This window comes from Mus musculus, chromosome 16 (assembly GCF_000001635.26).
Source record: "Mus musculus strain C57BL/6J chromosome 16, GRCm38.p6 C57BL/6J".
Taxonomy (NCBI): domain Eukaryota; kingdom Metazoa; phylum Chordata; class Mammalia; order Rodentia; family Muridae; genus Mus; species Mus musculus.
The window spans coordinates 44704587-44848765 of NC_000082.6; the positions used below are offsets into that span (position 1 = coordinate 44704587).

Sequence of the window (144179 nt, forward strand, 5' to 3'; positions counted from 1 at the left end):
CTTGCAAAAACTCAAAACAAACAGAGGCTTCCCATCCCCGCCCTCCCCTGAAGCTATGAAGGTGCCCAAGGCTTCCTACTCATACACTGAGGAAACTCCTCTGCTGCAGCCATTGTAGTCTCCTTGATCCTTAACTCCTGATCTCCTAACACATTTGCTCCCAGCACTCCATGCCCACCACATGGAATCTCAACTCCCCAAGGATCCTCCAGATCAACAAGCCCATGACCCTTCTCCAGCTTTCATCTCCATCCATGTCATTGAAATCCTCAAAGGTCACAGTTCTTCATGTTTTCCACAGTGCTGTGGGCAGCTCCTCCTGCTGCATCAGCTCCTATTCTGTTCAAGTTGACGATACCCCAAGATCACCCTGTACTGTCCCTTGATCTAAGCTCTAGACCTTCAACCCCCCAGTTCTGAAGCTGAAGAGCTTCTCTGAGCACTGCATCGAACAGGCAGCTGTTACTGTGACCTTCTAGGGAGGAAGGGCGAATTCATTCTCAAGTGCAGGACTCAGTATGTTCTGCCGCAGACCTTTACACTTTGAAGAATGAGTGTTGACTCTGGCCCTCAGACTCAAGATCTAATGACATTTCTTACTCCTTGTTCCTCTTTCTCTCACCTTTGTCCCTTTTCCCAATTATGTCCCAAATCCTGCTTTGTTAGTGTTATAAAAGTAATGGTTTCTTCTGTCTGGTGGCTACTGAGAAATGCCTGGTGGTACATATTCATTTTTCCTGGCTTACATGGATTCACAGAACTTGCCAAAGGCTCTGGGCCTTTCTGTATTTTTCTATTAACTGAGTCTTTTAAGGCCACCTCTGCTCTTTCTACAACTCAGCCAATTCTCACTCAGTGTCTACTCCCCTTAAGCCATTCTAAAGAGCTTCAGGTCTAAGAGGAAGGAGAAAAGTGGAACCTAAAGTGAAGATTAAAAACAATAGGGACTTAGCAGAGATGAAGGGAGAAAACCAAAATGCTTTCAGAAGAAAGAGATTGTGTGTGTGTGTGTGTGTGTGTGTGTGGTGTTCTAAAGAATGGAGTTAGCATTTGAGGTGAATATGAATAAGGAGAAACTATTTCCACAATGGGCTGTACTAGGCATGCTTGGAAAGATAGGAAGGAATCTAGATTTTGCTGGAGAAAAAAAAAAAGAGTATAGTCTAAACTAACTAAAACTGGTTTACTTGATGAATTCTAAAATCCCCATATTCCATAGAAAACACAGTCAGTAGCAGAAAGTGAGGCTTTGGCTTATGCTTCAACAAAAACATTTACTTCAGACGAGTACTGTGTATATTTGTTAGGACAAACACAGAGGCACACAGACACACATAGACAAACACACACACACACACACACACACACACACACACACACACACGCAGGAGTCCAGTCTTGGCAGGGTAGGAATGTACAGGCCCTCGGGGATGAAGGGTGAATTCATTCTCTGTTGGAAAGTTATATGTGAATACAACTAACACAAGTAAAGTCATGGACAGTGCCTGTGGCAGCTTGAGGGGGGCAGAGTTGAGTTGGTGTGAATGCAAAGGAAGATGTATAGGGCAGCATTTGATCAGGATGTAAGGTGTAAGCATGAGCGTGTCAGTGCAAAGGGGGAAAGCACTGTGTTTTGGGTAAGGAAACAGGAGGAAGTGCAAATATGTGTGTTAGAAGGGGAGGGCACCTGCAAGTGTGTTCATAGCAGGAGCCCTTGAATAGAGCTGGAAGCAATTATCAATGGAGGGAGGTTTGCACCACTGTGGTTCTTCATGGGGAGTCAACTTTGTCCCTCAGGGGACTTTTTTGACAGTGTCTCCACATGTTTTTAAGTGGGCACAGCTAGGGTAAAAGCCAGAAAGACATTGTATGTCCTTCAATGAACAGGATATCAAAACAGACTTCCATCAAAATGTGAATGGTACCAGGGTTTAGAAACTCTAAAAAGAAAGTGAGAAATCAGTAAGAAAAAGAAAGAAAAGAGACAGATAGGCAGATAGATAGATAGATAGATAGATAGATAGATAGATAGATGGATGGATGGATGGATGGATGGGTGGGTGGGTGGGTGGGTGGGTGGGTGGGTGGGTGGATGGATGGATGGATGGATGGATGGATAGATAGATAGATAGATAGATAGATAGATAGATGGATAGAGGATGCTAAATTGAAGGAAAATAATATAGGGAAGCTTTCTGGAAAGGTAAAAATATTTTAATTAGTCTCATTAATTTATTAAAAATAATAATTCTAGCAAATGGCAAAAGAACATTTCTCTATAAGATTCTTACAGCTTAAGCATTATGGGGGCAGAGAGATGAGTCAGTGATTAAGATCACTTACAACTCATAGAGAGGACCTGGATTCAGTTCCCAGCACCCATGTTAAGACAGTTCACAACCTACCGTAACTATAGCTTTAGATGATATGACACCCTCTTTTGGCCTCTGTGGGTATCTGCAAATACATGCTACACACATACACAGATAAAATAAGTCTTAAGACAACTTAAGCATGGAACAAAACCTGTCTAATAGAAAGGTGCCTTCTATCAGTATCTCCTCCTGGCTCCTAGCTAGCCCTCCCTCGATCTCCTCCACCCTTCCTCTCCTCCCAAGGCACCAGGGTGTCTGTTCACAAAGGCTCTGGCAAAGCTGACTGGGGAAAAAGGGCTGAGCTCAATAAGGGACTGCAGTCAGGATGCCTTGTGTTGAGCCCCAGCCTTGGATATTTGTGGGCAGAAGGCTGTGGTTCACGGTCCCTGAGTCACATTTATGTAGGAGAAGCTGAGTCCTCACCTTCTCTTCCATTATGAACCCTGCCTGCCCAGGCCACAACTGCCCTCCTCCCTCTTGGTGTTAGAACCACTCTGTGATAAAAGATGGTAGATTGACTGGAAGTTACCTAGGAAAAGTTACTAGAAAGTTACACAAGGCCTCCTAAGCCCATTTTAACCTTTTAAACAATGATATCTACGTAGCAACTATTTCCTAAAGTGTAGGAGAGGGTACACTATGTTCAAATAAACAACAACAACAACAACAACAAAAACCCAAAACAACAACAAAAAAGAAATTACTATTAAAGGTTGTTACTTGTGGCTACAAAAATGCGAACTTAGGACATGAAACCTAACCTAGCAATGGGCAAGAATCAATCTACCAATGTCCTCCAGAGAAGCCAGAGAGGGTGGAAAAGAGAATAAATTCTTAGCCAGGATTTCCAGGAGCTGGATCTTGTGGTCCATGCCCCATAGACAGGCATTATACTAGGGTTTCTAAGATTAGAAAGATCCTGTGTCCCCAGAAAAGAATCAGGAGCTCTCAAATTTTGATGCAGTTATCAGTTCCTTGCTAGCTGGATGGGTCTGGATCCACAACCCCTCTACCCCCATAGCACCAACAGCATTTTATACTGACCTTTTGGTGCTTAACTTCAACAGTTTTACCACCTCAGCTTCTAGGAGGCCAAGTGGATAGTCCTAAAAATTCCATAAAGGCAGTCCAGATATGGCATCCCCAAACAGAAAGCCAACATGGCAGGTGAGCCAGCTAAACTCTAGATTTGGGTAACTATGATGCCATCCAACCTCAGGAGCCTGTCTCTAACCCAGTGTTCCTGCACAACCCCCAGGATGCCCCCAGTGAGCATCCTTTTTGAGAATTTCCTAGACAAGGTCAGGTAATCATGTATACACAAGAAGAGAAAGAGGACCTGGCTTTGAGCATCAATGGCATACACAGTGGATATCAGGATACTCAACACAGATATTGTCCTTTTAGCCAGGAGCCCTGGGATCAGCCCTCCTGAGAGCCTGAGTATCAGGGGACATTCAAAATGCCAGGACTTGCCATTGGCATCAGTTGAGTTTTTAAAGCAAACATGTCCAGCTGGGTGTGATGGCACCCAGCACTTGGGCTGAGACAGGGTCATTGTGAGCTGGAGGCTAGCCTGGGAGAGCTCCTCCTCCATGCACCAAAACAAATGAATAACATAAACACACCAGTCTTCAATGCATATTCTTGGAAAGAAAAACTAAGCCACAAATTTTGAATGTGGGGAGCCTTTTCAGATATTAGAGGTCTTCATGGCATAATTTAAGGGATGTAATGTAATTCACTACACCGCCATGGAGACTCTGAGGTTGAAACAATGCTGCCTCAGAGACACAGAAGAGAGACTACGGTTAAAAAGTCAGAAAAGCCTCCCACCCGTCTGCTTAGAAAGTGTATATCCCAGAGTAAGCTGGCCAGTTAAAATACAGGATGCAGCTCAGCTCTGAATTTCAGAAACATAATATATTAATAGTATAAGTTTATTTCAGGCTACTTCCAATTTGAAATTCAAATTTAACTGAATACCCCATAGTTTTTTGTTGAATCTGGCGACCTTATCCCAGAAAGAGTGTAAGGTGAGAGTTTGGGTTTTCAGCCAGTAGTGGAGCGCAAATGCTCTTTTAGGGTTAGTGTCTTGCCCCTCCTGCTATGGTGACTGTGGAGCTGTGTGCAGCAGTGTGTTTTATATTCATGTTCACTTCACCTGGTATTCATCTGAAGAAGCCATCATCTAGTGTAATTCTGAGAGAGAAAGAGAGAGAGAGAGAGATTAGATAAGTACACTAAGAGTCTGAATATTTCTTTTTTAAAAAGGGTTTGTTTATATTTTATGTGTATGGATGGGTGTTTTGTACCCTGGAGGCCAGAAGAGGGCATCCGATCCTCTGAAGCTGGAGTTAATAGGTAATTGTGATCCACTGACATGGGTGCTGGAAAATGAACCCAAGTCCTCTGCAAGAGCAGCATGTGCTCTTAATCACTGAGCCATTTCTTCAGCTCCTGAGGGACATTTCTTAACTCTTTTCTTCATTTAGCAGATATTAACGGACCATATGACATGCTCTAGCTATTGGGGAGCAGAGCAAGAAATGAAGTATTCCTGTTTTTCCAGTTCTTGCTTGACGAGATTTTCAATGCTAATTTTAATATTCTTGCTTTTTTTGTAATGCTAGAGTTTACTTGAGTTAGGAGTAACTCCATGTGCTGGCTTTATCACGTGAAAACACCTTGCCCTTATTTGAATATGTGTGTCTACTGCCCTTATTACTCCCAAGGAGAAACTTTTGCTAAGGTGATTTTTTTTTCCATAATGGATGTAGTGGCTATTCCTGGTTGTCAACTTGACAATATTTGGAATGAACTACAATCCGGAATTGGAAGGCTCACCAGTGACCCTTATCTGGAGGCTTGGAGATCCTTATCTGGATCTTGGTTTGAAGATCTTGAGCCATAGTGGCTATGGATTCCAGAAGATTGAATCTCCGAGTTAAGGAACACACCTTTAATCTGGGCTATGCCTTTCATCTGGGATTAAAGGTGTGGTGGAACACACCTTTAATCTGGGCTACACCTTTTGCTGGAGACAATATAAGGACATTGGAAGAAGGGAGTCTAGCTCGAGCTCTTGCTCCTTCGCCTGCTTGCTGCGTGAGACTGAGTAACTGCTAGATCCTTGGACTTCCATTCACAGCTGCGACTGAACAATTGTTGGGAATTGGGCTGCCGACTGTAAGTCATCAATAAATTCCTTTATTATCTAGAGACTATCCATAAGTTCTGTGACTCTAGAGAACCCTGACTAATACAGAAGTTGGTACCAGGAGTGGTTCTAGAGTAACAGAAGTACAAGGATGAATCTTTTAAAATTCTGGAATTGGCTTGTTGATCCACCAGCACTTTCAACTATTGAAACCTCTCCAGATTCTCTCCCTCCTGGGAGCTCAGAGAATTTTGAAGACCCATGGTTGAAACTATATTCCGAACTTAAAGAAGCTAATGCCCTTGATTTTCTTAATGAATTAGGTGATTCAGTGCACAAAGCTTTCTACAAGATGGGGAAAAAATCGAAAAATGATTTTACTGGCTGGCTGCTCTTAGTATCTGTGGAAAAAATGATGAATGAAAGGAAGGAGTTGTGTGATAAAATCGAAAGGCTCCAGACACAAGTAAACGATCTAAAAGTTGCTAAGTGTGTCCTTGAGGAGAATCTTCTCTCTTGTAGCAATAGAGCTCAAGTTGCAGAAAATCAAACAGAAACTCTCATTGTAAGGTTGGCTGAACTACAGCGAAAATTCAAGTCTCAGCCTCAGAGTGTGTCGACAGTTAAAGTAAGGGCTCTAATTGGCAAAGAATGGGATCCTACAACATGGGATGGGGATGTGTGGGAAGACCATGTTGAAGCTGAGAATTTTGAATCCTCAGATTCTCAAGGGTTTGCCCCACCTGAGGAAGTAGTACCCTCAGCCCCACCTCTTGAAATAATGCCTTCCCCACATGAGGAAATTAATTTTGCAGAGTCTGCTCACGGCCCACCAATAGTTTCTTCTAGACCTGTAACCAGACTCAAAGCAAAACAGGCTCCTAGAGGGGAGGTAGAAAGTGTAGTCCATGAGGAAATTCGCTACACTACTAAGGAGCTTAATGAGTTTGCTAATTCATTCAAGCAGAAACCTGGTGAATATGTGTGGGAATGGATTTTAAGGGTGTGGGATAAGGGTGGAAGGAACATAAAACTAGAGCAGGCTGAGTTTATTGACATGGGTCCTCTGAGTAGAGATTCTAGGTTTAATACGGAAGCTCGCATAGTTAAAAAAGGTGTCAAAAGTTTGTTTGAATGGTTGGCTGAGGTGTTTATCAAAAGATGGCCTACTGGAAATGACTTGGAGATGCCTGATATTCCATGGCTTAGTGTTGATGAAGGGATTTTAAGACTTAGGGAAATTGCAATGCTAGAGTGGATATATTGTGTAAAGCATAATTGTCCACAATGGGAAGGTCCAGAAGATATGCCTTTCACCAGCTCTATAAGACGCAAATTGGTGAGAGGGGCACCAGCACATTTGAAGGGTTTTGTTCTTTCCCTTTTCCTTGTGCCAGATCTTAGCATTGGAGATGCTTCTGCTCAATTAGATGAATTAAATTCACTGGGTTTAGTTGGATTCCGAGGTAACAAGGGCCAGGTGGCAGCATTGAATCGCCCGAGACAAGGTGATTCTAGTTATTATAATGGACAGCGTAGACAAAAGAATGTTTATAATAACATACCCAGTAATGGTCAGCACAGGAGAGGTGAAATTTATAATGGCATGACTCGATTGGACCTTTGGTACTGGCTAACCAATCATGGTGTTTCCAGGAATGAAATACATAGGAAGCCTACTGCATATTTGTTTGATCTGTATAAGCAGAAAAATTCTCAAACAAATGAAAGAAAGGCTACATTAGATCGAGGGAAACAGCACAATGAAAGAAAGGCTACATTAGATCGTGGTAAACAGCAATCTCGGCCAGTGAATCAATTTCCAGACTTGAGCCAGTTTGCAGATTCGGAACCCCTTGAATGAAGGGGTGGCCAGGTTCCGCTGAGGAAGGATCTTGATAAGACACTCAAAGGTTTTGCTGTTACCCTTTCTCCAGTTCTTCCCCAGAGGGACCTACGGCCTTTTACAAGGGTAACTGTACACTGGGGAAAAGGAAATAATCAGACTTTTCGCGGTCTGCTGGATACTGGTTCTGAGTTGACACTGATCCCAGGGGATCCCAAGAAACATTGTGGCCCTCCAGTTAAAGTAGGGGCTTATGGAGGGCAGGTGATTAATGGAGTTTTGACTGATGTCCGACTCACAGTAGGTCCAGTAGGTCCCCGGACACATCCTGTGGTGATTTCCCCAGTTCCAGAATGTATAATTGGGATAGATATACTCAGAAATTGGCAGAATTCTCATATTGGTTCCCTGAACTGTAGAGTGAGGGCTATTATGGTTGGAAAGGCCAAATGGAAGCCTTTAGAGTTGCCTCTGCCAAAGAAAATAGTGAATCAAAAACAGTATCGTATTCCTGGAGGCATTGCAGAAATTACTGCCACTATCAAGGACTTGAAAGATGCAGGGGTGGTGGTTCCCACCACATCTCCGTTTAACTCTCCTATCTGGCCAGTGCAGAAAACAGATGGATCATGGAGAATGACAGTTGATTATCGAAAACTAAATCAGGTGGTAACTCCAATTGCAGCTGCTGTACCAGATGTAGTTTCGTTACTTGAGCAAATTAACACATCTCCTGGCACCTGGTATGCAGCTATTGATCTGGCAAATGCCTTCTTCTCAGTACCTGTCCATAAGGACCACCAGAAGCAATTTGCTTTCAGTTGGCAAGGCCAACAGTATACCTTCACAGTTTTGCCTCAAGGATATATTAACTCTCCTGCCCTGTGTCATAATTTAGTTAGAAGGGATCTTGATCGTTTGGATCTTCCACAAAATATCACATTGGTGCACTATATTGATGACATTATGCTGATTGGACCAAGTGAGCAGGAAGTAGCAACCACTTTGGACTCATTGGTAACACATATGCGTATCAGAGGATGGGAAATAAATCCAACCAAAATTCAAGGACCATCTACCTCAGTGAAATTCTTAGGAGTCCAGTGGTGTGGGGCATGCAGAGATATTCCTTCTAAGGTGAAAGATAAGTTATTGCACCTGGCCCCTCCTACAACCAAGAAAGAAGCACAACGTTTAGTGGGTCTATTTGGATTCTGGAGACAACACATCCCTCACTTGGGTGTGTTACTTAGGCCTATTTACCAAGTGACTCGGAAAGCTGCTAGCTTTGTGTGGGGCCTGGAACAGGAGAAGGCCCTTCAACAGGTCCAGGCTGCTGTGCAGGCTGCTCTACCACTTGGACCATATGACCCAGCAGATCCGATGGTACTTGAGGTGTCTGTGGCTGATAGAGATGCTGTTTGGAGCCTCTGGCAGGCCCCTGTAGGTGAATCACAGAAAAGGCCTTTGGGATTTTGGAGCAAAGCTCTACCATCATCTGCAGACAACTATTCTCCCTTTGAAAAACAGCTCTTGGCCTGCTATTGGGCCTTAGTGGAAACTGAACGTCTGACAATAGGACACCAAGTCACTATGCGACCTGAACTACCCATCATGAGCTGGGTACTATCAGACCCTGCAAGTCATAAAGTGGGACGTGCACAGCAGCAGTCTATTATCAAATGGAAGTGGTATATACGTGATCGGGCCAGAGCAGGTCCTGAAGGCACAAGCAAGTTACATGAAGAAGTTGCTCAAATGCCTATGGTTTCTACTCCTGTTACAATGCCATCTGCTGCCAAACATGTGCCTATAGCCTCATGGGGTGTTCCCTATGATCGACTGACCGAAGAGGAGAAGACTAGAGCCTGGTTTACTGATGGCTCTGCACGTTATGCAGGCACCACCCAGAAGTGGACAGCTGCAGCATTACAACCCCTTTCTGGGACAACCCTGAAAGACACAGGTGAAGGGAAATCTTCACAGTGGGCAGAACTTCGGGCAGTACACATGGTATTACAGTTTGTTTGCAAGAAGAAATGGCCAGATGTACGATTATTCACTGACTCATGGGCTGTAGCCAATGGATTGGCTGGATGGTCAGGCACTTGGAAAGATCACAATTGGAAAATTGGTGAGAAAGACATCTGGGGAAGAAGTATGTGGATAGATCTCTCCAAATGGGCAAAGGATGTGAAGATATTTGTGTCCCATGTAAATGCTCACCAAAAGGTGACTTCAGCCGAGGAGGAATTCAATAATCAAGTGGATAAGATGACCCGTTCTGTGGACAATCAGCCTCTCTCCCCAGCCATCCCTGTCATTGCTCAATGGGCACATGAACAAAGTGGTCATGGTGGTCGAGATGGAGGTTATGCTTGGGCTCAGCAACACGGGCTTCCACTCACCAAGGCTGACCTGGCTACAGCTGCTGCTGATTGCCAGATCTGCCAACAGCAGAAACCAACACTGAGCCCCAGATATGGCACCATTCCTCGAGGTGACCAGCCAGCAACCTGGTGGCAGGTTGACTACATTGGACCACTTCCTTCGTGGAAAGGACAGCGTTTTGTTCTTACTGGAGTAGATACTTATTCTGGTTATGGATTTGCCTTTCCTGCACGTAATGCCTCTGCTAAAACCACCATTCACGGACTGACAGAATGCCTCATCTATCGTCATGGTATTCCACACAGTATTGCTTCTGACCAAGGAACTCATTTCACAGCCAGAGAAGTACGACAGTGGGCTCACGATCATGGAATTCACTGGTCTTACCACATTCCCCATCATCCTGAAGCAGCTGGGCTGATAGAAAGATGGAATGGCCTTTTGAAGACGCAGTTACAGCGCCAATTAGGTGGTAACAGCTTGGAAGGCTGGGGCAGAGTTCTTCAGAAGGCAGTATATGCTTTGAATCAGCGCTTGATATATGGTACAGTTTCACCCATAGCCAGGATTCATGGGTCCAGGAATCAAGGGGTGGAAAACGGAATAGTTCCACTTACTATCACTCCTAGTGACCCTCTAGGAAAATTTTTGCTTCCTGTCCCCATAACTCTAGGTTCTGCTGGCTTAGAAGTTTTGGCTCCAGAGAGGGGAGTGCTCCTACCAGGAGCTACAACAAACATTTCATTGAACTGGAAGCTCAGACTTCCCCCTGGTCATTTTGGGCTTCTAATGCCCTTAAACCAACAGGCTAAAAAAGGAATAACAGTGTTAGGAGGGGTGATAGATCCAGATTACCATGGGGAAATTGGATTACCTCTTCACAATGGTGGTAAGCAAGATTATGTCTGGAGTGCAGGAGATCCCTTAGGGCGTCTCTTAGTACTACCATGTCCTGTGATTAAAGTCAATGGGAAACTACAACAGCCTAATCCAAGCAGGATGACAAAGGACGCAGACCCATCAGGAATGAAGGTATGGGTCAATCCTCCAGGAAAAGAGCCAAGACCTGCTGAGGTGCTGGCTGAAGGTGAAGGAAATACAGAATGGGTAGTAGAGGAAGGTAGTTATAAATACCAATTAAGGCCACGTAACCAGTTGCAGAAACGAGGATTATAAAGTAATATGAATGCCCATTGTAAATTTACTAATGCGTTTGTGATTGTACGAGGGATAGTTATATCATGTTAGGCGTATTTACAACCTTGTTATTGTTTCATGTGAACATGAGATATTATTTGTGTCAAGTTGACAAGGGGTGGATTGTAGTGGCTATTCCTGGTTGTCAACTTGACAATATTTGGAATGAACTACAATCCGGAATTGGAAGGCTCACCAGTGACCCTTATCTGGAGGCTTGGAGATCCTTATCTGGATCTTGGTTTGAAGATCTTGAGCCATAGTGGCTATGGATTCCAGAAGATTGAATCTCCGAGTTAAGGAACACACCTTTAATCTGGGCTATGCCTTTCATCTGGGATTAAAGGTGTGGTGGAACACACCTTTAATCTGGGCTACACCTTTTGCTGGAGACAATATAAGGACATTGGAAGAAGGGAGTCTAGCTCGAGCTCTTGCTCCTTCGCCTGCTTGCTGCGTGAGACTGAGTAACTGCTAGATCCTTGGACTTCCATTCACAGCTGCGACTGAACAATTGTTGGGAATTGGGCTGCCGACTGTAAGTCATCAATAAATTCCTTTATTATCTAGAGACTATCCATAAGTTCTGTGACTCTAGAGAACCCTGACTAATACAATGGATTTCATGAGAATTATCAGTCATAAATACTGACATAATAAGAGAAAGATTTTAGTAACATGGTTCTACTGGGGTGAGTATGTGTGTGTGTGTGTGTGTGTATAGAGAAGGTGTCTTGGGAATGACATGTCTCTCTTGACCAACTTAAATCCTTAGACAAGCACTTTAAAGATTCTAGTCCCAGTTTTTTAGGCAGAAAAGATGGCTCCTGGGCTCAGCATCAGATATGGAAAACGTGGCTTGGCTTTGTCCCTGGCTTGGTTCTAGGGTGTTATGTTCCATTAGAGGCCCTGTGAGAGGAAGTCTTGGTACCTCTCAGAAACCTGCCAAATCAGGCACAGACTTGCTGGCAGCCTCAGTGGAGGAATCTTACTGATCCATGCCCAGCTCTCAGGAGGAAACTGGCAATGGAGAAGAAAGCAAAACAAGCCACCCAATGCCTCTGCACCTTGGAAATTTGACTTGGAAATTCTGCCTCAAGGCTGTGAAAGAGTGGATATAATGATTCCATTTTCTCCAGGTCTAATTTCTAGGCATTTAGACGTTAACGTTGAGAAAATACACCCAATTATCTGATTATTACTCTCCCTACAACCCCCCATACACACACAGTCTAGAGATTTTCAGGTTAGGTGGTTCTGTTCCTTGAAAACACATTTAGATTAAGTCATTCTTATTCGAAACTAGACCTTTGTTCTCAAGACCTCTTCTTCTTCTACCGCATGCCTTGAAATCTAGTTTGCCCGGAACGTTCCTCTGACTACCTGGCTCTTCTCCGGCAGAGGTAAATAGACTTTTCTTTATCCAGTCTCAGGTCTCCAAGTGAGAATTATTAAGTTCCTCGTTCCGGCTTCTGAGGTCACAGTGACCCAATTTAGATGGTAATCCAGTCATAGCCTTATGCTGCCCTCTAGAGAAAAAGACAGGTGCTGAGCAAGGCAGAATTGAGAGCTGATTTTAAGTAAATTTAAGGCTTATAGGGGATAACCACCCTAAAAAGCTATTGTTACACTAAGATGAGAATCTAATTATTAAGAGAGTTATGTGAAATTCATGGAGTTTGAACAGTTGGTTATGCTACAAGAGCCTAATGTCTTAGCATTGCTTCTCGTTTCTATTTATGCTTGTCTTTCACTCTACTTCTCTACCTTCCCTCCCTTCTCTCTCTCTCTCTGTGTGTGTGTGTGTGTGTGTGTACTGTGTCTTGGGCCTTCAGGGCCCTGTGTGTGTGTGTGTGTGTGTGTGTGTGTGTGTGTGTGTGTGTGTGTGTACTGTGTCTTGGGCCTTCAGGGCCCTGGGGTATCTGGCTCTCTGGAGCTAAGTTCCAGGTGCTGTGAGCCACAGGAGTAAGGGGAACGGAGTCATGGTGTTCTCTAAGAGTAGTGCTGACTCTTAACTGCTGATCAGCACTCCATCCCCTGCCTCCTTTACTTTAGCAATCATCTGCTCTATCTTGGGTTAATTATAAGAGTCTTGTAAGACTGTTTTCCATTACTGTCAAAAAGTGATATTCATTTGATTCAGGAAACAGTCCAGGAGTCCTAGACAAAGCATGTTTGAAAGCACTCTATCACTGAGCTACATCCTTGGCACTATACTTTGAGTCAAATTCTAAACCAAAATTCATTTCAATCATTCAATGAAACATGTTAATATTATACAACTAAGAGTCCCTCTAGTCAAGAAAGAAGCTGTCCCCTTAGTGCTGTTGAATTCAACTTACATTTTAAAAGAAATGTTTTGTAAAAAAAAAAAAAAAAAAGAGTTCTGAAAATGACATTTTCAAAAACTACACTGAGATAGAAGCAAGCATTTTCAATTAATGTCTACTTCACAACCATTTGTAATGGGATCTGATGCCCTCTTCTGGTGTGTCTGAAGATAGCATGTTCATATACATGGAATTAAATCAAATCCAAAAACCAATACCTTGTGTCTTGTGGTTTGCCCATGTTTAATCCATGGCAGGGCAGAGACAGCAGTCCAGCTTTGTACCCAGGAGTGGGGGAACAGTGGTCAGTTCTATAAGGGAGACCTCGAGAAGCTGAAAAGTAGGAGGCGCTGTCAGAAAGGACGCTGTCGGAACTAACAACTCCAGAGCCATTTTTGCTGTGAGCTGTCAGTGTTTGAGACAGAGTGCATTAGAAGGTTCCTGGGGTGACAGATGACATGAACTGGAGAGGGAATCCTTTGATAAAGTGGACGGAATAACTACCTTTCCCCTATCATCTTCTATATTACTCTAATATCCCTTTGCTAAATACCCATTAGAATTCTGGGGAGATCATGTGAACAGGGACTGTGGGAACTCCTGTCTCAGACCTGGACCCCAGACTTCTCTTCCATCTTCTTCCTCTGAGACAAAGTCATTACCTTATAAGGTTCACACTTGAGAACCACACAATTGAGTTAAATATAAATAAGTACAATAAAAATAAAATTTACAAAAATATCTCACAAATGTTTTAGGCAAGTTTATAATTATGTGTTTGGACCACATTCATAGGTATCCCAAAGTGAACATGGCAAACAGGCCCCAGGTTCGTGTCTGAAATGAAATGTCTCCCATCAGGCTACAGTAATTTGTTAAAAATGGCCTCAATGAATGGATCACAACACCCTGGGCACACGCCTGACTAGTGATACTTCTTTCTCCAACGAGAGATGGACTCTATTTCCTCATTCCTGGAATTTGCCCATACAGCTTGTTTTGTCCAGTAGAGTATAATGGAAGTTCCATCTTCGTCTGAGCCGTAAGAGGACTTCCAGCACCAGCTTTTGCTGATAATGAATTCCAGCTCCCAGGGAAAATATTCTGGGTAATCCCAGATTGTGTGGAAAGATCAGAGACTGGACTTCTTGCTTCCACTGTTTTCTCAACTACCATGGTGCAATGTTTGGGGATGGCAAGGATCAGACACAAACAAAGTTTATAAATCTTTAATTTCTTGTTACTGTGTATGACAGAGATGAACAACACTGTCCTTTGCTCATCTAAGAGTCTATCTTGTTCAACTTAAATATGGAAATTAAGACTATTTCTCTACATTGGTGCTAAAACCAGTTTCCTAGTCCCTATAAAAGACAAAATAATGATTTAATAGGCTGTGGCCTATTTAGTTCCTCCAGACACCTTGATCTATCAGCTACCAGTGGTCAAAACAATGCAGCAACTTTGTTTCTTATAGCCAACCACTGCCTACCGACCATTGTCTCTATGGGAGACTGAAGCTGAGCTCCCACTGAACCTCGGGAGCTCAGTTCTGTAGCAGTACCGGTTACTACCACTCGACCTACTGAAGACAGACGTCACAGAACACTGTCACCCTCTCATTGACACATTTCTCAGTGCCTCAGCACGGGGAGTTGTGTCTGAACTCTCTTGAAGGCTACACCCTTGGAGTTGAACACTCAGACCACATTCCAATTCCCTAAGTCTTTGGATCTTACCCTCTTCATTAACCCGATTCTGGCAGTTAGCCTGACTGACTGAATGTAGGTTCCAGCTGGTTCTCTTCAATCAGCAAAGAACATAGACAACTTTTGCCTTCCAGATCCTTCCATATCAGCACATTTTATCTAGTTCACTGCCTTGTATCTATTTTCTCTAGTCTAATAAATCAGTGTTACTTGAGTTTCTGTCACTAAAATTGAGCAACATTTTGCAATTACTTTGGAGTATAAGCTATTTCCTTTTGTGCCAGGCTTTGTACCTGGTTCCTCAGAACAAATCCAAACCTGCATCTAGATAGAGTCCTAGAGGTAATGAGAAGCAGCTGGGGTGGGCCTTGAGCTTACTGTAGGGTCTTCATATCAGTCTCTTCAGACACAGGCAGATAGGCAGTCCCAAGAGCTCAGCTTTCCATAAGTCCTAGTACGTGGTCTCCATACCAAGGTGCAAAGTCTTTCTTGTAACTAATCATCTTTGCATATGAGGCGTCTGAGCACACAAATGCTACTTTAGTTACAATTCTGCAACCCACAATGTTGTGTTTTGAGCCCCTGTGTGTGGGAAATTCTAACAAGCTAGTGAAGCGTTTGTAGTTACCCCGGCAGCTCTGGTTTGGACTTGAGCCCGTCTTGTCATTGTCTTAGGCTCTCCAGTTGTCATTGTCTTAGGCTCTCCAGTTGGTTCAGAAGCAACAGTGCTACCTACGCTTGGTTCCCTGTGAACTTCCGGAATTCTTCATCCCAGTCCACCTTACGTGATTAAGCATGAAGACCCAGCGTGTCACAGACTTATGTCCCATTGCCTTAATGAGAAAGATTGTGTTACAAGGTAATAATATGACCAGATCACTCAATATCCAATATTGAGGGGGCTGTTCCCTGGGACCACCTCTGGTTCCAAATATCTTATCCGTTAGAGCCCCTTAGTGAAAGGGAACTCACCAAGGAGGCACTGCTGGTACTACTGTGGGTGCTTCTGGGATCTAGTAAGAAAGAGTCAGGGATCAACTGCCAGTACAACGAAGAACAATGTTGTTAACTAAAAATAAGGGAGCAGAAAGGTAGTCTCATTTGAAGTTATCCTCCTCTAGTGGCCCATAGTGGTATAACATGCACTGCGGTGAGAGAAATAGGATTAGAGCCTTAATGAAGAGTCCTGAAAGTATGTGCCTCTGAATATACTGCCTCATAAGATCAGAGTGTCTCTCTCTCTCTCTCTGTCTCTCTCTCTCTCTCTCACACACACACACACACACACACACACAGTCTTCAGTGTTTTTCTTTGTTTTTTTTTTTTTTTAGTATTAAAGCATTTTTTCCCTCAACATTGTAATAATTTCTCAGTTTTAAAATAGAAAATAAAAAGTCAATGAAGAAAAAAGTCTGTCTTACTGATGAAAACTGATCACTGTTACTACCCTTTAAGGATTTTCTAGAGCATTCCACATGTATAAATGTATAACCTCAACAGATTACAGTTTTCTAAACTCCTTTCGAAAATATTTTAGGGGTAGGCAGTGGTGGTGCACGCCTTTAATCCCAGCACTTGGGAGGCAGAGGCAGGCAGGTTTTTTAGTTCAAGGCCAGCCTGGTCTACAGAGTAAGTTCCAGGACAGGCAGGGCTACAAAGAGAAACCCGTTCGAAAAACAAAAAACAAACAAACAAAAACCCCATATGAAAGGAAACGAAACCAAACAAAGGGGGAGGGTGGCTCAGTTCAAATCCCAGCAACCACATTGTGATTCACAATCATCTGTAACGAGATCTGATGCCCTCTTCTGAAATGTCTGAAGATAGCTACAGTGTACATATAATAAATAAATAAAATCTTAAAAAAAAAAAAGAAGAAAAGTCTTAGGGGACTGGTGAGAGGAGCCCATAGTTGGGCACACTTGCTGCTCTTGCAGAGGGCCTGGGTACAGTTGTCAGCACCCACATGGTGGCTCACAAGCATCTGCTACTCCACTTCCACGGAATTCAAGGCCCTCTTCTCACTGCCATGGGCATCAGGCAGAATGAAATGCACTCTCTTCTCTCTCCCTCTCTCCCTCTCTCTCTCTCTCTCCCTCCCTCTCTCTCTCTCTCTCTCTCTCTCTCTCTCTCTCTCTCTCTCTCTCTCTCTCTCTCCAGGCAAAACACCAGTAGACATTGGATAGAATAAAATAAACTCTTTAAAAAACCTACCATAATGTAACATATAACATTACTTATTATCTATTTTAATATTATTTATATTATAGATATTATTTATATTATATATAAATATTGCTCATATTTATTTACACTTAGGATTTCAAACCATTCTCAAGTATGGGCTTTGGAACAATCCATGGGAACTAGAGCAGCAGGCCTTAATGGCAGGGCCTATCATCACCCTTAGCCAATACAATTCCATTTTTAATATTTGCTTTAAATATTTGATATCAGCATAAAATTCTTAGAGGGAGAAAATTCTACTATCAAACTATTAGAAAACAACAAATTTCTTACAAGGTTATAGTGCAATCACTATAATTTCCTATTTTCTGCTTTCTTGCTATGTAGTCCAGATTGTAACCCAAACTCAAGGAAATCCACTTTACCCAGTCTGAGTGCTAAGATTACATGTGTGAAACCAAGCCAGGCTTATTTCTCATTTTAAGGAATACAAAAGAGACTGTGTATGTGTGTCTATATATGAACACGCACATGCATGCAGTAACAAAGGACATCATTTTTTCTATTTAATAGTACCTCACAGTTATTGTAATACTCATTTCTTGGATTATTAAGGTATGTAAGGTTTTACATATTTGGTGGCCATCTGTGTCTATGAGTCCTTCTCTAGAGTCTACAAGTTTTCCAAGCATGACTTAAAAACTATCCTGTACTTCTTCCATGTGCCCAGTTCCTAGAAGCTTCAATTTCAGTATGTATTGCTCATAGAATATAGAACACCATTCCCTTCTCTCTATTCTTCATTATGACCGTGAATCTTCCTTTAGGAAAACACAGACCTCTCATTCTTTCGTTCCTTATCTCTATCATTGCATCACAAATATATCTCTGTCTACAGCTGCCTTATCTTTTCTTTCTGGCTCATAATACAGCTTTTTTAATGTTCAAGTGGATTATTTTACTTAAACACTTGAGTCTATCTCTCCTTGTCTCTGAACAGGGGGAGATATTGCAGGATGCTATTGTAGTGACTTTGAACATGGAGGATGTGGACATGTGCCAAAGAATGCAGCAACCACTAAAAGTCTGGAAAAGTCAAGGAAACTCTTCTTTAAAGCCCTCAGAAGGAAACAGCCCATTAAACAGCTAATTTTAGCTCAGTAAGACTGAACTGGGGCTAGGAAGGCGTTTCAGAGGGTTGGGATGGAGAAGGGATGCCTCTGGGGACTGATCACCAAACACTGAGTTCCAGGATCAGCGGGAGAGCCTGACTCAGAAGCAAAGGTGGGTAGTGGTAAAGGAAGACCCTGACCACTACCCTTAGCCTCCAACGTGCACACACGACACATCTCCAACTAAAATATCTTCTGTCTTCCACAAGTCCAGAAACATTATGTTGATTCTGTTAAGTCTGTGGTAATATGTTACAGCCCAAATAGGAAACTAACACACAGGTAATTTGGTAGTGCATTAGAGGGGCATTTAAGTCGTTATGGTGTGAGGATAGTTTACGAAGTGTTATTAAAGATAGTGATCCCAGAGCTGACTGAAGAAGTGAGATTGTTTCAAAATGGTTCAAATGAAAGAGCAATTAAGCTGGGCAGTGGTGGCACACGCCTTTAATCCCAGCACTTGGGAGGCAGAGGCAGGAGGATTTCTGAGTTCAAGGCCAGCCTGGTCTACAGAGTGAGTTCCAGGACAGCTAGGGCTATACAGAGAAACCCTGTCTCGAAAAACCCAAAAAAACAGAAAAAAAAAAAAAACAAAAAAACAAAAACAAAAACGAGCAATTATCTGTAAGGAACACACAGGACAGAGAGCATCTCAGTAGGGCAAGATTACTTGCGTTAAATACGTCTAGTAAGAGTAAAAATTTGTACAGCAGGCACTGTTCTAAGAAGTCTTTACCCCCAAGCACACTGAGGTCTGAAGAAATTACCTTTTTGGGATAATATATGGTAATCCGCAGACATAATGAAGCAACTTGGCAGTCTCACTTAATGCCCACCAACTGCTCCTCTCCACCCTGCGAAAGAAACCTTATGAACAGAAGCAAGAAGGCCCCAAGGACTTAAAACGAACAATCACCAGTAATCAGTGATCAGAACCAGCAGAGCCTGGAATATTTTGTCGGAGAAAATGACGGTGATAATGGGTGGTCAAGACAACCTCTGGGTTTTTTGTAATTATTGAAGTTGAGCTATATCCAAGCTATATAGTTTTCCTTGACTACTCCAAATAAATCGTGACTACGTGACGAATGTCACATTTGCTGATATGATGCGAGTTCTTCTTTTCAAAATATCCGAGTAAGAGTTAAAAGGCTGGGCCTCACTCGGATCCATCAGTAAAATGCATAGCTTCGAAGTTGCTCTAAAAATGTAGGAGCCTCAGAATACTCTAACACGTTTCTCCTTTCCCAGCGGGTCTAACGGGCCGTGACTCCGCCCCGGGGCGGGCCCCACACCTCCGGCCCGCCCCGCTCCGCCCTCGTCCCCTCCCTCCCTCCCTCTCCTGCCCAGGCCGCTCAACTCGCTCACGCTCCGCTCGGCCTTCCCCGGCCCTCCCACGCCGCTCGAGATGGCCGCTGCGGTGCGGCCGGGTGCGGAGCCGTGGAACCGCGTGAGGATCCCCCAGGCGGGGAACTGCAGCACGCTGACCGTGCGGGACCCCAGCGCCACCCTGGGTGAGTGTGGCCGGCAAGGAAGTCCTAGCGTGTCTCCGGGAACCGGCGGGCGGGCTCACGTGGGACGGGGTGGGACTTCCTGAGCGCGGGGCACGCCGGGAAGGGGAGCGCCAGGCGGAAGGTCCGGCCTGGATAGTGTGGCATGAGGATTGCTGGCAAGCGCCTGGGCTTCGCCGTGACTGTGCTGGAACAGGAGAGCACGACTAGTCCCGGCCCTGCATGTGTAGCCCCCAAACGCTGCCTGGGTCCTGTGCTGTCCCCAAGGATCGGGGCTGTCACCCAAGTACCGTACGCCGGGGCTTCGGACCTCCGGCTTGTCTCTAAAATACAAGAGCTCGTTTTCCCCTTACTGGGCGAGGGAGTTACTCTGGTCTCTCGGTTCTTCTCAAGTGGGGAAAAATGAGATAGTTAGAGCAGTTTGTTTAGAAAACAGGGACTCGCAAAGAGATGTGTGTGGGGGTGGGGTCTGTGTTGTGAGTTTTAATTTAGTTTGTTAGTATATATGCTGTGGAGGTGTTAACCATATAAGAGGGATCGGGCGATTTGATTTACCCGCTCCCAAATCACGGGCCGGCTCTCGTTTGGAACGTTCTTCCCATGATCCTTTAGAAAAGCCTATTGGGTGGGTGGGACGAAAAGATGGGCCCATGCGTATGGCCAAGCCGAAATGAGGATTCTCAGGATTCACGTGGTAAAAAGCGAGAACCAACTTCTGCAAGTAATATGTTCTACATCTCCCCCTGGATTTAATGCTGTGCTACAACCCCGACCCCCCCAAAACGTAATAAAATATTCAAACCTAAATATTATAATGAGGTGGGGGTCTTTCGAATTGTGAGTTAATACCTGGGTTGCCTTAGTTTTTTGTTGTTGTTTTTGTTTTTTGAGACTGAGTTTTCTGTGTAGCCCTGGCTTTCCTGGAACTCACTCTGTAGACCAGGCTGGCCTTGAACTTAGAAGTCCCCCTGCCTCTGCCTCCCCAGTGCTGGGATTAAAGGTGTGCGCCAGAGCGAGAGCAGCCTACCTAAGCTTGAAGGATGTTTAATCACGAAGGGACATTCAGCTACCGGGAGACACAGCTACGAAATACTGTAGTTTTCACGGTTACATCCAACTTTTTGTTTTTGAAGCTGCTTTTGGTCCTATGACTGTCAGTTACTTTTTGTTATTTCTAAGACAGGTTTTACCCCAGTCAAAAATGGGGATAAAAAATAGTACCAGCTTCTTGGCCATATTGGGGAAATGAAAAGGTTGATACCACGAAGCATTTGTAACAGTGCCTGGTTTGACAGTCAAATGACCGTAGCTGTCATTACAGACACATTTGGTAATTGTTAACTAAGTACAACCTATCGAGTATTCTCACCCCTCTTCCCATCTATCTTTCCTACGCAGTTTTAAGTTCTTTCTAATTCCTTAGTCACAATTTTAAAAACAGATTACTATGGGAAATTCACCAACTCCTCATCACCCAGGTAGCTGATTTAATTTCTCCAGATAGGACAGAGCTTTTCACTTAGAATGCTTGTGTTTCCTTTCTGAGCCACCAGATGGAGCCTGACGCCTGCTTCCCAGCTGCTCATGTTCCGATTAGGAAACATTTGTATAACCATTCAGTTACATAATACAATTTCCAGTGGCCCTGGTGGTTTCTCTTTTCTGGATGTAGTTTCCCATTGATATCCACAGAGGATTGGCTCTAGGAATCCTTCCTTATAAAGAAATGTGTACATGCTCGAGTCTATATAACATGGTAGATAGTATTTGCAGTAGGACCTATCTTTCTGTATACATTAACACTATCTACTTTGCTTATGAAATCCTATACAATATGACATTACAGATGGAATTTTGGGGGGCTATATTCAGTGTGAGGTTGCTTGAATACACAGATGGTGCTCACAGGTAGAGGGCTGAATGTATTGTATATTCTTATCAAAATGTGGTATTCATGGGGCAGGAGAGATGGCTCAGTAGTTAAGAGCAGACTGCTCTTTCAGAGGTCCCGAGTTCAGTTCCCAGCAACCACATGGTGGCTCACAACCATCTGAAATGGTGCTGGATGCCCTCTTCTGGTGTGTCTGAGGACAGCTACAGTGTCCTCATAAAATAAGTAAATCTTAAAAAAGAGAAAAAAGTTGTATCCAAATACAGTTCCTTTGCCTTTGAAGGCTGTAATTGTATGCATGCTGTCTTGCTCACCTGCAGAGCAAAGTGAGGGGTTTATAGATAGATGGAACATGGCCAGGCTTTTTGATATTCGGGGTGTAAGTGCACACCAAATGATAGCTGTAAAAGCAGTCTATTACTCACAGTCACGGTAAAAAGTGATGTAAAGACAGACACATGTTAATATTTAACACATGTTCCCTTATTGATCACCTGCCCTCATTTTTCCAGTGTCTTTCGTAGAATCCTTAATTTTTATAGTTGAGGCCAGTTTGTGTTTTGAGTTCTTTAAAGCAAATGAGGTAGACTGTTTTAGTGTGTTTCTCATCCGGTGGGTGCAGTAAGTATAGGATTGCATACTGAGTCTCGTTTTAACTGTCTCTGCTTTAGATATCTGCACTGCAGCTGTCACTAAAGGGTGCCACCTTGTCACACAGTCACTCAAGAGCCAGACCTTGGATGCGGAAGTAGATGTGTTATGCTCAGTTCTCTACAGCAATCACAACAGGTTGGGCCACCACAAGCCCCATTTGGCCCTCAGACAGGTGAGGGGAGCTCTGTGCTCCACATATAGCCGGGTACTGAGGGACATGAGGCTCACACTGCCACTTACTAGTTTGTTACTCATGCAAAGTTCATATATTGTTTTGATGTTTCAGCCTCTAAGATACAATTACATTTTAGCTTTTTTGGTCTTTGATTTTTCCAAAATCATTTCAAAAAGTAATTTATAATTGAGCATGTTTCAAAGCTGGGTGTGGTGGTTCACATCTTTAATCTCAGCACTTGGAGACAGAGGTAGGTGGATCTCTATGAGTTTGAGACCAGTCTGGTCTATGTAGTGAGTTCCAGCACAGCCAGGGCAATGTAGAGAGACCTTGTCTCAAATGAAACAAGCAAGCAGGCAAGCAAACAAGTGTATTTTGATTCTTTCCAGTTTAACTTTCTCTATGTACAGTCTAACAGTGCCTTTGCCTAGTTCAAAAGTAAACTAATTTAAACCCTAAAATCTTAAAAAAGAAAACAGTTGTGGTTTAGGGTTGTGGTTTACTCCTTTGGAGTCATAATCTAATCAGCAGTGTGCTGGTGTAAGTGGGTTTATGGTAAGTTGTGGTGTAGAATGGTTTCATGTACATTTTAGATTAAGAAAACACTGTGACTTTGAGCTCCAGGACTGTAACATGGCAGAGAGCTGCTGAAGCTGGCTTCTGCATGTACCGTTCATGTGGCCACTTAGGTAACGCTGCAGGTACCTTTAAAAGCTCAGCATGCTGGGCGCTGTGTGACACAGCCATCTTTCCAGTGTTTACTTATTTTTCTCAAAGTTCTCTGTTGGCAGTGCGTTGGATCTACAGCTATGAAAAAGACAGAGTTTCTCACTATACAGACATACTCTTTCTGGTTAGCTAGACTCCTACTGCTTAAGGCCCAAGAGATGAAGATTCCCTTGTCAAAGAGGATCATGGTCTTTCCCTAAATTTTCTTCTAGGGCAGCTTTTACCTAGGTTTTTGAATCCAGGATCAAACTTATTTACTAGCTTCCTTGCTGATGTTCCTCCCCTTCCTCCCTTCCCCGCCCCCAAATCATATTTTACTCACTATTTTCCAAGTGTTACTGTCTTGGGCTGTTAATAACTATCTGAAAAGATGGTGTCCAGACTTGGACATTAAAAAGCCAGCCCCAGTGAATTTAAGGACCGAGCTATGCTGAGGTAGAGCCCATAAGTGTGACTAGTTTTCAGCAGTATATATGTAGCTCTGAAAATATAACAGCTCTGACCAGGATCAATTCCCATAATCCTTTGCCATGTTGGTGCAGTCCAGGGAGCACCTATGGTGGGCGTTCCTGACAGCTAGAGAATTCATACAGGTTTTTGTATTCTACATGGATTTCTCCCCCCCCCCCCCACAAGAACCTACTAACCCGTTCTAATAACTGGATCACACTCGTGAACAAAACGGACAAGTTCTCTTCTCGATGGGGAGTTTATAGTATAGTTTGGAGAAAAGGGCAGACAGCCGGCCAGCCAGTCAATAACTGGTATACCAACTGGTAAGAAGTGCTATAGGGAAAAGCAGAGAAGGGGGGATTGCAGTGTTAAATAAAGCATATCCATTTCAGCATGTAGTTAAGTACTTGATCTGTCTACCTATCTTTATTACTATAAACTGGAGTGTATCATATACTTATTGCCTAGCATATCTTGCACATAGTAGGTGTTCATTGTAGTTACTCTGACTAAGTCACTTTCTTCATTTTTGGTGCTTATAGACTGTTGAAACTGAGTTAAGAATTTGCTTTCTTGTTTTATTAGGCTCCCAGCTATAAATGTGCTCCCTCAACAAATTAGAATGTTGAGACTTACATTCATTTTGGTCACTTTACAGCATCAAGTACATTTGGCATGTAGTAACTTTCTTGAATTGAGAAATTTGTTGGGTTGGTGAAATTGTTTTGGGATTTGGGTTTCCTTGGCCTTAAATGGGAAGGCCTTATGTGGCTATTTCCATACCATGAAATGCTTTGCTTCTTTGCACTCTTGGTCGTATCTGTGAGACTGCTGTATGTACACATACTAATTTGAGCTGTGTTTCCTCCTTCAGGTAGAACAGTGCTTAAAGCGTTTGAAACATATGAATTTGGAGGGCTCAATTGAAGACCTGTCACAGTTGTTGTCTGCCAAGTAGGTGGTCCATTGCTCTGTCTGGAGCACCCTTTGGTATTCTCTGCTTGGTGGTGAAATATAATCAGCTATGCAAAGATGTACATGTTGCGTGTTAATGAGGGGAGCCTGTTGACTGATGGGAGGGACTGGTGGGACACTGAAATGGGACTCATAGGTTGCAGTGAAAGAACAGTGGGCATAGCCACCTCAGGCTGCATACTGCTGCAGAGATGCTGTGTTTGGAAAATGACAGTCACGTTCTTTCTGTGTATGTCAAGTGCAACTCAGCCTGGAGCTACAGAAAACCGCGTCGTCCCCAGCCAGCCGGTGGTGGAGGTGGTGCTGATGAAGGTTTTGGGAGGCTGCAAGTTGTTACTGCGCTTGCTGGACTGCTGCTGCAAGGCATTTCTGTATCCTTGACTACAGGACGCCTTCTCTTGACTGGAAGCTGTTTGGGTCTATTTGGCTTCTGTTCAAATGCTGTGTTCTTAAGGCACTGTAACCTGTGGGGATTCTCAACACTTTGCCTTTTGGCTCCTCTTCCAGCAATTGCTGTTGTGGCTGGGGCCAGGGACTCTGTGTCTCTACCTAGCAAGTACTCCAAGAGCTTGGTCTTTAGAAATTCTTACTCCCAGAAACTAACTAACAATAGGAGCTCTAGTAGAATAGATAGTTTTGCTTTTAGTGTAATGTGACTTTATTGCCATGTTAGGGCTTTAATATCTTCAAAACTTTCTTATAAATTCTTTCCTAATTGTAACTTACAAATCTTAAATTCCCTTGGTTTTATTTTTTCCACCTTAACATATTCCTCAGGTTGACTGTGAAGCACTTAGGGCTAAAGGAATTCATTATTTTGAACCTTGTGATGGTTGGACTGGTGAGCAGGCTATGGTACGTTCACATTCTGCATTCTGTTTCATCTTTATCCAACACAAGTTTCTTGTTAGAGTTCACACAGTTTCGTTTCACACTCTTGCCCTGGGATCTGAAGGTGCAGCCTTCCCTTTCTTCCCATGACAGTTGATTTTCACATTGTTAGCTGGATAGTTATGTCAGAGGGCTTTTCTTCTGAAACCTTCACCTTGACTCTGAGTAGCTCAGAAAGTGATTTTCTAGGACCTAGGAACTATAATAATAGTAAATAATAATAATAATGATAACAACAACAAATAATGTTGGCAGTAGTAATATTGCAGTAGGCTTTTGAAAAAGCTGCTGTTCCTGGGCTGGCCATATCTTGGTTCTTTCTGACAACTGGTTGTTAATTTGAATAGAACTTAGAAATACAATTTGACCTTCCTTGCATGCTCTAGACTTCTTTTCTGCCTGACACACTGCTGCTTTTGAGCCATATTTGGTTGATAGAATTAACACGTGTAATATTTATAAACTAAAAAAAAAAGGCATTTCCGTGTGTGTGTTTGTGCATAAAGTGGTTTGATGGATAAGTAGGCACAGAATTGGATCATTAGTTCTGATTTGAGTGTAGCAAAACTGTCAAACAACAGAGACACACCCTTTTTTTTTTTTTAACATCTGGACCAAAGTTTGCCCTCCCTCCTTTCCTCCTTCCCACTCCTAGGCCCCTATCCACTCCTCAAAAAAGGGCAGGCCTCCATGGCTATCAGCCATCCATGACATATCCAGTTGCAGTAAGACTAGGTACCTCCTTCCTGTTAAGGCCAGACCAGGCAACCCAGTAGGAGGAAACGGTCCCAATAAGGCAACCGTCAGAGACAGTCCCAGCTTCCACTGTTAAGTCTCCAACTGTAGCATATGCGCAGAGGGCCTAGGTCAGTCCCGTGTAGGCTCCTGGTTGGCATTCAGTCTCTGAGCCCCTATGAGCCCAGGTTAGTTGATTCTGTGGGTTTTCATGTGGTGTCCTTCAGCTCTCTGGCTCCTGCAGTTCTTCCTCTACATCTGTTTCCATTAGTTTATTCTGCTTATTCTTAGAAGTAGTAGCATTTGAAATTACTAAATATATATGTACATATATAAATATAAAGAGCTTCTGTTTCTTTCTAGGGTTCTCCATAAAGGACTTTTGAGAAGGCTCATTTCCTTATATGAGCCATTACTCAGCTTGCGTCAGGAGATCTCCAGCATTCATCCCATGCCTTACTTCAAAGATTTTGCCTTTCCCTCTGACATCACTGACTTTCTAGGCCCCTCTTACCTTGAAGTGTTCAAGGTAAAAACACCTGCGGCTTCTGCTACTAAAGGAGTAACAAAGTTGCTAAATAAACTGTTTTTAATGAGAGAGCAGCTACCAAAGATGAATGAAGACACTTTAGATAGACTTTCCAAACCATCTGAACAAATGACAAGCAATCCACAGAGCACTGTGGACCTGGGCCAGCCAGTGAAAGCCTGTAAGAGGACCAGAAAAGGTGAGCTGCGTAGAGAAGCACACACCTTTTCCTTTATTTCCTTTAAATTGTGTGTATCTAGTTCTGTCCATTGTGTCTTAAACACATACTTATAAAATAAGCGTTTGAAAGCATGGTACAGTGTGCATTGTGTAGAAAGAAACTCAGCACCTCACACTGGTTATGTTAGGGAGGTGTGAGTGTTACCTGTTCTCACAGCTGGGCTTCCAGTTCCATCCTGGGGCTTTGCTCTGTTCTCTTCAGTTCTTTTGTAGTAACTTGGCAGGAAATGTCACGTAGTTAAGAATTCGTTGGAGGTTTGAAAGTAATATGATTGAATTTTTCTGTCTTTTTTGTTGTTGTGTTTTGTTTAATTTCACAGAAAAGCCATTGGGATTTGACCTTCGGGCTTTTTGCACAAGACTTGGAAACAAAGCGACTCAGGTCTGTCTGGTTTAACCTCATCGTTTTTCACTTCTGCCAAGAGTCAAGGAAGCTCCTCACTAAGGAGGGAGGTGGAGTTTGCTTGATGGCACTCTTAGTACTTGGTGTGTGCTGCAGAATGAAGAAGGTGGCTTTTTAATAGTGCTAGTTAGTCCAGTTAGTGGAGTGTATTCAGGAGTTCTTTAGTAGGCATTGCTCTGGAATCTCCGTAGCCTATGTATGGATGGTGAGCAGTTTAAGAGCACCGGCTTTGTACTTGCTGCAACGTTGGCCCTGCTTCGTATTAGCTGTGTGATCCCTCACCTGTCTCTACCTCCCTTCTCCACGCCATGCACCTCTGAGTTTGGGTTCATACATGTAGTAGGTGGAGACTCATGTGTGGTAAGCATTTAACTGATGGCAGATGTTGTTAGTAACAGTCACCAGTTTTGTTTTCTACCTCATTTGTCATCAGGCATCAGTCCTGTTAAGCTTTAACATGATACCTTTTATTAGTGTTAGAAAATGGTTCCTGACTTTATGCCTCTACAGTATGTCAGTGTCAGCCGTCCGTCATCCAGGAACCACTTGCCTTTTATTACCATTGTCTGGTTTCAAACCTTCATGGCTTATTTCTTCCATTTTATTTTATTTTATTTATTTATTTTATTCTTAATTCTAAGAACCACACACATTTTTTATTTATTTATTTTTTGTTTTTCGAGATAGGGTTTCTCTGTATAGCCCAGGCTGTTCTAGAACTCACTTTGTAGACCAGGCTGGCCTCGAACTCAGAAATCCGCCTGCCTCTGCCTCCCGAGTGCTGGGATTAAAGGCATGCGCCACCACTGCCTGGCTGAACCCACACTTCTTTATTGACCTTTTTAACACAGATGGCAGTTTGCATTTTTATCTTGCCTAATTCATGAGTTGAGAAGGAGGAAAAATCATAGCAGATCCTTTAAGCAGCTGGCAATATCTTAAATGCTTTATGCACATTAACCCCAGAATTCTCAGAAAAGCTCCGTGAGAGAAACTCTTGTATTCCTGCTTTCCTATCTCAAGGGGGAAACCTGAGGGAGGCTCCAGAGGTACCCAGGCTCCATAGTGAAGTGATAGGCTTCAGGTCTGGATGAGGCATGTGAGTCCTCATTACAGCAGTCCCGGGGCTGTGGTGTCTGTGGACCTTCCCACCTCTGCAGAGTTGGTCTGGAGGGGAGCTGGGCTGGACCCTCCTTATTCAAGAGTAATTGCTCCCATATTGTTAGTAATTGGCATTTATATACTATTTAGAGCAACTTATTGATTATCAAATAATACTGCAGTCTTTAGTTTCATCATTATTTCTTTAGGTTGGGTTTGAGAATATTTATTTACTTATTTATTTGGCAAGGTCTCACTGCTGGTCACCATGCTAGACCAGCAGGCAGACCTTATAGAGACCAGTTTGTCTCCACTTTCTGAGTGTTGGGGATAAAAGTGTGTACCACCACAAATTTGGAAAGAAAGTTAGCTTCAATGGAGGCTAGGTAGACTTGGTGGGTGGTATAGTTTCATAAAGTAGAAAAAGCTGGTAAAATCCAGACTTGACGTGCCGTGAAAAGACTAAGTAAGCATGCTTTCTTAAAAGTGGTGCAAGGTACGAGTGTTGCACACTTAATCATTTCACTGGTCACTGATGGACTGCCAGGCCTGTCATGCTGGGCACTTCCAGGGTTCTCTGTCTTCATGGTTACAGTAACATTTATGACCCATCTTGAGGATTGTTCCTGGGGGTGATGGGAATAAGTGAAAGGCAAATGTAGTCCAAGTCAGGCCTACTGGCATAACCTTGATATGTCTGCTACTCGGTAGGCTGAGGCAGGAGGATGGCAAGTTCAAAGCCTCTCTGAAATAGACTGAGTTTAAGTCAGCCTGGACAACTTGTTGAGGCCCAGTCTCAGAATTAAAACAAAACAAAACAACCTTTAAAGGGCTGGGGATATAGGCTACTTGCCAAGTATTTACAAGGTCCTAAGCTCAGTCTTTAGTAAAGAAAATGAAGTAAAAAAAAATAAAAATTATGTCCCTGATAAGCAAACAAGGAAACGAGGTAGTTGAGAGATGTCATTGTGAAAGACTTGGGACTTCCCCCGCCCCCCATCATTCGGCCTTGACTACTATTTAGTCAGTGTGTGTGTGTAGGTGTGCTACATATGTGTTACAGTATTTATCTTGGGTTTCCTGTGTACACTTCATTAAAGGGCAGATAGGACTTGCCTCTGTAGAAGGATAAAGAGAGAGTGTTAGGAGAATGGATCAAAAGGAAAGGCTGATGGATTAAAAGTGTCCTTAAAAAATTATTTTAATTTTTTTTAATGGATCAGCTTTTCAAAACTCTTTTCCTTTATTTAGAAGTCACTACTATTTTCAATATTTTTTTCTCACCTTTTTACACTTCAGGAGACCAACCGTGACTTTAAATATTCTCAGTCCAAACTGAAGACAACCAAACTTCCCTCTCAGCAACTGAGAACTCACTGGGCTAACGATACTGTGCAAAGAATCCGAAAGACCAAGACGTTCGCCCAACTTTCTGAAGAAATTGAAATGGCAATTGTGTGGTCCCGGAGCAAAAAGCTCAAGACTCAGGCTACCTTTCTGGGCAACAAACTTCTTAAGAGTAATAGGTTTAGACATGTGGAATCTCAAGGCTATAGGTAATTACATTAGAAAATTCCTTTCCCTTTTCAGTAAAAAAGCATATGCATATGCATTACGTCCTTTGTTTAAAATCAACAACCCTTGGGGTGCTAGGACAAGACAAAGTACAGTTAAATGTGTGGTGCTAGAACAAGTCCTACTCAGTACAGTTTCATGCGTTGCTAACAGTTATCTGGGCAGTTGTGTCAGGAGAAGAAAGTGAACTGAGTGTCTGGACTCCCTTCCACCATGGCATTCCCACTGGTTCATTTCAGAAAGCACTAAGATTGCCTGTGGTGTTCAAAGCCTGGGCAACAGTGTGGGGCAGCTTTAGTCCTCAGGGCTCCTGGTGATCTTGTGGGAGGTGGCCTTCTGTAGATGCTGCAAATGTAGTGAGGCAAATGCCTAGGCTCGGGTTGAGTTCTAACTGCAGGCTTCACTTCACAGGGGTCAGCATTCTGCTAGGTGACCCCGCTTCCTTTTATTTCTTCCCTCTGTTCATTTCCTTCTATAACATGAGCTTAGCCAGAAGCAGAGTCTGACACACCACAGAGCTTTTCATTTGTGATATTTTGCCATTTCCACTCTTGTTTACCTAGGAACAGATTATCAGCATGAGGGGAAGGCTACGGTTCTTAAGTGTGAGCAAGGTCCCACTATTTGTGACCTTGTTAGACAGTGAATGGGAGTTACTTTGGGGCAAAATGGAAGCACATTTGCCTGCATTCTGATTCAGGGAGGGAATCAGGTTCTGAACCAAAGAGAGGTTGAAACTCTCATTTCCTTATTTTTGTATGTTTGGGGTTATATGTATATACAGGCCTAGGACTTGTAATAAATTGTGTACTTTTCTGTTAGAAATTGGTGGAGACAGTTAAAAAGTGAGAACGTTTTAGTATCATAATAAGTTGAGATTTTTCTGTTTCGTCCTTTAGTTTGACAAAGAAGCTCCAGTGCATGAAAACATCTCTCTGCAACTGCCTTCTCCGAGGCTCTCGTACCAGCACTTCAGAGCATCCTCCCAGACAAAGAAGATCAAAGTATAAAGTTTTATCAAGACAAAGGAAACCGCAGAGAAAGTTACAGTCAACTCTTTTAAAGGAAACCCAGCAGGTCCCTGAAGGGACTCTGAAGAACACTAGGGACAGCAGTGCTAAGAGGAGATGCTCTGGGACAGTTCAGAGGTCAGATGTCTGTCCTAATGGAAAGCAGGTCTTGAGAAAACTTGCAAAGCCTGACCTAAAAACAAAGGTGGTGGTCCACGGGAATCTTACAGGGGGCAGTAGAAATGAATCTGGCTTTCAGGCGAAGACACAGATGCACACACACAATGCGCCAGACACTGCTAAAGAGGCAGATGACATTGATGATATTTTTGCTTTGATGGGAGTTTAGATGTACTGACGTGAAACTTCCGAGCAGGTAACAAGCTGGTCCAGTGCTCTGCTCCTTTAAGGGGTGTTGCTAAGCTCTGGGAACACTGCTTAGCCTGAGAGCTGCTTCTGTGCAGTTTGCCACAGGAGTGCATTCAGGTCAATAAACATTCACAGCGGCCTTGTGTAAGCTAATCACATGGTGAGTGTTTGGCTTAGACTGTGCAAGGTGTTAACTATGATGAACAGTCTGAGGAACACGTCCTTCATGACTGAAACAAGTCAGTTTCTGAATTAGATGATTTTATGATCTACTGTTGAGTTAAAATCTGAGTAATTTCATAAAATCTTACATATCTGAAGGTAAACAGAACAAGGCTGGAGTAGCAAAGCACCATAAAGGGTCACCTGGCCTCACTGACCTCACTCCCTTTTAAAGTTTTATATTTTGTGCGAGGGTGTGTACGTATATGTGGATATCAGAGGGTAACTTACATGAATGTGAATATCAGTGGGTAACCTGTGAGAGTTGGTTCTGTCCACCTATGGGTTCCAGGAGTGGTGTCTTAGTTAGGGTTTTACTGCTGTGAACAAACACCATGACAAGGCAACTCTTATAAGGACACCATTTAATTGGGGCTGCCTTACAGGTTCAGAGGTTCAGTCCATTATCGTCAAGGTAGGAGGAGCACGGCAGCATCCAGGCAGGCATGGTGCAGAAGGAGCTGAGAGTTCTACATCTTGTTCAAAAGCAAACAGGGGAAAACTGGCTTCCAGGCACCTATGGTGCCAATTCCTGGGCTAAGCATATTCAAGTCACCACAGGTGGACTTCAGATTGTCAGGCATAGCATCATGTGTTTACCCATGGGCTGAGCCATCTCCTGCCCAGGTCTTCCTTTTGAATAACAAATGTGAGTGTATGCTATGTTATTAAAGATGGATTATCAAAAGATTTTCCATTACTCAAATGCTTAAAACCATTATCTAATCTTCATTTTGTCACTGTGTAACTCCTAAGGGGGTATATGAAAAAGCTTTTGGTGTTTTCCCATTTTTGTTTCTATGAAACATCACAAAAAAGTAGCTAAGTGTATGCCAGGAATAAGGCCAATCATGAATTTGAAACCTGGCATCAATGCCATCACCTGATTATTTGTACATACATATCTGTAAGCTGGAAATGACAGTCATGAGTTACAAAATGAGCTGCTCTACCCATGAAGAAAGGTAATGTAGTCATGGAAAGTCTGCTCAGCCCTGCAGGGCAGGAAGGGGCAGGAGGGGTAGGCTAAGGAGAAAACAGCGAGTCTTCCTTCCCCCTGCCCTCCAGTGACGGCACAGCCTACGGCCTGCAAGCCTGAAACCTTAGGCACAACTGCACACTTGCTTTAAAGGCCCGAGGGTGGGAGTGGCAGGATATGAATCTGGATTTTGCACACTCACTTCAACTAGGACACTGCTGCTTTCTGCTATAAAACTGACCATACTCATGAGGCTCAAGAAAGCTCCAAGTTTGAATATTTCTGATTTTGGGATTCTTGGCCGTGGGGCATTCTACAATTAAAGACTGCAAACAGCCCCAAATTCTGTAATCTGAACCATTTCCAGTTCCTAGCTTTGCAGATAAGAGCTGAAAGGAGCATTAGGTGTTCCAGTTGTAAGTGCAGAGTATGACAGTTTGTGACCTTTCAAATCCTCTTGACCCCACTGTGTCAACCCCCTGTTGCATAGGGCTGGACCTTGCCTTCTGCTCTGATGACCTGTCCTGGCATTTTAGAATGTGTGGTCTGTGTGTATAGTATACGTGTCTGTATACATGTATGAGCGTTATGAATCTCTGGGTGCTTGGGTATGTACAACTGGGAAGAGGTGTGTCCCTGCCTCATCCTCTGGTCCCTGGGCAGGCATTGCACTGGAAGCCCATGCCTTGAGAATGCTCAGAAAGCCCCTCAAGAGCAAGCCGCAGTGCCTGTCTGTGTGGTGGCCCAGCATGGTGGGCAAGCAGTCCTTCCACTTCAGCGCTCCTTTTCCTGGTCACCTCAGCTGTCTGCTGCTGTGGGAAGCATCGACAGACAGTTCTGCTTTTGGCAGAAGGATGGCTTTCAAAGTAATTATTTTGACATCTATGTTTTGCTTTGAAAAACAAAACAAAACCTTTCTGCTAGTTAGGGTAAAATAGACTAATTCTATCAACTGTAGAACAATGGAAACATTTACAATTGGGTTTTTAAAAAGCCACAGAGTTGTGGAGCCTTACCACAGCTATAACCTCTGACAGCAGTGTCACTTTGGAATGCTAAGATATCTCATGAAGAGTTATGAGCTGCCAGTCAAAGCTCGTCTCCCCATTCAGAATCTAGCACAGTGACTCTAAACACTGCACTGACTGGGAACTTCTCCACCTAAATCTAACTCCTGTTTACTTTTGCTGCGACTTTCAAGGTGGAGGGCCTTCTATGATAAAGCCTGTGACTTCTGCTGTGCTGTGTGGTTGCTTTGGGTTTGTAAACATGCAGCTGTCTTCGGTATTATAACTTGTTAGCTTTGTTATCTTTCATAGCTAAGGTGCCGATAGTCACCGTGGAGGTGAGGCAACATCAAGTAGTTTTCCCAAGGACACTAGAAGCAGAACCTGAAGATCAAGTCTCAGGACTGGTGCTTCCTTGGTCTGGCAAGTTTTGACAATTTTTTTCATATTCAATTAAATACTAGAAGAAGAGTTATTAGTATACAATCATTTCCTTTCTATTCACATATACACGCTTTACAGAGGGCACTCCCCTCCTTTACCTAGTTCACGTTTACAGAATTGAAGACAGTAGACATTTATAAGAGAAAAACCTGACTTATCCAACCTCTTTATAGAAGCAGGGTCTCACTTCATGCACTTGTATATGCTCTGGACTTGTCAGTTAAAATAGAAAAGCCAGCTAGCATCTGTCCTAATGACCAATATGATTTAATTCATTATTTGTAACCCTTACCCCCAGCGCATTTGTTCTTGCTTCAGGGTAATGCAGGTCTTAATGCCGAATCTCCTTCAAGTTGAGATGCACAATATTTAAAACAATATTGGCATTCTTCTAGGTGTTTAACTCCAGTTGTCAGGAAGAACTCTGACACATCATCTACTCTGGGAGCATTTACTTAAGACTTCCTGTTATATCTGCGATAAAGCATTTCAACAGATGGACTCCAGAATTGGTCACTGCACTGTGAAAAGAAAAGAAAACTTGATTTTCTTCTTTACCTCAGAGGTTGCAACAGACCTCAATTCAAGTAATACAAAGCGCAAAAGGTTTTTTTTCTTCAAATAAACTCTTTTAAGTTTTTCGAGACAAGGTTTCTCTGTGTAGCCCTGGCTGTCCTGGATCTCACTCTGTAGACCAGGCTGGCCTCGAACTCAGAAATCCGCCTGCCTCTGCCTCCTGAGTGCTGGGATTAAAGGCGTGTGCCACCACACACAGCTGTGTCGAGATCTAATTGTCCTGGCTTCATTTCGAATCCAAATGTATTTTAAGTTATGACTATTTTATACCATCTCTTCATAAGCTTGTTATGGAGAACAGGAGATACAAGTATGCAATGCTTCTTTCCGGTGTGTATAATGAATAAACACTTCATAACTTGAAAAAAAAAAAAAGTACAGTTTTTATCTCTGCCATGGGCTAGGGTTGAGCTGGGTTGAAGCAGAAAGAGAGGGACGTGCCTATAAGGGAGAACCAGCTTGAAAACAGAGAACAGACTAAAGCACTAGCAGATTACTGGAAACTCACGGCAGCACAGGTGTCCACGTGGCACCTCCTCCCGGAGCGCTCATCCCACAGCGAAGCCTTTTAGCACTCAATGTTATTAGAGCAATCGGATTCTCACCTTATAGGAAACAGCTGAGGAAAACAGCCTTGTGTCTGCGTGTTAACAAACTTCTGAATCTGGAGCACTTGTTTTAAAAGATACCCCTTGGAAGATTTGTCGATTTTTGTTAATATCATCTATAGGAAAATCATTTACGTATTAGAAATAAAATTTAACAGTATAGACTTACACATTTTAACTACAATCTTTCAGTTAGGTTGAGTTGGTTCATGTAAAAATTTCAATTTCTACCTACTCTTTCATCTATAAAATAAAAACAAGCCATAAATAATTTGCTTTGATGAAAAGAGGCAATCTATGTCACATACAGAGTGTGCATTGTGTGCCCACTACTTAACAATGCATTAACTACATTTGACCATATCTTGGACTTTATCTAAAGATCAGTGAGACCCACGGAGCAACATTTATTACTGACATCAGCTGTTTCATGTGATTATAATGCATCTTATAGTCTACGACATTTAAATTAATATATCTTGGCTGAGTCACATAAAGCTGCCAATATGAAACAATTTTGGAACCAAAAAGTTCAATTTTACATGTAATACCCTAAAGGGAAAATTAGAAATTGGGTTATTTTCTGGGCACATCTGCTATAGTTGTATTTTCTGTAAATCCAGAATGTTATTTATCCAACTACAAAGTAGGAGCAGAAGGTCAAAACATGAGTAATGACAAATTAAGGAAAGAGTGAAATTTCAATCTGTCAGGTTTTCCTGGGGAATATCAAACACACACACACACACTGATTTGAGGGTGGTAGTGGTGCCCCGTACCATGCCGAGTAATTATTATATCGCTCAACTCTAACTCCACTAGGCTAAAATATAAAGTTATCCTTTGGACTATTTTCCCCCCATCTTGGGTACTTTTCCAAAGAAGAAAATAATATTCCCTTCAGGTTAACTTCAGCTAACCTGAAGGGAATATGTGATTTCACAAAACGATGTGTATGATACTAAGCCGGGAATACAATTACTCCACATCCAGCTTGATAATGTTCAGTCATTTTTATACCAATCTCTTGCTGCATTACAACAGCGTCCCTAATACTTCACAGGACTCCTGCAAATCCCAAGAATTTCATAATTTCGAGACATTGACAAATGTGGCTGACTTTGTTCATGTGAAACTTCTCTGCTTCAGTTTAGTGGTTTCTGACATTTTTTTTGAAAAATAAATTATAGTAATTGGGTTCCTCACTTCTCACAGAAAGGAACTTTAAGTCTTAGTTTATCTGGAAGTATTACAAAGCAAAATTAATGTGGATACTAACCTACCAATCTGAATTTTAGTGTGGCGTTATTTTATGCTAGTAGGGGAAAAAAAAAACAAACCTGAGATATTCCTGAAATAAAATTTTAAAGATAGTTTTTAAATTTTATTTTTATTTCATGTGCATTGGTATTTTGCCTGCATGAATGTCTGTGTGAGAGTGTCGGATTGCCTGGAACCGGAGGTATAAGCTGTCATATGGGGCTGGAATTGATCCAGGGTTCCCCAGGAAAACAGCTACTGCACTTAGTTACTAAGCCATCACTCCAGCCCAGATTTTTTTTTCCTAAGAATATTAAAATTCTACTTGTGTGTACTGTGCTTGAATCTTCTACATTCTTTGAACATTTTTGTTTTGCAAAAGTTCTGCTGTAGAAATGTTGGTTGCATGGGCTGCTGTTCAGAGTTAACAGAGCAAATGTTTGTGTTGCTATGAAAACATCATGGATGTAAGGACATTTAAGAACACTAAATGAACAGCTAAAAAACTGTGACTGTCACTTTAGAAGCTCGGGGTGGAGGGATGGCTCAGGCGTGTTAAGAGCACACACTCCTTCAGAGGCCCTGAGTAGTTCAGTTTCCATCACCCAGTGGGTGGCTCACAACCTCCTGTAACTCTAGCTTCAGAGAAACCTGCTCCCTCTCCTGGCCTTCACAGGTTTCCCACACATGTGGCATATGCAGATGCACATGTACATACACACACTCCATACATTTAAAAGCTTAAAACTGAAAGGAAGCAAATATGAAAATGTCACAGAACTTATATGTGTGTGATGTATGCTTGTGTGTATAAGTGCGCTTGTGTGTACACGTACATGTGTCAGCCTGTGGAGGCCAGAGGAGGACGTGTGTCTATTCTATCACTTGGCTTTTTCCTTTGAGCCTGGGCCCCTCACTGAACCTGGAGCTAAGTTGGTAGCCAGCAAGCCGAGTGGTCTTCTTGTCTCCAGCATCTATAACACTGGGGTGACAGGCATATACACAGTCACACAGCTCTTTATGTGGGTGCTATGGATTAGAACTTATGGCCTCATGCTGTGTAGCAAGCATTCTTACCCATGGGCCCATCGCCCCAGCCACTCTGTTACCTTCTGAGGAAATACCTGCTTATTACTAACAAGCATATTTGCATATTCAAATGCATATTAAACTGATTTCTAACTCCCACCATGAGTCTAAGGAAGCACTTACCACATAAGGCAATGCAAATTCTTCACACATTTCTATGGCAATATTGTCTAATTTTGTAATTCCAACAACACTATCCACTAATAAAAATGTCCTCTTCAAACTGTAAGAATAGAAAGAAAGTTAATGGCAATGCAGGATATAGTCATTCATCTGTCTCTCTCATACTAGGAACTTCATCCTGTAGTCTAGTAGGACTCAATGCAGTTGCTGTACTCCAATAACTAAATTTGTCAAATACCAGTTTATTTCAATAAGAACATATTAAACCGAGACTTGACACAAGTATAAATGAGACCTCCTCCTGTAAGACCTTACAATATCTAATGGAAAAAGGAGACAATATCAAATTATTATATTTTTTTAAAGATTTGTTTATTTTGTTTATATGAGTACACTGTAGCTGTCTTCAGACATACCAGAAGAGGGCATCAGATCCCATTACACATATTTGTGAGCCACCATATGGTTGCTGGTAATTGAACTCAAGACCTCTAGAAGAGCAGTCAGCACTCTTATCTGCTGAGCCATCTTTCTGGCCCAAATTATTATAATTTTTAATATTAGTTTAATTTTGCATCATTTATATGTAAAGCTGTAAATAAAATGTTTATATAGACACACATATTTTTATATATTACATATATAGTTTTTCAAATTAGTGATGCTGAGTTCAAATCCAGAGCTTTTTAACAAGTTAGGCAAGTACTCTATTACTGAGCTATATCCCTAGTCCTTTTTTTATGATTACTTTTTTACACTTCAGAAGCCTAACATTATTTTCCTCTAGGTTGTGTGTTTTTGAAACATGTTATTGCTTGATTATGTATGGAGACCAAAGAATATATATAACATTTTTCAGAGTCTGTGATGATTGAATGGACAGAGTTTACTGAATTTTATTTAAATCAATTAGCTAACAATTTTCATTTTCCAAATTAGCCAGCTAAGAGCTTGTTTTTTTTTTAAAAAAAAAAATGGATGAACTAGCTGTGGAATACTATTTATAGTTTCAGCTTGATAAAATAAATGAAGTTAAGACTCCGTTGAGCTAGGCAGAAGCTAAAAAGGCAGTGTATACCCTGGTTCTCAATATTCTAGAGTTATACAAGGATGAAGCGCACCTACAAGTAAGGCGTTTAGTATCTGCAGTGTCTGTCATGTTAGAATCACCTTGACCTTTTAAGGTGCTTTGGGGTCAAATGTCTAACAATGGTAAGAAAAAGAATGTCCTTACTTATTTCGTTCCTTTAGGTAAGTCTCTACCATGTCAACGAAGTCTTCGGGTGCTCTATAGCCATACCCTGGCATGTCCACCAATGTAAAATGTTTTCCAACTTTGAAAAAATTCATTTTCTTTGTGTGCCCCTGATAGAGTAAATGGAAAAAAAAAGCTGGCTTAAAATATATCCTTTATTTCATGCCTAGAAATGTTCATGAACCTAAGTATTCAATCAACAAATACTTATTAAAAGTTGAAGTATATATTCTGAACTACTGTAAATACAAGGGGGAAAAAAGGTGGAGAGAAGTAGCCACCAATGATTAAATCATAATTAAATCTTTTCAATTTTTCAAAAAATATGCTTAGCTTAAAAACTTTACATTTCATATTAGAAATACACAGACAAAATATTTTAGGATCTTTCCTATTTTGCTGTCTGTGAAAACCACCCAGATTAAGGCTGTGTTTGCCATCAGCCAATTCTCTGATGAGCAATGTATACAGAGGAATAACTTAAAAGTGCTGATCAAACATTTATTCTATCACAAAGATTCTTATAACACCCAGATCCGAAGTCTGACATTCATCCTCTGCAGACTAGTGTTTCTGTAAACCAAGATGTTTTTGCATGTGCAGTTTAGTGTCCTCATAAATAATTTTTAAAGAATGTACAACCCCACAATTACAACAGTGAAGTTAAAATTGATGCAAAGATAACACAATGTGGCTACTTGCGCTTTTGCATTCATGAAACACGTAGGAATCAGAAAAGGAAAGACAAACTAGAGTCAATTGTTTGGTATAAAATATCAAAGGAGAGGGCTTTTCGTAAGCGATGATTAAGTTCTTGGTTAGCGTCTTTGTCTGTTAGAAAGTGTTTTTAGAGTTGTGTATTTGAGAATGAAAAGAATACACCTTCTCTATCATTCTCTTATACAAGAGTGGGATTCGTTCTGTCTAGAATTCACCGTTTAGCTGGCTTCTGTGGTGAGGAGGAAGAGTGGTGAAGGATGGAATCCCTGTGATGAAACCAGAGACGCTACTCCATGAAGTGGGAAGGAGAAAGCTAGCTTCATGAAAGGGCTTAAACTTTCGCGGGTGAAACAGTGAGGGTCACAGCTGGTGGAAGTGTTTTGTCAGATGGACACTAAGGTAAGTGGGGCCAGCGGTGAGATTTCGGAAAAGGTTCTTTTAGGTACCAGTTGGCTGCATCAATGAAAAGGAAGGAGAAGAAGGAGAGGATAGCAGAAGGGCAGAAGATCAGAGCTATCTGTGAAGAAAGGCACAGAGTGGCCTTGGGTAAAAGAATACACACATCTGGAATATACACAAGAATATAGAGGACAAAGCAACTTAAACCCTTTTTTCCCTACAACCAATGTAGAACTAGACATTCATTATTATAGAAGAAAACAGCAATAAAATACTTAACTTTGTCAACTAAGGAAAAATTTAGAACAACAATGCTTTCCTTTAGATATTGGCAAGACTACTAAAATCAATTCAGCTATACTTTTGTTTTTCTCAGAGAATATACAGACATTAATGATGTCTTACCTTATTACATATTTTTTAAAAAAATTCTTCTCTAGGAACTTAGCAATTATGATCTCTTGCATCTGCCAATACTTAGGTCTCATTTTATAAATTCAAGAGATACCCAGCATACCGGTTTTTTTGAGATCCTGACTTCTACATCAGGGGCCAGGGAAAATAAGGCCTTTATCAAAGAGGATTTTCCAACATTGCTTCGGCCTATGAAACACACCTAGTATGAGAGAGAGGTAGGGAGAATGGAGTACTTAGTATTCTCAGGGCTGAACAGTGGCTTATTTATTACATGTTGTACTTTCGGGGTTGGAGACGTGGCTCAATGGTTAGGTGCGCTTGCTGCCAGAGGATTGTAGTTCAAGTCCCAGCCAGCACGTATGGCTGCTCCCAACTGCCTGAAACTCCCGTTCCAGCGAGCACTGATGTCTTTTTCTGGGTTCTGAAGGCAACAGGCATGTGGTACACAGACATACATGCAGGCAAACCCACATAAACTAAAATGAAAATATAAAAGCACGGGCGGCTCTTCCGGAACACCGGAGTTGGATTCCCAGCACCCACACTGCGGCTCACTGCGGTCCTCCACGGGCACCGCACACGAGTGGCGCATCCACACGGAGTGTTTTCTTTTGCTGTTACGAGCTCTCTCGCTGGGTGACAGGAAATGAGCACAGGCCGACTCAGGCTCTCGCACCTACAGTAGACCCGGCGGTCAACCTCACCTCCGGCTGCTGCAAACTCGGGGCGTGGTCGAGGCGGACGGCGGAGCTGAGGTACTCGATGCGGTTCCGGGCGGTGGCCTCAAAGATGCTCTCCGCCCGCCCGATGTCCTCCAGGCTCGGGTCGAAGAGTCTCTGTTCGATAAGGCCAGGCCCCGAGTCCGCGGCGAGGTGCTGCCCCAGTTCCCGCAGCGGGTACACTACCTTCGTTAGCTGTTTCTGTGGCAGCCTTAGCACTTCTGCGAAGGCAGGGGACGTGCTGTAAACCCGGGTCCAAGGCCCCAGTGCTGGCGCTTTCTCAAGGAGCCTTCCCATTCTATGACTCAACCTAGCCGCTGCCATTTTCCTCTCCCAGAATCCTCGCGACTGGATTTTATTAGTAGGGTCTGGACAGCGCCAGACAGAAAGCTCGCTGCCGCAGCGCCTGCTGGGAATTGTAGTTTTCTAGGGTCTCCTCACCTGCTCAAGCTTCTCACCACCTCCGGGCAGAAAGGGGGAAACCCCACTGACTTTCTTTAACACCTTGGCTTTACCAACTATGTATCAGATTGGCGTGTTCTGGTCTTCAGCGGTTTCCAGATGCGAAAAACTTACCTTGTCCTGTGATCTTTGAGTCTCAAGGGAAGGAACCATAGGGACAAACTAGTGGATTCCAAGCCCGCTTTGCCTTCTGTTTCCGGTCGTTTTATCGTCGATTGACATTTATCATAAGTTCACGTCACCGAGAAAAACACGTTTGCAAAATTAAATAAGCTGGTGAGAAATGTGGTTGGAATTGCAACTCGTTTTCAGAGAAGGGACGGTATCTCTCTGACAGGCAGAGCGTTGGAGCAGCAGTTGAGAACTGACAAAGATCCATAAACCAGAAACAGAACTGGGAACAACTGGAGTCCTTTGAAGCCCCCAAATACACACCCCCTTCCTCCAATACAGTCATACCTTCTAATCCTACAAGGCCCCACTTTCCAACCCTTTCCAAACAGTTCCCTAAACTCGGGAGCAACTATTCAAATGGCTCATGGGAGCCATTCTCATTTAAACCACCACAAGCATTTAATCATTCCGTGCCCTGTCACTCCATTATTTTCTTTTTAAAGCATCTGCATATAGCAGGCACATAAACTTTAGAGTCAACATATGCTGTGTTTTCCATGGACACTTGTAATCAAACTCTTCCCTAGTCTCTACTGTAGGCAGAAGATCAAAGAGCCAGAGCCAGGTTGACTCCATGACAGGCTGTAAACTGGCAGTTTGGGAGTCTAGGCCTATTTCTGTTTCCCAGAAATGAGGACCCAGATTCAGGAGCCCATGGCCATCCAACCACAGCTGCAGACAGCCAATCCAAGGGTGCCTTACCACCTTGGAAAGTCCCCAGAGCCCTAACAAATCACAAAGGACTCATATCCCTGGAGATAGAGCCAACTAATCAAGAAAAAACAAAAGATAAAAGACACCCACTGCCACCCTAACAGGCTTTAAACTGACCCTGCAGAGCACACACTGGTGTCTCCATTCTTAAATGGAGCGACCTTTGCATGCCGAATTCTGCTGAAAGACGCTCTTTGCTGTTGCATATTATTTGAGTCTGGGGTCTCATTCTCTGGGGGTTCTCAGACCCTAACATTAGCATCGTGTTCCCAGTCCTCCTTGTCTCTCACCTAGATTATTGGCATAGCTTCCAAAATCTAGCTGTGTATCATTGCTTGTTTCTCCTTCAGGTATATTCCCAATGTAATGGCAAACATGATCCTGTTAAAATGCAAGTGAAAATCCCCAACATCTTCTAGTCTCAAATGTAACGTAGCCCACTGATGTAAGAAGCAAATATGCCCCTGTGTTGCTGCATATGCCTGTCTGGAATGCTTCACTTCCAGATATTATTACACGCCTTGTTTCTTTCCTAGTTGGGCTGTTTGTGATCATCCTTCAGAAGAAGTGGCTTTGATTTTGAGAACTGAAGCAGTTCATCACAGAGTTAACACATAAAAAAATTTAGTATGATGTAGACAGGTATTACACACTTTGTATATAATCCTTATAGGCACTTGTTTGTTTGTTTGAGTTGGTTTGCTTTTGAGACAGAGTCTATTACATAGGTCAGACTGGCCTCAAATTCGTGATCATTCTGTCTGAGCCTTCAGAGTGATGTACTACCACACCCAGATTTAGAGCTAAGATTTTTCACTAAAATTCAAGTGACTGAAGTGCTGTGACTATATTCTGCCAGGCTTAGCTGATAAGAACAGGAAGAAGGTTGGTAGATCAGTGAAGAGATTTTGCCATTCTTACAGATCATCACAGTTATTTTTCCATTGTTGTCTGTCTCTGAAACGAATGACTGATTCCAAATGACCCTGAACGATGTAAATCCAGTAGGTATCAAGTTTAGGGATTCCATCTGATCCAAGAAGAAGGTAAGCATTGTAAGGCCGAGGCAGGTAGACAGAATCATGGATATCAGAGAGTCAGCAAGTTCAGAACTCACAGAGATCAAGTGTTTTTGGTTTTTGTTAAGTATAGAATAGAGTTTATTCAGGGCATGGGAAATGGGGAGGGGAGTTGAGAGGGTAGTAGGGACCGAGAAAGGCAGAGAGAGAGAGAGAGAGAGAGAGAGAGAGAGAGAGAGAGAGACAGAGAGAGAGACAGAGAGAGAGACAGAGAGAGAGACAGAGAGACACACAGAGAGACACACAGAGACAGACAGAGACAGACAAAGACAGACAGAGACAGAGAGACAGAGATGGAGAGAGTCAGAGAGTCAGAGAGTCAGAGAGACAGAGAGAGAAAGTAAAAAAGTAGTGGCTGGCCATGAGTATGTGGAGAGAGGGGAGAAGGGTGAGAGGACAGAGCGGGAGTAAGAAGGCAAGAACAAGAGAGCACAGAGAGCAGCTCTTATCTAGTTTAGACACACCATACTTTGAATGGCTAGGTAGAAGTGAGATTAGAGACATTGGGAAAACTAGCTTTTGGATATTGGGAAAGGTAATAGACTAGTTAGTATTCACTGTTTGATTTTACATAAGATCCTTTCTTGCCTTCACTTTCCCCTTCTTTACAACAATAATTACAATGTACTTGTGACAACACTAAGCATAGCACTGGAGTCTGGAATGGAAGTATTTGGGAGGCAGAGTGAGGAGGACCAGAGCTTAAAGGCATTTTTAGCTACCTACAAAATTTGAGGCCAGCCTGGACTATATAGAGCCGGTCTGAAAAAAATTATTGAATATTTTCTAGAAAAGGAGTTGATTTGAGTACCAAGTATCACTTATGAAAAAGGCCTGATCATATCAAAATGAAGATGGCTTGCATTGGGAAGGTAATAGTAGGGTTGAAGAGGGTATTATATGGGGAGTGACATGGAAAAACTTCCATACATAAATTGCCTGAATTGTAATAGCAACTGTCAGGATAAATTATTTAAGTTTAAATTTTATTTTTATCTTTGTGTGTGCGTGTGCATGTGCGTGTGTGTGTGTGTGTGTGTGTGTGTGTGTGTGTGTGTGCCTTGTATGTATCGATTTCAGCAGAGATCAGAAGAGAGTGTTGGGTCTCTTGGAACTGGAGTTACAGGAAGTTGTGAATGTCCCAACGTGGGTGCTAGAAGCCGAATCCAGGTCCTTTGGATGATCAGCAAATGTCTTTAACCACTGGGCTATCTCTCCAGGGCAATTAACAGTTTTCTTTAATTATATTTAAAAAAAACTTTGTGCCACTTTCCTATTAAACAATTATATAAGCTATTATTCACATTGACCCAGGTTTGTGACTCCAATGCATGCAACATGTTACATCACTTTCTACCTAACTTATTCTATGGGTACAGGTTATTGTATGTGAGAGTCACTATATTATTATCTCAAAGAAATAACAGACATATTTCTCATGACCATTTTGTGTAGTTTATCAAATCATTGAATTTTATTTATATCTATCTATATTTATCTATTAATTTAATATATCTTAGTAATGTTTCTTTTGACAATGTCTCCAAAGAACTGTGTGTGTCGTTTTTGTTGTTCTTTTTTTCTCTCTACGAAGTCTTTTTGAGCTTCCTTTAAGATTGTATCTGCCATGCTGACAAATTTCTCTAAAGAGATTTGGAGATTAAATATCAAATACTAGGTGTGTAGGAGGTGAGTTCTTAGAATGATTTGGGTTCTGGAAAAAAAATAAAAATTTGTTTCCATCAAGATTTTTTTCAATCAATAGAGGGCAAGTTGCTTTAGATAATATTCTCCCATTATTAATTCTTGTATATTCATTCTAATCATTAGTTTGGAACTCTTAGCCATATATAGTCTTTGCTTTTGTATCAGTAAAAGGTGTGTGTGTGTGTGTGTGTGTGTGTGTGTGTGTGCACTGTAGTGGTTGAAAAAAATCAGGAGTTTTCCTATTCTAAGTAATGACTTCATTATCATTCTAAACTGTATTACTTATTAGGCAGAAGTTTTTTTTTTTTTTTTTGGAGGGCAATACTTGGCAGTCGACTTTTGTAGAGCTTTGAATGAGCATGGCCCCCACAGGCTGAGATATTTGATTATTTGGTCCCCAGTTGGTGGAACTCTTTGGGAGGGATTAGGAGGTACGGCATTGTTAGAGGTATGCCACAGTGGGTGGGCTATGACCTTTCAAAAGCCAATGCAATTCCCTGTTAGCTCTTTCTGGGTCATGGTATTGCTCCAGAGTCAAATCTGTCTGTCTGCTGCCATGCTCTCTGCCATGATGATTATAGACTCCAACTTCTGAAACTGTAAGTCTGCAGTAAATATTTTCTTCTATAAGCTGCATTGGCAATGGTGTCTTAGCACAGTCAACAGAAAGGTAAGTAACAGAATCTCTAAACCACATCTCATTGCTTTAATGATATGAACAGCACACTCTTTGACACACTGAAGAAACAGAGCAATGTACCAACAGGCAGATATGCATGTTCCATATCTACTGATATAATGGGAAGATTCACAAAAATCAGTCTATAGTTGTCTCTGTGGCTAGGATACGTCATAGCCAAAGGATGCAAATTGAAGGAACAGATGCAGCTAAAGTCTTGAGAAAGTCGGCGGGAGCCTCTCAGCCTTCTCTCCCAGAGAACAGGCTGCATTCACGTCTGTCTGCAATGAGTTGTAACATGTGAATGCTGCTCACAGGGAGAGCTCACAGCAGCCCAGAACTCTAGAGTCTATATCAATGGCTGGCCATGTAACTACCTTGTACTTGTGCAACGTATCACACTTTCTGAAGTTGCAGATCCTCACAAGGTAGTCAGGCACTCAGTATTACTATTGCTGTTGTCTTGTTTTTGAGACCGGGCATCACTATGTAGCCCCGGTTATCCTGGAATTCATAATATAGACTATGTTGGCCTCAAACAGAGATCTACCTGTCTCTGCCTCCCAATGTTAGGATTTAAGGCATACACCACCATACCCTACTCAGTGTTGCTATAGTTTTTATCTTAATGGCTCCCAAAAGGCCAAGGTGGTAAAGGCTTGGCCAGTCTCTAGAGGTCATGCTATTGCTATTAACAGGTACTGAAAACTTTAAGAGGCAGGGCCTTGTAGGAAGTTTCTCAGAGGTTCTCATCCTGTGTGTCACAATCCCTTTGGGATTCAAATGACCCTGTCACAGGTTTATATCATAATTCTTAACAGTCTAGCAATCAGAAGCAGTTCTGGGCCAGTCTTACAGTAAGCTGGCCTCTGGCCTCTGCCACACTTGGCTGACTCAGTTGGTCTTCTGGCATCCCTGTGGCCAGATCTAGGGACCTGGCAACAATGGGACCAACAGACACCTCCATGGTCAGTCTCAAGGGACTGGTGACAACAGGACATGCCATCACTAGCTGACCAGAGGCGTCAAACACATTACTATTGTCCCCTGTCCCATGTTCTCCTGTGCATGTGCCACGGCCTTGATTCTCCCCCTCCCTTTTAACCCTTCCCTCACCCAGAGGCAGCCTCTGTACCCCTTTAACCCATCCCTCTTAATAAACGTCTCACAGGAGACCTGTCACATGGTGATTTTGTTGGATGTCGCCACTTAGTTCCATCACTCTTCTTTCTACACTCAGACAGACCTAAAAGAAAAACATAGAAGAGTGAAAAGAGGGAATTGTTTCATTTGTATTTATTGCAATACATATTTACATATTATATGCTTGTATTATAGGTTCTACTTTAAATACATATAACTTCTTTGGAAATGTTTGAGAAAAAAAATGGGACAGACTTGTCCTATCATTTTAATAAAATGTGCACAATCCAGAATTCTACCTGTCTAGAAATTCTAACTAAAGTCACTGTCTCAGACTAGGAAGTGACACAGTGGCAGTAATTGCTTAGCAATTCAGATGGCCCTGGGTTCTGTTCTCCCCCCACGCTATTCTCCACTCCACACACTGCAGCTCCTGTACAGTAGATCCTTGGCTCATGAAATGAGGCTGATGTCTTGAGCTGGAATCAGAAGCTACTAGGCTATGGAGCATTTCTGTTTCTTTCGACTTTCTTATCCTCTTCGGTGAGCTGGACCATCAGCTCCTAAAGGGAGAGAGGAAGGGAGGCAGAGAGAGATGAAGTGAGTGAGTGAGGGGGGAATATGCTTACTCTCTAGCAGGCATAATGCATATGGTAGGGACCCCAGGGAATTTCCTGATAACAGGATAGCATTTGCAACCACAACGGTATGGGTTTCTTCATTCACTCTACCAACTCTTATACTAACCACTTCCAGAAACATTCTTACATGCACACCAGTAACTAATATTTTTACTGTCATCTGGGCATCCCCAGCCCAGTCAAACTGTCATGCAAAATCAGCCAACACATATACAAAAATCAGAGACAAGCTTAGGAAAAACCAGTAGTCATGGTAACCGAAGTATACAGAACCCACACTTCGTAGCATAATCATGATGGAGAGGGTCATGAATCACATGCTTTGGGATTCTTCCAAACATAGAAGAGCCATCAAGACAACACCCAGACATTTAATAGCAACAGCTTTGATATTTTTCCTAACACACTTAGCCTTATAACATATTTGCTTAAAAAATGAAAGTTATACATGATAAGGAGGGTGAGACATATTTAAAGATTTTGAAATTTATTTGTTTATGGTGTGTGTTTGGCATGTGCATGTGTATGTGCATGTATGTATGTACCTTGGCTCACATGTGGAGGTTTGAGGACACCTTTCAGGAATCAATTCTTCCACCAGAAGGGTTAAGGGGGTTGAATTTGGTTTGTAAGCATTAGCTAACGACAAGCACTTTCAATCTTGAGACATCTTGCAGTCCAAAACAAATTTTATGTAACAAATTATTATTCTTTAACTTTAAAACACTTAGATATGTTATATGTGAGCATCCATCTACAGTCTCACCAGAGTCTTAGGGATATAAAGCCTGGGCCAGGTAAGGACAGAGATAATGAAAAGAATAGTAGAAGCATAGACATATTAGTATGTAAATGCTATCACATACTAATTAGTGAGAGCTAATTACAGTGACTCTTGGAAAAAGTTAACAGGTCACAGAAATAAGTTAGGTTCTGGGGTACTAGACTGGTTACCACAGAATGAGCTGTGATAAAGAAAGCTCAGCTTTTAAAAACTGACCTCTCTTGCCACCTTTCGGGCCACAAGAACGACTCTCTTGTATGCTACTGGCTCTGAGGCTCTCCACATAAGCTAATCCCGTCGCCGTGCTTTGATGCTTGAGAACTGTAAGCTAAATCCATATTTCTTCTTCCTAAAGTATTTACCAAGGCATTCTATGCCCAGGATGGAGGTACTTGTATTAAGAAAGTGACAATCTATAGAACCATAGAGGTTAGGTATAGAGAAAGGGACTAGGCGGGGATTGACAGATCTCCCTAGGAAATGAAAATAGAATAGATAGTTATGGATGGATGGGGGGGGGGCAGAAACAGGAGGACTGAATGAGGAGGAGGGGGGTGGAAGAGAAGGATGAGGAGGGAGATAGTGGGAGAGACAGCATAGAAACCGAATACAGTAGAAGCTTCCTAAAATATATACATGTATGAAAATGAACCAAATGAAATTGCCAAATAACAGGGGATACAGCCCCAGATGGACAACTTTTGTCACCAAATGAAGTTTCAGTATCAAGATCGAGTTACATTTAATTAAATTGTTGGCTAAAGGGGCCCCAAGGGAACTCCAAACAAACAAAGCTGTTGCCAAGACTATAGTCTGCTCTCCACAAACTGTCATCAAGGGCCCATGGCTGAAGACAACACCCACACAACTCATTGAACGTGGAGGAGTTGAGCTCGTGCCTACATAAAGCCTACCTCAGTACGTGCTAGCATCTTTGGTACAGGAAGGGACGCTGCATTCTACCAAAAGAGAAACATGCACACCAATCCAGCCACAAAATCTTTGATCTACAATCTATCCCGCTTGCAAGATATTCTGGTGCAAAGCTGTGGGAACAACCGACCAAAATCAGATTTGACATGAAGCCCACTCCATGAGATCGAGCACATATTTGACACTGCTTGAATGACCAAGAACCCAAGACTAGATAGCCCAGGGTCCAAGGATAAAACCAAATACCAAGTTTCTAAGAAAACCCAACCAAAACCAAAACTCAAAACAAAACGTAGCGATAAAATGACTCCTATACATTCTGCTATGCTCATAGATCAGCACCGTGCTCAGCTATCATAAAGAAATACAAAGATCCACAGCCAGACAGTATGTAGAGAGTGCTAGATCTTGGAACACTTGCTTGTAGATGGGATGGCTCCAGCAGGACTCAGGGCACCCTGCAAAGGAGGTGGTAGAAAGAATGTAAGAGCCAGGCATGATGGAGAACACCAAGAAAATAAGGCTCTCTAAATTTAGATCAACATGATTGATGCACATATGAATTCAAAGACACCAAGAAGCAGGCACAGGGACTATATGGGGCCCTAGACGTGAAAAGAGAATGGACACCCAGCCCTACTCCTAATCCAGAAGTTGTCTCCAATTGATATCCCCTTGCAAATGAAAATTTAGTTTTCTCCAGGGGATTCTGAATGGGGAAGCAAACTACCCTTCAGGATAGGGCAGGCTACATGCCCAGCAGTAGATGGCCAATGGCCAACGAACTGAATGGCATTTTTTGGAGGTTCTTTGTCTCATAATGTCATCTCAAGGCTCTCCTTTTCTTTCTTTCTTTTGAAAAAAAATTATTGTGGAAAGACTTTGAAACGTTGGACTAGGAGAGCCACTGAGTGTTAAAGGCTCTGTGGGATGTTCTGTAGGAGCTTGGAAGATAAGAACGTTGAGAGCAGTGCAGAAGATGAAGGCCTGGTTTGTAAAGTTTCAGAGGGAAGATGAAAGAGTCTTTTGGGGGCCATAGCTATTTTGATGTAAGGTTCTGTTGTTCTTGTTTGCTGGGGCTGAACAATGAGCTATGATTAACAAGATGTCAGAACTATTAAAATGAAACTTTTAGATTATTGGAACAATTGATGTTGGGCAGCTGGAGCTAAGAAATCATGGTGATTAAGAAAAAACGAGTATCACTTAGGTGAAATCTTCTAGGAATTATTTTCTAAGAGCACAGAGAAGCGGTATTCCAGAGACAGTCAAGCTTGTACCTCGTGTTGGCAGTTGGACTTGGCACTGGTTTTGAGGACATGAAGGATATGGGGATCAGCTGAGGCTTGACACTCTGAGAGGCCAGGAGAGACCATGGGTGAAGGTGCAGACTCAGTGGCAGTTGAAGGCCCAGGACTCAAATTGTCATGCAGAGAAGTTGAGTCTTTTAGGGGCATTGCTATTTTGATTCAAGATTCTGTGGTTCTTGTTTGCTGGAGCCGAAAACAGCTGTGATTAACAAGATACCAGAATTACTAAAGTGAAACTTTTAGATTACTGGAACAGTTGATGCTGGCTAGCTAGAACTAAGAAATTATGGTGATTAAGAAAAGACCAGCATCACTTAGGTGAAATCTTCTAGGAAGTATTTTCTAAGAGCACAGAGAAGCTATACCAAGAGATCGTATAAAGAGATCCCATGAGAAGCTATTTGTGAAGGTGCAGCCTGGTTGGAGCAGAGGACCCCAGCATTTTGGAGATGCCAGTACGATCAGATGACCACCAAGAACAAACAGCAACAGCAGTGGAGTGGAGGCAGCTAGAGCTTAGAAGACAGGCTGTGTGCTACAGAGGGCAGAGCTGGAGAAATGACCGAAGTCCTTTGGAGGAGTTCAGAAGACTCTGAATGGATTCCAAAAATTGGGTAGTTAGAGTTTGATTTTACTTTGACTTAATTGTGACAGTGCTTTGATTTTTCCCTCTTGAAGTAAGAAAGTATTTTACTGGAACCGACAGTTAAGAGACTTTGAATTGTAAAAGACTTTGGATTTTAAAGGAGTTTGAGTATTTTAAAAGGCATGAAATTTTAATGTGTTTGAATTTGTAAAGACTGTGGGACTTTAAAAGTTATTTAGAACCTTGGGATGAATAAAAAAGTAAGGGTTGTAACTTTGTTGTGCTTTTGTGTGTGTGTGTGTGTGTGTGTCTGTCAAATTGACAAGGGTCCAGTTGTACTGGCTGGTTGTGTGTGTCAACTTGACACAACTAGAGTCATCACAGAGAAAGGAGCGTCTCTTGAGGAAATGCCTCCATGAGATTCAGCTGTACAGCATTTTCTCAATTCCTGACCAGTGAGGAAAGGCCCGTTTGGTGGTGCCATCCCTGGGATGGTTGTCCTGGGTTCTATAAGAAGTCAGGCTGAGCAAGCCTGGGAAAGGAAGCCAGTAAGCAGCACTCCTCCCTGGCCTCTGCATCAGCTCCTGCCTCTGGGTTCTAGCCCTGCTTGGGCTCCTGTTCTGACTTCCTCCAATGACAGATTATAAAGTATAAGCTAAATAAGCCCTTTCCTCCCTACCTTGATTTTTGGTCATGGTGTCTCGTCACAGCAATAGAAGCCCTAACTAAGACAAGGCCCTTTGTGTACACATGTGTTTCCATGTTTTTTAGTGTTTTTATGGGATTCCTGAACATATGAATGACTTGGTCTCCGTTCTATCTGTTTCTTGTGCCTTCTCTTTGGCTCTTTTATTTGCTTACTTTGTCCTATTCCGATATGCTAGATTTGGTTTTGTCTTATTATATTATACTTTATTATTGTCCTTTAGAAGCCTGCTTGTGTTCTAATGAGAGATAGAAATGGGGTGGATCTGGATGAGACGGGAGGTGGGGAGTAACTGGGAGGAGTATATATAGAGAAACCATAATTATAATATATTATGTGAGGAAAATGTATTCTCAATAAAAGGGGAAGAAAAACAAAAAGGAAAGTGACTTCTCTGCCTCAACACGGCCTGAACAAGAGATGGGGAAAGGCTAGGACTCCTCAACCATAGACAGAAAACTTCAGGCCACTAAGGAATGCTGGGAGTGGGAGAAATAGTCTTCTCCAGGAAAGAGCACTCCAATTGGTTATCCAATACCAAATGGTCAGCCCTGAAAATATACATACAAGTAACATTATATGGACTGAGAAGGTTCTATTATGTATTTAGGAATATGTGTGTGTGTACATATATGCATGTATTATGTATATAAAATATTTATTATGTGTTTAACATATGCAACAATGAAGAGCAAGAGGGTATGGACTTGAAAAAGTGAGGGAATATATAGGAGGGGTTGGAGCACCAGTTCTCAATCTGTGGGTCATGACCCTTTCACAAAGGTCCCCTAAGACCATTGACAACCATGGATATTTACATTACAATTCATAACGGTAGCAAAATTGCAGTTATGAAGTAGCAAGAAAAAAATAATTCATGGTTGGCAGTCACCCCAGCTTGAGGAACTGCATTAAAGGGTTGCAACATTAGGAAGATTGAGAACCACTTGGTTAGAGGACAGAAGGGAAGGGGGAAATGACGTAATTATACTCGCAAAAAATAAACGCAACGTATAATAAAAGAGTGACTTCTATTTGAAGACGAGGCACGGCTGCTTGTGGGCCCTCTGCCATTGCTTCTGGTGTTCTGAATTTGCACCGTCAAGGTTTCTAGGCCAACCATGGTTCTACCTCATTCCAGGTCCATTTTCACCAAAGTTGCTATCTCACAATCTGGAGATCAGTTTCAGCTGCTCTGTTTACTGTCAGGGTAAAATCATTACAAGCAGGGAATTATTTCTTGTGGGTTTGCTTTTATTATGTTCAGCCAAGTAAAATACATTAACACTAAGTTTGAAAAAGATCTTATCTACCTCCTTTTCTTGATAGGGAACATTTAAAACTCTAAACATTTTCAACAGTGCCACGGTCCTTACTTCTTCTTTTTCCCAACGCCGAGATAATCATAATAGTATTTTTAATTAAAACTCCCCTAGATACACTTTTGAATCATGTTAAATCAGCCCAAAATTATTATCAATACTGTCTATTAAATTAAAAGTGAACTGAAGCACTCAATGAAGATCATTAGTAGAAAAAGTCACAGAAACGAAACTTAGATGTTAATGTAACAAACTATTTTAAGGAAAAACATCTACATGTAGAACTTTGGGCTTGTAAAATTCTAATATTTCATGTATAGTTTGTTAATATTAATACCCGCTACAAATGATCAAACTAGGTGAGTACTGGTAACAGAGCACACTGAAGAAGCTTGTGCTGAAACAGTTCAGCTGTGAAATGCAAGGGATTCTTGAAGGTGTGCTGTCTACTCTTTTTGTTTTATCTATCTATCTATCTATCTATCTATCTATCTATCTATCTATCTATCTATCTACCTACCTACCTTACCTATCTATTTATTTATTTTTGTTTTATTTATGAAGTCTACAAGTTAAGTGGCACAGACTTTGTCTTTCAAAAACCATGCATTTGAATGTAGAGCTTTATCTTCATTTTCCTAATATAGCTCAAGGGAGATTGGATGAAATGGTCAAGTTCAGGGAATGTGCTAAAGAAGAAAAGGAGGTGACTTGCTGATGCATAAGGATGAGGGAACGTATGGAATCAAGGAAAGGGACTTCTGCGCGATGACGGTGATAGATCAGCCCTTCCAACTGAAGACAAGTAGAAAAGTTGGACATCATAATAGTAATAAAATATGCTGGCAGGTAAGAGAGCTGGTCAGGTAATGATGAATTCTCTGGGTAAGGTCCAAAAGAAAAAAAAGGAAGGGAGAGAGAGAGAGAGAGAGAGAGAGAGAGAGAGAGAGAGAGACAGGCATGCTTGACATGGTAACTTTTACCTGGTGATGTTTGCTTAGTGAACTACAAGAGCTAATTGAAAATCTAACCATGTTGCCTTCAGCCCCTTGAATTGGGGAGAATAGGGTGAGGTAGGGCTGAGTGGACAACAGAACCTCACCTCTCCTAGGCTTGATCTTGCTTTGAGTCACAGGATGCCACCCTCTACTCTTAGCCATATCCCAGGATGAAGATTCCTGGAAGAAGTACATGAAAATAATTTCCAGAGGAAGATAAAAATCACACAGGGACGCAAATTACCTCTAAATTTTCTACAAGAATGTCTACAAAACCAAAATAGTACAGTGCCAGCCACTTGAGACAAGACTTCACTGAAAGAATCATAAAGACATTTATCTATCTATCTATCTATCTATCTATCTATCTATCTATCTATCTATCTATCTATAGTTCTGGCTATCTTGAAACCTGCTCAGTAGACCAGGCTGGCCTAGAACTCAGAGATCCACCTGCTTCCTCCTACAGAGTGTTAAGGTTAAAGGCATGTGCCGCCATCGCTTGGCATGACAAGATTTTTTTTTTTTTTTTTTTTTTTTTTTTTTTTTTTTTTTTAAGAATCCAATAGACATCCTAGGCCAGAAAAAACCTTAAGTGACAGAACTGAAGATTGAACTAAGGAGGGTTGATGTGAGCAATGTTAGGAAAGTTTTAACAACTACTTCAAAAAAGGGGGGAGCTCATGATTTTCTCAAATTCTACATTTACTGCACTGGATTCTAACCATTTAAAACGATCACTTAGTCACTAAAAACATTATATTACAAAATACAGCATGCTTAGCTATGTATAGCTTGAAGGCAACATTCTTAACCTACTGGGAGACTAAAACCACCACAGTTCCCTAGAACATCTATCATTCCCTTGAGAAATCTTGAGCCAATGAAATTCAAATGAATTGTGGGAAATACCAGTTTTTGTGTCTGTAGCGGTTTTCATGTTTTATATTATTTCATTAGAAGGCCACATGGAATTTATTTATTTATTAATTGAATACTATCTGAGACATTTAAGATAATCGCCCTTGGTGTATTCTGTTTCAACTCTTCTGCCTTAGTAATTTTTGGCGGTCAGATGATCATTGTCTGTTTGACTTCAGAGTGTTTTGCTATGTTGTTACTTTTTAGCAGAGATATGTGACAGCAATTTTCATCTTTTTTTTTCCCATTTGACTTCTGTTTTTTTCTGAACTTCCCAATTGCCACCCACGAGTAGAAACTGCTTTAATTAGGAAATAATGCAGAATAATACTTCGAGATTATATTTTCTTTCTTTTAAAAATTATTTTTTTATTGACTTTACATCCCAATGTCAGTACCCCCAGTACCTCCCCTCCCTCCCAGATAGGCAACAGAGTCAGGAAAAGCCCCCACTCGTTATTGGGGAACCCACATGAAGATCAAGCTGCACATCTGCTACTTTTGGGGGGTGGTCCTAGGTCCATCCCATGCTTACTCTTTGATTGGTGGTTTGGCCTCTTGGAGCCCCAAAGGGCCTAGGTTAGTTGGCATGGTTGTCCTTCCTGTGGAGTCCCTGTTCTCTTTAGGTCCCTCAATCCTTTCCCCAACTCTTCCATATCACTCCCCTAGCTCCATCTAATGTCTGGCTGTGGGTCTCTGGATTTGTTTCCATGTTTCCATTGGCTACTGGTTGGAGCTTTTCAGAGGACAGCTATACTAACATAACACAATATCATTAGTAGTGTCAGGGATTTGTTCTTGCCCATGCAAGTTGGGCCAGTCACTGGTTAGTCATTCCTTCTGTCTCTGCTCTATCATTCGCTGTGTCTCTGCACATTCAATATTGTATTTTCAACAAGATTTCTCATTTTTTTGGCTCCTGGGAGCACAAATATAGTTGGTAGCACTGAAAGCAAGGTTCCTGAGTCCAGAATTGGATCTGATTATTTTCCAGTATTTATCAACATGGCCGACACTGCAAGGGACCATGTTATCCCTTGCAGTAAATGGCTTTGCTATTTCAGGTTTGATGGCATTGCCCACAGTTCAGGTATTTTTTGCGAACTGTCTCACCCACATCTTCCTGGAGCCATCTCTTGTGATTGGGTGTGCAGCTTTAAACCTGGTCATTTGAGGCCAATAGAAGATATTCTAAAGGATGACTTATGCCCTAGCATTCTGTATGAGATTACCCGAGTCTTATGAAGTGATTCGAGTCCATTCGTTCCACTGTTTTCCTTTATCCCTTCATTATTACAAATGATGGCTTACAGTTTCCTTTGCTCAGTACTCAACAATGGCAATCTTCAGCTTTTCTTGAAACAAGGCAAAGGGTCTCTATTGTATCAGTTTCTTTATACTGTTTGTCTAAATCTGCCCAGCAATTCAGAAGAGTTATTATTACTCTTTTAAACGACACATCTAATGGCCATGACAACCACACTAGCCATTAAGTAATCATTTGTAATTTTTTGTTGTTGTCTTTAAGATAAGTGACAAGGCCTCTCTATATAGTCCTGGCTGTCCTGAGCTTGCTATGTGGATCAGGCTGGCCTCAGACTCATAGAGATCAACTTGCCTCTGCCTCCCAAATTCTAGGGGGTTAAAAGCATACACCACTATGCCTGGCCCCTTAATTTAAAATAAATTCATAGAAGATATTAGTTAAGTGTGCAAGTGCTTAGTATGTTAGCATACATTGTCCTCAAAAATCACAAAGTGAAACCTTTAACTGAACTTATCAAATACAAGTTTGAAAGCATTTATATTGATTTCACAAAATTGTCTGCAGTGGGCAGCAGAGAGCAATATTAATAAATGTAAACTAGGCACATGGCTCATTTACTAAAGAACCATACACAAAACAGCAACAAAGACATCACAACTCAACGAAATGGTAAGTGTGTGAAATTGAAAGAGAAACATAATTGGCAGATGACAACTCAGTGGAAGATGTATTGTAGACAAGACAGAGAATCAGAAAGGGGAAAGAAAAGGACAGTCTAACTGGCTAAGGTCTAACTACAAATTAGTTTCTTAGATCTCATTCCTGCTTCTGTCATGTGTTACGTGTGTCTTTGGAAATTTCACCTAGGTTTTTGTTGTTGTTGTTGGTTTTTTTTTGTTTGTTTGTTTTTTTTTTGTCTAAGAAAGGGAAAATGTAAAATGGGAATACTAAAGATATTATTCTACACAAGGCTGTGGAGAGAATGAAATAGGGTAATACTTAGGAGGGCTCGACTTTGGATGTTAAGCGTAAGGGCTTAGCAAGTGTTATTTACTGTGACCATGATCAGTAAGATCTAGAACTGATTCTTAGCAACAAATAAAGCATCACTAAAGTTTCTCTATGTATGCAAAGGGTGCTACCACACTAACTAGGGCACATGCTACTTGTTGGATATTACTCATACTTTGTTTTGATACATTCATGTCTATTTTGTGCATAATTTGTAAAATTATAACAAAATGGTTAGCTCTTATATAATAGACATGTAAATGTATAATATATAAATGTATGCATACATGCATACCCATAGTATATGTAAATGATGACATAGTGTCAGTAGAAGTAAAATTTGTCAAGATAAATACCAGCGTAATGATAGGATGTGAAGGTAGACACATATATAGTGCATCAGCTGCATCCTTCTTCTCAGGGCTGGGCAGACACTTGACACTGAAGTGCATCCTGGGCCCTTCCAGATTGAGGAGTACTCCTGAGCAGAAGTTGTTCACTTGAATAGCATTGAAGATAGATACGTAATTTTTTGAGTAAACCAAAGGTACACGTTTGTGGTTGTCACAGTTTAAAGGGGCTTTAGCTAACTTGCTAAGCCTTTAGCTTTTGGCAACCACACTATTGGCCTTGATCTACACTATTCCATTCTGTTTCATGTTTTCAAATCTACACCACCCCATTCTGGATTTTATTTTCTTTTGCCCACAAATTCCTCTATTCTTAATAGATAACAGTGAGAGAAAGATGGAGGGTTTGTGTTTCTGCTTGAGCAATTTCTCTCTCTTGATCTCTCTTCATTCTTCTGTCCTGGTTTCTGGGATCGGGTACCAAAAAGTAGACACAGGGAGAAACTAGGACCTTGAGATTTTTCAGAGAGAAGCGTTTACAAGATGCACACGTGCCTCTCTTATAGTGGTCATGTTCGTTGTACATCTTCAGAGAGAACTGAAGTGGTAGTAAGCTTCTGGGGCCTTAATGTAAATACCTGTTCTCCTTAAGAAGAGAAGGTGGGGCTTGGGAAAGTTGGGTTGTGGGACTTGAGGGCAGAAGGTGTGAAGAAGTAGAGAGACAAAGTAGACTCTTGGTGAGCCTACTTTATGAACTCCATGGTGTGGAAGTTACTGAGTCAACTCTTACACAGCTGGTTAAAGACTGTGATTTGTTCTCAGATGAGCACACAAGGAGAGAGTCTGAAAGATCACTGCTTGAAGGGGTGGGTGGGGCTGTGAGGGGCAGGGCTGTGAGGGGATGGGAGCTGAACCTGAAGAACTCAGCCAGGCCATTGGCAAGCATGAAATCCTTTGATTGGACACTTAGAAGGTCTCTGAAGCTTAGCTTCAATTTTTTTTTTGTTTTTTTCGTTTTTTATCATTGTTTGTTTTATATCATTAAAACAAATGAAAGTAACTTAAAACAAAAGTAATTAAAACAATTTCGAGGCTGTGAATGTGGCTCAATTTATAGTGTCTTGCCTAGTATGCATGAAACCATGGGTTCATCCCCAGGACCACATAAACTAACTGTGGTAGCACATGGCACAGTATAATCTCAGCATTGGGGAGGTGAAGACAGGAGAACCAGGAGTTCCCAGTTATCCGTGGATACACAGAAAGTTTGAGTCCATCCCATCTCAAAAATAAATAATGAAGAGAAGAATAAAAAAAAAAAGAAAAACAAAATTAAAGAATTTGTTCTCTCTCTGCTGTGTGTGTGTGTGTGTGTATGTTTGTGTGTGTACATGTACATGCCATCGTACAAATGTGAAGGCTGGCTATGTTATCTCACTCTACTTTGATGTAGTTGCTGGGGACTGCAATCAGGTCTACAGGCTTGTGTGGCAAACACCTTTACCTACTAAGCCATTTCGCTCCCCTGATCATCAAAACTTTTTGATGACATGGACAAAAGCTCATGCCATTATAATATCAAATAGAAAAGAAATACAGACACAGCTAAGAAAATGAACCAGTATCATTGAGGTTGCTTGGCAGAGAATTAAGCACTGCTCAGATTGTCCTCAGAACCTACAGTGTCAACAGCTTCTTGTGATGGAAAAACAGTATTTAAATTTAAATGACATGTCTTCAAGTCTTTCTTTCTCTTAAGGATCTTATCTCCTTGTTCCTTTGAATCAGAATGGTGCACTGAGAAAGCTTGAGAGGTGGAGGAGGGTAATATATAGAGTTTAATGTTTGGCAAGAGGGAAGAGGGAATTGCTAACTTTGAAAATTCGTGCTGTTTTATCTTTTTTTCCTGTTGACAATGTTTTCTTCCTCTTCCTGGAGCATTTTGCTCAGGGGTAGGAAATTCTTACCACAGAGGTTTTTTGGTTTTTTTTTTTTTTTTCCTTCTTCTCAACTGTAATCTAAGTTTATACTAACTAGTAACATTACACAGAATTTTTCTGGGAAGTTAGACTCTCAGATCTATGACAACTCAAAGGCGGTTATCTGTGACTACAACAACCTAACTCCTCGAAAGTCAAAGAGAATGGAAATTCAGTACTGAGCCTCCCACAGAGGTCTGCGACTGAACGTTCACTGATGTGGCAAAAGGGACTATGTGAATGTAATTAAATTAAGGATCTTCGGATGAACAGACAATGCTCATTGGACAAATTAATCGCAAAGGACCTTGTAAGAGGAAGGCAGAAGGGTCATCATCAGGCGATCAGCTATGGCAATGGAACACAGGTTAGAATGATGTCCGATGGCCGCAGGCTAGAGCGCAGAGACATCTGGGTGCTGGAAAAGGTCGTGTCTCCAGAAGAAGCAAAGGCCTGGCTACGCCTTGATTTTAATCCCATATCATGACGTTCAGACTTTTGACTCCCGGGCAGTGCATTAGTGCTGTGTTTAAGCCTCTCATTTTGGGATTGTTAGGGTAATAATAGAAATAATAGAAAATAATAGAAAAACGCATTTGATGCTCCCAGCATTATGTGTGGGGTTCCAGACTAGATAGTAATCTCACCATGGCATTTTCAAGTAGAAATATTTATTCTGCATTAAAGACTGAGGAAGGGTATACACACTATTATTATTATTATTATTATTATTATTATTATTATTATTATTATATTGGAGAACTTTCCAGAAATTCATTGTGGTTAGGAAATTTACAAGCACGCGGCGAAAATCGATCGATAACCCTCTTCAGTTTTGAATGGAGGTTTAGACACATCCATCTGTCTTGGGCATGTTCAGAGCCTTACTGTACAGTTTATCTGTGAGCAGCAGGAGAAGAGAAAGAGCCAATGGGCTGAAAGTAACCCACTCAGTCAGCTTCCTCTGTCTTTGCTTCACGGTTCTGCACAGGAAATCCATTGCTGTGTCAAGTCCCAGAGAAGTTTCTTCTCTTCCAAGCCAGACTAAAGCACGCGAGTGGAAGGAGTTGGCAGGCAGGACGGGGCTGCTCCCTGCGGATGGGTTAAGAGGTGCGCTACCACGCAGAAGCCAACCCGAGAGAAGAGGGATCCGGGTTATGGTCACTGCTGCTCCCTTACCTCTGAGGAGAAAAAGTACCGAGTGAGCGGCGGAAAACCAGAAAACCGAAATGTTTTGCTTTTGGAGAACTTCTGCCCTAGCAGTGCTCTTAATATGGGGGGTCTTTGTGGCTGGTGAGTCTGAAATTTTTTGGGGGGTGTGGGTGGGGAGAATGACTAAGGGAGGAGAGACCTGTTCTGCGCAGCATTTAAGCCTTGTCCCTTTTCGCTGGGTAACGCAAGCCAATTTCTGTTGTAGAGATAAGGGTTGCTCCAGATATGGGTTACCTTGTCACCTCTACTTTCTGCTTTGTCTGATTTATTTTTGCTTTGTGTTCTATAATGTCCTCCACTGTCGCTTCCTCATCTCCCCTCCCCCTTCAGGACAGGTCAGGATAAATTAAACACATATTCATAGCAATCAAAATGACATGGGGGTCTCTGTATCTTCTTCTTGGGGAAAACCAAAAACCAAAAACCAAACCAACAACCAGCTATCATCTCTGGTCTCCCTCGCCAACAGTGTAAGTTGGGAACGTATCTTTTTTTTTTTTTCCTGACACTTTTCGTGACTGCAGGCTTTACACATACAGTTACACTGGTGTATCTGTGATGTATATTTGCCTTTATCTTGAAGATATGTGGGCTACAGGAGTCACTTTCTGAATCAGGAGGTGCACGCCTCAATGTCTGCAGTTTTGTAGGAGTTCAATAGAATTTGGGGCTACCGTGCGGGTGTCCTGATTTCACTGTAGAAGGGTGGTGGGAGTTCGTGTAGGAGGCTTTTTCATGTTTCACTTTTAGTAGCTGCAGTAGCTACGAGGGAACAACAGACTTAGCTCTGAAATGTATAGTTTAACAATTTAAAGGAGACACGGTATTTCTTTCCTTTCACCAGAATTCCTTTAAAAATCACATTTTGGTCTATCTTCCAGAAAGAGAACATCACATGATAGTCTTACTGGTGAGCACACGTAAGATAACTATGATCCACCACTGCACCCTTCTGCTGAGAATTTTCAGTTATCTGTTCTTTTTGATGTGCATAGCAAGCCATTGAGGTCAGGATGGAAGAAAGCTCCGTTTCACATAGCTAGAACCTAAGCTTAGGGCGGTGAAGTGCTTTGTCCGCAGTACTTATTTCCATAAGCACCACAAAACATTGGAGTGTGCAGTTTACCCGGATTGCTTTTCACTGAGAGGCACCCATTGTAGCACAGCTGAAAACGCTAAGCTAATTATTTGTTTATAATTTGAAGGGGGGGGGAGTGTCCTGAGTCTTTCAGTAGTTGGGCTTCTCTAGAAAGCCTTTAAAGTCTGTGCAGGATCAATTTGACAGGGAAAGCCCAGTCAGGTTGTGTCAGGTTGTGTATTAGTAGATCAGACAAAAAAGCAACAAAATGGAAACATAGCAGAGTTTGAATTTTGAAAGCTGAAAGGTCCTCCCCCCCCCACCCCCCCTCCCCCAGATAGGGGTTCTCTGTATAGCCCTGGCTGTCCTGGAACTCACTTTGTAGACCAGGCTGGCCTTGAACTCAGAAACCCACCTGCCTCTGCCTTCCAAGTGCTGGGATTAAAGGCGTGCATTGGAGACACTACGTTCTCCAAGTCTCTGAAATCCAAGCTGGCATCAGAAAATCATCAAACGTTTAGAATGCCAATCAGTAAATTACTTCTTTATACACATGCTTTGACATGACAAGTTCACCAAGAATGACTTAGGATTGTGAGTTGAAAGCCAGCCAGGGCTGAGACTTTATGGCTTCGCTTAGTGCTGCTGCCGACAGGAGTAGCTCCCTCTGTGTAAGATCCATTCGCACAGGAGAGAGGGCAGGGCATCAGGGTGAGTGATAGATAGAATGCTCTTGTTTTGCCTATTTACTTTTAAATTTTACTTTAAACTTCAAACCCTGTGGTGTTTATTTAATAAAGCACCCGAGGGGAAGTTAACAAGAATCTAATCTTGTGCGTGGCTGAACGACCTCCATGTTCACAGACTGTGGCTTTTCTTTCTCCTTATTTTGTCCCATTGTCTTCAAAGTTCTTATGTTCAAATTATAGTTTCATGTCCTGATTGAGATCACCCCACCTTTTATTGAAGTTGCTGGTTTTGCCAATATGAGTTGCTAACAAGAAAAAGGAACCAACAATCCTCTACTGTTTTCTTCCCTAAAAGAATTTTGACTCATTTTCCTTGCCTTCCACTAGGGGGCAGGTACCAACAGGAGGAGACACACTGAGCCCTATAGAGATTAAATGCCACATCAGAAAAGCAAGGAACAGGCCTCATCGATTTAACCCCTTTCTTCCTTTTTAAAGTTTGTGCTAACTATACATTTGCCAGTTAGCATAACACATAGGTGTGTTTTCCTTTGGACATTAATGTTCAAGATTCTGGCGAATAAGAATACTAAGAGGTGTGTGTGTGTGTGTGTGTGTGTCTCATGTGCAAGAATGCTGACTAAAAGTTCCCAGCAATCTAAATGAGGGAGATGAAAAAAAAAAGAAATCCTTAAGGAACATTGTAAGTCAGAAAATATTGAAGTAAAAAATGTGAGGAATATTAAAACCATAGTGTGTTGAGAATGTTAGTTTTTTTGGGGGGGTGTTTGAGACAGAGTGTTATAGAAGAGTGGGCCCTGACCCACATGTTTTGGCAGACAGATAAAGAAGATAGATAGAGAAGGAAACTGGGAGGCAGGGTGTGTCACCGAACAGAGAGACCCGGAGGTTCTGTGAGACAATGAGATCCAGCTTGCACGAACAATGTGCTAAATAATAATAATAATAATAATAATAATAATAATAATAATATAATAAAGGATGAGGCTGCTTTCTGAGGCTCGTTAACAGGGAGAGAATATGGATATTGTGCAGTTGATGGTGAGGCCGTCTATTAGCTTGTAAGGAGAAGCAATAATCTCAGGCAGTAGTTTTGGAGAATGTGACAGAGGGATCCTGTTGATTGGCAGTCACACTTTGGAAAGCTTGAATTAGGAGTTGAAGTAGTAGAAGGTTCTGTGCTATGGCATTCGTGGCTGCGAAGGGAACTGTAGAGGAAGGACATGAAGGATGGACATGCCTATCCACCCTGGGGAGAACAGAAAGATCTAGAGTTTGCGCACCATATAGAAAGCAGATGTTCCCTCAAAGGCAAGACAGACGGGCAAATGAGAGATGAAGCACTAGAAATGTTTGTCTTCAGTCTGGGGAGCCATAACTATCTCTGTGTAACAGCGAGCAAGTTCTAGGAAGAGATGGGAAAGGAGACAATATCACCTACAGGGACTATGCTTAGCCTTAACTAGAAGGAAAGAAATGTTCTGAGCTTGAGAAATTAGTTGATACAGATCTTAGATTAGGTGAGGCCAGCTCAAAATGGCTAGAACAAGGTGGAATCAATGAAGGTACTCACTGTGATAAACTAACTTCTCAGTATGACCAGGTGAATGTAAGCTGATGTTGCTACCCAACAAAGCCATCCAGTGATCATCTGACTTTCTATTGTGACTGAAGAATTAATCTATGCAGTCGTTAAAATGTTATCAGTGCACAGCGAGCTTTTGTGTCCTCTCCCTTGATTTGCTAGCTCCTGACTGGGTCTAGAGAGCAGGCCGGAGGGTGTCATGTAGCTTTGGACTGAGTGATGCTAATACTCCCTAAGAAGCAGTCAACATCCATCACATTAAGAAACAATAGATATCACAAATACATGAAGTTTTTATGAGAGTTGACTATGATCTACTCATTTCATTCTTCCCCAAGAACTGATGTCATTCATGCGTTGACGCTAAGCAAAGATTTCAAGGTTTTCATACCTAAAATTTAGATGCCTTGCATGTCTGAAAAGCTAGGCTCCATTTGTTCTGAGAACACAATCTTGTGTGTGTTTAGGGGAAGTGCCCTAGAGAAGTGCCAGCACGGAGACACAACTGGCAGTTCTTCCATTTAGGAAGAAGCGATTTTCTTTAAGCATCTCTGCTGCTCTGAACTGTTGATGCTGTGGTCATCAGCACTTAGTGTGGTGTGGAGTCAGACTTAGATTGGGGTTTTGTGTACAGACATTCCTGCATCTCGGTCACCACTGTCATTGGGCACAGTGGGGAGCCGAGTAAGCTGGAGTTTTGAGAGATTTCACTGATCAGAACACTGGTCATTTATATCTCTGCCATATTCAGTTGTTAGGTGGGCGGCCTGGGGAAGGGCTTGATCTTCAGCAAAGAAACCAAACCGTCCTTTGAAGTCTCTGAAAAATGAAGGCTGTCTACTTACTGCTCTCAGTCATAGGAGCAAGGGCTATCCCTGGCGGGGATTCTGGGAGGCACATTCTTGATACATGCTAGAGTTGCTGCCTCCTATGTTCTGCATCCCTTCATGAAATTCTGAGCCTCTATCTGGTATTATTCTCCAAATCAGTTCTATCACTTTAGTTTTTATTTTACTTTTAGCGGTTAAGAAGTTCTCCCAGTTTTCTTTTATATGAAGAGTTAACTATTTATGTCTGAAATATTTATTTTACTTTCATTACCAAAGCATATATTTGCTGGGGATGTGTAGAATTATGGGTTGATATTGATCTCCCCTCCCCTTTAACACCCAAAAAAATCTCTAATGGGGAGTCAGCCGGTCTCTTACATCATTTCTCTGAATTTAATCTCCGATCTTCTAGGCCTGTTTACGACATTTTGTTCATATTGCTGGGGTTTGGCCACATTTAATCTGACTAACTGTGGTATTTTCACCTGTAAGAAATTACTTAACTTCATTAGACATGATTTCCTCACTTATGAAACAAATAGGCATGATAATATTAGGAGATTAAGAATTTTTAGACAGAAAGGACTCAAGACACTTCTGTATTAAATTCTCCCATCTTGTATGTGGAAACTAGCCATGTTCAAGGAACTGCCAATAATGTCGCCTAATCTTTCAGTGGATGAATTAGTTGGAATGGCTCTGTGGGACCAACAATAGAAGGGAAAGAGCTGAGCAAGAGTCTCTCTGTGTATGGAAGGTTTTAGAGGCGATGCACGGGAAAGAAGAGTCACATTTAAGAGAGAAACAAGAACAATTAGAGGCTTGAGATTCCTGTTTAGGAAAAATAAGTCACAGCCAAAATGAGGCTTGGTCATTTGAACGACGAGTAAGCAAGGGAGTGTTTGGCCATGTGTCAGTACTGTGCTTTGTACTGGTGATACTTGATGAAGAAAGATGTAGCAGGGCTGGGGATGTAGTTCAGTGGCAGGGCACTGGTCTACCATGTACAAGGGTTTAAACTAAACCCCAGCACTTCAAAAAGACAGCCATAGACTCCACTTATTTGGAGCTTAGAATCTGGTAGGGAGGATAGATGTTACACAAATTCTCGCAAATAATTAAAGAACATAAAATATGTAGGAAAATTACAGGATGGCATAAAAGTGTAACCGGCAAATCTGATCTTGTCAGGGCATCAGGTGGTGATGACAGAGTAAGGGCTGTGAGAAGAGCTCTCTGGGGCTGGTGGAACAGTCTCCATGATACACACAGAGAGCTCAGGTAGAACGGGGGTGAGGAAGTGTGGAGATTTAGCAGAAATTCTGGAAGGTGGAAAGGATGAGGGGAGAAGATACTGAGGAGAGAGTAGTTTACAAAGGACCTATCTATGGATGGTGATGCATACCTTCAGTCTCTGCATTTAGGCCCGTGAGGGAGGTGGTATGCTCCACCAAGGCTACATAGTTAGAGCCTGTCTCAAACAAGCAAGCAAATAAACAAAACGTTTTTTAAAATAGAGGTGGCTGGGTGGTGGTGCATGCCTTTGATCTTAGCTTGCAGGAGGCAGAGGCATGCAGATTTCTGAGTTCGAGGCCAGCCTGGTCTACTGAGTGAGTTCTAGAATAGCTAGAGCTGTGCTATCTCAAAACAAAAACAAAAACAAAACTAACTAACTAGCTAACTAACTAACTAACTAACTAACTAACATAAAGGAGCCCTGACTTTTGGGAGAATACCCACACCAAGATGCCCAAGGAGAAAGGTAGCTTACAGAGAGGGTATTGGAGTAGGATGGGAAGGAGACAGAGAAGAAACACGTAGGCATTGTGGTGGAGGTGAAGAAAGGGGCTTCAGAAGGAGAAAGTGACCATGTGTGTTGTTAACTTAGAGAGCAACCAGGGAGAGATGCCCCAAAGATTAGTAAATATATTTAGGAGTTGCTCCACACTGGCAGTATGTGTCATCGTCAACTATGTGTGTATACAAAGAGGTTTTGGCAAGGGAAGTTTTTAAAGGTGGAAAGAGAAGGATTACACAGGATGCTTTCAAACTATCATCATTGCCTGTAAGGAATCATGACATGAGTGGGCTCTGTCCATATTTTCCCATAGTTGTTGGGTAATTGTCTTGTTTTCTGTGTAAGGTAGCAGTGACCTTATGTATGGTTTTACAGTTCTTTTTTTTTTCTATTTTTAATTTAATTTAATTTAATTTAATTTTTTTACCACACATAAGCATGATATTCCTGCCCATCATAACCTTCTGACTTTATTTACTTTATTTGATTTTTTAAAAATGAAATAGTTAATACCAATAATTCCATTTTAATTCTAACTTCCCCAATCTAAAAACCCAGCCAAGCAACCCAGGTGCACAGATACTGCCTCAAAGCCCCAATTTGCCTATAAAGATGAGGGTGACCTCGAGATTGCAGTTTGAGTAGAAGGCGGGGGAGCAGTCAGGTTGCAGCTACTGCTGGGGAAATAAGTGGGAGGAAAATCGATGCTGAGAGCCCCAGCCACTCATTCTAGAAGTCAGGCAGCAAAGGAAGGGGAAGGGAACTGTAGCAATCGAGGAGAGCAGAATCCGCCCCCAGCCCCACCCCCATCGACATTGGTAAACCTGGGAGTGTATTCAGGATACTTATCTGAGACAATGTGGTGACTCAGTAAAAATATCTTTTTGATCTGGGTGTGTTCATGCAGTTTTAATGTATTTAGTAACTACTGTATATATATATATTCTCTTACTTTATCATGAAGTATCTCTTTCTGTCCAACTTATCCATTGCATGCTACAGGAACCTTGACATCCACGATCCTTTCTAAGGTGTCAACAAAAAAGTTGAAGTGGTAAACACTGGCAGATTCCAAATGATTAAGTCTAGCGAGTTTGATTCCCAAAGCAAACCTTAACTGGTTCCTTCTTTGCTGTTTCCTGGGTACTATTGTAATCTAGTACTTTTAAGCTGTGACATACAGAACTAAGTGGTGGTGGCACATGGCTTTAATCCCTGCATTCAGAAGGCAGAGGCAGGCAGATCTATGAGTTCAAGGCCAGCCTGGTCTACAGAATGAGTTCCAGGACAGCCAGGGCTACACAGGTAAACCCTGTCTCAAAGAAAGAAAGAAAGAAAGAGAGAGAGAGAGAGAGAGAGAGAGAGAGAGAGAGAGAGAGAGAGAGAGAGAGAGAAAGAAAACCAACCGAAACACCACCACCACTACCACCAACACCAACAACAACATGTGCCACTGTGAGTCTCCTAAGGAGCTTAAGTTGCTAGAGACACTCAGGCTTTCAAAGGACAAGACACCTGGGCTTTCATGAATCTTAGTAGGTGACACAGATAGAGCTATAGTTAAGAGTTCTGCCCTAGGTCTTTTTTAGTCTCTATGCTGCCTGGATTATCCCTGTTATTCCACAGTCAAAGGATAGTAACTCCTTTCTGATGGGTTCATCTTCAATGTGATCTTTAACCTCCCAGTGATAAGGCATCTGAGACCTTGCTCCATTTATCCTAGCATGCCTAGGGCCCTGTCAGCTACTTAACTGTTACTTGCTTAAACATCCTTCCCATCCCACGCATCCCATGCCTTCTTCCTCCTTTTCAAAAGGAAACCACTTTACTGTTTGCCTCACACTCTTTCAGTACCTCTAAGATCCTGTTTTCCGAGACAGCTTTCTTCATTAACTTCTATGTCTTTCTATCTTCAAGCACACTTGGTCTTCCCCTGTCCTCAGATACTTCCTCAGTACTCAGGCACCAGCTGTTGCTCTATCTCTGTCCCAAGTTTGATACGAACAGGAAACAAAGCCAAGGTCTCATGGCTCCCATCTTATCTAGGGCAGGATTCTTGTCTAAGCCTCCATTTTGTGTACTCAATCATCTCTGCTCTCTAGGTCCCTTTGAGACTGGTTTCCACCCCTACATCTCTACTCAGATGGCTTCCCTTACAGATCTCAAGGGCCGTCACTGAAATGCTTGTTGCCAACTAATAAAGTTCAAAAATAATAATATAATATAATATATATAAAATAATATAATATAATAATAAACTTCAAAAATATCACCCATTTAACTTGGTCTGCATCCTTTGTATCATGAGATCTTCTGGACTTCTCGACATCACACTTGCTTTCTGCTCTGCTGCACCGTTTCCGCCAAGTTCATAGCCTCCAACAGAGCCCTAGGTGCACACTCTTAAAGGTCTGAGTTTGACCTTTTCTCTAGTTTCCATACCACAGACAGACACTTGGCAGATGACGGGCTTAGCTAGCTTGCAGTCACTCAAGGTTAGTTCCCATCATATTTTTAAAGCGTTAAACTAAAACGTTAAACTAGCTGTCAGTTAATGGGAAACTCAGGAGATTTTGCTGCAAATCCTTAATGTAGTTTCTAGAGTTTTTCGGAGGATTAGGTCCAACAAAGTAGCTGACATTTTTAGCACAGTTAGTATTCGAAAACATTTAAAGATGATTATTTTATAGTTTTCAAAGACTTTTCACATGCATTGTTTCACAACATATAGTTAATTTAGCTCTCTACAGATTAACATTTTGGTTATTTTCAGTTTCTTGAGAAATTAGAACCAATACTGGATTTAACATTTTATTATATGTCTTTGCATATGTGATTCTGCATAACTATTTAGTATGTATCCAGTGGCTATTATCCCTTATGGTCATGGGTAATTTATACATATGTCTACAGTATTTGGCTTATGTTAGGGAACAAGTTTTTCTCCATTGACTGGCTTTGATTATTTGACAATTAGAGGTTTCTCCCACTCTCCCCCCTCTCTCCCTCTCTCTCTCTCTCCCTCTTTCTTTCCTTCCTTCCTTCCTTCCTTCCTTCCTTCCTTCCTTCCTTCCTTCCTTCCTTCCCCCCTCTCTCTCTCCCTCCCTCCTTCTCTCTCTCTCTCTCTCTCTCTCTCTCTCTTTCTTTCTTTCTTTCTTTCTTTCTTTTTCTTTTGGCTAAGTCTATATTAGCAGTTGGCACAAGTAACTGACACAAATGGCTATTTTGTTTCAGAAACTGGAATAAAATTTATTATTCCCCACACACAATTATTGCTTGTTTTCTAAATTGTATCTATTTGTTGAATGTGTTGTTTGAATTCTTGTGCCTTAAGCTTTGCTTCTGTAATCATTTTTTCATATCTTCGTTTTGGAAGCTATCTGGGTGTTTTATTTGATCTCCATGCTCTGTCTGACCAGTAGAATTGTTCCAACATGTTTTTAAATGTTTTGTCTAGACATTCATGACTTTGTTTTCTTTCACTCAGCGTTTCCATTGTTTTCCAATTGGTTGCACGCTCTCTGTGTATTTTCTGAGAAAAATTAGCCTTTGTTCATCATAAATGTTGTGAACAATCTCTACAATTTTGCTTGGCAATCTTTTAATGAGGTTTTTTGTTTTTTGGGGTTTTATTTTTTTTTTTTGGCCATGCAAAGGATATAAGCTCTAGAGTTACATATTTCGGTATTTTTATTTATGGTTTCAGCTTTCTATGGGGGCTAGAAAAGTTTCTGGTTAAAGTCAACTGTCCCATTTTACCTGGAACTTTTTTCCTGGTTTCAGTTCTTAAACCCTGGCACCCCCAGGAAGCCTTTCGGCTCTAGCCACATAGGGTCTTATCCATTATCAGCCCTGTTTAAAATTAAAAACCACAAATTACTCACATTTTCTTTCTAGGCTTTAAAAACTTATATTCAAATATTTCTTTCCTTTGTCTGAGGAGTGAGATAGGAACCTGATTTGATTTTTTTCCATGTGGCTATTTTTTAAAATTACATTCACTAATAATGTGACTAAACACCCGTGACTATCAGAGCTTAAGTACCACTAATAATGTTAGAGTCTCAGTTCTCACATGTGTAATTAAGCGACTGAGGTTCTCAGAAACATGTGTAAGATTACAGGGATAATAAATGAAAAGTTAATTTATTGGTTGGTCTTATGACTCAGATTTTGATATCTTCTTTCGTCTGTCTTTGCTGTAACTTTGGGCTTCTATTCAAAATGTTGTTATTTAGCATCTACATAGGTATTGTCTGCTACTAAGTTGGTATTTCTAATAAGAAAAGATAGTTCCATAAAGTCTAAGACTAGGAAATAAATCCCAGATCAGTTGTGCCAATTAGGCTAAGAATATTAAAAATAAAACACACCAATGTGTACTTTTTATTTATTTGCAATTATTTAAATTTTCTCCCATGTTAATGAATACTATGTTGTATATAATATATGACATTTATAAACATAAAGGGATAATTATATATTAAGGACCTAACTAAATTAAAAAGTAGACTATTGTGAGTCTCCCCACCTGCTCTGACAGCAGCAGATTCCCCTGAGGAAATCATCCCCTTTGCAAAAGTCTTGTTTCCTTAATTGTTGTTTCATCATCACATATATGTACCGCTCTGAATAATATAATATCTTTTACCTTTTTGCCTGTTGTGCCTAACAGGAATGTTGAATATTCTGTTTTATAATGGCTTTCAATTGCCCAGTGCAGATGACTCATCTCCATTTACATAAAAATCTATTTTTCTTCTGGATTGAGAACTAAAATTTCTGCATTCCAGGAAATCAGCAAAGTAAGATCCTACTCATCAGCTGGGTGTGGTGGCGCACGCCTTTAATCCCAGCACTCGGGAGGCAGAGGCAGGCAGATTTCTGAGTTCGAGGCCAGCCTGGTCTACAGAGTGAGTTCCAGGACAGCCAGGGCCACACAGAGAAACCCTGTCTCAAAATACCAAAAAAACAAAAACAAAAACAAAACAAACAAACAAACAAACAAAGATCCTACTCATTGTATATGCTGGCTGAGATTCAAAAACCAAAATCATCTCCCTCTCTCCCCCCTCCTTCTTTTTTCTTTTTTGCTATTTTTGTTCCTCGTGTTTCAACCTCCCATTTATTTTATTTTCATATAAGAGGTGAGAGTAATCCATGTGTTTTTTTGCATATGTGTGGTTTATGTGCCTGGGTATATTTATAAATGCAGTGTGTGTGTGTGTGTGTGTGTGTGTGTGTGTATTTATGTGAGTGTGTGTGTGTTGGATCTTCTGGCTAGCTATCACAGACTTCCACCACTTTCCTATCATAGTGTGAAAATCACTGTATTAGAGTAGAACGCAGTGAAGTCATTTGGATGATGATAATCTTAGTCTGAGAACTCTGGACAATTGCCAATTTAATCCCACAATTCAATGAATTTTTATCCCATCCCACTTATTACTCAAAAACATCTTGGAAGAAGGACATTTTTCTAACCTACAGCTACAATACGTAGCTTATAAATGTAGGAAAACACTAAGTCACAATTAGAGTTGCCACATTAGCCTGTACTTGGGTCAGCAGTTCTCCATACCATGGTGACTGTAGTATACTTGTGGGTAGCAAAAGTCACCCTGCAGCAGAGCTTAATAAAGGTCTTAGTGTAGCTGAGGAAAGGCATCTGCCAAGGTCATCTGAATTTCTGGATCTTTTATGGTGAAGATGTGAACCATGAAGTTGCCTTCATTTAAAATAAAACCTTGACCCTGGGGTACTGGCAAATACCTCTAACCCTGCTACTAGGAAGGCAGAGGCAAGTGGATCTCTGTGAGTCTGGGTCTCTGTAGCAAGATCTAGGACAGATCACATTACAAAGAACGGATCAAAATAAATGAATAAATAAAATAAAATGAAACCTTGATTCTCCAGGAGAAACATGTCTGTGATTACAACAGGCTTAGTACCTCAGCTTGTAATGTGCTTCTATATTATACTTGTTCCTTGTTTGTAAAATAAATGACAACATCCTCGAGTTTTCGGAAGGGAAAGCACTGCGCCACAATCCATCTAATTATATAAAACATTCAAGGGAAAAGGAAGACACAAAACTCCCATCTCTCAGGTTCTCCAGCCTTTAGACATAGCTTCCTGCTCCACCCCTCAAATGCTCAGCTTCGCGTGTAGTGTATTAGTTTAGCTTTGAAGGGTGGACAGAAAACAGTTCTGGAGCTTAGATTAATTGGTGAAGAGAGAAATGCTTTAGCTTGGTTTTCCTTAGATATTTCCACTCATTCCTATTGATATTTTTTTGTGTTAAATAACAAATGAAGATGCCAAGCTCTAAATTTATTAATTTTTTGCAGTGATACAGTTATGAATTTGTAGATCCATTTTTGAAAAAACCCAGTTTGGAACTGATTTAAAAGTTTTAATACAAAGTTTGTTTATTAGATTTTTGTTGTTGTTTGATTTTTCGAAATAGTGTTTCTCTGTGCAGCTCTGGGTGTCCTGAAAGTCACTTCGTAGATCAGGCTGGCCTTGAACTCATTTGCTTCCTTAGTGCTGGGGTTAAAGGCATGTGCCACCACACCTGGCCATTTATTAGATCTTTAAACACAAGATTGCATTCCTCTAAAAGACTCGGTAAGGAATGAAAAGGAAGGAAATCTTAACTTTTTGTTTCTTATTTTTACGCACGGGAAATAATAAATGACTCTTAACAGCTGCTTATCTACGGCGCACTCCGTGCTCCATCTGAGCGGATGACAGCTCCCAACCAGGGACTGTTAATGCCGAGGTTTCATGAAGAAATCCCTCTCTTTAGGGTTTTTTGTTAGAGCTTGCCCTAAAAGATGCAGCATTTTGCAACGGATGAAAATTGTTTAATCTCACAAGGAAGTCATGTGCTGTTTCTGAGGGCCTTTTCCTGTCACTGAGGAAGCCTCGCTCCAACTCCGGGTTTGCACAGTCATGCCTTAGCTGTGTGTCCCGTGTGTGGGTGGTATTTGCTTGCTCAGACAAATGACAAAGATGATTTGGGAAAGGAAACTTCTGCTGCTCAGAGTTACTAAGAAGTTTCGCTAACAGTAAAACCAAAAGGCATTCTCCGTTGACGATTTTGACTTAGGTGGAAAAGTTTTCTTCCCTCCGTATTTAAACGCTTCTTTCGGTCCTCACCAAGGTCTTTTTTGTTTTGTGCTTATTTGTGTAGCTATATACTAGTGATAGTACATGTGTTAAAACTTAGGAGTTTCTTTCTTTTCCTATCTTTTCTTTTTTTTAAACAATGTTTTATTTTTATTTATTTATTTGTGTGTGTGTGTGGTTTTTTGTTTTTTGTTTTTTTTGGACAGGGTTTCTCTGTATTGCCCTGGCTGTCCTGGAACTCACTTTGTAGACCAGGCTGGCCTCGAATTCAGAAATACTCCTGCCTCTGCCTCCCAAGTGCTGGGATTAAAGGTGTGCGCCACCACTCCCTGGCACAATGTTTTATTTTTAAATTCACTTATAGACCACCAAATTTCCAGATGGGATTTTTTTTTAATGTATATATCCATGTTCCATTTTGGTTTAATAGCCCTCTGCTCCTCACTTATCTGTCTTCACCAGTCTTACACTTCCACTTTATTCTGTGGAAATAGAGAAACTTTATTTCCCACCCCTTCCCTTAACGCCCCGCCCCGCCCCACCCCGCCCTGCCCCCACCCTCAGTCTGATTGGCTCCTTTGTAGTTTCCTGGCCTTTACCCATTTTTACCTATCTGGTTACACATTTGATAGAGGCCAGGCACCACGTAAGAGAGAGGTCAGATGACATTTGTTTTTCTGAGCCTGGATAACCTTCTGATTATGTTTTCTACTTCCATCCATTTTCCTTTGATTTCCATTTTTTTCCATACAGTCAAACACAGTCTTACGTGTGTATACACTACATTTCAAATAGCTATCCATCCAGGCTGCTTCCAGTTCCTTGCTATGGTAAAGAGAACAGCAGCAAGCATCACGTTCGAGTCCTTTGGGGTCTATGCTCAGGAGTGATGTAGCTGGCTCAGACGGTAGATCCATTTTCAGCTCTCAAGAAGCGTTCACATTTTATTTACACAGTTGCTGCCTTATTTTTTATTTATCAAGAATGAGTAATGTCATCTCTTTCCTTATATCTTTGAAACATTTGTTGTCATTTGTTTTCTTGATGATGGTCGTTCTGACTGGGCTGAGGTGGAGTTTCCTGGAACTGTGGAGGCCAAGCCGGGTGGACCTCTGTGAGTTTCGAGGCCAGACTGTTCTACATAGTGAGTTCCAGGAGAGCCAGGGTTACACAGACAAAAATTTTCCTCAGAAACAACATGAAAGAGAAGAAAAATAGTTTAAAAATCATTTGCTTATGTGTTCTTGTATGCTCCACGCTCTGTGGTGGCCCGAAGAGAACACTGGATCCCCGGAGCTGATGTAGGGGCTGGGGACTGAACCTAAGTTGTCTGGAAGAGTAAGAAGGACTCTTAACCAACGAGCTATATCTTCAGCTCCTAATTTTTTTAAACTATATTTATTCCTGTGTGCATATATGAGCGTGTGTTTGTATGTGTGTCCATCACATGTGCAGGTAGAGGTCAGAGGTCAACTCATGTCGAGTTAGTTCTCTTCTTCCTCAATCTACGTCCCAGGATTGGACTCAAATCTATCTAGCTATTTAGCTACACCACTCTTGGGTCTAGTCCAGCAGGAGTCTAAGTCAGTATATCACACAGATGCTTGCATGCCCATGTTCATTGCTACACTACCCACCACAGCATGGAAGAACAGATACAGAGAAGCAGGTATATGGATGGAATTATGTCACGTGCCACAGAGCACATGGAGCTTGGTATCATGTTAAGTGAAGCATGTTGGGCTGGAGAGATGGCTCAGCGGTTAAGAGCACTGACTGCTCTTCCGAAGGTCCTGAGTTTAAATCCCAGCTACCACACCATCTTTAATGAGATCTGACGCCCTCTTGTGGTGCATCTGAAGACAGCTACAGTGTACTTAGATATAATAATGAATAAATCTTAAAAAAAAAAAGAAGAAGAAAAGAACCATGTTAGACTTTGGAAGATAAACATCTCAGGCTTCTTTCTCATGCAGAATCTAGATTTATATGTATATGCATAGATGTGTGGAAAGAAAGTACCAAAGGGAAAGATCCGGAGGTGGGAAGTCAAACCGAGGTATTCAGGGAAAATAAAGACAAAATCACAAGTTCATTCTTAAATATAGTCTCTATATTTAAACATGTATGTGAATGTGACATATATGTACATGTGTGGGAAGGAGAGTGGAAGAGAGACTATTTGGAGAGGTCCAGCAACATGTGGAAAGTAGGAATGGGCCAAGGCAGTGGAGGGGACCAGGGAAAGGTCTAATATGTACGAGAATGCTATAATGAAACCTATTTTTTATGCTGACTCAAATTTTAATTAAAGACAACGGTCTTCTGTGTATTGTTTCTCATCTGTCTTGTCTCATTTAGCAGAGTCATTTTGAAGATCATCAATGTTGGCTGTTTTTCTTATTGGTTTCAAATAACATTCTACTGTATAGAGAGTTTATACATTTATTTATTTTAAAATGTTGAGTATTTTTTACTTATTTTGAGGACTTATAGGGTCTAGGAATTACTTTTGACTATATATAGTGTGTTTTATCATATTTGACCCATCCCTGACTTCTCCAGGATGTCCTCCATTCATGTTCTCTTAAAAACCAAAAGCAAGACCAAAAATCATTGAGTCTAATTAGTCCTGCCTGTATGCACATGGGAGTAGGGCCATCTAGCAGAGTGTGGCCAACCTACCCAGGCACTGCACCCCTAAAGGGAGCTCACTGTCTCTCCCCTAGTAGCCGTCCACTGTTAGCCTCAGCTAGGTGTGGGGACTTCCATGTTCCTCCCCCTCCACACTGGGGTTTATTCTTATTTTCTTAGTATGTCATATAGTTTTTCTCATTTTATTGATTTCTGATCAAAGATTATTGTTACTTTTTATTTTGTTTCAGGTCCTTTGGGTGAATTTTAAGATGGAAAACAAAATAACCCCTAGTATTTAATGTTTTTAATTTTCTTGTAAGTACTGTGTTAGTTGCTCATCACACATGTTCTTGTATTTCTGCTTTCATCCTGTTAAAACAGCCTCTAACTTCATTAGGGATTTTTTCTTTAACCAGAGTCATGCATTATGATGGGTAATGTTTTCCTAAATATGTGATGTTTTCCTAAATATCTCATTCTCACTGATTTCCAATTTAATTGAGTTCTGATTGGAGGTCATTCTGTATGATTTGAAGTTTTAAATTTTTTTGTGTGTGTACTTGAATGTGTGCTATGCTAGCTCTAAAAATAACTGTTAGTTCAGTGCTACATTACTTTCTTTGCTGCCATGCGATGTCTGATCTCAACACTTGGCAGCAGATAGAAAGTATATGCAGTGAAATACATCATGAGTTGATAGTGATACTTTTTATCCAAACATAGAATTTAGGATCCTTACTGTAACTTTTTCACTTCCTATCTGTATCTGGCTCTCTTTAGGTTGTATCAGGTGTTGTGTATGTTAAGCCTCTTCTTTACCACTGAGTCTCATCGCCAGCCCTTTGTCTGTCTTAACTAAAAAAAAAAATGAATGGCATTGACCTAAATACTTTTATTTTTATTTTTAATTTAAGAGTTTTTATTTTTGGATGAAGAAGTATTATACACGTTTTGAGGTAAAACATGATGTTTTGACTCAGGTATAAGTTGGTTATCCATTTTAGTTAATTAGCATATTACATTAAATTATATACTTTCCATATGATGAATGCATTCACATCTTTTCTTCCAACAATTTTTTAGATACTCAGTTACATTGATTATATTTCTATTGCCATTCTCGAGAACACTGTGGGGCACTCCTATCTCTAACATTGTACCCACTGACTAGGCTTTCTTAGTCTCCATTCCCCAGACTCTGGTTGTCACCATCTACTCTCAGCTCTTCTAAATAGCTCATTTGATTTATCTCAGAGTAAATATACTCATAGTTTACAAATAACATCAAGCACTGTCATCACTGTGGTTTCAAATTACTTTGATTTTGAAGTTATTGTCATCAAGTTACTAAATTCTGCAGGAGGCACATGGTCAACTTATTTTTAAAGGTATTTGGGAGGGTTCCTCTACGTGTGGTTTTGCAGTAAACACCAGACACGCTTAGATGTATTTATTTCATCTAACTTGTAGTTTTACATCTTATAAATAATTTAAGAATCATTTAAATGTTTTATAATTGTGTAAAATGCTTATTTTTTATAATCAGACCTATGAAAAAGAATTTATTCAGAAATACAGATTTTTGCTCTCATTTTATCTTCTCATTTTTGAAATTCTAAGCAAGAAAAGAAGACAGAGAATATACACACTTGCTATTCCTTTTATCATATTGTAGTTTATAATAGAATATTAGATGTTCTTTCATATACCATATTTAATAGAAATATATAGATTCTTCATTATTTGAAAAGATTTTCATTGTACTTCAATTTAGGGATATACCAAACTGTCAACTGATCTCCTATGGATGGATATTTGGGTTTCTAAAGTCTTGTTATTGTATACAGTGTTGCTAGAAACAGCCTTGCACAAATATTTTTTCTTACTATTATTTATCTATCTCTGGGATAGATCCCTAGAAGTAGGATCTATAGGTCAAGAGAAGAATGCATGAATAACTTTGCTGTATATTGTTAAATTTCCTACCCTCAAAGTTGTGAAATTTCATTCACCTCCCCAACAGGATATGTTCTCAAATGATTATATTTTGTCGGTCTCAGAGGTCAGCAGTGGTATTTCAGTGTAGCCCTAGTTTGCATTTCTTTCATGTGAATGATGTTAAGTATCTTCCCGTGTGACTAAGAAACATTGCAAGTTTTCCTCATAAACTGATCGTGATATCAGACCAGCTTGCTATAAAGTTGTGTTAGTTGCTAGCATCCATTATGTTAGCAGAAATTCCTGGCAAAATAAAAAGGGTAATTAAAAATTTTAATTAATAAGTAAATATTTTTAGCCCTAGTTTAGGCAGTCATATACCTAGTTCACAACAAACAGGCAGAAGAAGCAATCTTCTCTTGGATCTTACGCCATGGCGAGGGAGTATGATACTATGGTACTGGATCCTTGAGGTTTTAGGATTATCTGAAATCTGCCTCCCTAACCCGTCTGTGCTCATTTACACTTAGAATTAAAGCTGTCAGTTCCCAGCTTTGACTCCAGGCATCCATCCGTTTTTGTTTTCTGTCAACACTGACTATCTATCTGTAGCTCTTTAAAATATGCATTTGTTTCATGTTTCCCTTTCAAGTCATTACCTTTTCTTTGCAATCTATTTTCTCAGAAGTTCCACATCCTAAGAATCTTAAGTACCAACTTACATCTCATCTCCGATCCGGAAGTTTTCTCATTCCCTGGTCCTCTTAGTACTCACTCCTGTCCAAAAGCACGCGTTTAAACTGCTGGACACCACAACATTCTTTTATCGTCGGTCTGAAATTTTACATTCTATTTTTGATTTAGCTGTTTAATTTCCAGGACCTTACAGTTTTGGGGAGAAGGGATACTTATTAATTAAAATGTTTAATGATCCTTTATTTTGCCAGTAACTTCTGCTAAAAAATGGATACTAGCAGTTAACACTTAGAACTTATGTCACAAAATGTTAAATTGCTAGCCAACTATATGCTATGATTTCAACCAAGGAAAATCCATGTTTGTTGCTCTTGTTTTGTGGTAGTAACAGATCAACACATTACAACCATATTGGAAATGCTTTAACAGATAATTAAGAACATTTTTCATACTTGGAGATAACACTAAATAACTATGATCCTGGAAGAAGAAATAGTTATTGGTTATAAAAAAGGAGAGTGGTGAGGGAAACAGAAATGTCAAACAAGGAAGACCAAGTCAGAAGTTGATGCTAGGGCAAACTGCTCCACTGTGGTAATGTATATTTTCATTAGAATTAGCATTAAAACTAGCAATCTGAAAAGGACTGAAGAACATAGCAAAAAGGTGTTAAGTTCAGCAATGAAAGGTCTCATTTCACCAAGATACTGAGGGGCTCTACTGCAGCAAACACTGTAGCAGGCACAATATGTCACATTTTAGTTGATGCTTATTTTTTTTTTTGTTTTTTTTGTTTTTTGTTTTTAATACAGGGTTTTCCTGTGTAGCCCTGACTGTCCTGGAACTTACTCTGGAGATTGAGCTGGCCTGAATGTCACAGATATTCACTTGCCTCTGTCTCCTGAGTTCCAGGATTAAAGAAGTATGCCACTACCCCCTGGCTTGCTGCCTATTCTTCAACAATAATCATAACAAGACAGAACTTGATTTTCAGAGAGTGTTTGGATTGTAGGCTCTCAAATTGCTTTATGTGCAGTTAATGTTTATGGACTATTTTCTATGGTTACACCTGCCTGCACTTGCATGATCTAGTCTGATCTTCTAAGGTAAGCAGGGCCATCGTGGTCAGTACTTGGTCATTTTTCATGCTTATTGTCCATTTTCCTTTTTTTTTCTTTTTGAGAATTTTCAGTTCATTTCAGCTCATTTGCTAACTGGGTTCAGTTGATTATATATATATATATATATATATATATATATATATATTTGAATTTTAAAAATATTCTGTGTATCAGTCTTCTATTAGAAATATAATTATCAGAGAGGCCTCTCCCAATTCTGTAGGCTGTCTTTTCGATTAATTACCTCCTTTGCTTTACAGAAACTTCTTAATTTAATGAAATCTCTTTAGTCTATAGTTGGCTTATTTCCTGAGATACTAAAGCTTTGTTTATTGCTATATCTTGGATGTTTATTCAGCACCAGAGTTTCAGTTCTCATATTAATGTTTTTGATCCAGTTAGAGTTGATTCCTATATGAGGTAAGAGATAGGAAACTATTTTCATTCATCCACATATGGACATCCAATTTTCACAGCATGATTTGTTGTCAAGGTTACCTTCCTCCTGTGTGTACTTTTGGCATCTCTGTTAAAAAAATCAGGTGGCTGTATTGGCAATGCTGTTGGTTCCTCTCCACAAAATGGTGGTCAGGCTCTATTGCTAAAGACAACACCTATGTAACTCATGCAACATGCAGAAGTTGGGCTACTGCCTACCTAGACCCTTTTATCCCTACCGATTTTTATTTATGGTACTGGAAGGTACTCTACATACTACCATAGGAAAAAGGTAACACTCCTAAATGGAACGTCTCCATCAAATCCTTCCTTCCAGGGCTCAGGGAACTTTGCTGAAGAGGGGACAGAAAAATAGCAAGAGCCAGTGGGGATGGAGGATATCACGGAAACAAAGCCTTCTAGGCACAGAACTGACACACATATGAATGGACAGAGACTGTGACAACATGCACAGGGCTTGCACAGGTCTAAGCCAGATGGGGTCTCAGTGGTGGGAGGGGAACTGGACAGAGGCCCAACCCTAACCCAGAAGCTATCTCCAATTGATAACTGCTCACAAAGGAAAATTATCTTTCTCCAACTGAGTCTCACTGAGTATGTAAACTACACTTAAAGGCAGGTACTATGCCCTGCAGTAGATGGGCAACACAAAATGGACTCAGTGGTACTTTTGGAGGCATTTTGTGTCCTAATGCTTTCTCTGGGTGCTTTCCCCCCTTACAGGTCTTTTAGTTATATATTATACTTTTTGGTTTTGTGTTTTAATGTGATTTCTGTGTGTGACTACGTGTGTTCCTTGTGTTTTTACTTTAGCTCAATTTTTCCTGTTTTGTTTGGCTTTTATTTTTGTTTGCTTGTTTTGTTTGTACTTTATCCTATTTTATTACAATTTTTATTTTTTAGATGTCTGTTTGCTTTCTAATGAGGGAGACAAGAAAGGGTGTGGATTTGGGTAGGTGTGGAGGATCTAGGAGGAGTTAAGGAAGGGGAACCACAATTATAATCTATTTTATGAAAGACTCTATTTTCAATTAAAATCAAGTGGCTGTAGCTTTGTGGTTTATAATGCACCCTCTATTCTGAAGAAAGGAAAGAAAGAAGAAATGTCTTCCTTCATCATCAGCCCCTCCCCGTACCCACACCCTTCCCAGTCCACTGCAATCCCAGTTCTGCTTTCAGGTCTTGGGTTCATTTTGCTTTCACAGGCAATACCATGGGTCACTCACCTTGCTGTACTGGGCTTACTCTGCTTAATAGCATGTCTTCTGACTCCACCCTCTTTCCAGCTAATGACAAGCTTTTGTTGCTGTTTTTTTTTTTTAAATCTTTTTATGTTCTTAATTGAAGATTTTCTGTACTTTCGTTGTCTCCTCTGATATTTAGCATAGGCATTCTTTTGCTTTTGTTTAAAATATACATTTATAATTAGCCCAATTTTACTATTAAAAAGCACACTAGCACTTCATAGTACTGTAGGTACCTTAGGATAACAAACAAGTTTACCTTTCCTTTCCCGTGTCTTTAATTGTTTCCTGGAAAGCTTGGAACTATTATAGGGCAATGTTTCAGAAGCTGATTATGACGGCTCTTTTTCTTATAAAGCAGTGTAGTCCAGGTTGGCCCAAAATTCACGATATGGCCAGCTGCTCTGACATCATAATTCTCCTGTCTCCCCTCTCTGTGCAACCATGCCTGGTTTCAGACCATTACATCTGTGAACAATTCTGCAGAACTCAAGGAAGTAAAAGGAAAGAGGAAAGGGCTCTCATCCTTCTCCTACCCTGCTTGGCTTCATTTCTGCTGTTCAGTCACAAGGTAGAGCAGCTGGAAGGAAGAGAGAGGATGAACCCTTTGTGATTCTGTTTCTATAGTTTTTGGACAATGGCTCTGTTTCTTTTTTTTTCTTTTTTTAAACATTTAGTTTTATTTATTTATTTATTTATTTATTTATTTATTTATTTATTTGGTTTTTCGAGACAGGGTTTCTCTGTACAGTCCTGGCTGTCCTGGAACTCACTTTGTAGACCAGGTTGGCCTTGAACTCAGAAATCCGCCTGCCTCTGCCTCCCAAGTGCTGGGATTAAAGGCGTGCGCCACCACGCCCGGCTGGCTCTGTTTCTCCATCTGTGGGAAGTGTTCTTTATTGGACCAAATGGCTTTGGTTTTAAAATTAATTAATTAATTTATTCTCTTTACACCCCAATGTCAGCCCCTTCATCCCAGTCACTCCCTCTTGCAGCTTCTCCCCCAAACTCCCTTATTTTCTTCTCTGAGGAAGAGTCCCCTGGGTATCACTCCTCTAACTCTTGCACATCAGTCACTGAAGGACTAGGTGCATCCTCCCTCCCTGAGGCCAGACAAGGCAGCCCAGTTAGGGGGCCTGGATCCACAGGCAGGCAACACATTCAGGGACATCTCTGCTCTAGTTGTTGAGGGACCTGCATGAAGATCAAGCTACAAATCTACTATATATGTGCAGGGTGCATAGGATCACATGGCTTTAATTAGGGGATAACATCTGAAGAAAGAGTTTAATGAAGTCAGCTTATGTGGTATGCCTACAAAGGACCTGGCAAGAAGGAAGAAGGAAGGCAGGGCTACTGTAAACTATTTGTCAAAATAAAGTTACTCATGAATGGGAAAAAACTGATTAGTTTCTTTTTTTTTATGCAATTTTCAAGATGTTGACATATCAATGATGATAAAACCTTGAATTCCTCCTTACAATCATTTAAATATTTAAGCACTTGTATTTAAATATTTTCTAGGGTCAAGTTGTACTGATAAGAATCAAACAACACAGAACAACAGTTCATCTCCTCTGACACAAGGTAATATTCTTGCTTATCTTGTGGGAATGGAGAGTTGACCTTGCTTAGACACAGTAACTAATGCCTTGGCTGCTGGACAGATTCAGGATGCGTAGCCGAGTCTGGTGATGTAGTGTAATGGTGTGAGGGACCCTGAACACTTGCCTCTAAACCTTTACCATCTTAGAGTGAATGATGGAAAGACTGTGGCATTATCACCCTCCCAGGTCTGTGTTGAAGAACTTCTTTATTCATCTGATTAGGTGACCATGATTTGGATGTGACTTGTGAGGACTTGAGTTCCACAAAGAGCCAAGCGACATAGATATAGGATAGTAGAGATGTTAATGCAATGTTTATCATAAGCACGGCTTATCCCATCAAGTTCTCCTCCTGTTAAAGTGATGACATGGCTGACTTTAGTCACAAGTGATTGTGACAGATAAGTTTGTCGAGTTATCACCACTTAGCACACTTGTATCCATCAGGGATGATTTACATCAGTGTCCAAGCAATGTGAGGATTTATGGTGCAAGATGTGCATAGCCCACATGCCTGAACCTTTACTTTAGAAGATGAATAACATATTTAATTCTGATAGTTTGAACATACAGAAACAAAGAAATGTGAGACAAATCTACTATTGCTGTAATACTTCCATTAGTCAAGCATTGTTCTAGTGTAACTTCATATAAGTTACTGTGGATAGACCTAACTCACAAGGTTTCTTTTTCTCGTCCTTTCTCTCTGTGTATCCAGTGAACACTACAGTGTCTGTACAGATAGGTACAAAGGCTCTGCTCTGCTGCTTTTCTATTCCACTGACAAAAGCAGTATTAATCACATGGATAATAAAGCTCAGAGGCCTGCCATCCTGCACAATAGCATACAAAGTAGATACAAAGACCAATGAAACCAGCTGCTTGGGCAGGAACATCACCTGGGCCTCCACACCTGACCACAGTCCTGAACTTCAGATCAGTGCAGTGACCCTCCAGCATGAGGGGACTTACACATGTGAGACAGTAACACCTGAAGGGAATTTTGAAAAAAACTATGACCTCCAAGTGCTGGGTAAGTGACAATGTCACATATGTTGCTATTTTAGGTCACCAATTTTAGTTAGAAAAAATGTCCTTGTGATTATGACAAGACTGAATCTTTATTTTCTTTCTATCTCCCCAGTGCCCCCTGAAGTAACCTACTTTCCAGAGAAAAACAGATCTGCAGTCTGTGAGGCAATGGCAGGCAAGCCTGCTGCACAGATCTCTTGGTCTCCAGATGGGGACTGTGTCACTACGAGTGAATCACACAGCAATGGCACTGTGACTGTCAGGAGCACATGCCACTGGGAGCAGAACAATGTGTCTGATGTGTCCTGCATTGTCTCTCATTTGACTGGTAACCAATCTCTGTCCATAGAACTGAGTAGAGGTGGTGAGTACCTTTTTATTTTTTGCCTTTAATATGTATGTATGTATGTATGTATGTATGTATGTATGTATGTATGTATATTGTATTAGTCAGGGTTCTCTAGAGTCACAGAACTTATGGATAGTCTCTAAATAGTAAAGGAATTTATTGATGACTTACAGTCGGCAGCCGAATTCCCAACAATTGTTCAGTCGCAGCTGTGAATGGAAGTCCAAGGATCTAGCAGTTACTCAGTCTCACGCAGCAAGCAGGCAAAGGAGCAAGAGCAAGAGCTAGACTCCCTTCTTCCAATGTCCTTATATTGTCTCCAGCAGAAGGTGGAGCCCAGATTAAAGGTGTGTTCCACCACACCTTTAATCCCAGATGAAAGGCGTAGCCCAGATTAAAGGTGTGTTCCTTAAACTCGGAGATTCAATCTTCTGGAATCCATAGCCACTATGGCTCAAGATCTCCATACCAAGATCCAGATAAGGATCTCCAAGCCTCCAGATAAGGGTCACTGGTGAGCCTTCCAATTCCGGATTGTAGTTCATTCCAAATATTGTCAAGTTGACAACCAGGAATAGCCACTACATATATGTATGTGTATATATATTTATGTTTGTGCATGTGCCATAGTAAGTTTGTAGGGGCCGGAGAACAACATGTCGTTCTACCATGTGGGATAGAAATTCGGTCCACAGGTTTGGCAGCATGTGTTTTCACCTGCTGAACTATCCACAGCCCTATCTACCTGGTTTTCCTTTCTTTTTCTTTTTCTCTGTTTTTTCTTCCACCATTTATCTTTTTCTTCTTCTGAGATAAGATCTCTCTTTGTAGCCTTGACTTATGATCTGCCTTTATCTGCTGCCCGACTGGTTGGATTCCAGGGCAGTTGTTCCTTCCTTGAGAGGGAACTGGTATTTCATTTATTCTTCAGTAGTAGATAATGAATAACTCAGGACGGGGAAGACAATTTGAGCAGCTTATTTGGATATTGTTCTAAAGCTAGGAAATCCACTGCTGTGCCTGGAAGTCTCTTCTAACTTCATATCAAGGGAAAAGAACTGTCAGTACTAAGTAGTTCTAATCTGTACTTCTGTAAATGCCCTTTTTAAAGGACCACCATAAAATATTTTCATACTTCAGTGATGTGTAGACTTTAAGTCTCAGATTATTGATATAATATATCAATACTTTTATATGTCTTATGCTTATTGAGTTGACAACCAAGAGTGTTGATTCTTCTCTTTCTGATTTTCTTGCAGTTCTTCAAAGTGAGCACCAGGTTTGCCTGCTCATGCCATCTTGTCTCTGAAGCCAATATTTATTGGAAATTATTTATATATTTGAAGCTCAAGATATGATGATAAAAATGAGAACATTCCTAGCTTTATATTGGGTTTCAGGATACAAAATGGCAGTTAGGTGTAAAGTGTTTGCACAACATGGCTTCTTATTCACAGCTGTACAAGTCTGAATAGATACATGAAATGCTCTGAGGTACTGGGTACTCTGTCAGTCCATTCTCTTTCTTTCTGTGGAAACAGGGTTCTTAGTATTCTGCAAAGACAGCAAGCAACAGAAAAACTTACTGCATCATTTTTTCTTTTCCCAAAGATATCTCTTGTTTTGTTTCTCTTTTTTGAATAAAGAGATAGATATTTAGTCTATGAAAGTTCTGAGGCACTTTTTAAAAGTTTTTATCCTTAAAAGTTTTACACACACACACACACACACACACACACACACACATCTTTGATGACATTTCTTCCATTATCCTGTTTTATCTCCTTTGATTGAACTTCTTCTCAACATGCCCCCTCCTACTTCTTTGTGTGCATGTGTATGTGTAGATGTGCATGTTGGGGATGTTGTGTTGTTGTCATTGTTGGTGTGTGTATGTGTGTGGCATAATGTGTTTAATTGAGGTTACTTGCGTGAGTATTTATGGGGAATTATGTAATTGATCAAGGACAACCTATGGTCTATTCCCCTGTTAATGGTGGAATGTTGATAGGTCCAGTCTTGTACATGCCCCTGCTGTTTTGAGTTCAACACCAATTTTATTCCTGGAGGATAGGGTTTTACAACACTCCTTCTTATCCTCTGGCTTTTACATTCTTTTTGCCACTCTCCCTCTATGTTCTTTGAAACTTGGTGGGGTGGTAGATATACAATGTTTAAGGCTGAACATTCCATTCAACAACCATTTATTCTCAGAAACTTGAATAGTTATGGGTCCCTGCATTAGCCATCAGTCATTGAAAATATTTTTTTCTGATCAGGACTGAAAGCAGCATTAATTTATGAGTATAAAAGAAATGTTTAGAAGACAATGGACAGTGTGTCCATTTAGCAAAGCAACAGTAGAAGACCGGTACCACCTCTCCTCCGGAGCTCATGATCTTTCTGGCCACCTGATTTTGGGCATGTTTCAGTACTGCTTCATTTTATCAATGAAAAGTATACGATTATCTGGACTTACCACCTTTGAACCATAACATTTTCTGTCTATCATTACAGGTAACCAATCATTACGACCATATATTCCATACATCATACCATCAATTATCATTTTGATCATCATAGGATGCATTTGTCTTTTGAAAATCAGTGGCTTCAGGTATTAATTGATGAAATTTTTCTTCAACTTTATTGGATTATAAAAGGGTGAGAAATATGTGGCTGACTGGCTGTTACATTAGGCAGGAACAACAATGTTCTTGTAAGCAAAAGGGACACATGCAGTATTAGAATGAGATTATCTTGCATGATGACAGTGTTTAGTGAGTTGCTCAGATGGCCAAGCACTGTGAATTAAGCCAATTAGGGCTGAGAATTAGGACATTCTAATATCTTCAATTTGAGGAAATAGCCACAATATTTCTTTTTATATAACAAAGAGATGGCATTGCATCAAGTTCCTATCTTGATGTGTTTCTTTTTTCTTTTTTTTTTTTTGCCTAAGAACCAGAATTCTTTGTTATAATAAATGCAAATTGGGGTATTTCATTCATTTCTGGTAGTTTATTTCTGATTTACAGAGACTTCCTATTAATTATTAGAACATTTTGATAGAATAACTGTTTATTCTAAACAATGATGTTACCTGCAGTCACTCCAGATTGTTTTGTTTTGCTTTTTAGAAAATGCAAATTGCCAAAATTAGAAGCTACTTCAGCTATTGAGGAGGTAAGATAAATTAATGTATATTTGCAAACTTTAAAGCCACATGGTCTTAAATCTAACAGAATAATATGTAATTTGCATTAGTACTCATGTTTCTGTTGAACAAATGTTCTAACATTGCAGTTAGTAGTCAGATATACTTATTTTGCTAAATATCTATCAAAGTATATATAATATATTTCTTATAAACAGTTAAAGTTTCAAAATGTTCTGATAATTAATATGTATGTTTCAACAAATCAGAAATTAACTACTAGTTATGGAGTACACTGATTTGTAATTACTATAACAAAGGAGAAAATTCTGCATATGAATATCTATCTATTCAGCTATTTATCTTCCAATCTAATTTTTCATCTGATAAACTGTATCTTAACAACTTTGCCAAATTTGGATTGTAATCTCTGGAGAAATCCAGTAGATGTTTCCTTCTCCATGAAACAGTGTCTAATTCTCCACTTCCCCATTTAAACACCACTATAATATTTCTCTTATCTAAGCTTAAAGCAGCCTGCTCCTTAGTCTCCTATGACCAGCTTCTTATTTTCTTTGACTCATTCTTTTGAAATACTTCTTATATCACCTCATTCCTCTACATGTCTATATTCACCCAACAACCATTTCACACAAAATATAAATAACCATCAAATGTTTGTGATAGATTATTAGAACAAAGCCTTGATCTTCTGAGGCAGATAAACAGTTTTAAACATTATTAGTAGATGCTAAATGTGGTAGAAACTTGGGTAATTTTGGTAATGATGTCTAGCTCTTTTGAATGGATTTTAACTTTGAGCTTTCTTCAAGGATGAAATGCAGCCTTATGCTAGCTATACAGAGAAGAGCAATCCACTCTATGATACTGTGACTAAGGTGGAGGCATTTCCAGTATCACAAGGCGAAGTCAATGGCACAGACTGCCTTACTTTGTCGGCCATTGGAATCTAGAACCAAGAAAAAAGAAGTCAAGAGACATCATAATTACTGCTTTGCTTTCTTTAAAATTCGACAATGGAAGGACTACTTGGAAATTAGCTCTTCCAAAGCTATTAAAAAGCACAAATGTTCTAATGAAATTGCATTTAAATTCTATCATTGGAAGTTTGGAATCTCTGCTGCTACCTGTTAATTTTAGGAAGAACTGATTTAATTATTACAAAGAAAGCACATGGTTATGGTGAAATATCAAGTTGTGCAATAAAGTATGATGAAAACTGAGTTTCCTCAAGAAATAACTGCAGGAGGAACAATCATCACTAAAGAATTTCATGTGAGTTCTTACAAAAAAATTCCTATGTATACATGACTATGGTATGTGTGTCCAATTACATGTTTATTTACAAATGTGTATATATGCACACATTTGCTTTTCAGGACATCTCCTTGTAAAAAACACACTGGAGTTTTGGATTTATAAAAGCTTATAAAGTGAGCATTGGAGATATTTTTATATCAGCATAAGTAAATCTACCTCATTCTTTTTAATGGCTACATAGAATTCTCCTGTATGATTACATTGTAATTTAATTAATCATGGCCCTTGGATTTTGTGTTGTGTGTGGTATTAAACAAAACCATGTAGAATATTTGTTGTGGTGAATCTCTGCATTATTTGAGTGCACCTGTGAGATAATTTCTTTGAGTGTAATGGTCCTGTCAGTTGGAATGCATTTTTATTATTATTTTTTTCCCATTTTTATTAGGTATTTAGCTCATTTACATTTCCAATGCTATACCAAAAGTCCCCCATACCCACCCATCCCCACTCCCCTACCCACCCACTCCCCCTTTTTGGCCCTGGCGTTCCCCTGTACTGGGGCATATAAAGTTTGCGTGTCCAATGGGCCTCTCTTTCCAGTGATGGCCAACTAGGCCATCTTTTGATACATATGCAGCTAGAGTCAAGAGCTCCGGGTACTCGTTAGTTCATAATGTTGTTCCACCTATAGGGTTGCAGATCCCTTTAGCTCCTTGGGTACTTTCTCTAGCTCCTCCATTGGGAGCCCTGTGATCCATCCATTAGCTGACTGTGAGCATCCACTTCTGCGTTTGCTAGGCCCCGGCATAGTCTCACAAGAGACAGCTACATCTGGGTCCTTTCGATAAAATCTTGCTAGTGTATGCAATGGTGTCAGCGTTTGGATGCTGATTATGGGGTGGATCCCTGGATATGGCAGTCTCTACATGGTCCATCCTTTCATCTCAGCTCCAAACTTTGTCTTTGTAACTCCTTCCAAGGTTGTTTTGTTCCCACTTCTAAGGAGGGGCATAGTGTCCACACTTCAGTCTTAATTTTTCTTGAGTTTCATGTGTTTAGGAAATTGTATCTTATATCTTGGGTATCCTAGGTTTTGGGCTAATATCCACTTATCAGTGAGTACATATTGTGTGAGTTCCTTTGTGAATATGTTACCTCACTCAGGATGATGCCCTCCAGGTCCATCCATTTGGCTAGGAATTTCATAAATTCATTCTTTTTAATAGCTGAGTAGTACTCCATTGTGTAGATTTACCACATTTTCTGTATCCATTCCTCTGTTGAGGGGCATCTGGGTTCTTTTCAGCTTCTGGCTATTATAAATAAGGCTGCTATGCACATAGTGGAGCATGTGTCCTTCTTACCAGTTGGGGCATCTTCTGGATATATGCCCAGGAGAGGTATTGCTGGATCCTCTGGTAGTACTATGTCCAATTTTCTGAGGAACCGCCAGACTGATTTCCAGAGTGGTTGTACAAGCCTGCAATCCCACCAACAATGGAGGAGTGTTCCTCTTTCTCCACATCCTCGCCAGCATCTGCTGTCACCTGAATTTTTGATCTTAGCCATTCTGACTGGTGTGAGGTGGAATCTCAGGGTTGTTTTGATTTGCATTTCCCTGATGATTAAGGATGTTGAACATTTTTTCAGGTGCTTCTCTGCCATTCAGTATTCCTCAGGTGAGAATTCTTTGTTCAGTTCTGAGCCCCATTTATTAATGGGGTTATTTGATTTTCTGAAGTCCACCTTCTTGAGTTCTTTATATATGTTGGATATTAGTCCCCTATCTGATTTAGGATAGGTAAAGATCCTTTCCCAATCTGTTGGTGGTCTTTTTGTCTTATTGACGGTGTCTTTTGCCTTGCAGAAACTTTGGAGTTTCATTAGGTCCCATTTGTCAATTCTCGATCTTACAGCACAAGCCATTGCTGTTCCCCTGTGCCCATATCTTCGCATTTTTATTATTAATAGATCAGTCAAGCTGTCAGTTTACATTTTCTCCAATTGTGTTTGAATGTGCCTTTCTTCATATTCTTATTATTATTCTTATTCTTATTCTTATATTTTTATATTCTTACTTTCACATTTATACTTTCCATGTTTAATTAACCAGATGGGTGATATGTCTTACATTTATGATATTGACTCAATTATTTAATGGAACTGGACTCATATCTTTGTCAACATGAGAGAGACAGGAAGCATTTGTAATGACAGTATTTTCAACTCTTTGTATTGCTACAAAAGTGCTGCCATATCATGCACAACAGTTTTATGGACATTATGAATTGTGCATTTTTTTTAATTTTTAATTTTTTTTTGGTTTTTTGAGACAGGGTTTTTCTGTGTATCCCTGGCTGTCCTGGAACTCACTCTGTAGACCAGGCTGGCCTTGAACTCAGAAATTCACCTGCCTCTGCCTCCCAAGTGCTGGGATTAAAGGCGTGCGCCACCATGCCCGGCTTGAATTGTGCATTTTAAAAATTCTATTCTGATGTAATTATCAAAGAACAACTGTCTTTGAACTATATGTGTAGGTGGGAGAACTTGGAGAACTTTACATGCTAAAAGGATGGTAATGGGTTGAAAGTAACTTTTCCCTCCATTGTTCTTTGGATGGAAATATTGGGAGTACATATATTGGTAACTTTTAGCATATATATTTTCATTGTTAAAAATAAGCCTGTTCTCTTTATATCAGAAAAACTATTAAAATAGATTTATTCATCTTATTTTGTTTGCTTTGTTATTTTGAGATGAGGAGTTGATTTCTAAGGTAGTTCTACAATCACTCTAGAGCCCAGTCTGGCCTCCCAATGGCTATGGTTACAAATGTATGGAAGGATACTTGCACAAGTATTTTCATTATGATGTAATGATAGAATTAAACCAAGACCCATTCACTCTTCACATGTCCCAACTGAGACATTTAAGGCAATTATTTTGTCTACTAAAATATTTTTCTTTCCATTTGGGAAAATTACCTCTTTTTCTTCTTCCTATTCCTTCCACCCTACCCCACTACTTTGAAAGTTATGCATTATAACATATATGTATTCATGGCTAGGTTTTTGTGGTGGATTAAATAGGTTTGGTCCCCATATAAATTCATGTGTTTTACTGTTTGTCCATAGGGAATAGAACTATTAGAAAGTGTGGCCTTGTAGGTGTAGATGTGGCTTTGTTGGAGGAAGTGGGTGTAGGCTTTGAGGGTTCCTATGCTCAGATTCCATCCAGTTTGTGAATGCTAGTCCCCTCCTGGCTGCCTTCAGAGGGGCGTCTCCTCTTGGCTGCCTTTGGGTCAAGATGTAGGTCTCTCAGCTTCTCCAGCACCACATCTGCCTAGACTCAGCCACGCTTCCCTTCATGTTGATAATAGACTGACTGTCTGAAATTATAAGCCAGCTCCCACTACATGTCTACCTTTATAAGAGTTACTTTGGCCATGTTGTTCTTTCACATCTATGAAACCATATGTGGTGTTTTGAATATGCTTGGCCCATGGGAAGTGGCTCTATTAGAAGATGTGACCTTGTTGGAGGAAGTGCTGTGGGGTTGATTTTGAGGCCAGCACTGGTACCTGGGGACTCTAGATTGGCTTTTCTGCCCTGGGCACTTTCCTGTATCAGACAAACGGGGAAACTAACCTGGCCATATTGGCTCTACTTAAGATACCACAACCAGAGAAACTCAGTAGCATCTACTAACAATTGTTTACAATTTGAAGGCTAATCCATTTTACCCAGAGTTAACTACTGCACACAGGCAAGCATGGTGCTAGAAGTATTTTCCAATCAAGTGGGGACTAAGCAAGCATGAGCCTTTAGGGTTAATGCACATGCAAACCCACTACTGGCACACCTGTAATCTCAGCTTCTGGCAGATTGAAAGATTCACACCCTTGGTAGGCTAAAAGCCAGTTTGAGCTTATATCCTGTTAAAACCAAACCAAACCTGCAGCAGGAATTCCGTATCCCGTCCCGCAAGATAATGATTATGGTTAAGTAGGCTCAGGTCTACTACAGTAATTGATAGGGATCTGTGAGTGGTACCCACAGGAGATCTAGTCTCTTTTTAAGAGTCATCTTTCAGATGCAACCATATATCTTTACAAAGTGTCCCATCAGCACCCTTGTCTCCCAGACTCTTCAACAGCAGCCAGCTCTCCATTCCCTTTGTGTATTGGATGAAGTGTGTATTTCTTGGCTTTCCCTGACTCCTGTTATCTCATGTGCCTTTCTCATCCAGCCCCACAAAATTGCTCTCCTAGTCTTAGTTTAAATTTGATTTTTGTGTAAGCTTGTACCAAACAGCTCTCCAGTCATCTCAAAATATGGCTATCTCAAAGATTCTACTCTAAAAAATGTTTATCTTGGATAACCCAAACTAGGCCATTTATATTGTACCTATGGGAGATGGTATATCCCCCTCCAGGCATCCCTCCCAAAATCTGTCTCCTCATCCCTCCCTTCTCCTTTGATCCAGTGGGTGTACACTTGAGTATCCCCCAACTTGGCACATCAAATCTTTGTGAAGCTAGGCACATCCTCTCCCACTGAAGCCAGACCAGGCATCCCAGCTAGAAGAACATATCCCATGTACAGGCAACAGCTTTTGGTATAGTCCCCACTCCAGTTGTTTGGGACCCACATGAAGACCAAGCTGAACTCCTGCTACATATATGTGGGAAAGCCTAGGTCAAGCCTATGTGTGTTCTTTGCTTGGTATTTCAGTCTTTGAGAGCCCTGAGGGTCCATGTTAGTTGACTCTGTTTGCCTTCCTGTAGAGTTCTTGTCTCCTTAGAGGCTGCAATCCTTTCTCTTGTTTTTCAATAAGAGTCTCTATGCTCCATTCACTGTTTGGCCATGGGAGTCTGCGTTTTTCTGAGTCAGCTGCTGGGTGGAGCCTCTCAGAGTCAGCCATGCTAGACTCCTGTCTGCAAGCATAACAGAGTATCACTAATACTGTCAGGGATGGGTGCTTGCTCATGGGATGCATCTCAAGTTGGGTCAGTTATTGGTTGGCCATTCCCTCAGTCTCTGCTCTATCCCCACATCCCTGAATTTCTTGTAGAGAGGACAAATTTGGCATTGAAAGTTTTGTGGGTGGGTTTGTGTCTCTATTGTTCCATTGGGGTTCCTGGATAGCCACAGGTGGTGGCCTCTTTAAGTTTCATACCCCAATGCTGTGGTCACAGCTAAGTACAGTGCCCTTGATCTTTGGGGTGCCTTCCTTATTCCAGGACTCTGTCTCATCCTGGAGATGATCCCCTACCTCCCCTCCCCTGTCAGTTATAGATTTCCCTTCATCTGCCTGGCCATCTGGCAATCCCTGCTGTCCCTGTCTTTACTGTACTTTTAGTATAAGGTCTCTTACAGAACCTGGAGCTTTCTTTTGGGGTAGATGGGCTCGTGAGCAAGCTATAGGGACCCACTCATCCTTACTTACTTCTGTATTGCAATTACAAGTGTACAAAACTGAATTTATTTATTTTTTAAAACCTGGTTGTTGGGAATCTTTTTTTTTCACTGTTCATTGTTTATTTGGTGTTTTCATTGGCATGACACTTGAGTGGTTGGTTTCATTGTCTATATGCAGATCTTACATTTCACATAATATTGCAATGTACACTACAGATACATACAATACATAAGATATCCTATAGAACATTTACATCCAAGATATGTATAATGGACTTACACACTGGAGCCAGGTTATGACTAACTGGGAACTTACTGGCCTAGAAATGTTTGGTGAAGTTGTGCAGGGCAGTAATGCAGCAGGGTAATTGAAGCCTCACAGTAGGCAGACTGTCTCAGAGACAGTGGGACTGTCACACTAAGCAGGTTATCACTACACAAGTACCACTTGGGAGCAGGGCAGAGTTGTGGGAACTGAGCTATTTCCCCAAACCACCTCAACACCATTGTACTAACCACAGCTCAGAAGAGAAGGGTGTGGTCTCCATAGAAATCCTGCTGCAGCCTGGACAGTGATGTGCTAGGACACTGGGAAGACTTTAAAACTGCACTCCTTCTGGATTCCCCAGAGGGTGTCTGCACTCTTCCTCAGGTGGGCCTCTTCCTCAGGAGTCAGTGTCACTTCACAATATCCAAGATTCCATTTTGTCCCAAGATACATGGGACACTGAAGAAGACATCATCCTTGAATCCATAGAGACCCTTAATCATGGTGGAAATGGGATGCACCCACCTAATGTACTTCATTATGCTCTTGGCCAAGTCTGCCACAGAGAGGCCAATGGCCTAGGAGGTGTAGTAACCTCTCAGCTTGATCACCTCACATGCACTGTCCACCACCTACTTGTGAACCTCCTTCCACTGCCCAGTTCTGGGTTCAGAGACTTCAGGGAGATGTTGGCAACATTCACACCACTCCACACAGGCACACTGGAGTTGCCATGTTCTCCCAGGACCGAGCCATGACAGTTCAGCAGGTGAACCTCTAGCCTTTCTCCCATCAGGTGACAGAACTGAGCTGAATCTGATTGCAACCACTTCCAATAACTTGGCTTTTGGGAGAGCCACTGATTTTCTAAGCCACATACGTCAAGATATCCACTGGATTTGAGACAATCAGCAGCTTGCAGTGTGGACTGTACTTCACTTCGTTTGGAATGATGAACTTGAAGATATTCACGTTTTACTGGACCAGATTGAGTCGGCCCTCTCTCTCTTGCTGACAGGCCCCTGCTGTGATAATGCCCAGCTTGGAGTTTGCAGTCACACAATAGTATTTACTGGAGACAATTTTTGGTGTTTTAAGGAAGAGGCTGCCATGCAGGAGATCCATCATCTCCCCCTTTAGCTTGTCTTCCATGACATCAACAAGAGTAAGCTCATCTCCCAAGTCCTTTGTTAAGATACAGATGTGACAAGCCATGCCAATATTTCCAACCACAACAACTGTAATCTTCTTCAGGGGGCCCTGTTCTACCTCAAGAAGATTCACAATCAGCTGGTCCTTGAGGGTTGCCATCTTGGACTTTGAATCTTTTGAGATCACTAGTGTGGGGGTTGGGGGGACAAAGGGTGAGCAGGAGCAACAGTAGCATGACCTGGGATAGGCAACAGTGGCTCCATCAGTGGTTGTTGGGAATCTTAACTCAGGTCTTTTTGCTTGCATGGTAAACATTTTACCAATGAAGTCATCTCCTCATTCCCAATTTTTATCCTTTTAATATGTTTTGGGTAAAAATATGTTTGAATAGTGTTCCTTAATATAGATGATGTATGGATATTGTTAATCATTTCTTCTGTCCTATGTCAGTTAACATTTTTAATTTGAACCAGTAGCTATTGGTCATACTCTCTTGCCCTTCTGTCTCATGAAAATAGTGATGCTAAAGACATGGGAAACAGGCTTTAGAGAGAAGTCTTCTATTGCAAAGGTCTACAGAAGATAGTAATGAGACAATAGGAGTGAATGTCACTGACTACTGAATGATGTGGACCTCCAGACTGGCCCTTCCAGTTACTCATGGTATTACATGTGTATTCTTGTAATGCTTGCTAGATTTTCCAATGTAGCAATCACCTTCTCATATTACATGAAGCACTTCACTGGAAGAGCTGTAAACCAATCCAGTTCAGGCTTGAAAACATTTTTTCCCTAAGATTCCTTGAAGAATCCTTTGCTTTCCTCCAATTTTTTTAATACCCCACACCACCCATCATAACACATTAAAAATACGAATGTTGGTATTTACAGAACACTTACGACATGTTAGAAGCTGTGTGTTCTATATGTATTAATTCATTTACCTTCCATATTCCAAGAAAGACAATTAGTCTCAATTTACAAGAAGAAAACAAAGGTATAGAGAGTATAAATATCATTTCTTATTTCTTAGATGCATTGTCTTAGGGTTTCATTGCTGTGAAGAGGCACCATGACCACAGCAACTCTTATAAATGAAAACATTTAATTGGGCTTGCTTACATTTTCAGAGAATTTGTCCATTTATCATTGTAGGAAACATGTACAGTGTATATGCAGACATGGTGCCAGAGGAGACTAGAGTTTTACATCTTGATCCACAAGTATCAGGAGACTTATGTATCTCACTGGGTGTAGCTTGAGCATATAAAAGACTGCAAATCCTGTCTATCATGTTTAACAAGCCCTGCTTTTATCTACAAAGATTTTTCATGCACAGTATACACAGTTCAATTCTCTGCTTCTGAGGGAGTTAACCAACCCTGTAAAAAAGTTTCTTTTCAGAACCACTATTTAGAATGCGTGGTTAACCAGCTCTGCTGGTTACACATGAAACCACATCTGAAGACCATTCAAAAGTGATTACTACAAAAAAGGTACAGACAGTGATGATTAACCTTGGTCAGCAGAAATAAAAATTTTAGGGTACCTACAACAGCACTTAGCTGCAACACTGCAATAAAATTTAAATGAAAAGAAAATATTTCAAGAAAATATTTCAGAATACTATTGTTGAGAGCCTTAATTCAAAGATGGCAAGAAAAATTACTTAGAACAGATATTTTAAAAAGAAGAACTTTATTCTTTACTAAGATACCATGCGAGAAGTTACAAAGGATTTTTGTTGGAACACTTTGGAAAATAGAGTAGCTCTAGTTTACTACTTGCACTGCAGAGAAAATTGTTAAAGAAATTCATATCAAAGTCCAAGTATTAGGTCAATGTCCCATATTTGACTCCACGGTTTTTATAGTAAGATCTTCTGCAATAGAATCTGCTCCTATATGCCAAGAGATTTAAGACTGCCTGATTTCCCTTCCCATTACTCCACTGCAAGCTTCAGGTTCAATCCCACATAGCAAGTCAATCCGTCTTCATTGTAGCAGGGCAGGACTGACCTTAATCCCCTTTCCTCCTTATTCTTTGTTGTTGTTGTTGTTGGGCACCTCCTCTTGGTACCATGAATGCTTCTTGCTGATCCAGAGCCTCCCCTTTGTGAATAACTGGCTCTACCATGGAGAGGGGTAGCCCTATAACCTCTGGATGGAGCAGCACCCTTTGTTCCTTTATGACCCCTTCTTATAGCTCCAACTTGAAACTCTTCATAATCATAGTATAGATGATCATATTCAACATGATAGTTATGGTAACTACAGAAGTGGATGCTCACAGTCATCTATAGAATGGAACACAGGGCCTCCAATGGAGGAACTAGAGAAAGAACCCAAGGAGCTGAAGGGGTCTGCAACCCTATAGGTGGAACAACAATATGAACTAACCAGTATCCCCAGAGCTCATGTCTCTAGCTGCATATGTAGCAGAAGATGGCCTAGTTGGCCATCACTGGGAAGAGAGGCCACTAGGTCTTGCAAACTTTATATGCCCCAGTACAGGGGAATTCCAGGGCCAAGAAGTGGGAGTCGGGGGTGGGGGAGTAGGGAGGGTAGAGGGTATACAGACCTTTCGGGAGGGCACTTGAAATGTAAATAAAGAAAATATCTAATAAAAATAATTTTCATATTCATAATAGTCTGGAGGATATCCATAGCCACCTCTACCTCCATGCTCTTGACCTCTTGTTGGGGAGAGATCATATGATAGGATCCATAACAGTAGTAATTGTCATACATTTGATTCTTTGCTGCTTGCTTCTGAGCTTTATTCTTTTCCCTTCTGATATAGAGGCTCAGCATATACAAGTTCAATATTCTTTTCTCTCCAAGTATTTAGCACTCATTCTTCCATAGCCTTGAGAGTCGCACTTCCAAATCACTGAAAGCACAATCTTTTAGCTTCTTCACTTGTTCCAGTTCCCCAAGCTGAATAAACAACTTTTCTAAAATTTCTTCTGTTAAATTATTTTCAAGGTAGTATAAAATAGCACTTTTACCTGTGCCATAACTTCAGGATCAGGATCTTCAAAAGAAACAACCAATTCAACAATATCAACATCATCCCAGACTTTGATTTTATCACTCATTAACCAACACCTTAACTTGGCAGCTGTTTTGTGATCTTTATATTGAAGGACGCAAAAGCCTCTTTTTCTTTCTTTCTTTTTTTTCTTATCATCTAGTTGGGAGTATAAAATGAGGGCCGTGAGACCTTGAGTTGCTTTACTAAGTTCTTCAAGAATATGTCTTGTTTTTACTCTTAAAAACAGAGCCCCCGCCTCCCTGTTGTTGACAACTGAGATGCAGACACCAATGTGCTTTCCAGAATGAATTTTATGATTATTATATAGTTTAACAGCCTCTTCTGTTTCTTCTTTTGTATAAAAAGTAACAAAGACACACCCTCCAATGAGCCCAGTGAGGGGATCCACCATTTAATGAAGATCTCATATAGGTCCAGCTTTCTAAAATAATGCAACAGGCCCATCCTCAAACAGATCTCTAGGAATCTTCCCCACAAATACCTCAGTGCCAACAGAAAGCTGCTGACCTGAATAAACTGAATCTGATGGTGGTCCCTCATACTTCCTCTGTCCTGTAGTCACATCAAGTGTGAAGCCTGTTCTTCACAAGAGTAACTTAATCTTTGTCTCATCTGGTCCTTTACTAGAGTCCACTAGCTTGGTCTCTGTTTCTCTCACCACTTACAAGTTTTCATGACTTCACATAAAAAGGGCACTTTTGTTCGGATCATGAGAAAGATCACTGTCTTTAAAGTGTTGAAGCACTGTTATTGCACTATCTCCACCGAACTATTTTAAAGCTTTGATAGCTCTTTCATTTAAATCATGTGCAACTAGCTTATCAGTGTAAAATTCATCTAGATTTCCAACAACTTTTTGTGGTTAACAAGCATCAAGAAGTGTCTGAAAATTTTATAAATGGATAAATAGTATCCATGGGCTCCTCAGTATGAGTTCCATTAACATGTTCTGTAGTCATGTTTCTAGGGTTTTTGCAGGCTGTGGTCTAGGAGTCCCATCCTATGGTGTTGGGTGGTGGGGAAACATGCTCACTGCTCCCTGTCTCTAGGACAAGTGGGGGTGTTGTAAAATGGGAGCAGAAGCTCATACTGTTGGTAGTAAACTCCTCATGCAATCTCTTATCTGCCCCTGGACTTGTGAAGATTCTAGGCCCCAGTATAGGGGAATGCCAGGGCCAGGAAGTGGGAGTGAGTGGTTTGGGGAACTGGGGGAATGGAAATGGTATAGGGCATTTTTGGAGAAGAATCTAGGAAAGGAGATAACATTTGAAATGTAAATGAAGAAAACATCTAATAAAAAAAAGGAAAAAAAAAGAGCTATCTGTGATTTGACTTGTGCTCTAACACGAGTATGATTTTGCCAGGAACTTGTAGTTCCTCAGGTTGTGTGATGTTTGGAATTTGGGGACTTTTCAGAGGATATAAATGCTAGGGATCTTAGGATCAGGATGGGTTGTTGGTTGTTTGTTGGTTTTTCTTGGCTTATTTATTATGTAGTCCTGGCCAAAGAAGAAGGAAAAAGAGGAAATTAGATAACCTGGTGGTTAAGATCAAACTTGCCCCAAGGAATTTTATGCTCTTAATAAGCACTAAGTAGCCTGAAGATAACATTGGTTACTTTCTGACTTCTGATTTTACTCAGGGATCCTTTTCACTTCCTCTCTATCAGTTTTTATCTCCTATCTTGTTTTAGGGGGTTGGAAGTGTAGAGAATGGTAGAAGAAAGAAGAAACAACAAAGTATCAAAAGTCCAGTACATGTGATGCCAAAACATGGGCTAAGCAGAATGGGAAATTTAATTTCCAGTGCCATAGAGAAAACAGCAAGGGACAAAGGAATAGATATTATTTCCCAAGAAACCAGCAAAAATTTTGTTGTGGCTGCTACAATTGGGATATCCACTGCTTTGATCCCAGAAAGGATTTTTTTCTGTTGTCTTCTTCTTCTTCTTCTTCTTCTTCTTCTTCTTCTTCTTCTTCTTCTTCTTCTTCTTCTTCTTCTTCTTCTTCTTCTTCTTCTTCTTCTTCTTCTTCTTCTTCTTCTTCTTCTTCTTCTCCTTCTTCTTCTTCTTCTTCTTCTTCTTCTTCTTCTTCTTCTTCTTCTTCTTCTTCTTCTTCTTCTTCTTCTTCTTCTTCTTCTTCTTCTTCTTCTTCTTCTTCTTCTTCTTTTCTGTTTTTAAAAGGTTGGGAAAATGGCTACATAACTGGAAAAATTTGGGGTAGAAAAGGAGGGATCTAAGAAACAAAAAAATGCATGAATTGGTAAGCCAAAAGAGTAAACTCTGCTCTCTGTTTTCTGAAAAGTTTGCAGAGTTGGCTATGCAACTGGAAAAATTGCAGGTGGAACTAGTATTTCTGGGGAGATGAGGAGCAGAAGAAAAGGGAGAACAAAAAGGTTCAGTCCTAGTGACTGAGAAAGAAAGCAGGATTTTCCCACAGGAGGAAAGGTGGAAAGAAACAGTGCTGGAGGGCAGTTAGATCAGAGGAAAGATAAAAGGTGGGAGGATGTTTGAGAGAGAGGCTTAATTTCAAACCAACCATGCTACCAGAGTGGGAGGAGGGGTAGCCTAGGGTCATGACATCACCATCATCAGATTTCCTAGTACATTCCTGCTAATGGTTGGGAACTAGTTAATGATGAGATAGGATGGTGTTCTATAGGAGTGATAGACCTAAAATACTTCAAAGAGGTCATAATTTCATATGGGATGTACTCATCTTATGTGAAACAAATTCTCAATAAATAGGCTACTCAAGATAGAATTATCTCTCAAGACTGGAAGGGATTGAATGTAGCTGTACTAGAGGTCAGTCCAAGTTGTAAAGGTTAACAAAGTGGAGTAAAGAAGCCATAAATATTGAGCAGTAAAGGGAGTGAGGGGAATGAACATAGTAAAAGATCAGGTGCTTGGTGAAGGGTGATACTCTTAAATAGATTAACAGATTAAATTTTTGATGCTACCCTAGAACAATGTTATTTAGTTGCCTTAAGAGCTTGATACAAAGTTAAAGAGCCTGAGAAAAGGTCTACCACATTTACAAAGATTATACAAAGCTCTGGAGATTCCTTCACTTATTATTATTATAATTATTATTTTCATCATCATCATTATTATTATTTTTATTTTTACAAAGATTAGTCTCAGTTGTGAACAAAGTCATATCAGACACTGACATAAGACAGATATTGATAGAAACCTTGGGTATATGAAAATGTGAATACCAAATATAAAAGAGTTATTATACCATTAAAGGCACAGGCAGTACCTATGGTTGAATAATTGCAAAACACTTCTTTCTCTTGGTCTGGTTCCACTCACAGTGAGCAGCTTTCCCATCTGTTGTCCTGCTGAGATGGCAATGGCTTCACAGACATCTTAAGGTTTCCAAGGCAATCCAGGGTTCATCTTCACAGCTTCACACAATGACCTTTCAAGGCCTCCATCTAGGGACCCGCCAGCCACACACCTTGCCTCAGCAACTTTTCTTAGTTCCAAAGAGAAATTCCTTAATGTCCTTTTTTTTTTCCTTTCTGTATTTGATTCTAAAGTCAGGACCACATGGCTGAAACTGCCAAGTTCTGCTGCTTGTTGGGGCAGGACACAGACCCTTTTTGAATTACATGTTCACCACCTTTCTGCTTTTAATGGCTTCCTTCACTGCCTAAGCTTGGATGTCTTGGACCTTGCTCTATAAAGCACAGTGGTCTTCAACTCAGAGATCTGCATACCTCTGTTTTCTGAGTGCTAAAATTAAAGGTGTGCATCACCAGGTCTGGACCTAAGCTTTTCTTTAATTCTTTTTCACAAGATGGAAGCTTAGCTGAGTAGGATATTTCCTTTGAGGTCACCACTCCCTTAATCCCATTTAATATTGTTGAAGTATATTTCTTTGAACACAGGATTTAGCTTCATTACATTTCTCTGTGGCCCTTTACTTCTTGATCCATACATTTTGTATTTTTCCTTGCTCAACTTGCACTCATTAAGTGCTCTTCATAACAGTGAACCATAGGACAGAATTGATACTAGGCTGTTTTGAAATTTCTTTTGCTAATGCAATTAATCTAAATCTCTTCAACTTAGCCTCTGGCAAACTTTTTGGTCAAGAGCAAAAAGCAGACACATTCTTCTCCAAAATATCACAAGGATGATCTGTAGGCAACACACTAAAATTCTTCCCATCTGAAACCCCTTTAATCTGCCCATTCAAATCACACTCAACACCACTGTCTTCCATTTTCCTTCTAGTGTGACTCATTGTGGGGTTGAGGATGTGGGGGAAGAGGGGAGAGGGAGAGTGCCCTTGTCTGGCCAGAGTTCCTGTGCTCTGGGCAGGTGGACTCAGGAGGATTGCCAGATGCTTTTCACTTGGCCCAAGGTGGGCATCTGGCTATGTGAAGCCACTTACCCCACACAGTGGGGAGTGGACAAGGGGCAGTCCCTGGTACCAGGTTCTCAGTCTCCAGCATCCCATGCTGGATATGGCAGAGGAGTTGAGAACAGAATAGGAGATACAGAAAGAGGGCAGCGGGAGATAGGTTCCCACACAGGCAAGAGTCCTTAGTCCAGGCCTTGAACAGAGACAGTCTATGGTTTTAGAGCTTTATTGCACAAAGGCAGGGGGAAAGAGAAAAGGTAGAAAGAGAGAGATGGGCCATGGCCAAGAGGAGAGAAGTGGGAAAAGGAGAGAGAGAAGAAAGGCTAGAGAGTAAGAAAGCTTAGAGAGAGAGAGAGAGAGAGAGAGAGAGAGAGAGAGAGAGAGAGAGAGAGAGAGAATAAGGTGGGAGAGAACGAGGTGAGGCCAAGCAGCCCCTCTTATAGTGGGATTGTTATCTTACTGTTGCTAGGTAACTGAGAAGAGTGTAGCCTGAAGGTCAGAAGCTTGGGACATTGTCTGTGTGACTAAAAGCCATGAGCCTTTCCTGTGGTCAACTTCGACAGGAGCCAGGGGTCCAGGAGACATGAGGGAATGCCTTCCATCCCACGTAGGTGGGAATCACCACCACTGGGTTTCACCGGGGTTCATGCCTCAACAACACTGTAGACTAGCCTGTCTGTGCATAGCCCATTGCCTCACAACCCATTAATGCTCACTTAAAACATTTTACTGCCTTCCTAATCTAAAGTCACCAAATCCACGTTCCCTCTATCAGAAACATGGTTAGCAATATCCCAGTTCCCAGTACCAACTTCTGTCTTAGTATGGGTTTCATTGCTGTGAAAAGGCACTGTGATCAAAATTCTTTTTTTTCTTTTTTTTTATTACGTATTTTCTTCAATTACATTTCCAATGCTATCCCAAAAGTCCCCCCCCCCACTCCCCTACCCACCCATTCCCATTTTTTGGACCTGGCGTTCCCCTGTACTGGGGCCTCTCTTTCCAGTGATGGCCGACTAGGTCATCTTTTGATACATATGCAGCTAGAGTCAAGAGCTCTGGGGTACTGGTTAGTTCATAATGTTGTTCCTCCGATAGGGTTGCAGATCTCTTTAGCTCCTTGGATACTTTCTCTAGCTCCTCCATTGGGGGCCCTGTGATCCATCCAATAGTTGACTGTGAGCATCCACTTCTGTGTTTGCTAGGCCCCGGCCTAGTCTCACAAGGGACAGCTATATCACGGTCCTTGCAACAAAGGCTTGCTAGTGTATGCAATGGTGTCATCGCTTGGAGGCTAATTATGGGATGAATCCCTGGATATGGCAGTCTCTAGATGGACCATCCTTTTGTCTCAGCTCCAAACTTTGTCTCTGTAATTCCTTCCATGGGTGATTGTTTCCAATTCTAAGAATGAGCAAAGTGTCCACACTTTGGTCTTCGTTAACAATTAGTTGGGGCTGGGCCAATTGCTTGACCACAGGGAGTGGCGCTAATAGGTGGTGTGGTCTTGTTGGAGGAAGTGTGTCACTGTGGAGACAGGCTTTAAAGTTATGAGTGCTCAGACTATACTCAGTTAGAAACATATTTCTGCTGTCTGTGGATCAATATGTAGAACTCTGGACTCTCCGGCACCACACATGTCTACATGCTATCATGCTTCCCACCATGACGATAGTGGACTAAACATCTGAAAGTGTAACGCAGCCCAAATTAAAAGTTTTCCTTTGTAAGAGTTGCCATAGTCATGATGTCTCTTTACAGCCATGAAACCCTAACTAAGACAGCACTGTGATTACTTGGATAAGACCTATACAAGATTGGTAATATCAAAACATGGTTCTTGAAGGTTTAGGGGATCATAAGGTGCTATCTCTCTGTAAAAAGGTATAGGTAGCTAATGGCTGCTTGGGGGGCAATATTTTATTTTAAAAAAATGTATGGATTTTTGTATATATATCATATATATGTCATGTACATGGTATATGTATATGTATATATATATACATATATATATGTTAATATGTGTATATGTATGAGGTGTATGTATGTGTATGCAGTTCTCACATGGAGGCCACAGACTGTCCAAAAGTAGTTTCCTAAATTACTCTTCCCTATTTTTTTTTTAGGTGGGGGGAAGGGTCTTTCATCAAAACAAGAGTTTGATATTTCAAGGGAATGACTGACCAGGAACCCGGGAGATCTTCTTTTCTCTGATCTCCATATCCCTGCTCCGGTGCCCAGCTGAATTGGTCACAGTAGTGACATTCAATGTGACATCTCAACAGGAGCAATGTTGTGACCTGACTTTCTTCCTACCTGTTGACCTACCTACATTTACTGTGAGTTTTCTGCCAGTGCTCCTAATGACTCCCCTTCAGAGTCACAGAGAAGGACTGGGAAAGCTGGGGAATGGATCTAGACATACAAACGAGAATTCCAGCACAAGACATACCTTATGAGAAATAAGATGTCATGAGAAATTGGCAAAGTTTTTTTTTGTCAATTCCCTCTCTATATAGCTAATGTATTAAAAAATCAACAATATTGCTCAAGTCAGAGTTTAGGAAACAGCTGTGGTAGAGGTTGAAGCCAGATGTCTTTCTCCAGAGTCTAAGCCCTTTAATTCAGGTTCACTAATTATCCTTAGTTTCTATTCATTAGCTTTCTTGCTTTTTAAAAACTTAAGGTAGAAACAATTTTCTGTCCTTGTTTTTGACACCTCATGTGGTCACACCCTTTGAGGGCTGGACAGCATTGCAGTATATGTGAATAGCACATGAAAGCCAAATATGTAGCTCTAGACCACAGGAGGAAATTGCAGTACTGAGTGAAGTCACAAGATCTGACTGCAAAGAGCACACATAGCCAGAAAGATCTGCTCTGCTCGTCATTGGTTTGGAGCAAGAGTCTGATGACGGGTAAGTAGACTGGCATTTACGGATCCAGTTATTGAAAGTTCTTCACTCACTGAATTATCTCTTCCAAAATTCAAACTGACTTAGAATTTTCATTTGCTCTTCTTTCTAATTATTTCAGACCCACTTTCATGTTTCTCTTCTCCTGATGTTGCACTGAGATTGCCCTCAGAACAATCCTCCTCTCACTTTGTCTCCTATTAGATTCCTAAATAGATTCATTAAAGAATTGGAGTGTGGTATATAATGCAGTGAATGCCTTCAGTTGACTTATGCCCTTTCTATAGGAATTAAATTTATTCCTTTAGAAAAATGGCAATCCTATCCACTTACAGCTTTGCATTTATTTCTAAATACTCAGAGGCACACACAGTCATTTCCATTTAATGCTAGTAATGGATTTTTCTTCTATGGTCTCCAGCTTGCTATTATCCTTGAGAATTAACTTTCATAACTCTATTTCTAAAACCAAAATAGTTTTTTTATTGTTTTTCCTTTAAATCATTATAATCATGTACTATTTTAGGGTGACTTTTTACCTCTTCTCTTATTTTCAATTATAGCTTTGACTTATCTCTGGTGGACTGATATAGTAGATTTGTAGACTTATAGTTGTAGTGCTTAATATATGTTTATGTGTGTGTGTTGTGTGTATGTGGAGAGATCTAGAGAGTGCTTTGGGAAGTCTGTTGTGAATTTCAGGCCTTAATACTGATATAGTAACAAGAGGGCGTTATAAATTGCGATGCTTACATATGAAGAGGCATAGAGTCATGAGGTTGCTTGTGAGCTGAGGAGTAAAGACAGTGGGAGTCAACGTGAGCAGAGCAGAGGGCCTGAGGAGCTTTAGGTTGAGGGCTCCCCCTGATGACCTCACAGAGCCATTCTCTTTGATATAAACACAAGGCTTCTTTTAGCATTCATTGAGAAATAGGATTTTTCTACCTATTGTACATATTACTTTAGCTTACAAAACTGAAATGTTTTCCGGGTTCTTCTTTGGGGGTAGCAAGTTTCTCGTTGGTTTTACTTTTTCTTTCTTTTTCTTACTGACTTTCAAGATACTTTCATTTTCATCTTGGCTGGATTTAGTATCTCCCGGAGATTGAGGTATCTCTAAGGGCTTTCCTAGCTTAGTTGATAAGAAAGACCCATACTGACTGATTAGACAGATGGCATCACAGCATTGGTGGAATTAAAGAGACATGCACAAGCAAGTAGCCTGCTGGCATTTTCCCTTCCTCCCCTTCCTCACCCATTTTGGCCTGATGTGCTTGGTGGTGGGTTTGTATCATGGAGAATCTTCACACCATGGTGGAGCAGGAAGAAGTGGGAGGCAGAACATGGGTCTACTTACACCCTTCAAAGACCTGGTCCTTCTGGGCTGGTTCTCCTAGTAGACTTTTGTTACTAAAAGCCCTTAGACTCCAAAATGGTTCCACCAGCGGATGTATAAAACATCCAAAACATGAGCTTGTTGATGATGTTTTAGATTTAAGGCACAGCACTCCCTTAAACTGTCATGTGCTACTTTGCAAACAGGAGACTCTGTTAGATAATTATAACGAGAACTTGTTTTTACTGTAGAAATATTTACCAGTGGTCCTTTAGGTTTTTAAGTTTCTTATTTTTTTTAAAATTTATTTATTTATTTTTAAACTTATTCAGTTTACATCTTACTTACTATCCCCCTCCCAGTAACTCCCTCCCACAATCTTTCCCCATCCCCTCACTTCTCATCTGAGTGGGTGGGGCTCCCTGGCCCTCCAAGTCTCTGCAAGGCTAGATGCTTCATCTTCCACTGAGGTCAGAAAGGCAGCCTAGCTAGAAGAATATAATCCACTTATAGGCAACAGCTTTTGGGACAGCCCCGTACAGGACCCACATGAAGACCGAGCTGCACATCTGCTATGTAGGTGTGGGGAGGCCTAGGTGCAGCCTGTGTTTGTTCTGTGTTTGGTGGGTCAGACTCTGAAATTTTGTTATTCTTAAATGACATTTTATTTTTTTGTGAAAATGAGACATGTTTTTTACATGAACTTCAAGCAATACATAAAAACCCAAATGCCTTAATTTTTATTGGTCAAATACATTGTTAGTATTTGCTGAATGCTTTTCTGTGAATATCGTATATATTCATACAGGTATATATCTTGCATTGAAAAAAGAAGTTAAAAATCCTTTCACTGAACCTGGAGAGATAGCTCAGTGCTTATGTGTACTAGTTGTTTTGTCAGAGGACCTGAGATCTGTTCCCAGCACCCACTAATAGCTGCACATGATAAAGAGATTTTTCATCTCAAATTCAGAAATGACTTTAGTTTCTTGTTCTACTTTAAAACATAGACATAATTAAAGACTAATAATAGCTCACAACTGTCTGTAACCCAGTTCCTGGAGATCTAACACCTCTCTAGTTTTGTTTTGTTTTGTTTTTTGAGACAGGGTTTCTCTGTGTAGCCCTGGCTGTCCTGGAACTCACTCTATAGACCAGGCTGGCCTCGAACTCAGAAATCTGCCTGCCTCTGCCTCCCGAGTGCTGGGATTAAAGGTGTTTGCCACCACGCCCGGCCTTCCTCTCTAGTCTTTAGAGGCACTGTACGTATGTGTGGTGCAAAAACATACATGCAGACAAAACACACAGATACACATAATATAAAAAGTTTCATCTAAAAATTTGATTTTAAATAAAAATATCACTTTAATTATGTCTATGTTTTAAAGTAGAACAAGAAACTAAAGTCACTTCTGAATTTGAGATGAAAAATCTCTTTATCATGTGCAGCCCTGAGTGGACAGTAGTATGAATTAAAGACTTTGAATTACAATCAACTCTCAGGGTAGGATTTGTCCACTATAACAAATGTCCCACACTAGTGGTGTTATGGAGTATCCTGGTTATTTTCTCTGTGAAAGCAGGAACTCAATGATGAGACCCACATAGTTATACAGAAATTTATTTAGCAAAGCACAGCAAGCACTTCAAAAGAGGTTAGGATGGGTTGTCCCAGAGACAGTGGGCGTAGAAGCATCCTGAGTTGCATGCTTTGAGCTTTAAAGAAGTTTTATTAATATTTATGAGGTGAGTGGCATATTCATTGGATATGATGTACCACAACCGTGATGTACCAGATGGATGTACCTTTCAGACATTTATTAACATTGTCCTCTAGAAAAAGCTACAAAGGGAGAAGTGTCAAAACCACAATATAAGATCATACATTGATGAAGCAGAAGTCTTTGGAATATTCAGATATTTTGTTAGTACACATGAGTAGCAAAGTGCCCTGGAGCCTTAGTTTGTGAATCAATGGAAATGATCCATCTGTAGTTTCAAGTTAGTTTATTCTGGCTGTCAAGAGACACAGATAGGAAAATATGGGTGTAATATTTTTAGTACTGCATATCTAACTTGTTGAAACAGCTTAAGGCGTCATGATTGATCTTGTACCTCAGGGCTGTCTGTTGAGGAATTTGCTACCTTGTGTTATGAGATTCTGTCATTTAAAAAATTGTTCTTCTATCATTACACTGAGGCTGAGGTTTTATTATAAATTGCCAGGCTGTCTAGATAAAGCTGAGGCTTGGGCTGTCTTATGTGATCTGTTTCTCTCAGCTCCACCAATCACATCTGTGTCTCCATGAATAGTTGGAAATGTGGATGATGGGGGAGTCTATGCTTGTGCAGAGGGCAGAGGTATTAGAAATGCTTTGTGCTTTTCAGTTCAGTTTACTATGAACTTAAAACTGAAATATAATTGCTTTCTCTCCCCTCTAATGAACGTCATTTTAGCAGAAATTTTCTGTCCTACCACAAAATGCAAAATATTTGACAAATTTAAAAGAACCATGGTAAACAAAAGAAGATATCTGCATAAAACACCTATTTTAATGTGTCTGGAGTACTTCCCTCCATATTTTCTTAAGACTTATTAAAACATTTTAAGTATATGTATGCATGTGCGTTTGTGTGGGTAAATGTGCACATGAATGCAATTGCATATAGAGGCTGGAAGAGGGCGTCAGATCACCTGAAGCTGGAGATATGGGATGTTGTGAGCTGGCTGATGGGTGCCGGGAACTGAACTCAGGTCTTCTGCACGAGCAGTGCCTGCTGTTACTTGCTGACTCATCTGTCAGGTCCTATAGAATTTTTTTTTAAATTAACTTTATTACACTGTAAAATGCTAAAGGAATTCTTTAAAACAGAAAAAAATAAGGTTGTGAACTATATTAAAAAACTGTCATTTTACCATGTACCATTACAAAGGTACATTTGTAAAACTATGTTTCACCTCTACACTGTGACCTCATTTGATCTCATTTCTTTAAAGATAATAAGTTATTTTATTACTTTATGTATATGTGTATTTAGTCGGCATGTATGCATGTGCACATGTTTGTATCTACCTAATCTATAGAGGCTGTCGATCCTTTGGCACTGGAGTTGCAGATGGTTGAAAGCCATCCGATGTGGGTGCTGGGAATTGAACTCCAGAACTCTGTGAAAGCGCTACATTCTCTTAAATGTTGAAATACCACGTTTTTCCTATTTATTTATTTATTTATTTATTTTGGTTGTTGTTGTTTTAGATCTGTACACTTTGTTATAGACCTTCAGGTAGGATAAAGTAAATCCCATCACTGTTCACTTTGGTTCACAGTGTCTGTTTCTTTTGTGATGCTCTTTATTATAATTTGGTGAGATCAGACAAAGCAGAGTCACCAGAACTAGTGCTCAGTCTGAGTGACAGGAACAAAATAGGCCCAGCCCTCAGGAACAAACCAAATCCTGACTGATTATCAGCACTCTTTGGAGGTGTCAATAGGTTAAACATTATTTTTGTCAAATGTCAGGAAGACATAGCACCTGTGAGTCTTTGAGTAAATTTGTATGTGGATCAGAGGAGAAATGAACAGAGAGATCAAGAGATCTCACAGTGCGAAATGATTATATGCTTTACATGTGTGTGTGTGGTCTTTTTGCTCATGCAGTTAATGCTATTACACGAAATGGTTTATATTGTGGTGTAAATACCTGTGATAACATCAGCGCAAACAGGAAATCCATGTGGGTAAGTAGGTAAATGTTGAGGCCCTATAGAGAAGCAGGTGAGAAAGGACTAAAGGGCTGTCCAGAGCCGTGGGGAATGGTGAACCTGGTTAGCTGGCTGTGAAGGAGGGCAGAGACCAGAGAACCTGACGTGTTCCAGAAGACCAAGAAGAAGTTAGTAAGGGCACCTGTGGTCAACTTGAAAATGAGCAGGTTTTCTGTGTAGGAGATAGTTTATCTATCTTCAATATAAAGAAGCAGAGTTTAGCTTCTGAGGTCAGCAGGGCTTCAGGGGTTGGAGGAAAATGCAAATTGTTGTCAGAAACTGTAGTATAGAAATGACCCTAAACCATTTCAAAGCAAGGTTACTGGGTCATATCAGCAAAAAATGGTAGATTCAAAAGCTCCAGAGCTCTGCTCTTCCACCCAGGCAATAACCAAGCCACTTCTGCTGTACATTTTCAGAACACTGAGACTCAGTATGGACAAGGAGAGGAGAGCTGCTGAACTTCAGAAAGGGAAGGGTTGGCATCTTAACTCACTTGCCTACCACCCACTTCCTAGCTGGCTAGTGACCCCTGCACTGGAAACAAGCTCAACAGCCTTTTCCATGAAGAACTGACTTTCAACTATCAGAAAAATGCAAATCCAAACAAATTTGAGGGTCCATTTTATCCCAGCCAGAATAGCTGTGATCAAATAAACTGTAGGACCATGAAAGGCAGCCTGGTTCCTGGATGAGCAAAGGCTAGAAACCAAGGTGACCCTTGAGGAACTGCAGGTGACTCTCCTGGTTCCAGGACCCTTGGCTTCTGTCATGAGGCTGCAGCTCTCTATAGATTTGTGGCCACCAGTCAGTCACGTAGGAGTAGAACCTCAAGCCACTTCACAAGTAGAAGACAGGACCTGTGGTCACAAAGACTCAAGACAGAGCTCCATTTTAATGAGGTAACGAAAGGTCTGGAGGCTTAGCCAATAACTCCCCTTCCCAGACACTCCTCCCTGAAGAAGGCATTTAACCTCAGGCTCACTCTGAGAAATGGAGTATGGTTTTATTCACCCACTTTCCTCCATGACAATAAATGTCTTAAAACCATGGAAAGGAGAAGGAGGAGGAGGATAAGGAGGATGAGGATGAGGATGAGGATGAGGAGGAGGAGGAGGAATTTAAACTCTAGTCAGATACATTATGATATAATGTGCAAATATTTATTTTTAACAATTAAAAAATGAGGAAGACAAAGAAACAGGAAATCATAGCCTATACACAGGAAAGGAAGAAGTATAAAATGTCTCTACAGAAACACAGATATCTTACCTAATCATTGAAGAGATTAATTTAGAGTATGTTCAAATAGAAGAAGGAAACCCCAAGCAGATAAACAAAAGCAGAAGGATGCAATTTCCACCAAAGAAGAAATCAGGTGTGAGAGCAGAACCTAATGGAAACTCTGGAGCTGCAGAGTGCAGTAACTAAGCTAAAAGGCTCGCTAGAGATGCTGCATAGCAGATCTGAATGGGCTAAGGAAGCAGAGAGCATGGCGAGGGACAGGCTTGAGCTGAAGAAAGATGAAAGAATCTGGTTGCTGTGGGAAGTGTCTGGAGAATCCAGATGTACAGTGTTCAGCCAAAAGGAATGGACAGAGAGAAAATGCAGAAAGACATTTGAAGAAAAGAAAACAAAATTCAAGCTTGAGAAAGACATGACTTTTCACACTTGAGCAAATTCAAGAACTCCAAATATTATAAGCACAAATAAATCAACACCATGTTACATGATAACCAAACTGCCCAAAGACAGAGGGACTCTTAGAAGGTATTGCAGAGGGAAGCCCATTACATACAATGTTCTTTTATATAATAAACATGAGCCATGAAGGCAGAAAGGCAGCAAGATGATGAGAGCTGCAAGGAACAAACCATAAACCAGCAGTTCCACACCTAGAAAACATACTCTTACAAATGAAGAAGAAATCAAGACATTTCCAGATAAACACTCCCCACTGACCGTTACTCATACATAAATGAAAAAACAGCAATACTGGTGAAGACAGAATGCATATTCAAGTACCAATAAAAGATAATTATGCAAAGAAACATCAGCAAGTCTATGTTAATTCGGTGCATATGTAAGAAGTTATTAGTGACAATAAGAACATGAACAGAAAAGATAAACTTATGCTGGAGCTGAGGCTTTTGTGACTATTGAAAAAACTAGCTGTTATAAATACATACTATTAAGATGTATCTTCTAATTAAAACATACATATGTATGTTGCCTGCATATACATTATGTATATATCATATACTTACTGGTGCCCACAGAGGCCAAGAGAGTGTCAGATTCCCTGTGACTGGAGTTACAGGTGATTGTGATCTGCTGTGTGGGTTCTGTAAACTGAAACTGAGCCCTCTACAATAGTAGCTAGTGTTCTTAACAGCAGAGCCATCTCTCTAGCCCTATTAATTTAATTTAATTTACAATCTTCAGCATACCCAAAACCCCAAAAGAGAAATGAGAGAGAAAATAACATTAGAAAAAATGAAATAGAAAGTAATTAAAAGAAGTTGAGATGTATGCAACTGATATATAAGACAGAAGGAACACATGAAAAAGCAGCAACAATTCGTTTTTCCTGTCTTAAATCATGCTGTTGATTAAACTTTGTAGCTAAAGTCAGAGGTCAATAGAATGGGGGGGGGCACTAAATGTGTTCCAATTATGTTTTGTGTATAAATGAGTAACTTTAGATCAAAATACAACTTGGTTGCAAATGAAAGAATGGAAATATATATTTATGTAAATAGTAACCTTCCCCAAAGAACTAATTAACTATGGCCTCTATCAGACAGAGTAATGTTTAGGCAAAAAATAAAAATTATGAGGAGACAAAAAAGGATGTTTCATACTGATAAAAGGTGAATATCTCACCTATATGTTGTGATCTTGTAAATATATATATATATATATATATATATATATATATATATATATACACACATATATATTATATGTACATATACACACAAACAGCAATAACAACAACAACAACAGAACAGAACTCCAATGCATGAAGTGACAGTGGGTAGTATTAAAAGGAAGTAATATTAGGTGGATGTTTTGAATCTTTACTTTTTAGTAATGGCTAAAACTACTGGATAAACCATCACCAGGCAAATAGAAGCTTATAGAACACTATAAAACGATTAGCACCAACAGACAGAAACATAATTCCTCCCTAAAAAGCAGAATTCAATTCTCTATTGCACATGTAACAGTTCTCAAAATATCCCATATAGTCATCATAATGATAGTGACAACAGTGATGAACAGATGTCAGCTACCAGTCTCTGTTGATGTTTGACAACAAATAGAGCGATTGAAATTAACAGAGAAACTGATAAGTTACCATATATTCTTTTGTAAGTCCAAAGTAGCATACAGCGATGAACTCCGTAAAGCATTTCATTTATGTGCAGCTCACTAAACAACAAAATGAGCAAATGTTGATAGATGTCAGAGCCATGTTTGCTTCTTGAGAAGCAATACCAAGGAAAGGCATGGCGAGAGCTTTGAGAAACAAAATGGCAGGACCCTGGTTTGGAAATTTGGGAAATGCTTGTCCAAGTTCATTTGTACAGATTCATCAGCTGTATACATAAGGTTTGCTCATTTTCCAGTATACGATTTACCCTTTAAAAATTACTGCCTTAAAATGGAATTGCCATAAACTGTGTCTTAATCTTTTAATACTGTGAGAGAATGAAGGAGTTATGCTTTGGCTTCTTTCTTTATCATTCAGCAAACATCACTGTCTTTTTTTCCTGTGAAGGCTTAGTCATCCAACTGGAGGCAGACTGGAGATGAAGATAAAGATAGAGAAATGAGGAAGAAAGTCACTCCTAAATCGGTGAACTGAGCATAAACAAAGTTGACCAAGCTGGAATCACTGAGTCCACCCAGGGGGCTACGAATTGTGTTTCACTAGGTTCCACTCCAGATGCATGCTCTGGGGAGGATTCCGACTTTGACTTTGCTGATCTTCATCAATATTTTTGTGTCTGGTAAGTCTGACATTCTGAGAACTTTAGGAAATGAAATTGTTAACTTTGGTTAACTTTGGACTATGATAATCCTCCTGTCTCAGCCTCTCCTGATTCCTTGAATTATAGGCATTCACCTTTGTTTCAGGCTAGTAGGACCAATTTAACACTCTACCATTTACTTTTAAGTTGATTGTTAACAAGTTTTCTACAAATATTCCACTGAGGAGACTATTAGTTATTATCATGAATTTGAAGATTAGAGACTGCCTGAAAAATCCTGTACTAGATTTCTGGCTTGCTTCATCTTTACAGTTGACTTGAATTAGAGAGAGAGAGAGAGAGAGAGAGAGAGAGAGAGAGAGAGAGAGAGAGAGAGAGAGAGAGAGAGGGAGAGAGAGGGAGAGAGGGAGAGAGAGAGAGAAAGAGGGAGGGAGGGGGAGGGAGAGAGGGAGAGAGAGAGAGAGAGAGAGAGAGAGAGAGAGGGAGAGAGAGAATATCATCTGATCTATGGTAAAGTGGAGGCACTGAGCTTAGCTGGGAGGGAGCAGTCCTGTGCTGAAAGGGAAAGGGGGATACCATGGTCTGCATGTAGGCCAGTTTGTGCATTGCTGCCAGAGGCCAGAGAGTATGGAGTCTTTCTTAAAGCATTAGAAGTAATGCTTGTGGGAGGAGGGGGAAGCAGAATCTGAAATAACCCTTATAAGAACGGCTAAAGTGCTAGAGCTCTCTGCCTTAGCTCTGTCTCACCAGAACCATAGTTCCTAAGCAGACTGATCAATGTAAAAGCAAACTGACATTTCTTCAAGTACAAAAATACCAGCTATGTTCTTCTTCAAGATGTATAAATTTAGTTTGTCTGAGTTCAAGTTTATCATTAACAACCCATTTTCAACAATTAAGAAAAGCCTGAAAGACCTTTGCATGAAAGTAATTTAACCTCCACTTTCTGTTTTGTTTTAGAAACTATATATGTATTTACTGTGTGTATGTATTTCTGCATGTGTATTTGTATGTGTGTGTGTGAGTGTGTGTGTGAGTGTGTCTATGTGAATGCACCCCTGACACAGCATTTGTGCGTGGGTCAGAAGGCAATTATAGGAGTTGTTATCTTTTTCTATGTGGCCCACAGGGTTCAAAATCAGGTTCTCAGACTTTTCTACATGTGCCTTGGCTGTATTTCCTGCTGAGCCATCTTAATGGCCCCCTAACCTTCTTAAATGTAGATATTTGTTTTGTGATCCAGTACATAATGAACTTTGATAAATGTACCTAGGACACTTGAAAAAAATACCTATCTATTATGTACATTGGAACTGATTTTATAAATGTCTGTTTGGTCATTATAATTAATACCATTATTACTATATTCTGTTTATACTGATTTTTAGTGTTCTGATTGCTCTATTCATTTTTGAGGAAGCCGAGTTTAAATTCCCATCAATGATCATGAAACAGTCAACATGTCTCTTTAATTTAGTTGAATTTTGCTTCATGTAGTTTGAAGCTTCATTACTAGGTATATATTTAATCACAGCAATTAACATTGTAGAATTTTTAAAATTACTAGTGATATATTTTGTTTTTCTCTTAATGAAACTCTAGTTTCTTTCTTGCTCTTTCCTCTCTTCTCCTTCCTTCCACTCTCCCCTGGTCTATGCAGGTAATATTTTTGTCTCAATATTTTTTTCCCCAACTGTTTACTTTCTGGATTTTATTTTATTTTATTTTTTAAAATTTTTTAAATATATTTTTTATTATGTATTTTCCTCAATTACATTTCCAACGCTATCCCAAAAGTCCCCCATACCCTCCCCCCCACTCCCCTACACACCCATTCCCAATTTTTGGCCCTGGCGTTCCCCTGTACTGGGGCATATAAAGTTTGCGTGTCCAATGGGCCTCTCTTTCCAGTGATGGCCGACTAGGCCATCTTTTGATACATATGCAGCTAGAGTCAAGAGCTCCGGGGTACTGGTTAGTTCATAATGTTGTTGCACCTACATGGTTGCAGATCTCTTTAGCTCCTTGCTTACTTTCTCTAGCTCCTCCACTGGGGGCCCTGTGATCCATCCAATAGCTGAATGTGAGCATCCACTTCTGTGTTTGCTAGGACCCTGCCTAGTCTCACAAGAGACAGCTATATCAGGGTCCTTTCAGCCAAAGGTTGCTAGTGTATGCAATGGTGTCATCGTTTGGAGGCTAATTATGGGATGGATTCCTGGATATGGCAGTCTCTAGATGGTCCATCCTTTTGTCTCAGCTCCAAACTTTGTCTCTGTAACTCCTTCCATGGGTGATTGTTTCCAATTTTATGAAGGGGCAAAGTGTCCACACTTTGGTCTTCGTTCTTCTTCAGTTTCATGTGTTTTACAAATTGTCTCTTATATCTCGGGTATACTAAGTTTCTGGGCTAATATCCACTTATCAATGAGTACACATCATTTGAGTTCTTTTGTGATTGTGTTACCTCACTCAGGATGATGCCCTCCAGGTCCAACCATTTGCCTAGGAATTTCGTAAATTCATTCTTTTTAATAGCTGAGTAGTACTCCATTGTGTAAATGTACCACATTTTTTTGTATCCATTCCTCTTTTGAGGAGCATCTGGGTTCTTTCCAGCTTCTGGCTATTATAAATAAGGCTGCTATGAACATAGTGGAGCATGTGTCCTTCTTACCGGTTGGGACATCTTCTGGATATATGCCCAGGAGAGGTATTGCGGGATCCTCTGGTAGTACTATGTCCAATTTTCTGAGGAACCGCCAGACTGATTTCCAGAGTGGTTGTACAAGCTTGAAATCCCACCAACAATGGAGGAATGTTCCTCTTTCTCCACATCCTTGCCAGCATCTGCTGTCACCTGAATTTTTGATCTTAGCCATTCTGATTGGTGTGAGATGGAATCTCAGGGTTGTTTTGATTTGCATTTCTCTGATGATTAAGGATGTTGAACATTTTTTCAGGTGTTTCTCAGCCTTTCAGTATTCCTCGGGTGAGAATTCTTTGTTTAGCTCTGAGCCCCATCTTTTAAGGGGGTTATTTGATTTTCTGGAGTCCACCCTCTTGAGTTCTTTATATATATTGGATATTAGTCCCCTATCTGATTTAAGATAGGTAAAGATCCTTTCCCAATCTGTTGGTGGTCTTTTTGTCTTATTGACGGTGTCTTTTGCCTTGCAGAAGCTTTGCAGCTTCATGAGGTCCCATTTGTCAATCCTCGATCTTACAGCACAAGTCATTGCTGTTCTATTCAGGAATTTTTTCCCTGTGCCCATATCTTTGAGACTTTCCCCCACTTTCTCCTCTATAAGTTTCAGTGTCTCTGGTTTTATGTGAAGTTCCTTGATCCACTTAGATTTGACCTTAGTACAAGGAGAGAGGAATGGGTCGATTCGCATTCTTCTACATGATAACCACCAGTTGTGTGGCTGTCTTCCTTTTGGTTTGTTTAGGGATTACTTTCTTGCTTTTTCTAGGGCGTGATTTCCGTCCTTGTATTGGTTGTTTTCTGTTATTATTCTTTGAAGGGCTGTATTAGTGGAAAGATAATGTGTGAATTTGGTTTTGTCGTGGAATACTTTGGTTTCTCCATCTATGTTAATTGAGAGTTTGGCTGGGTATAGTAGCCCGGGCTGGCATTTGTGTTCTCTTAGTGTCTGTATAACATCTGTCCAGGCTCTTCTGGCTTTCATAGTCTCTGGTGAAAAGTCTGGTGTAATACTGATAGGCCTGCCTTTATATGTTACTTGACCTTTCTCCCTTACTGCTTTTAATATTCTCTCTTTATTTAGTGCATTTGTTGTTCTGATTATTATGTGTCAGGAGGAATTTCTTTTCTGGTCCAGTCTATTTGGATTTCTGTAGGCTTCTTGTATGTTCATGGGCATGTCATTCTTTAGGCTTGGGAAGTTTTCTTCTATAATTTTGTTGAAGATATTTGCTGGCCCTTTAAGTTGAAAATCTTCATTCTCATCAACTCCTATTATCTGTAGATTTGGTCTTCTCATTGTGTCCTGGATTTCCTGGATGTTTTGAGTTAGGATCTTTTTGCATTTTGTATTTTCTTTGATTGTTGTGCTGATGTTCTCTATGGAATCTTCTGCACCCGAGATTCTCTCTTCCATCTCTTGTATTCTGTTGCTGACGCTCGCTCGATGGTTCCAGATTTCTTTTGTAGGGTTTCTATCCCCAGCATTGCCTCACTTTGGGTTTTCTTTTTTGTGTCTACTTCCCTTTTTATGTCTTGGATGTTTTTTTTTTTCAATTCCATCACCTGTTTGGTCGTGTTTTCCTGCAATTCTTTAAGGAATTTTTGTGTTTCCTCTTTAAGGTCTTCTACCTGTTTATCTTTGTTCTTCTGTATTTCTTTAAGTGAGTTATTAAAGTCCTTCTTGATGTCCTCTACCATCATCATGAGATATGCTTTTAAATCCGGGTCTAGCTTTTCGGGTGTGTTGGGGTGCCCAGGACTAGATGGGGTGGGAGTGCTGCCTTCTGATGATGGTGAGTGGTCTTGATTTCTGTTAGTAGGATTCTTACGTTTGCCTTTTGCCATTTGGTAATCTCTGAAGCTAGTTGTTATAGTTGTCTCTGGTTAGAGCTTGTTCCTCAGGTGACTCTGTAAGCCTCTATCAGCAGACCTGGGAGACTTGCTCTCTCCTTAGCTTCAGTGGTCAGAGTATTCTCTTCGGGCAAGCTCTCTTCTTGCCCAGAAGTTGCCCACATATCTGGTGTTCGAACCTGCTTCCTGGCAGAGGTTGTGTTCCACTCACCAGAGGCCTTAAGATCCTGTGGAGGGTCCTGTGAGGATCTTGGGCGTGTCCAGAAACTCTGCGTGTAAGGAACCCCGGTGCTGGAGGGGATCCGGAAGGGACTTGTGCCCCTGATCAGGCCGGGTTATCTGTTTCCCTAGTTAATGCAGTTTGAGGTCCCGCGTGATTGGATTGGAGCAGAGGCTGTGTTCCACTCACCAGAGTTCTTAGGATCCCGAGGGGGATTCTGTGTGGGTCCTTGGGGGTGTCTGGAGACTCTGAGGGCAAGGCACCCCGGTGCTGGAGTAGACCGGAAGGGAGTTGTGCCTCTCAATATTTTTTGATGTTATTATGTGGTATCTTACGTTATCACTAGTAATGACCTGTGGAACACAGTCCAAAGAATGACACATGGTGACATATGTCTAGGAGAACTGTGAGAGAGGGTCCAGGAAGAAATGCAGGGGGTTTGTACCTTAAGCACATTTTGTCCCCTGGATCATTCGTGGATGTGATTTTGTTCCTCCTTGTGTTAAACATTTACATTGCATTTATAAGTCATGTTTAATCTTGTTGAATGTCAGAACACAGCTATAGAACCACATCTGGTGAAAGGATCTGCCGAGTGTTGCCATCAGTGTGCTCTGAATCTGGATTCAGCCATCTGTCTTGCTTTTAAAGATATCGATAGTGTGTGCCAGGCAATTTTCTTTAAATTGGTCTGCTCTAAAAAAGTTCCTTAAAGAGCTGCTTTTTATTTTGTGATTACTGGTATTTATTTACATGCTTTTCTTTTCTTTTTTACAATTCAATTTATTTTACTTATTTACGTTACATCCTGCTCACCAGTTTTGAAAACTAGAAAGAGACCTACCACACCAGGATCATCAATATTGGGTTTTGGTTGTCATTCCTTTAGAGTCATTAATCTTTACCATGTGTCTGCTGGTCATTTGAGTACCATTATTCTTGTAAAGTATTTAGTCAAATAATCTTTCTAGTTTTCAAAACTGTTTTTTTTTTTAAACATGACTGAATAGTTTTCTGAGAGTTCTTTGTTGGTGACTGTTAGAGTTTGTCAAATGCTTCGTTAGCATCTCCTGATAATGACTTTCCCCTTTAGCCTTTTGGTGTGATGGGTCTGTGAATGTGGAACCAGCCTTGCATCCTGGAGACTAATCCCATTGGTTGTATTGTATGATTCTGTTTTATAAACTCTTGAACTTGATTGGCTAAATTTTGGTAAACTTCTAATCCTTGGGCCTCTAACCACTGATTTCTGGAATTACATGTATAAGTTACCATGTCCAGTTTATTGCAGGGCTTGGAATTGAACTCAGGCCTTTTGTGAATGCTAGGCAAGCACTCCATCTACATCCTTGACACCGATGGCTTTTTTTTCAAGCACTGAGTGATAGTGCTATTTCCAAATATAACATAATGTATGTAGCTATTTATTTATTAAAGAATCTCTTGTTGCTTTCTAAATTTTGGCTAATACGATGGAAGCTAATTCACATTCTTTTTAAAAATGTTCTTTGTGGTTAATTGTGAGTTTCATATAATGCACCCCAGTGCCCTCACTTTTCTGTCTCCTCAGGTTCACCCATTGTCCTAGCACCTTCCCCTTCCAAAATTAAACACACCACCACCACCACCACCACCACCACCAGCACTACTATAACCACCAGCAGCAGCAAAACAAAGCAGCCCATTTTGGATGAAATAAATAAATAAATATCTCATTTTGGAAGCTCTAGTATGTCACACAGTGTGTCCCACAGTATATCCCTCCGTCTACACATCTTCACTTGCAAATATTCATTGCAATGAGTCATTGGTCTGGGTTGAGATCTCTGGCTTCTGTGACACCATCAATACGGGATCCTCTTCAGAACTCTTCCTGGTTATGCAGTTTTTTCCCTGTGTCATGGAGATTGTGCAGCATTAGAACAGCAGGACTGGCCCTATCAGGCATCCCAACTGTTTGTAGATGATATAGATTTGGAGTGGGCTATTTCAGAGTGCTGGATCTGGGCCTGGATGGTAACTGAACTGGTCAGCCCACCGGGTCTCCCTTATCCAAATCACCAGGGGACTGTCTACAGCCTTACTCTAGCTAGGTCACCCATTGCTGCCATCAGCAGGAGGCAGGGTCATCTCTCCTGCTCTCATACCCTCAGGGTCATCGTATTCTCCCCCAGGCCTCCAGAGCCAGCTCCACTACTGCCCAGTCAATTGCCCACTCTCCCAAGTGCTGCAGAAGGTGAGGGGCTGGGCCAGCTCTTCTTTCACACCCTCAGGGCTGGCTCACCTGTGCCTTCACTATCAAGGCCAGCTCTACGGTGTTACCCAGGTGAATTGCAGGGTCAACTCTCTCAAATGCTGCTGCAAGTGTCAGGGATATCTCACCTGCTCTCATGACAGAGGGGTCAGCTCTTTTGACTGTCTCTGGAAACAAGGAATGAGAGGGCAAAGACACCCCCCAGCCCCCAAGGCCACCTCATGTCAGAGGAATGATGGGGCCAGCTCTCCTGCACTCTCACTCTCAGAGTTGGCTCATTTGCACCACAACCAACAGGGCCAGCTCAATTATGCTGCCCAGACAATATGAAAGGCCTGTTATCCCAAGTGCTGTAGCTGGTAAGGGCCAGTGCAAGATCTCCTGAGCTCATGACCCTGTGGGCAGCCTTCCTGACTGCTGGAGGAGGCAAGGGGCAGAGGTGGAGAGCACCACTTCTGTACCAATGACACTCCATGGCAGACAAGTGGTAGGGTCAGCTCTCCTCCCACAGTCATGCTGCCAGGACCATCTCCACTGGGTTGCTTGGGTGAGGTGCAGGGTCTGCTTTCCCCCAAGTGCTGTTTAGGCCAGCTCTAAACAGCTGCATTTCAGAGCAATGCAGCCAGTGAGGGGCAGAGTCACTTGTGCACAGTCCCTGGACATCCATATGGTCCCTAGTGGTTGCCTAGAGCAGGGACATCCCAGTGTTCTCTAGTAGTAATACGAGCCATGTACATTGATATGTACTCCTAACTCAGTCCTGCTGCATAGCCACAGAATCAGCCATGGCCCTTAGTGGCAGCTTAGGCTGAGATCTCACCCTGGTCTCAGGTAGCAAGGCTGGCCACTCACAACAGGCTGCTCAACTCCATGCTCAAGTTTTCAGTTCCATCTCTCTTCATGATGCTCAGGTAGATCCCCTCCTCTTTCTTCTCTGTCTGACCACCACATTGTGATGGCTCCCAATGCAGGCTGGCAGACCCCTGGGTGACATAATCCATCCATGCTGGCTGGTATGCCAGCAAGCAGGTGGCATCCATGGTCTACTTGTGCTGTGTGCTGGAAGGCAGGTCTGTGGGTGGCACGGTCTTCCACAGGTCTGTCTGTCTTCTTCCTCCTGTGCTGTGAAGCTTGAATTTGTATGGATTTGATTTTTATGAATGCTAGACATAAGACAGCATTAGCCACCAAGCCAGGCATTAACCTGGAATGAACAAAGGACTGCCATCTGCTCTGCCCCTGACTGATAGAAGAACAACACTGCCATGAAGGTGTCTCTTTGCCCATTGTGGCTGTGTGTGGGTGGGGGCAAGGGATTAATTTACATTCTTCTCAGCAATGTGTGAGGGCACCCTTTTCTATATCCTTATTTACATATATTGTGATTGTTATACTTTTCTTTATATTTAATTAAAATTTTTATTTGATTAAAATGTTATTACACTATTTCTCCTTACCTTCACTACCTTCAGCCTGTAATTGTTTTCTGAGTAATGTGATATTTAATCTCACTATATTTTAATTTGCATTTCTCTGATGGCTAGTAATACACAGTTTTTATGTGTTCATTGTTCATTTGTACTCATTTTTGAGAACTGTGTACTTATTTCATTAACTAATTTGTTAATTTGACTATTTGATTTTTTGTTACTTTATTGAATCTTTTGTATATTCTGTCTATTTGTCTGTTATCAAATATATAGTTAGTAAAGACTTCTCTCCCATATGGTAGGCTGTCTTTTAACTCAGTTGTTTCCTTAGCTGTACAGAAACTTCTTAACTTAATGAAATCTCTTGACAATTGTTGGCCTTATATCCTGAGTGACTACCACATTTGTATATTGATATATCTTGAATGAATATTTCCTAAGTTACCAAGTCTTGTTTACTGCTATACCTTGAGTGTTTCTTTCACTTTTACCTCTAATAGCATCAGGAGGTTTAGGTCTCATATTAATGTCTTTGGTCCATTTGGAATTTATTCCTATATGAATGAGAGATAGGAATCTCTTCTCATTCATCTACATATGGGCATCCAATTTTCACAGCATGATTTGTTAAGGTTACCTTCCTCCAATGCATATATTTTAGCATCTTTGTTAAAAATCAGGTGGTTCATCTCCACAAAATAATGGTCAGGCTCTATTGCTGAAGACAAAACCTATGTACCTCATGGAGTATGGAGAAGTTGGGCTGCTGCTTACCTAGACACTTCATCCCTACTGACTATTGTTCATGGTACTGGAAGGTACTCTACATACTACCATAGGAAAAAGGTAACATTTCTAAATGGGATTTCTCCATCAAATCCCTCTTTCGAAGGCTCGGGGAAGGCTGCTGAAGAGAGGACAGGAAAATATTAAGAGCCAGTGGGGATGGAAGATACCAAGGAAATAAGGCCTTCTAGGCACAGGTTTAAGCCAGATGGAGTCCCAGTCACCACTGGACAGGAAAACGGGACAGAGGCCCAACTCTAACCCAGAAGCTATCTCCAATTGATAACTGCTCACAAAGGAAAGGAGTCTCAATGAGTATGTAACTACACTTAAGGACAGGTAACATGCTATCAATAGATGCTCAACACAAAATGGGATCAATGATATTTTGGGGGGCATTTTGTGCCATAATGCTTTGTGTGGGCATTTTGTCCCTTACAGGTCTACATTACACTTTCTGGTTTGTTGTTTTTATGGGATTTCTGTGCATGAGAATGTGTTTCTGTGGGTCTATATGTGTTCCTTGTGGTTTTTTTCTTTCCTTTGCCCCCCATTTGTTTTTAATTTATCTTATTTTACTATTATTTTTTAGATGTCTGCTATTTGTTTTCTAATGAAAGGAATCAAGAGAGGATATGGATTTGGGCAGGCATGGAGGACTAGGAGGAGTTAGAGAAGGCAAACCACAATTATAGCCTATTTTATGAAGGAATCTATTTTCAATTAAAATCAAGCCTCCATAACCTTGTGGTTTATAATGCACCCTCTATTCCGAAGAAAGGAAAGAAAGAAGAAATGTCTTCCTCCATCATCAGCCCCTACTCTTCCCCTCACCCTTCCCAGTCCACCGTAATCCCACTTCTGCTTTCAGGTCTTGGGTTCACTTTGTTTCACATGCAATACCATGGGTCACTCACCTTGCTCTACTGGGCTTATTCTGCTTAATAGCATGTCTTCTGACTCCATCCTCTTTCCAGCTATCACAGATTTTTGTTGTTGTTTTATCTTTTTATTTTCTTAATTGAAGATTTTCTGTACCTTTGTTGTCTCTTCTGATATTTAGCATAGGTGTTCTTTTGTTTGTGTTTGAAATATACATTTATAATTAGTCCAATTTTAGTATGAAAAGCACAAAAGCACTTCATAGTTGTGTAGGTACCTCAGGATAACAAACAATTCTATCTTTTCTTTCCTGTGTCTTTAATTGTTGCCTGGGAAGCATAGAACTATTACAGGTCAATGTTTCAGAACCTGATAATTATGATTTTTTTCTTATAAAGCAGTGTATGTAGTCCAGGTTGGTCCAAAATTAAAGATATGGCCAGCAGCTCTGACATCATAATTCTCCTGTCTCGCCTCCCTGTGCAACCATGCCTGGCTTTGGATAATTATAACTGTGAACGATTTTGCAGAACTCAAGGAAGTAAAGGAAAGAGGAAAGGGCGCTCATCATTCTCCTACCCTGCTCGGCTTCATTTCTGCTGTTTAGTCACAAGGTAGAGCAGCTGGAAGGTAGCGAGAGGATGAACCCTTTGTGATTCTGTTTCTATAGTTTTTGGACAATGGCTCTGTTTCTTCATCTGCGGGAAGTGTTCATTATTGGTCCAAATAACTTTGCTTAGGGGATTAGATCTGGAGAATGGAGTTTAATGAAGTCAGCTTATGTCGTATGTCTACACTGGACCTGGTAAGGGGCTTGAAGAAGTAAGGCATGGCTACTGTAAACTATTTGGCAAAATAAAGTTACTCATGAATGGGAAACGACTGATTAGTATCTTACAAATGTAATTTTGAAGATGTTGACATATCAGTGATGATAAAATTTGAATTCCTGCTTACAATCATTTAAATATTTAAGCACTTGTATTTAAATACTTTCTAGGGTCAAGTTGTACTGATGAGAATCAAACAATACAGAATGACAGTTCATCTTCTCTGACACAAGGTAACATTCTTGCTTATTATGTGGGAATGGAGAGTTGACCTTGCTTAGAAACAGTAACTAATGCCTTGGCTACTGGACAGATTTAGGAGGAGTAGCAGAGTCTGGTGATGTAGTGTTATGGTGTGAGGGACCCTGAACCCTTGCCTCTAAACTTTTACCACCTCAGAGTGAGTGATGAAAAGACTGTGGTAGGTCTGTGTTAAGAATTTCTTTCTTGGATTAGTTGAGCTTTATTTGGATTTGACTTGTGAGGACTTGAGTTCCCCAAAGAGACAAGTGATATTGAAATCAGGAAGTAGAGATGTTAATGCAGTGTTTATCATAAGCATGGTTTATTCCCATCAAGTTCTGCTCCTGTTAAAGTGATGACATGGCTGACTTTAGTCACAAGTGATTGTGACAGATAAGTTTGTCGAGTTATCACCACTTAGCACACTTGTATCCATCAGGGATGATTTATGTCAGTGTCCAAGCAATGTGAGGATTTATGGTGCAAGATGTGCGTAGCCCACATGCTCGAACCTTTACTTTAGAAGATGAATAACATATTTAATTCTGATAGTTTGAACATACAGAAATAAAGAAATGTGAGACAAATCTACTATTGCTGTAATACTTCCATTAGTCAAGCATTGTTCTAGTGTAACTTCATATAAGTTACTGTGGATAGACCTAACTCACAAGGTTTCTTTTTCTCGTCCTTTCTCTCTGTGTATCCAGTTAACACTACAATGTCTGTACAGATGGATAAAAAGGCTCTGCTCTGCTGCTTTTCTAGTCCACTGATAAATGCAGTATTAATCACATGGATAATAAAACACAGACACCTGCCTTCCTGCACAATAGCATACAACCTAGATAAAAAGACCAATGAAACCAGCTGCTTGGGCAGGAACATCACCTGGGCCTCCACACCTGACCACAGTCCTGAACTTCAGATCAGTGCAGTGGCCCTCCAGCATGAGGGGACTTACACATGTGAGATAGTAACACCTGAAGGGAATTTAGAAAAAGTCTATGACCTCCAAGTGCTGGGTAAGTGACAATGTCACATATTGTGCTATTTCACATTACCAATTTTAGTTAGAAAAAATGTCCTTGTGATTGTGACAAGACTGAAGCTCTATTTCCTTCCCATCTCTCCAGTGCCCCCTGAGGTAACCTACTTTCCAGGGAAAAACAGAACTGCAGTCTGTGAGGCAATGGCAGGCAAGCCTGCTGCACAGATCTCTTGGACTCCAGATGGGGACTGTGTCACTAAGAGTGAGTCACACAGCAATGGCACTGTGACTGTCAGGAGCACGTGCCACTGGGAGCAGAACAATGTGTCTGTTGTGTCCTGCTTAGTCTCTCATTCGACTGGTAATCAGTCTCTGTCCATAGAACTGAGTCAAGGTGAGTACTTTTGTAAAAAGAAGGAATAATTGATATTTACCTTATTCTTCCATGAAAGATAAAGGTTTTACCTTCATTCTTTGTGTGACAAATAGAGTAGACAAATCTGTTTAGGGGAAGAAGGAGTAAATTCAGGACAAAGAATGAAGCAGAAAACATGAAGCTGTTTTCTAGCTCAGCAGACTCCTGCTAACCTGTGTCACCTGGACAGCGGTGGTGCTGCCCATACTGTGTTGGCCTCTAAGGTGGCTCTAAGCTCTGTGAAGTTGAGAGTTAACTAGGAAAAGAAACCCACTTCAGCACTTATAACAAGTTTTTGTTATCACTTGCACTTCTTATCAACTAGCTATAAATTTTGGATGTTTCCATAATTCACTTATCAGGTTCAATGATTTTCTAAAATGGTTCATAAAACTGAAGAAGACACCTTGTTTACTATGCTGGTTTAATATAAAGACTCCAACACAGAGATAGATAAATTGAAGAGATTCTTAGGACCCTTTATGGAGGAAGGAGTATAGAGCGTCATACCATCTGAAAGATTTTTGTGCTCCCAGTTCCTTCATGTTATCTACATACAGAAGCTCCTCAAACTGTACCATTTAGGATTTATATTAAGATTTTGTTATGTAGTTTTGAGGGCAAATCCTTGATCATTGGTGATTAACTCAATCTCCAGCCATTCTTTCTTCACACAAGATTAAGTGGGAATGATTGTGTTAGTATAGAGTCCCAAGTACTAACTCTCTAATTACAATTTAGCCTTTCTGGGACTACCCCCACCATGAAGATCTCTAAGAGCTCCTAGACACCAGTCATTGGCATGCTAAAGATTTTTTATTTTGTTGGCAATTCTTTTAGGAGCTATGTTTCAGTAGATGGAAAACAAAGGCCATATATAATTTTCTTTTTAAAATTTTTTTTTGTATTTTTTGATATATTGTCTCTATACATAGATAGTCTTGGCTGTCTTACAACTTGGAAATAGGTTCTGATGATCATAGATCTGATATCCATATTTCCCTTTTAATGTTCCAAAGAGGATTCAGGTTAATTCATTCTCAGATGTCTTTTTAAGTTGCTCCTTTCCCCCAAAAAGTCCTCTTCTACTAACCTGTTTCATCTAGTAGGCCACCATGCAATATCCTAAACCCACTTCTCCCCGACTCGCAGCAAGTGTTGTGTAACCATTCTGATTCTTCAGATGTTTTAGAGCATTTCATCCTCACTTAGCACCATTTGATGGCTTGTAAATCATTTAAAACCACACTGACAACAAAATGTCACTGGACAGGGCATCAGATCCAATTTCAAGTTGTATTATGCAGGCAAAACAGCAAAATCAGAATGATAACATTACAGATACAAACAATATCGATCAATGCAACAGGATTGAGGGCCCAGATAAAAATCCATGTACCTGTAGTCACCCAATTTTTCATTATATTCTGAAAATATTCACTGAAGAATACATAGCATCTGAAAAGATAGTGTTGGGGAACTGGATATTAACATGTAGAAGAATGAAACTTGAGTCTTCTCTTTGCATGGAAATAAATTCCAAATGGATTAAAGATCTCAGTGTTAGATCTGTAACTCTAAGCTTCCACAAGAAAGAGCCCCAAATATACTGAGTACACTGTAGAGAATATGCTCAGGTAAAAACTTTTGAATAGGACTCTGGTTGCTCAGGAAATAAGATAAAAACTCAGGAAGTGGGACTACATGATATTATAAAGTTTCTATACTGCAAAGGAAAACTGTTAAGTGACTGAAGAGGCAGCCTATAGATTGGGGAAAAATCTTTACTATCTACAGATCTGACAGAGGATTAATATTTAGAATATACATGGCATTACAAAAGCCTAAACAACAAAATTGAAAAATGAGCAATGGAACTGAATAGAGGGTTCTCAGAAGAAATTCAAATGGATAATAAATAATTTAAAAACTGTGTGCCATCCTCAACCATTAAGGTAGTGCAAATTAAAACTACTTTGAGATTTTTAACCTTAATCCATGCAGAATGGCTAATATTAAGAAAATAAAAGCCAGTGGATGTCGGGGGCAGGGAACCTTCCTGTTCTACTTGTAGAAGAGCAATTGGTGCAGCTGCTGTGGAGAGCAATGTGGCTGTTCCTCAGAAAATGAGAAATAGATGTGTTGTATGATGACCTAGATCTTGTGTCCATCTGTATTCATAGATGCTCTAGTCCTAATAACTAGAACATGGACACAGCTAAGATGTCCATGAATAATAAGATGCCCATGGGTCCACTAATGGTCTGAAAATTGTAAAGCTTGCTAATTACCTCTGCTTGGATTTAAAGCCACCTGGTACACTACGTGTGTCCAGGATGGGCAGCTCACTCTCTATTATTCTACAAAATGGACACATAATAAAACCACCTCCTCAATTTGCATCACTGTTTCCATGTTAGTGCAACTCATATCTCTTTAGAGAAAGTTTCTTTTTTCAGTGAAATGTAGTTAAAGCAATAACTCTCAACTGGTTAAGGAAGACAAAAGCAGAAATATTGTAAAAGTCACCAATCAGGGAAGATCAGAGAAACAAAGCATTTGGACATGACAGGATCTCTGAATTCACAAGCTCATAGCAATGGAGTTTTCTGTATAGGATGCAAATAAGACCAAACCAGTCAATATTCCAACATAGAACAGAATGGGGCTCAAGAGTCCCTGTTCTTCAAACCTAGGAGCTATGGAGTTTCCTGTATAGGATGCAAACAAGACCAAGCCAGTCAATATTCCAACATAGAATGGAATGGGGCTCAAGAGTCCCTGCTCTTCAAACCTAGGAGCTATGGACAGCTAATAGTTTCTTGAGGAGAGTGAGTCAGTTATCTCTAAGGGTATTGCTCCTGGTAGGCTCCAACCCAGAAGCATATAGACAACATAACCTGAAGCCAGTGGGCTATTAAAAGGCAGACACAAGTTTTGTGGGTTAACAAAGTGGCGTATGGATTTGGAAGGAGTTATAGGAGGAGTTAGATGTGAATATGATCATAATACTTTGTGTGGAATTCTTACTTTTTTTAATGAAAAGGAAATTATTCCTTCCAAAAGAACAGAACTTTTTGTATAAAAGATGTCATAGAGACACACTTCAGACAGAGAACTTAGAGGGTCTTAGCTAATTTCACCTGAAAACATCTTTCCAAAGGAGTAACTTTCATAGTCAGCAAAGAGGCTGTGCAAGCTGAACAAGTGGGAAGCAACAGGTAGTATTACCTAGCTGATAAGCTTATGAACCATAGCAATGACCAGCAAGCTTGATGCCTAAAGTGTGTTAGTGGCAATCATATCTTGGCAGCAACCAATAGTTGTCCAATTATGTCTAAGGCTCACTTAAGAGTAGGAAAATCATGACTGGTAGTGGAGATCTAGCTAATAACTCAGTGTGTTAGTGAAGGCACTGATAACAGAGGAATCTGCCACAGCCCTCCTCAGATCTACCATATTGCCTATCTAAATTTTAAATACCCTATATTCACCAATAAGCATAGCTCTTAACAGTTACCAAAGAAGTTTCTATTTGCAATAGAAAACATCACAAAATGCCACAAATGGTCAAAATGCAGAGAACACAGATCATAGGATGTTTAGCCCCCATGGATACATTCACAGCACAATTCCTACATTTAATGCTCAGGGAATATTGTAGAATAGGGGACAGAAACAGGGTAAGAGCTAGAAAAACAGGAAATCTGTGGGAAGATTGCATATTCTAGAAATGTAGGTGAAACTTCACTCATGAAACCTCAATAACATGACTGCCTAAACAGGACCTGGACAATAGAGATGCAAACACGGAAGGGGGAAATCTCACTTAGGCCTCACCCTTAGACAAAGAACTGTAGGTAACTGAGGGTGTCAAGAGTGGGAAAAGCAGTCTTCTCTCAGGGATGGCCCCCTATTGTCATTTTCATATCTTGTATGAATATGCAACAGTAACAATTTAAAAAGGTGAAGCTAGGAGTTTGAGAGGGAGCACTGGTCAGTGGTAAGACCTGGGGGAGGGTAGAGGTGGGAAGAGGAATGGATGAAATGATGTAATTATATTTTCATTAAAATACAATAAAATTTGCATGGGAAATTTTGTCCATTTTTACTTATTTATCTGTATGTTTTAACAAAATTTAGTATGCATTTCTTCACTTTGAAATATTTGCTAATGTCTATCAAGCACAAAAACTAAACTTGATTCCTAAACTTGATCCTGAAATAATGGTATGAGCTGTATCTGAATTACACTTCATGAGGTTTTCTGATTTTAATACTCTCTAAAACTTTAGGACTATTTAAAATGATTTTAAAGCTGTTTGCCTCTAATTTCTTGCATAAAGCTATTATACAACTGATCTGATATTTTACACTTGCCTGTCTTTAAAGGTACAATGACCACCCCCCGTTCCTTGCTGACCATTCTCTATGTGAAAATGGCCCTTTTGGTGATTATTCTTCTTAACGTAGGATTTGCTTTCTTCCAGAAGAGAAATTTTGCCAGGTAGGAACTGGAAACTAAAATGTTAAAATTCATTAGAAAAAAGGCATTGTTATATTCACAGTGTACTGGGAAAATATATGATGTGACCCTGGCATAGGTGTTCCCTCAGTCCTTCCTCTGCATCAAGCCTGTGTGAGCAAAGAATCCCAGGCACAGGTGCTCAGGGCTCTGTGAAAAATTCTGCCTTGCTATAGTTCTGACCTAGGAGGGACCTACCCTGGGCCAATCAATGGGGAGTCTGTTGCAGAAATGAAGTTGCTGAAACATTATATTTGTTTAGTAGTTTCTTCATTTTTGTGAGATTCTGTTTATTCTGGCTTAATTGTAACACTTGTAATTTCTTTTTGTTTTTGTGTATTTCTAGAACATGAATATCCAGATTTCTGGAAGTCCATTAGTCTGAGGACACAATACAACAAAACAGCCATTTGCAATCAACTTTCTCATTGCAATCCAGCTTACCTGTCCCTGCTGTCTTCATGTTTGTTAGACACTCATCTTAAAATTATTAACCCAGAAGAGGTTACATTTTCTTCGATTGTGTTTGAATGTGCCTTTCTTAATATTCTTATACTTGTATTTTTATATTCTTACTTTCACATTTATACTCTCCATTTTTAATTAACCAGTTGGGAGATATGTCTAGCAGTTATAATTTTGACTCTATTATTTAATGGAACTGGATTCATATCTTTGTCATGTTTACAAGAGAGACAGAGAGGAAGCATTTGTAATGACAGTATTTTCAACTCTTTGTATTGCTTCAAAAATTCTGACATGTCATGCACAATAGTTTTATGGATATTATGAATTGTGTATATTTAACATTCTATTCTGATGTACTTATCAAAGAGCAGCTGTCTTTGAACTATATATGTAGGTGGGAATACTTGGAGTACTTTACATGCTAAAAGGATGGTAATGGGATGATATTACTTGTCCCTCCATTTTTCTTTGGATGGAAATATTGGGAATGCATGTATTGATAATATTTGGCATATATTTTTAATTGTTAAATATAAGTCTGTTCCTTTTATATCAGGAAAACTATTAAAAATAGATTCATTCATCTTATTTTGTTTGTTTGTTACTTTGAAATAGGAGTTGATTTCTTTTTTTTAATTAGGTATTTATTTCATTTACATTTCCAATGCTATCCCAAAAGTCCGCCACATGTTCCCCCACCCACTCCCCTACCCACCCACTCCCACTTCTTGTCCCTGACATTCCCCTGTACTGAGGCAGATAAAGTTTACATGACCAATGGTTGACTAGGCCATCTTCTGATACATATGTAGCTAGAGACACCAGCTCTGGGGGGTACTGGTTAGTTCATATTATTGTTCCACCTATAGGGTTGCAGACCCCTTAAACTCCTTGGTTACTTTCTATAGCTCCTCCATTGGGGGCCCTGTGATCCATCCAATAGCTGACTGTGAGCATCCACTTATGTGTTTGCTAGGCCCCGGCATAGTCTCACAAGAGACAGCTATATCTGGGTCCTTTCAGCAAAATCTTGCTAGTGTATGCAATGGTGTCAGCGTTTGGAAGCTGATTATGGGATGGATCCCCAGATATGGCAGTCTCTAGATGGTCCATCCTTTTGTCTTAGCTAAAAACTTTGCTCTGTAACTCCTTCCATGGGTGATTGTTCCCAATTCTAAGAAGGGGCAAAGTGTCCACACTTTGGACTTCCTTCTTCTTCAGTTTCAAGTGTTTTGCAAATTGTATCTTATATCTTGGGTATCCTAAGTTTCTGGGCTAATATCCACTTATCAGTGAGTACATATTGTGTGAGTTCCTTTGTGATTGTGTTACCTCACTCAGGATGATGCCCTCCAGGTCCAACCATTTGCCTAGGAATTTCATAAATTCATTCCTTTTAATAGCTGAGTAGTACTCCATTGTGTAAATGTACCACATTTTCTGTATCCATTCCTCTGTTGAGGGGCATCTGGGTTCTTTCCAGGTTCTGGCTATTATAAATAAGGCTGCTATGAACATAGTGGAGCATGTGTCCTTCTTATCGGTTGGGACATCTTCTGGATATATGCCCAGGAGAGGTATTGCTGGATCCTCTGGTAGTACTATGTCCAATTTTCTGAGGAACCACCAGACTGATTTCCAGAGTGGTTGTACAAGCTTGCAATCCCACCAGCAATGGAGGAGTGTTCCTCTTTCTCCACATCCTCACCAGCATCTGCTGTCACCTGAATTTTTGATCTTAGCCATTCTGACTGGTGTGAGGTGGAATCTCAGGGTTGTTTTGATTTGCATTTCTCTGATGATTAAGGATGTTGAACATTTTTTCAGGTGCTTCTCTGCCATTCGGTATTCCTCAGGTGAGAATTCTTTGTTCAGCTCTGAGCCCCATTTTTAATGGGGTTATTTGATTTTCTGGAGTCCACCTTCTTGAGTTCTTTATATATATTGGATATTAGTCCCCTATCTGATTTAGGCTAGGTAAAGATCCTTTCCCAATCTGTTGGTGGCCTTTTTGTCTTATTGACAGTGTCTTTTGCCTTACAGAAGCTTTGCAATTCTATGAGGTCCCATTTGTCCAATCTCAATCTTCCAGCACAAGCCATTGCTGTTCTATTCAGGAATTTTCCCCCTGTCCCCATATCTTTGAGGCTTTCCCCCACTTTCTCCTCTATAAGTTTTACTGTCTCTGGTTTTATGTGGAGTTCCTTGATCCACTTAGATTTGACCTTAGTACAAGGAGATTGGAATGGATCAATTCTCATTCTTCTACATGATAACAGCCAGTTGTGCCAGCACCATTTGTTGAAAATGCTGCCTTTTTTCCACTGGATGGTTTTAGCTTCCTTGTCAAAGGTCAAGTGAACATAGATGTGTGGGTTCATTTCTGGGTCTTCAATTCTATTCCATTGGTCTACTTGTCTGTCTCTATACCAGTACCATGCAGTTTTTATCACAATTGCTCTGTAGTACAGCTTTAGGTCAGGCATGGTGATTCCACCAGAGGTTCTTTTATCCTTGAGAAGAGTTTTTGCTATCCTAGGTTTTTTGTTATTCCAGATGAATTTGCAGATTGCCCTTTCTAATTCGTTTAAGAATTGAGTTGGAATTTTGATGGGGATTGCATTGAATCTGTAGATAGCTTTTGGCAAGATAGCCCTTTTTACTATATTGGTCCTGCCAATCCACGAGCATGGGAGATCTTTCCATCTTCTGGGATCTTCTTTAATTTCTTTCTTCAGAGACTTGAAGTTTTTGTCATAGAGATCTTTCACTTCCTTAGTTAGAGTCACGCCAACGTATTTTATATTATTTGTGACTATTGAGAAGGGTGTTGTTTCCCTAATTTCTTTCTCAGCCTGTTTGTCCTTTGTGTACAGAAAGGCCATTGGCTTGTTTGAGTTAATTTTATATCCAGCTACTTCATTGAAGCTGTTTATCAGGTTTAGGAGTTCTCTGGTGGAATTTTTAGGGTCACTTGTATATGCTATCATATCATTTGCAAAAAGTGATATTTTGACTTCTTCCTTTCCAATTTGTATCCCCTTTATTTCCTTTTGTTGTCTAATTGCTCTGGCTAGGACTTCAAGTACAATGTTGAATAGGTAGGGCGAGAGTGGGCAGCCTTGTCTAGTCCCTGATTTTAGTGGGATTGCTTCCAGCTTCTCACCATTTACTTTCACATCAAAGTAAATGGTGAGAAATTGATTTCTAATGCAGTTCCACAATTACTGTAGAGCCCAGGCTGGCCTCACAACGGCTGTGATTACAAATGTATGGAAGCATACTTGCAAAAGTATTTCATTATGATGTAGTGATAGAAATTAAAACATGACCCATTCACTCTTCGCATGTCCCAACTGAGACATTTAAGACAATTATTATGTCTATTAAATATTTTTCTTTCCATTTGGGAAAATTACCTTTCTTTTCTTCCTCCTATTCTTCCCACCCTACGCCACTACTTTGAAAGGTATGCATTATAACATATATGTATTCATGGCTAGTCTTTTGTGGTGGATTGAATAGTTTTGGTCCCCATAAATTCATGTGTTTTATTGCTTAGCCATAGGGAATAGGACTATTGGAAGTGTGGCCTTGTAGGAGTAGATGTGGCTTTGTTGGAGGAAGTAGGAGTAGGCTTTTAGGGCCCCTATGCTCAAGTTCCTTCCAGTTTGTGAATGCTAGTCCCCTCCTGGCTGCCTTCAGAGGGGAGTCTCCTCTTGGCTGCCTTTGGATCAAGATGTGGGACTCTCAGCTCCTCCAGCAGTACATCTGCCTAGATTCAGCCATGCTTTTCTTAATGTTGATAATATTCTGACTGTCTGAAATTGTAAGCCAGCTCTCATTACATGTTTGCTTTTATAAGAGTTACCTTGGTCATGTCCCTTCACAGCAATGAAACCATATGTGGTGGTTTGAATATGCTTGGCCCATGGGAAGTGGCTCTATTAGGAGTTGTGACCTTGTTGGAGGAAATGCTGAGGGGGTGGGCTTTGAGGCTCCACTCATTGTGGAAGAGTTAGTTTCTCCTGTGTGCACTTAGATCAAGATGCAGCACTCTCAGCTCCTTCTCTTGCTCTATGTCTGCCTGCATGTTGCCATGCTTCCTGCCATGATGATAATGGACTGAACCTCTGAAAGTGTAAGCCAGACCCCATTAAATGTTTGCCTTTATAAGAGTTGCCTTGGTCATGGTGTCTCTCCACAGCAATGGAAACCCTAATTGATACACTAGCTAAGACAGTTTCATCTAAAAATAACAATATGAGGTGTAATTGAAATCCCTAAAATTCATTTGTTAAAATTCGGCTTTATCTTTACATGAATCAGGATTTTTAGTAGAACAGAAACAATAGAGGGAATACATATATTAAAAAGGGGCTAGATGGTTAGTCTTACACAGGAAAAGTAGAGTCTCTGATAACTGTACAATCCACGAGACAGGGTATCTCAGCAGTCCAAGCTGTTGCTGATGCCCTGGAATGTTCCAGGAGAGTCTCTAGTGTTCACTTCACATTGGAGAGCCAAAGAAGCTGAGTTCTGATGTCAGTGAAGTTGGAAACAGCAGAGGCAGCAGCTGCACAGGATCAACTATGGAATTACTTATCTAGATTCATACATTTCGAGGCCATTCTGACCATGGACCAAGAGTGTCCCATTATTGCACCATCTGGCAACAGAAACAGACCTGGTGTTTCCCATACAACCTTGCTTATACAGATGTACAGAACTCAAGAGTTGTGAATGCTGCCACTTATATTAAAAAATAAAAGCTTGTGAGACATCTGTCTTCATCAAGATATTGGGTTATAGTTTTTCTTTGTTATGTCTTTAGTTTTGGTATCAGTGTGAAATGGAAATAGAACTCTATGGATTTGGGGCAGGCTTGGCACTTGCTATTATTTAAGTGCTAGAAATGTCCAGGGAAGGCAACATATCCTGAACTCTTTTATTTTTTTTTCAACTGGGAGTTCCATTATTACTGGTATAGTCTTACTACTAGTTGTGTTTGTTCAGACTTTTTATTTACTCAAATGCTTCCTTGTGGGCAGTATGTTTCTAAGATTCTCTTCTTTTTAGTTATTGGTTTGTTAGTTAGAAAATATTCATGATAGTCTTTATGATATTTTAACTTCAATTTATTATTATTATTATTACTATTATTATTATTTTAAATTTTTACTATCAACAGCTATAGCATGACTATAGAGACAGGGGCATCACTATGTCATCCTAGTAACCACGGGTTGGATCACAGATCTAAACAACTTCACTTGGCTTTCTTATGATATTTTTGTTTCTAGAATGGTAGTTGTAATGTTTTCCCTTTTATTTTGGCTTTATCTCTGTTTATCTTCTCCATATTTTTTTCTTGATAAGTCTACAAGCATGAATTTTGTTTTATATATATTTAAATATATAATTTTAGTTCATTAAAACAAATTTTAGTTCATTATTTTCTATTCCCTATTTTATTTTCTTGTTTCCTTGCTCCCTCCATGCCTCCTTCTTGTCCTCTCCCCATCATGTCTAGCTCTCCCATGCCCTTTCTTTTTTTCTCACACAGTGGAGAAAGGATAATCTCCCTAATAGAACTTATGTTGAAGAAATTGTATATCCTTACACCAGATGTCAAATCTGACTTCTGTGTTATCTCATATGAAAAAAGTCAATTCAAATCTGACCTTTTGAGGAAAATAAGGCACACACATACTGTCCTTTCACCAAACAATGCCGCTTTGACCACCAAAGCACTCAAGAAGTATCTGTCTCCTGGCAGGGATCAGACCCTATTGATAATCTATCTTCTGGAGAATAAAGTGGATATACCAGTTTGATTTTCCATAGCAAGACATTATAAGTTGCTCCTTTTGGCTAACCAAAGTGGAATCAGTGCTAACCATGGGGTTTTGGAGGACACTGCAAGATAAACCCAAAGGACAGGACTACTTCCTATTCAGGAAACTGAAAAAGAATGTGTGAGCAGAAACATCGTTCCATTAGTAAATGTCCCCAGTCTTTATCTTCACAATCCTCAAATAAAGGCTATTTGTGGCAGGAGATAGCATATCTAAATTGCTATAGCCCCAAGCACACAGAATAGAGGAAAAAGATGAGTAGAAAGTAGGAAGAAGCTAATACTGACATTTGAGTGGGGAATTATACTGTTGCAGTCTTCTGTTAGTTTTTTTTTTCCCACACCATGTCAATCCTGAGCACACGTGTTTATAAACAACACTAAATGGACTCAGACTGTGCATGCGAATAACAATAGTTAAAGAGGTCATGAAATTAAGAGGGAGGGAAATTAAGAGAGGAGTCAGAGGGGAGCAAGTTGGCTGGCACTGATGTAAATTTATTACTCATTTATAAAATTCTCCAAAATTTATCTTTTCATTAGTTTACAAAACAGTAGTCATCCATAAAGGATTTTCATAGATATTTCATTTTATTTGATTCTGCCCTATTCCTTCCCTTGCTGTACCTCTTTGTCCCTATAGTCCCCTTCCTTCACATGAAGCAGTTTGGTGGCACTGGCCCTAAGTCATCACAGAACTGGAATATCTGCTATCATCTGTCCTATTTGGAGATGTCCTTGAATCTCTCATGCCCTTATCAGGTCTAGTCTTAATTAATTAATTAATTAATCAATTAATGCCCTTAGATAGTATCAAGAGATTTCCAATTCATATCTCTACCTCTAGTCTTTCTTTTTTTGTCAAGAGAACAAGACTTTATTGAAACATTAGATATAAAAGTTTAAGGGCTGGGGAGAAGAGATGGATCAGTGGTTAAGAGCACTGGTTGCTTTTTCATAGGACCTTGTGATTCAATCATAGCAATAAGTGGCAGCTCAAGATGTCCAGTTCCAGGGTACTTGTTACCTTCATCTGGATTCTGAAGGTACATATTACACATACATGCAGGAAAACTGAAGTCAACTCTGTTTGACAAACCAGCACTGGTACCTGGGGACTCTAGATTGGCATTTCTGCCCTGAGTACCTCCCTGTATGCCAGACAAACAGGGAAACTAACCTGGCCATGTTGGCTCTACTTACGATACCACAACCAGAGAAACACAGGAGCATCTAGCTAACAACTGTTTACAATTTGAAGGCTAATCCATTTTACCCAGAGTTAACTACTGCACACAGGCAAGCATGGTGCTAGAAGTATTTTCCCATCAAGCAAGCATGAGCCTTTAGGGTTAATGCACATGCAAACCCACTACTGGCACACCTGTAATCTCAGCTTCTGGGAGATGGAGAGATCCACACCCTTGGTAGGCTAATAGCCAGTTTGAGCTGACAGCCTGTTAAAACCAAACCAAGCCTGCAGCAGGAATTCACTATCCCGTCCCCCAATCTAATGATTACTGTAAGTAGGCTCTGGTCTATTACAGTAATTGATAGGAATCTGCAAGTAGTACCCACAGGAGATCTAGTCTCTTTTTAAGAGTCATCTTTCAGAATGCAACCATATATCTTTACAAAGTATCCTATCAACACCCTTGTCTCCCAGACTCATAACAGCATCCAGCTCCCTATTCCCTCTGTGTATTGGATGAAGTGTGTATTTCTTAGCTTTCCCCCAGTCCTGTTGTGTTATCACATGTGCTTTTCTCATCCAGTCCCATGGAATTGCTCTCCTAGTCTTAGTTCAAACTTGATTTCTCTGTAAGCTTGCACCAAACACCTCTCCAGTCCTCTCAAAATATGGCTATCTCAAAGATTCTACTCTAAAGCTATGTTTATCTCCAACAACCCAAACTAGGTCATTTATATTCTACTTATGGGAGACAGTACTGCTGCCTCTTTAGACAAAAAGACATTAAAAGCAAACGTTGATTTATTACTCAACAATTAGCCGACAATATGAGTAAAGCAGAGGTCTTTGACTGAGTTGAATGCTGTACTTATATGACTGTTTACAGTGAAAGACATAAATATTTGTTTCAGATAGACCAATTAAGAATATTGCTTGATATATTTTTATGAATTTCTATATTTTTATGTGTATGTGATATTCATGTGTTTGTATACATATGTGTGCACAAGCATTTATGTGTGGACACACATACACATGTATGTGCATGCATGTAGGGACCAGAGGCTAACATCAGGTGTCTTCTTCAATTGCTTCTTCACTGTGTTTTTAAAAATTAATTTATAATAATAATAATAATAATAATAACATAATAATAACTTATTCAGTTTACATCCCCCTCCTGGCACCCCTCCTAAAATCTGTCTCCTCATCCCCCCCTTCTCCTTTGAGCCAGTGGGTGAACTCTTGAATATCCCCCACCTTGGCACATCAAATCTTTGTGAAGCTAGGTGCATCCTTTCCCACTGAAACCATACCAGGCATCCCAGCTAGAAGAACATATCCCATGTACAGGCAATAGCTTTTGGTATAGCCCCCATTCCAATTGTTTGGGACCTACATGAAGACCAAGCTTCACTCTTGCTACATATAGGTTGGAAAGCCTAGGTCCAGCCTGGGTATGTTCTTTGGTTGGTATTTCAGTCTCTGAGAGCTCCAAGGGTCCAGGTTCCTTGACTCTGTTGGCCTTCTAGTAGATTTCCTATCTCCTTAGAGGCTGCAATCCATTCTCCTGTTTGTCCATAAGAGTCTCTATGCTTCATTCACTGTTTGGTTGTGGGAGTTTGCATCTGTCTGAGTTAGCTGCTGGGTGGAGCCTCTCAAAGTCAGCCATGCTAGACTCCTAGGAGTCTGCAAGCATAACAGAGTACCACTAATAGTGTCAGGGATGGGTGCTTGCTCATGGGATGCATCTCAAGTTGGGCCAGTTATTGGTCAGCCATTTCCACAGTCTCTGCTCGATCCCCACATCCCTGAATTTCTTGTAGACAGGATAAATTTGGAGTTGAATGTTTTGTGGGTGGGTTTGTGTCTCTATTGTTCCATTGGGGTTCCTGGCTAGCCACAGGAGGTGGCCTCTTTAAGTTTCATACCCCAATGCTGTGAGTCACAGCTGAGTAGACTCCCTTTGATCTTTGGGTGCCTTCCTTATTCCAGGACTCTGTCTCATCCTGGAGATGACCCCTTACCTCCCCTTCCCTGTCAGTTGCAGATTTCTATTCATCCTCCTGGCCATCTGGCAATCCCTGCTGTCGTCCCTGTCTTTTAATATAAAGTCTCTCACAAAACCTGGAGCTTTCTTTTGGGATAGACAGGCTGGCTAGCAAGCTACAGGTAACCCTCATCCCTACTTCTCCTGTATTGTATTTATAAGTTTACAAAACTGAATTTATTTATTTTTTAAAACCTGGTTGTTGGGAATCTTTTTTTTTTTCACTGTTCAATGTTTATTAGGTGTTTTCATTGGCATGACACTTGAATGGTTGGTTCATCATCCATATGCAGATCTTACATTTCACACAATATTGCAATGCACACTACAGATACATACAATACATAAGATATCCTGTAGAACATTTATGTACAAGATATGAAAAATGGATGTACACACTGGAGCCAGGTTATGACTAACTGGGAACTCACTGGCCTAGGCATGTTTGGTGAGGGTGTGTAGGGCAGCAATGCAGCAGACTCACAGGATAATTGAAGCCTGCACAGTTGGCAGTGTATCGCAGAGACGGTGGGACTGTCACACTAAACAGGTTACCAATACACAAGTACCACTTGGCAGTAAGGCAGAGCTGTGGGAACTGAAATATTTCCCTACACCACCTCAACCCCATTGTAGTAACCACAACTCATTTGAGAATTGTGTGGTCTCCATAGAAACCCTGCTGCTGCCTGGACAGTGAAGAGCTAGGACACTGGGAAGACCTTAGAACTGTAGCTCCTTCTTGATTCCCCAGAGGGTGTCTGCACTCTACTTCAGGTGGGCCTCTTTCTCAGCAGTCAGTGTCACTTCACAACTTCCAAGATCCCGTTTTGTCCCAGGATACATGGGACACTGAGTAAGACATCATCACTAATTCCATAGAGACCCTTAATCATGGTGGAAATGGAATGCAACTGCCTAAGGTTCTTCATTATGCTTTGGGCCAAGTCTGCCACAGAGAGGCCAATGGCCCAGGATATGTTACCTCTCAGCTTGATCACCTCAAACCCACTGTCAACGACCTGCTTGTGAACCTCCTTCCACTGCTCCTTATCGGCATCATTGCCCAGTTCTGGCTTCAGAGACTTCAGGGAGATGCTGGCAATGTTCACACCACTCC

The 144179-nt window shown here is 40.7% G+C and overlaps 4 protein-coding genes, 1 long non-coding RNA gene and 3 pseudogenes across 11 annotated transcripts; 3 read left to right on the top strand and 5 right to left on the bottom strand.

Annotated features, from left to right (window-relative positions):
* Positions 1–14512: 14512 nt before the first annotated feature.
* Positions 14513–16077, bottom strand: Gm30445. The gene is made up of 2 exons (XR_003951853.1): positions 15981–16077; positions 14513–15841 (listed from the first exon to the last, which is right to left on the bottom strand). It is a non-coding gene; the product is annotated as a predicted gene, 30445 (long non-coding RNA).
* Positions 16078–19714: 3637 nt separating this feature from the next.
* Nepro (nucleolus and neural progenitor protein) lies at positions 19715–34270 on the top strand. 3 transcript variants are annotated; one of them, NM_145972.4, is made up of 9 exons: positions 19715–19882; positions 22442–22596; positions 24656–24735; positions 24996–25127; positions 25534–25611; positions 26746–27110; positions 27472–27533; positions 29955–30211; positions 31130–32698. In NM_145972.4, the coding sequence occupies exons 1-9, from the start codon at positions 19777–19779 to the stop codon at positions 31587–31589; spliced, it is 1695 nt and encodes a 564-aa protein (NP_666084.1). In that variant the 5' UTR covers positions 19715–19776; the 3' UTR covers positions 31590–32698. The 3 variants fall into 3 exon arrangements, with proteins under 3 accessions (NP_666084.1, XP_006522034.1, XP_006522035.1); XM_006521971.4 differs by lacking the exon at positions 19715–19882 and adding an exon at positions 19997–20165 and having other exon boundaries at positions 31130–34270; XM_006521972.4 differs by lacking the exon at positions 19715–19882 and adding an exon at positions 20187–20663 and having other exon boundaries at positions 31130–34270.
* A 22-nt stretch (positions 34271–34292) lies between these two features.
* On the bottom strand, positions 34293–41777 carry Gtpbp8 (GTP-binding protein 8 (putative)). 3 transcript variants are annotated; one of them, NM_001159329.1, is made up of 6 exons: positions 41614–41777; positions 40809–40907; positions 39152–39282; positions 37918–38017; positions 35443–35561; positions 34293–34782 (listed from the first exon to the last, which is right to left on the bottom strand). In NM_001159329.1, exons 1-6 carry the CDS (start codon positions 41749–41751, stop codon positions 34713–34715), a joined length of 657 nt encoding a protein of 218 aa, NP_001152801.1. In that variant the 5' UTR covers positions 41752–41777; the 3' UTR covers positions 34293–34712. The 3 variants fall into 3 exon arrangements, with proteins under 3 accessions (NP_001152801.1, NP_079608.1, NP_001343321.1); NM_025332.3 differs by having other exon boundaries at positions 41413–41777; NM_001356392.1 differs by lacking the exon at positions 40809–40907 and having other exon boundaries at positions 41413–41777.
* A 19372-nt stretch (positions 41778–61149) lies between these two features.
* Cd200r1 (CD200 receptor 1) lies at positions 61150–90391 on the top strand. The gene is made up of 7 exons (NM_021325.3): positions 61150–61486; positions 84160–84222; positions 84961–85275; positions 85387–85638; positions 88141–88240; positions 88764–88809; positions 89614–90391. Exons 1-7 carry the CDS (start codon positions 61423–61425, stop codon positions 89752–89754), a joined length of 981 nt encoding a protein of 326 aa, NP_067300.1. The 5' UTR covers positions 61150–61422; the 3' UTR covers positions 89755–90391.
* Gm5063 (predicted gene 5063) lies at positions 95613–97169 on the bottom strand (annotated as a pseudogene).
* Positions 99530–100920, bottom strand: Gm19142 (predicted gene, 19142; annotated as a pseudogene).
* Cd200r4 (CD200 receptor 4) lies at positions 107064–134564 on the top strand. Of its 3 annotated transcripts, none has more exons than XM_006522128.3 (7): positions 107064–107258; positions 116142–116373; positions 127489–127551; positions 128272–128586; positions 128698–128946; positions 133360–133474; positions 133839–134548. In XM_006522128.3, exons 2-7 carry the CDS (start codon positions 116310–116312, stop codon positions 133843–133845), a joined length of 813 nt encoding a protein of 270 aa, XP_006522191.1. In that variant the 5' UTR covers positions 107064–107258; positions 116142–116309; the 3' UTR covers positions 133846–134548. The 3 variants fall into 3 exon arrangements, with proteins under 3 accessions (XP_006522191.1, XP_011244197.1, NP_997127.1); XM_011245895.3 differs by having other exon boundaries at positions 107086–107258; positions 125713–127551; NM_207244.2 differs by lacking the exon at positions 107064–107258 and having other exon boundaries at positions 133839–134564.
* The window catches only part of Gm5964 (predicted gene 5964), a 2010-nt pseudogene continuing 1134 nt past the window's right edge, over positions 143304–144179 (bottom strand).

Excerpts from the sequence above, each read along its gene's own strand:
- Cd200r4 (XM_006522128.3), top strand. The coding sequence starts at position 116,310 with ATGCATGCTCTGGGGAGGATTCCGACTTTGACTTTGCTGATCTTCATC. Across the intron at positions 127,552-128,271 it reads TTCATCTTCTCTGACACAAG|TTAACACTACAATGTCTGTA; the intron begins GTAACATTCTTG and ends CTGTGTATCCAG. Across the intron at positions 128,947-133,359 it reads GTCCATAGAACTGAGTCAAG|GTACAATGACCACCCCCCGT; the intron begins GTGAGTACTTTT and ends CTGTCTTTAAAG.
- Cd200r1 (NM_021325.3), top strand. The coding sequence starts at position 61,423 with ATGTTTTGCTTTTGGAGAACTTCTGCCCTAGCAGTGCTCTTAATATGG. Across the intron at positions 84,223-84,960 it reads TTCATCTCCTCTGACACAAG|TGAACACTACAGTGTCTGTA; the intron begins GTAATATTCTTG and ends CTGTGTATCCAG. Across the intron at positions 85,276-85,386 it reads CTATGACCTCCAAGTGCTGG|TGCCCCCTGAAGTAACCTAC; the intron begins GTAAGTGACAAT and ends CTATCTCCCCAG.
- Nepro (NM_145972.4), top strand. The coding sequence starts at position 19,777 with ATGGCCGCTGCGGTGCGGCCGGGTGCGGAGCCGTGGAACCGCGTGAGG. Across the intron at positions 27,111-27,471 it reads CTGTAAGAGGACCAGAAAAG|AAAAGCCATTGGGATTTGAC; the intron begins GTGAGCTGCGTA and ends TTAATTTCACAG. Across the intron at positions 27,534-29,954 it reads TTGGAAACAAAGCGACTCAG|GAGACCAACCGTGACTTTAA; the intron begins GTCTGTCTGGTT and ends TTTACACTTCAG.
- Gtpbp8 (NM_025332.3), bottom strand. The coding sequence starts at position 41,751 with ATGGCAGCGGCTAGGTTGAGTCATAGAATGGGAAGGCTCCTTGAGAAA. Across the intron at positions 35,562-37,917 it reads AATTTGCATTGCCTTATGTG|ATGATATTAACAAAAATCGA; the intron begins GTAAGTGCTTCC and ends ATTTTCCTATAG. Across the intron at positions 34,783-35,442 it reads CCTCAGCTGTTTCCTATAAG|TGCAGTGACCAATTCTGGAG; the intron begins GTGAGAATCCGA and ends TTCTTTTCACAG.